The sequence below is a fragment of the Lepisosteus oculatus genome, chromosome 3, assembly GCF_040954835.1.
Source record: "Lepisosteus oculatus isolate fLepOcu1 chromosome 3, fLepOcu1.hap2, whole genome shotgun sequence".
In the NCBI taxonomy this organism is placed as follows: Eukaryota; Metazoa; Chordata; class Actinopteri; order Semionotiformes; family Lepisosteidae; genus Lepisosteus; species Lepisosteus oculatus.
This window is the reverse complement of record NC_090698.1, coordinates 40485338-40629516: the sequence shown is the minus strand read 5'-3', so window position 1 is coordinate 40629516 and position 144179 is coordinate 40485338. Positions and strand designations below refer to the sequence as shown.

At 38.3% G+C, this 144179-nt stretch overlaps 6 protein-coding genes across 12 annotated transcripts; 3 read left to right on the top strand and 3 right to left on the bottom strand.

Annotated features, from left to right (window-relative positions):
• The first annotated feature begins 12323 nt into the window (after positions 1-12323).
• dnajb5 (DnaJ heat shock protein family (Hsp40) member B5) lies at positions 12324-27771 on the top strand. 3 transcript variants are annotated; one of them, XM_015365545.2, is made up of 4 exons: positions 12324-12420; positions 15437-15692; positions 19758-20389; positions 26715-27771. In XM_015365545.2, exons 2-4 carry the CDS (start codon positions 15482-15484, stop codon positions 26946-26948), a joined length of 1077 nt encoding a protein of 358 aa, XP_015221031.2. In that variant the 5' UTR covers positions 12324-12420; positions 15437-15481; the 3' UTR covers positions 26949-27771. The 3 variants fall into 3 exon arrangements, with proteins under 3 accessions (XP_015221031.2, XP_015221023.2, XP_015221014.2); XM_015365537.2 differs by lacking the exon at positions 12324-12420 and adding an exon at positions 12701-12797; XM_015365528.2 differs by lacking the exon at positions 12324-12420 and adding an exon at positions 12804-12950.
• A 12452-nt stretch (positions 27772-40223) lies between these two features.
• Positions 40224-59060, top strand: akr1a1a (aldo-keto reductase family 1, member A1a (aldehyde reductase)). 2 transcript variants are annotated; one of them, XM_015364092.2, is made up of 10 exons: positions 40224-40321; positions 42061-42179; positions 45198-45317; positions 47240-47391; positions 47933-48128; positions 49212-49411; positions 49677-49749; positions 50090-50176; positions 57404-57605; positions 58347-59060. In XM_015364092.2, the coding sequence occupies exons 2-10, from the start codon at positions 42096-42098 to the stop codon at positions 58511-58513; spliced, it is 1281 nt and encodes a 426-aa protein (XP_015219578.2). In that variant the 5' UTR covers positions 40224-40321; positions 42061-42095; the 3' UTR covers positions 58514-59060. The 2 variants fall into 2 exon arrangements, with proteins under 2 accessions (XP_015219578.2, XP_069043265.1); XM_069187164.1 differs by lacking the exons at positions 57404-57605; positions 58347-59060 and adding an exon at positions 53532-53908 and having other exon boundaries at positions 40225-40321.
• Positions 59061-62054: 2994 nt separating this feature from the next.
• On the bottom strand, positions 62055-76230 carry vcp (valosin containing protein). The gene is made up of 17 exons (XM_006626731.3): positions 76074-76230; positions 72916-73027; positions 71394-71566; positions 69791-69933; positions 68917-69047; positions 68368-68499; positions 68013-68115; positions 67519-67652; positions 67191-67326; positions 66665-66777; positions 66098-66262; positions 65518-65640; positions 65124-65336; positions 64534-64842; positions 63920-64075; positions 63383-63537; positions 62055-62827 (listed from the first exon to the last, which is right to left on the bottom strand). The coding sequence occupies exons 1-17, from the start codon at positions 76088-76090 to the stop codon at positions 62722-62724; spliced, it is 2421 nt and encodes an 806-aa protein (XP_006626794.1). The 5' UTR covers positions 76091-76230; the 3' UTR covers positions 62055-62721.
• A 1896-nt stretch (positions 76231-78126) lies between these two features.
• Positions 78127-101200, bottom strand: fancg (FA complementation group G). 3 transcript variants are annotated; one of them, XM_069187161.1, is made up of 14 exons: positions 100572-101200; positions 100153-100243; positions 99912-100043; positions 99008-99201; positions 94598-94742; positions 92981-93111; positions 92252-92398; positions 91581-91741; positions 88873-88936; positions 87608-87966; positions 86639-86679; positions 85339-85494; positions 80641-80770; positions 78127-78894 (listed from the first exon to the last, which is right to left on the bottom strand). In XM_069187161.1, the coding sequence occupies exons 1-14, from the start codon at positions 100653-100655 to the stop codon at positions 78801-78803; spliced, it is 1929 nt and encodes a 642-aa protein (XP_069043262.1). In that variant the 5' UTR covers positions 100656-101200; the 3' UTR covers positions 78127-78800. The 3 variants fall into 3 exon arrangements, with proteins under 3 accessions (XP_069043262.1, XP_069043263.1, XP_069043264.1); XM_069187162.1 differs by having other exon boundaries at positions 85339-85491; positions 100572-101199; XM_069187163.1 differs by lacking the exon at positions 92252-92398.
• Positions 101201-103738: 2538 nt separating this feature from the next.
• eef2l2 (eukaryotic translation elongation factor 2, like 2) lies at positions 103739-119325 on the top strand. Its single transcript, XM_006626732.3, has 15 exons — positions 103739-103999; positions 106560-106774; positions 108003-108184; positions 110060-110271; positions 110412-110593; positions 110861-110966; positions 111367-111480; positions 112082-112220; positions 113666-113861; positions 114601-114859; positions 116355-116462; positions 116779-117132; positions 117842-118024; positions 118661-118793; positions 118973-119325. Exons 1-15 carry the CDS (start codon positions 103997-103999, stop codon positions 119164-119166), a joined length of 2580 nt encoding a protein of 859 aa, XP_006626795.2. The 5' UTR covers positions 103739-103996; the 3' UTR covers positions 119167-119325.
• A 1090-nt stretch (positions 119326-120415) lies between these two features.
• pias2 (protein inhibitor of activated STAT, 2) lies at positions 120416-141560 on the bottom strand. Of its 2 annotated transcripts, XM_015364829.2 has the most exons (15): positions 141214-141560; positions 140455-140540; positions 139171-139639; positions 137957-138041; positions 137281-137331; positions 135005-135095; positions 134446-134580; positions 132902-133007; positions 132403-132476; positions 132132-132292; positions 131755-131888; positions 129727-129913; positions 129090-129229; positions 126635-126672; positions 120416-120971 (listed from the first exon to the last, which is right to left on the bottom strand). In XM_015364829.2, the coding sequence occupies exons 3-15, from the start codon at positions 139634-139636 to the stop codon at positions 120783-120785; spliced, it is 1857 nt and encodes a 618-aa protein (XP_015220315.1). In that variant the 5' UTR covers positions 139637-139639; positions 140455-140540; positions 141214-141560; the 3' UTR covers positions 120416-120782. The 2 variants fall into 2 exon arrangements, with proteins under 2 accessions (XP_015220315.1, XP_006626796.1); XM_006626733.3 differs by lacking the exon at positions 140455-140540.
• Positions 141561-144179: the final 2619 nt, after the last annotated feature.

Sequence of the window (144179 nt, the reverse complement as noted above, 5' to 3'; positions counted from 1 at the left end):
AATGAAAATGTCCTCATATGTACAAACACGATTGAAGGTAAAGGACAAAAAAAAACTTCAGCAGACCAGCTAGCTCTGTGAGAAACAGCTAGCCAGACTTATCCAGCCAGCTAGCTCTGTGAGAAACAGGCTGCATTCTGGAAGCCAGGACTCCAGCCCAGAACCATCCTATGCTGATTGATCTGCAGAGTTATCTTCAGCAGAATGACTGTAGCTCATCATCTGCATGAAAATTATCTGCCACACTGCTGAAGGTTTAAGCTGAGAGATGAAACTACCATCTCTCAGTGAGCCAAGGAACACCTGAGTTGATTGCAGAGAGACCAATGGAGTGGTTTATTTGCTGACGAATGCTGTTTAACCTTGGCAGTCCTGACAGAAGACAATGTGTATGGTGATGCCGCGATGGGTGTTGTATTGTTCTAACCTACTGGCAGAGTGATAGAATGATGTGGAAAGAATGTATTTGACACAAGAATGGCTTTAGTGCAGATAGAAGGCAGCCTTACTCCTTAGGACTTCTAGCCCCAAGTCCTCAAGCCAATAGTTTTTCATTCTCTGCAAGTCAGGAAGTGTTGATTTTCCAGCAGGACAACGCAAAACTGCACAGTTCTGAGAATCCCAGTGACACAACATCACGAAAACAAAATTGAGTCCATCAGAACATCTGTGGAACAAACCTGACAATACTATCAATAGCAGACAACTACTGAGTGGGGGAAGAGATTAACAGCAGTTTTTATTGTCCAATCAGTTCTATACATCAAAAGAAGGCTATACCTGACAACATCATTGTCATGTTTTCTAAGAATTCATAAGAATGAATGTTTTTAAATATAAGTATTTCATATTCCATGACCAGTACAGTCTTCCAGTGGATATCCTTTATTGAAACAGACTAGCCTACTTAGTTTTCTCCTTAAACCTCACCCTCAGCCAAAGGTAAGGCTAAAAGTCACAGAAAAGCCCTCTTACCTAGAGGAAGGATTTATGATTTGCGTGTAGATATCTTAAATTAAATACATTAACTATTCAATGGACCCTATTCATGTAAAATGTATATTCTTTTTGAACAGAAGAATTTTCTTTGCCTTAGTAAGTAATTGTTTGTGACACTAATGTAAACACTGGTCAATATAAATTAGGAGGAATTATGTAATAATAATAATTGCTTACACTTATATAGCGCTTTTCTGTACAATCCACTCAAAGCGCTTTACAGGTAAGGAGGGGTCCCCTCCACCACCACCAATGTGCAGCATCCACCTGGATGATGTGACGGCAGCCATGGTGCGCCAGAACGCTCACCACACATCAGCTATTAGTGGGGAGGAGAGCAGAGAGAAATGAAGCCAATTCATAGATTGGCTTAGATACTGTAGTATTGATATTTTTGCAGTTAATGATATAAAAATCAGCATGAATTTCTGGTGGTCCCTAGCTAGGACAGTCCCATTGCTTGGCAGACTATGCAACTCCTATTCCAGCCTGCTCTGTCCTGCACTCTACCCGAGACTCACCGACACTCGATGCCCCTTGCTGGTAAATACAATACCACCTGAGACACGCCTTCGCTGTTAACTAGAGCACTCGTTTTTAATTTTGTAAGGTAGGAACACTTAACTCCACAACAAGATTTAATCCACAACAGTTTTTAACAACTCAGTGATAATGTATTTACATACATTATCCACAATCTAGTGGAAATGAACATACAGTTTATGTTTTCAATACCTATAACTCCTTGGGAGGGGGAAGTGTAGTGGGTCACTCTCTAGATTCACAATTCATAATGTCCCACAATTGTGGGTTGTGTGCTCACGTTGTGTGCTGTTGAACCTTGAGTGAGGTTGTGTACCCCCAGTCTCCAGTTGTCCAGTTTGCTGGGGTGAGGCCCCTTGTTGGACTTAATGGATCAGACACCACTATAAAATCTGAGCCAGTTGGGCTCAGATATGGGAGTTAGGTATACTGTAGTTCCTTAGAGATTACTGAGGCCTATCTTGTCTAGAAAAACAGCTAGACTAAGAGACTGTGAGGAGGATCAACTCCCCGGGAGCATAAAGACCACACTTCTTTTCTTAGGAATCATATGCATTCACACCTCTCCGCCGCCTCGTTGAAGGGGGTGACTCACACCTCAGCCTGTATGAAAACGAACACAGCAGAATACACTGCAACCTTGCAGCCTACTCCACCTCGCAGAGTACATCTGAACTACATCAGGCAGTAACATATTTTTTCGTTCTGTGCTATGACAACGTTTGCAGAATGAAGCTGAGATCATAAAGCATGTCATCCCTCCGGTCTTTGACATATGAGTCCTTAGGAGAAATGGCAACATATAACTTGATAAGCTGATTTCATCCTCCCAGCTCATTTTCACTGCTGATTCCTCTATTCATTAAACTTTTATCAACATTCTGGATGTTACCAGAACTTGAATTTTTTTATATCACTTACCAGCACTTCGAAGGTTTTCCATGTTCTGTATGTCCGGCTGCTTCCAATCTATGTGGGAAACAGGAAATGTGTTTTCCTGCAGCATCCAGAATATTATTATTAAGTCTTTTTAAATGCTTATAAATGAAGCAGTGATGTGGGATAGTGTTGCTGTCAAACAACATTTATCTACCATCACACTCAGCAGCACAAACGTATTATTAGTAGAAGAAGTAACATATTTAGCTCAAAACTAAATCCATTTTTATAAGGATGCAGTTTGCCTTTCTCTTGGCCCATTTAAGATATTTTAATTGAGAAACAGGATTCTGTTTCTAGACCTATAGAATGTAGGGATCTGGAAATCCCTGTATGGTTTTGTAAACTGTTGCGTACTTGTGTTATTTTGTTGTTAATTATTGTTGTTTTATTCCATTACCACAGCTGTGCCAGAGAATTAAACATTGTACATAATGATTATCCCCATACCCATTGTTTTGTAATAGTATTGTCTGACTATAGAGGCAGTCAGAATTTCACAAATACCTAAAGATTTAATATTATGATAAAAAAGACACTTCAAACATTTATGCATAAAGGCGTAACAACTAAATCTCAATTTTGACATTCAAAGACGTCATGTGATGAGCTGTCATGTGACAAAGGATGTCAAATGGTAAATAGACCTCTGTGTTTAATGTAAGGTACTGTATGTGAGCTGGGATAAGGAAACATATGAAACGTTAAGTACTGTATATCTAAATTCTTGAAAACTACTGACTTATAAGCTTTTTAGCTATGTGCCATCCCCTGTGCGATGTCTGATTTAGCTCACTGAGCATGTCTGCCCAGGCTTCAGCATTGATTTAAGCATCTTTTGAAGTTCTCAGGATTAGGAACTGCAGTATGTGCTGTAGGCTTGCCTGCCTTTCCTTGACTTTCAGCTGCCTCCTTGGAGACAGCTGACTAATCTCGTCAATAAAAGACATAAAAGCTCATTGCATCTGAATTGCATTGCAGAGTATATTCCTAAGAAGAGTTAGGCATACCATACCCAAGAAGCAGGAGCCTGTGCCCTTTTGGCTAGAATTTGTTTCAATATTTAGTATATGTAGTATATGTATAGAATATTCTGGGTGGAGTGGTGGCAGTGTGGCTAAGGCTCTGTGCCTATGTATGGAAGGTTCAAATCCCTTAACCCTTAACCCCATTTACTCCAGGGGTGCCATATAAATGGCTAACCCTGTGCTCTGACACTAAGCTTCTCTCCCTGTCTGTGTGTCTCATGGAGAGCAAGCTGGGGTATGTGAAAAGACAAATTCCTAATGCAATAAATTGTATATGGCTAATAAAGTGATCTGATCTTATCTATATTCAAAAAAACTAAAATAATGATACTGTGGAACAGAAAAGGTATCTCATCATTGTTTTGGGTGAGGTGCAAGGTTTCAAAGAGTTACCATAAGTAAGGACCCCCAATTTCAGAATATGGTAAGACTTAATTAGATTTTATTTGTGATCGTACAATATTAACAAATAAACAGATACATCAAAAACAAGTGGCGAAAAAGCAGTTTCAATGTGTTAAGAGTACTTATTTGTAGGTGTGCAGGTGAAAACTTTTCTCTCATTCCAGCAACCCCAATGAACAGGCTCTGAGGATCACTGGGGCTGAGAGCTGTGTGTGAGCTGCACATTTAAAATTAAATATTAAGACTTACCTAGCTTCCCAAGTCTTTGCTTTCATAAAATGAAATTAGGCACACCATTCAACGATCAAACATTTTTAGACTAAAATTTTAAAAGATTGAGTACATTGGTGGGAAGCAATGGGGCCCTGGGTTCAGTTTCTGACCTGTAGCGGTATCTGCGTGGAGTTTGTATGTTCTTCCTTTGTTTGCATGGATTTCCTCTGGGTGTCTATGTCTAGGTATAGAGTCCAGTTCAGAGTATAATCTGCCATGATATTGTATGTTGCTCTGTCTTGCATTCATTTCATCCTGTGCCTATAAAATCAGAATCTTTCTATTTCTCCCCTTATACTTTCATTTACACTTGCTGTCAGTGCTGTCAGTGAAACAATGGAGCTCATTCACAAATCACAAACCGGACAGATTTCACTGAGAAATCCAAACTACAATTACTCATGATCTCCTGCTTGTGCATCCACAGTTGTTCCAAGGGGGAGGAACTGACTAACACTCTGAGGGGAGAAGCATATTAGGTATAACATAGCATCATAAGTTAATCAGAAATCATCTTTTAAATGAAATATACACTAAACTTATACATGTCTTAAAAATGAACATACGTTTATACAAAATTCCAATGAACAATGAAACACAATAAAACAAGGTTAAAGGAAGACAAGTGGAAATTACAGAATTTTGTGAATCTGAAACCAACTTCCTAATCATACAGTTGAGACTGACTCTGAGGGCTTGTGTAGGAAAAGTATAGACGGTATTCTCAAGATCATTAAACAACAAACAATTCAATGGGTAAACAGCTTGAATGGCATCCCTTGTGCATAACTGTACTTATCTTTTAATGTCAAAAATAGGAATCGACCATTTATTTCTACTTTCCCAAGAAAACCTATATTATAGTACAAAATATAAAACTGACTATTTATACGGTAGCTCCCAGTAGCTTTATACATTAAAGATGGTTGTACAGAGGCCAGGTTTAAGCTTATAGTCTTGATGTTAACACTGCTGGTTAAAGATCCGACCATGGAATCAGTTATAAATCTGGAGTTTCTAAGTGGCAGCACACAACTAGCCGCTGCAGCAGGGGATGAATGTGCTTGTGTTAACTGGCTTCACTCAGAGCTCTGTAAAGGTGATCTGACCTCCCCTTACCTGTGCCTTTGCAGCATTGTCAGAGAAAGCAGCACACCCCCTCCAGTTTAACAGTGAAACACTAACCAGATGACGCAGGTGGAAACTACAGTACATGGAAGTCAAAGCTCATATCCTAGTTTCTTTCATGAAATGTCTGAATCAGATCAATTAGCTACTACCTTACCAAACAGGCTCGTTGGGGTGAATGGCCTCCTCTTGTTTGTAACCTTTAGTAAAGGCTTATGTTCCGTTGTGAGCTCTATAAAGACACTACATAGCTCACAGCATTGCACATGGGTGGAAGCTCCAAAGTGTGTGTGTGTGTCAGAGGAGAGCATTCGCTGACACTTCTCTTTGTCCTGCTCCAGAGGTAGGAGCAGTGGGTCAAGTTTGTCAACAATTTCATTTTCAAAAGCACACAGTCCACACCAACAGAAAATCCACTGATGATTAAACATCTTAGAAAGTAACATGTTTGTAATAATTATTACTCTTTGAAACAATGAGAAGGAGAAGAATGTAAAGCTAGCTTTGTTATAATTATATAAAACTCTAAAAAGATTATTTTAGATCTCGATTGAATTATTTGAAGATCACGCATTATTATAAAAAACATGTTACACTGCAATTTGCTAACTGAATGTGAAGTAACAGTTAAGACATGTAACAACATACAGTCATTGTTAAATTTGACACTGCAGCTTGATCTGTGCTATCCCCTTTCCAGTGCTCTGCATTTCTTTTTCCTCTCAAATTGTGCTATGAAGGACCCCACTTATTCAAGACTCAAGAAGCAGCGTTTAGAAGGCTTTCCTGATTGAATGAATAACTGAGCCCAAGCTTTAAAACAAGGCTTGATTTGAAATACACAGAACATGAAAAACAATGTCCTAAACGGTTTAATTAAGAAATATGAAAGGTACTCCTGAAGGTGTCCCATGATGGGCAGAGAAATACCCAGCTTTGTACATTTCTGTGTACACACCGCATGTCTGAAATCCAAACAAGGGAAACGGTATCAAAACCATTAGCAAAGCAAGTGCCGCTACATTGTTAATGCGCTAACTGGTGGTTCGGTGAAAAAAAGAGGTGAAAGAAGAGCAGAAAGAGCCTGGGGAGAGAGAGGGAGATGATGAGGCGAGTGGGGATGGAGGGGTCCTTTTTACTGAAGAGGAGAAAAATCTGTGGGAGGATGGGGGTGGATCAAACACAGGGTTAGCAGAATGCGTTAACCAGCACAGGCACACACTGATGTAGCAGCTTGTTTTATCATCCTCCCAGCAGCCTCTGCAGCTGTCTATATTGTGCATGAGCACACCTCCTGTCTGTTCTCTTTCCTGCTTCTACCAAAAAACCTCTTCCACAACTAGGGCACAGTACATTCGACATGGTTACCCAAGGTAAGTAATTCAGTCTGTACAACTTCTGCAGAATCAAGATTTTCCACATATACAGTGTAGGTAAAATGCACCGTGACAACCAGAATAAAAAGATCAAATACACAAGCTTATGAGCATGGCAGCTGCACCTTGCGAATAATAAATATTTTATTTTTTTTAAAACAATGTCAAATTCTAATGTGTTCCACATGAGCTTTTACAATATTATATATGTACAGGAAAAAATAATGTTTCACAATTGCATGGATGTAGGTAATTGTTTGACTTGCTGAAGAGTAATTTTGGCAGAGTAATTAATTCAGTGCAAGGTTTGTCATTTATATGGCTGGGTAGATCATGTTTCACATTTGACAATTGCTCACAGTAACATTAACCTAAAACATTCAGTGAGATGTGGAAGGAAGAGTGAATATCCAGGCGCTAATTAGTATAACTTTGTAGTTACACTTCTTCCAAAAATTATTTTAAACTCAGACGTCTGTCACACTTAATAATTAGGAATAATTACAAGTCTTTCACAGTTTGCAGACAAGATCGTGTCACTAACTACTAGTGGAAACATAAAACAGTCAGGAATATTCACTTTACTGTCACATAAAAAAGCATCAGTACATTTACTTTTAAATAGATTTGTGATGTACAGATGTCTGTAAGAGATGATGTATATCTGTTGACAGATGTTGAAAAGAATGCCTGTTAATTATTGAACCATACATAACAAGTTGCTCCTCAACATGTCCTCAATTTGGCACAGGTGTATTGAATGCATGAAGGCATGTAGTGAAAATGTTGTAATGCCCCAATACTCCATGTTCCCCTACTGTTTGAGGTGGGGTACTTCCATTAACTACAATGCCCCCTGTAGACAGGTGATCATTAGTATGGACCCTGGCCAATTTTTCAGTGTGTGTTCAACCAAAAAAAACTGTGTATACAGCACCTGTCATCTCCCAGCTCTTAACTACAGCTTTTGAAATCATAAGAAACAGTCCACCATATTTTCTTGTTGGTTTCAGAAGGTTCAATGAAAGTTACTGTGCTGGACCATTCCACTACACATTAACTATCTGAGAACCATCTCGGATAATCTGATATCGGATCTGAAACCACCAACTGTTCCACTAAAATGACTCATCTTCCAATATGTTCTGAACATATAAACTCCATCCAGGCAGTACTGCAAGAATTGAACCCAGGGCCCCAGCACTGCAAAGTGGCAATACTAACTACTGCACCACCATACTGCCTATATACAGTATGTTATGTTAAATAGGTATTACTAATAGACAAGAACAAACTTTCAGTCACACTACAGACACCTGCAGTTCACAGCAGAATATGTTCTGTGCACTGTGCACATATGAAATCCAGTTAAAATGTTCCTGATGTTTTTACTAAACAACTTCAAACAAACCCAGCAGTTTACAGATGCATTTTTACCTAGAAAGGCTGGTCTGTGATGCACTTTGGTGGGCTGGTCCACTCAAAAGTTAATTGGTAGTTTGATTGTCATGAGTCAGAAAACCTGAAACTCCTAAAAAGCAAAACATTCTGTGGTGTCAAACAGAAATGAATAGGGAGTTGCTCCTGATTATACTCAGAATCTGCAGAGACTTAGATTGGGATAACAAAGAGAATTCCTCTGTAAGATGCAAGATGATGCAGCATTTCAAGAAAAGAACTGCATACACTATTTTAGTAGTTTAATAAGCTTTGGCTTCAAATTTGATTTATCCTGTCTTCTTCTCCACTTTTTCATCCTTTCTCAAACCTCCTTCCCCTTCCTGTATCTCAGATGATTACTTTTTATCTTTCTTATTCCTCCAAAATCTCTGACATTCCCAAACTCCTCACCACTTACTACCTCCTCTCTCATCTTTGGGATCCAAATGTCTATCTGGAGTTTGCATGTTCTCCCTGTCTTCACATGTTTTTTTTGCCTGGTGCTCGGGTTTCCTCCCACAGTCCAAAGGCATGCTGGTAGGTTAAATGCCTTCTGGGAAAACTGGCCCTGGTGTGAGTGTGTGGGTGTCTGTGTCTGTGTGTGCCCTGTGATGGGCTGACGTCCTATCCAAGGTGGATCCCAAATTGCACATGTTGCTTACCGGGATAGGAATTGGCTTACCCGTGACCCTGAATTGGGTGAAGAGTTTGGAAAATATATGGATGGATGGAATTCTACACTGTATAGATAAAAGCAAAACAACAATAAGAGGTAATAACAGCAGCTTCATTCTATCCTACCTATCTCTTTCTCCAGCCCTGTAATTTGCATATGCTTTTGATGCTACTTTATGAGAATATGCTCTCTAGGGATTCTTCCTTCCAGATGAGGAAAACATTTATTTAATTATTTAATTATGCAGAGAGTGCAGAGTCTGAGCTTTCCCAGCTCACACTTGACACAAATAATATGCAGACCTTTACTAACACCTTAATGAGACTCTGAAGAAGACAAGACACAAGGAGAGGAAGGAGAAACAGTTATTAAAACAACACAAACTCAAATTAGTGTTTGTGGTAGTTAAGACTGAGATAAGGATAAATGCGAAATGTATGGAAAATATTACAAATTTCTCCAACTATTGTATTTGCTTGTGCTGAAGCACAGAAAGAGTGAATTATCTTAAGAAACCATTAACATTGCTCTTTCTTCTTGACTTTATTGGCATTTTTTAAAGTATGAAGTGTATCTGATACTGATGATCTGGAGAAGCTTCTAAACATAACTGACTTGACATTCACAGAGAAGGAACACAGCAGTACTGATCAGTACAGCCATACAAAATAAAAAGATACACACTAAAAGCATTCAGGTGTTATTCAGAAAATTAATGCTCAGATTTATTATTTATAAGTTTTAAAGCCGCATATTTTATGAAATAGAGAAACATTCTCTATTGTAATTATAGGGAGGAAGGCCTTTAATTATATGTTGATCTAAGTACGTGGAAAAGGAATAAAAGTTTCTAGATTGTAATTTCAGCACGCTAAAGGGCAGTGTCATTGGTATATTATGAATTAAGACATATTTGCTTGGTACCCTAGTACGAGAAGACACAGGAGTGCATATTCTGGGGATGCCATTTTGCCAAAACACTGTGGGGGAGACTGGACCTCAGAGTCCAGCTTCTAGGAGTGAACACAATGCTGACGCACTATAGCATAAAGACGGGTCTGGCACTGATAGGAGTCCGGAAAAAAGACACAATATCGGCTTCGGCTGCTGGCGTCCATTAAGAAAAAGGGACTGTAGTACACAAGGAATTCCCTTATCCTACACAACACAGAATACGAAGTCAGGGAGTTGAAGGGGAAAATCCCTGCAACCTAACAGAACAGACAAAGAAGAATGTTTGCAATGTGGGATTCTCTACTGTGAAAGAGGGATGGAAAGGATTGTGAGTTCTACATTAAGGCTAAGGACAAGGGTCAACAAACCATCTTACTCAAAATGGCTCCTGTGAACAATCAAACATTCACAATTTAAGGGCCAAACAAAATGGAGACACTCCAATAAGTAAACAGTACCTTCAGACAATTAACTATCAGAACTGTAGGCAAAGGAAGGATGTCTTCACACCTCTAATGGCCTAAAGAAACTGTTGTGTAGAGGCTTGTATATGATTGTATGAAGTGAGAGGCCATGCATGTAATTAACATTGTACTGTATATAAACGAGTATATAAATAAAATTTATTTTTGCCAAGAAAATCAGCTCAATTCATTTAACTGACCACTTCAGCTTCTCCGTGTTTTTCAGGTGCTGCTGCTTTAAAGAAACCTAAAAAAAACTGCAGACACACCAGACTCACCAGACTAAGACACTCTGGTAAATAGACGATCAATTTAATAATAAGGAAGAAAGCCCACCTGCACCTAAAAATTAGGACTGAGGATATTTATTATTAGTTCAAGTACTTTATTAACATATAACGCATTCATTATATATTATGGATTCGTTTTACCTCATATACCGCTAAGCCATATCGCCCTGTGTTAAGTAAAAGACTCTAATACATAATTAATACTTGCTTTGAAATCGTGTCCTGTGGGCTCATGGGTCTGCTTCGCAAGACAATATGCAAATAGTTAAAACGTATGCAGACACCTTGTCTGCCATAAAACAATTTGCTACTTTCTTAAAACCTTTGTTAGGGACGTGAATAAACCACGCTCGTTTAAATAAGAGTCAAGAGATTAGTACCTGAATGCAGTAATCACGCGTCACAAAATCATTTTCTCGTGAAAACGATAACTTTTAATTGCTCTAAGCTCTGCGACACGCCTCCTTTTAATTGTGGCATTTAAGTGTACCCGGAGGTGGGATTGAGAGAGCAGCATGAAACATTTGTACTTGTTACATTTTCAGTACAGGAGGATGACTCACAACCCCTGTCTTCTTTCCTTTTTTCCCTTCAATTGCAGAGCTGCAGCGATTCCTGTGACAGTCTTGGTGAGCACACAAAGCACAGCCAAATTTGTCTCCGTTTCCTTTTTTTGAGGAGAATCCTTGGTTACTAGTATTCTTCTATTGGTTGTATTGTGGAACAGGAAGCATGACCATTTAAGTCCTCTTGTGCAGACAGAGTAACTTGCATCCTGCTACTTGATGTTCCCTAACTGGTTTTCCCGGCTTGTGCCATTAATAAACATGAGAATTTCGCATTTGTGTCACCTAGGTGCTTAATTTATTTATCAGTTGATCACTAAACCCATCAACGCTAATTACAACCTCGTAACTTTTTTCTACCGCCATCCCCCCTTCCCATGAATTAACAGAATAAACGCATAATTAAAAAAAAATCGATTTCGCGTTTACTATGCTGAATTTGCTAACTCAATTTCATTTGCATTTACAGAAAACGGTTGACAATCTCGCCATCTTAACACAGCATTTAAGAGTGAGCCAATCTAGCTGTAATTCTTTTGTAAGATTTCAAAGTGATTGCTTTAATAAACCTGTACCTATTTATGAATAAATCAGCGAACTGACAGAATGTTATCGAATTATGTCAAAACCCGAATCAATACGATTTCCAGAACACTGTGTTCAATTTATCTGTACTGTCCACAGAGTATAAATCTTATACTGTTACTACGAAGGAAAACTAGAACACCTGGTGTTTTATCATCATCATCATCCGAGTACACAGATCGTGCCTTGAAGAGGCAGTTGAAGGTTCACGATGTAATTTAATATGCAACTAGTTTTGAACCCCTATGTATCTTTATAATAAGCTTTTCAATAAGGAAATCTGATTTGGGTACAACATGGAACTACGGTGTCGACTGAAAAGATTCTGAACTGTGATCAGCTTATCTGCCTTAAACAACTCCTTTTTCTCAGTTCCATGCATTTCCGGATCTGAAGGTTACGTGTTGAGACCCGAGAAAATTTCAGCGTGTCGGATCTGACAGCACAATACATTATTTTCTCTCTCCTAAAAAGCTGGCACAGGCAACAGTGGGCATGAATATTCAGTGTTCCGGCAACTCCACGCATACGTAATTGTTCGTGACAACCCCGCTGTAGGTAATTGTGAATGAGTTGGAGTTGCTGATGTCGTCACCATTTTTTCTGGAAGGTTCCCTTTGACTCTGGCTCTGACTCAACCGCCGAAGGAATGCCGAAGACAAGCACCAAATATGAAACAGGGTAGCTCGGATTGGAAGAAAAGCTGCGAGGAGGGACGATCCCTGGCAGGTTATGGACCAATCAGAGGAGAGCAGTAAGTGTGATTTTGTAAATCTACCCAATGGGACGAGTCAACTGGGGTGAGGGAAGAGAAGGGGCGCTGTTAAATGAATGGCTTAATTCCACACCAATAGAAAGTGAGAACGGGCCACACAGTCCAATCAGAAAAGGGCGAATATCGAGACGGTTTTCCCGAAATGGAATGTGGGAGGTGCTTCACTCGTGACAGATCGCAGGGTGACCAATGGCGTGGCAGTAGTAAGGATTGACAAGGTATTCCGGTATTCCCGGTGGTGAGAGGAAGGTGGGCGGATCTCGGGGAAGCTAGGTCGCGAAGCGTAGGCGGGGTTTGTGGAATAGGTTGACAGGCGAAACGGAGTCTGACAGTCAGCAAAGCGATACTCGGACACGGTAAGGTCCCAGGTTTTATATAAATAAGGGTGCTCGCTTAGATTTGCTATAACTTGCATCATGGTTTTGATTTGGACTCAGTTTGGTTTGAAACACAGAAACTTAAAGTGTAAGGTGCGTGTTATACACAGAAATGACAGCTGGATAATGGGGGTAAGATTTAAACTATTATTAATGTATTTTTTAAGTTTCATATTTTTAAAAAATATTCATTTTTTGTATGAAATGCATTGATCTGTATGTGTTTTGTGCATTGTCTCGGAGAAATAGAAACGGATTTTGTAGGTGTCGTCCACCTTTTGTCTTAGTTTGCTCACCATGTGTTTCTAACAAGTTATTCTCCAAGTTAGAGCAGCTATCATTGACTGCATTGCTGAATCGCCTTCATGTCAAGTGTAAAAGAGCTTTAAACGTTTTCTGCAGAAACGTTTAGTTTCCAAACATAATGTTGAATTCTACAAAATGGGCATTTTTCTACTATTGAGTATGAACAGAAATCTGTATTTCAGTTCTTCTGTATAGTCAGATACTATGGTCAAACTGTGGATTTATTGAACAAAGCGTGATTTTTTTTCAAGGCATAGCTACTATAGCCATGTAAGGGATATATATAACTCAAGTTCCATATCTAACAGAATTAATTAAACTTAGACATCTTTAAAATAATATGGGTCTGTATCTCAGAACTGTTTATCCAGTACTGTACAGTCCTATATTTGTATATGGGAAGATGTTTGAATACCTTTTGATTTTAAATCGAATAAATATCAGTGCTTAGCGGGAAATCTTCATGGTTGTAGGAATTGTATTTGTGTAACAGTACTTTTAATTGCATTTGTAAGTGATTTTGGTTTTTTTAGTCCTTTCTCCCAGAAATGCTGGAGGATGATAAACCATAAACGGGGTACTCACGCCAGTCTAACTTTAACTTCATATTTTTGAAAATATCTGCCTTCTGACCTAATTAGTGAAAATGATGCTGTGGTATCAGTAGCGCATAGGTACAGTACAGTAATGTATAATGTTGAACCGGTATTGTGTCGCTTTGACAGCAAAGAGCCTTTGGTAGGCTTAGATTTTTTTATTTTTCTGAAAGGACGGTCGTAATTATTTTTTTTCCGCCCACGCTTTTATGAGTAAAATTAAGATAAAAAATAAAAAGCTTTACGAGTATAGCTCTGTATCTGCCATTCATCAAGACAGTATTGAAATCCTTTGTACACGGGCGGAACCTGGACTATGCACAGAAAATATCTCCGTTATTTTTTTTATCAACCATCTGCATTTTAATTTTCATTGAGCTTGCATGTATTTCATGTCTGTGTTCATTAATCTTCTGCACTTCATCTCGAGGTTTATTCAGTAGACGAGTGAACATAGATCCGGGTCTCTTTGTCTTCTTTCCCTTCCCTCGTCTACTCTAATTTACCTACAGCAGATTTTTTTAAATATATACAGTATATATAGACTCCTTTTTGATGTATACCTTAAATTCTTGTTTGAAGTCACTACCTCCGTGGAATAGAATAAGTATGCTTTTATCTAATCATAACTGGCACACAGACTCACTTTTTAGAATGCTCTGTGGATTTACAATTTACAGATAAAATCTGTAGAAAATGCATTACCCATCTAATAACAGTACAGGATAAAGAAGGGCTGCTGTCCCTTGGACAGTCTTACAATCAGACATGATGCACACTGCAAACCATTGACCTTAGAATGTACCAGCCTTTTTTCTACACCAGGGAACAGGCAACATATTTCTTTTTAGAATTCCTCTCATGCACACATCTGAGATCAGGCTTTGGAGCTGCATTCCAGCATCTTTCTAAATTCTTCACATAGCATCTTCATTATTTACAGCAAGGCTCTCTTCTCTTTTTATGAGTTAGGATTTAGAGCACGAGAGAGAGTGATGTCTTGGGTTTCCAGGCAGTCGTTATCATTGCCACAAGATGTTTTAAATAAACGGCTGGTGCTTTTTGGATATAATGCACAACCTCCGCCAGGCAGCTGGTCCTCATCAGTTAATAATTTGTATCAGTGCTGCTATAAGACAAGCTGAGGGTGTTGGTTTTTAGAGCCTCTGAAGAGAAGTACTGCTGCTCTCCCCGAGAAGTGACGTCTAAACATTCGATGGGGAGGACTGACACTTAGAAATATTGATGTAAAACATTTGGTTTTTAACAGTTTTTTATTAGATCAATATAAAACAATGCATTCTATCTTGATTTCTGAATGCATTGAACGGTCCAAACTATTCCAAACTATTCAATCTGAATACATTTGATTTATTTTTGAGGGGGGAGGGGAAGGGAAAGACCCCTGTCTTGTCTACATGAAAGCAAATATTTGCCACCATTTACTTTAGCATGCAGATTTCATATTGTAATAATTTTGCTTGTTTTTGTTGAGGGTGGTAAAGGTGTCCAAACTTACATTCTTATGAGATTATTAAAGAAAAATGAATAATAATGAATTAATCTGTCACTCACTTTCAAGTCCTATGATGAACAGTTACACTCAAAGAAAGCCATAAATATAAGATTGGACTACTTTGCACCCTGTTGTACTAATTGCTGCTTGGATCATAAGTCACTTGTGTCTAGCTGACTTGCATTTGCCTGGTTTCCCAGCAAGCAAGGGTCGTCCCAGAAGCACAGTGTCTATCCATCACCGCCATGGGGAAGGATTACTACAAGATACTGGGCATCCAGTCAGGCTCTAATGAAGATGAGATTAAAAAAGCCTACAGGAAAATGGCACTCAAGTTCCACCCCGACAAGAACAAGGAGCCTGACGCCGAAGATAAATTCAAGGAGATCGCTGAGGCCTACGAAGTGCTGAGTGATCCTAAGAAGAGGACCATTTATGATCAGTATGGCGAAGAAGGTGAGTGACAATCGTAGTTCAGATTAAATGGACATTAAGGTCTGTGTGTGTGTCTTTTCCATAAGAAAGCTGGTGAAGTTTTTTTGAGATGAGGGAGCCTTTGACCGTGTAGTTTGTTTTTTAGTAAAATCAACATCCCATAAGAAACTGCGGAAGAAATAGTCTGTGTTTTTGGCATTTACAATGTAATACATTGTATTGACAGGGGGTAGTGACTCAGGAGATAGCACTGAGATGACAAACTTCACACCCACCTTTCTCACAATAAGATGTGATGTGTTGGTTCAAGCATTCACTCACAGGAAGAAATTGGTGTCCTTTTAAAGTACCTTATGAGAATATGGAGTCAGTCAATACCTCATCACGAACAGACAGTTGTTAGCATTGCAATACTGTGGTGTATTAAAGCCACTGTTAGTGAAGCACATTTCCAGTCCCCATGTTTTTAAAAATCATCACTGTTCCTGTAGTACTATAAATCAAGACATCTTTTTATCTGTTATTAGTAACATTTAAATAATGTTGTTAAACTTCCTTTAATGTAGTACCGAAGGCCTATATATATTTTATATTTCTACATTCCTGCACTAGAGGTGTTGTTTGGTTAGTTAGGCTAATTTGCTCCATAAACAAGCCCTAAAGAATAGCACAAATGGTCTTCAAATGATTGACTTATCTCATTTATGTCCTTTACACATGACATTTTGTCTCACTTCAAATGTGTTCTGTGATTTCATTTTCACACTGGACATATGCAACAGGAAATATTCAGTAATATCAATTTTCTAAGCCTTTTCTCAAATACTGGTAACAGGGAAGTGTCAAAGTACATTAAAAAAAATCTCAGTTTCCTAGAAGCCTAAAATACCTGTATATCACAGTCAAAATACAGCAACAGAAGTTGACTGTTTAGACAGACAGGCCAAAATAAGAGTGAGGTATCACAGACTCACAGCAAGTCTGACTCCAGCAGATGGAGCTGTTTATGATTCAGTGTTCCAACACTCACACTGTGTGCTGGCTTGTGTGCCAATTTGATGTATCTATATTTAGAAAGAATCCATGTACTTACAATGCAGCCTATAATCCAGTACCGTTTTGTGTCACGCTGTGGAGAAACAGCACATGCTGTACAAATTCACATTTTGATGTCTTCTCATTCCTTACTCTCTCCTCTACCGCCTGCGAAGATGAAGGTCAAGGTTACCTATAGGTTTCACAGTGATGTGGAAAAACTGGACTCCATAACCTGTATCTTTAGTGTAGCTTTTGTGTGGGTCCTGTGAGATGGTCTTGAGTTGCCAATACCTGCTTTGTCAGTCTTGGAGCATAGGGGATGGCATGCAGCACTAGAAAATGTGAATCCTAATTTATCATATGACATTGAACTGAAATTCCCTAGTTTTTTTCTCAGCAAAAGCCAAATATGAAACTAACTGTATGATATGTGTTACAATTGAACATGCTTCCCAGGTCCTACTTCCAGTCAGATATAGATTCCTGTCCCATTTTACAGTTTTTAAATTTTATAGCCAACTTATTTCTTTTCGTTTACTCCGGTCTGGTGAATTATTTTAAGAATGGAACCAGACATTGGCATAGCTTCTCTTTTTAAATAGAGACTACTGGTATCTTGTTTTTTTTTAAGCTGTGTACAAGAGTGGATTGACTAGGGATGAAATGGGAAACTGTTGTGTCCTAATTCTTGATTATTTCTGGGGGTATGGAGCTCATATGACAACCTTTTCCAAATTCATGGCTTGACATGCAGACAGCGCATTAAATTATTTAAGCAACACTTGAATATCTTTTTAAAAATCACACACCTAGTAGCCTTCTTTTGAGACTCATTCGAATTCATGAAAATATATTCCTGTTGAATGGCCCTGTTTTATTTTTAAATGTAAGCCAATACCATTGCCTAGAAAGCACAATTTCCTTGATTTTCACTCAAAGCAGCTCTCTAATGTTCTGTCCATGTTTCGGGCAGCTCTTGTAAATCCAGAAAAAAACAGTGTTGTCTCGGTCCTATGAAAAAGGACAATGTCTGACCATGCTTTAATAGTAAAATAATACTTCAGTGAAGCAGAGTGTCATACAGGAAGACTTCTACTTTATGTCCAGGTCTTAACTGATTGACGGGCACTCTCTCACAAGGTATCCCTTAGTCCCAGGCCACAGACAGCACGAAATTCTGCCAGGCTGTGATAAATTTAGTATCACACTGTCTGTGTGGGAGTTCACTTCAGAGCAGAGCAGTTTAACAGTTGTCTCTAGTAAAAACAAGGAAAAAAAGTAACACCTTCCAAGTTAAGACTTGATGCATACAAAAGATTAGGGATTAGCGTAGGAATAGGGCCAAATAAAACTGTCATTGCCCATGCTTTTTAATGATGTGTCAACCTCAGAAATAATGTTAGATTCAGTGGTAGGTACGGTAAAAGTATTTTCTTTTACCATATGATTGGCAAAGGAATCATTATCTTTAGGTGCTACAGCCCATTTCATTCTTCACATAATTGAATTGACCTCGTCATCAGTGGCAAGAAGAAACGATTTGTGTGTATGCTATCATGGCTGATGCATTAGGTGAAGACCAAGTATTGATATGTCAGTTACAGCATCTAAAAGAATCCTTACATCATTCCATATTAATAAAAAAAAAACTAGGAAATATGGTACAGTTTCTGAAGGGAGCAAGGTGGCTTTGTTTCAGCACTGCCTTTATAGAGTAATAGCAAATGTCACAGTGCCAGAAAGCAGCTACTGCACGTAAGTGTCCAAGGACCTGGCTTCTCCTTTGATCCTAGCTGCTGCAAGCAGATCTGCAGCACACACTGCCTGAACAATAGGGTGGACTGATGACTGCTTACTGAGATCTTCCTTCGTGGGTGTAGATTTCATCCTTCTGCATTGCACAGCAAGGAACTGTTTCCAATCACTATAATGCCTCTTTCTGCCATTATTTTATCTTGGAGAGGTTAGGGTTAGATAAAAGGCTATTCTTATCACATTCAATGCAGCAGGAAAAGCCAAGCTAAATATCAAGAATAATTAAGTGATATGTACTGAAAAGGTAGCAACTTTGATTTTTTAGAGCACAGAATGTTTAATAATAGATTCCTTCTGGACTAATAACTTCTCTTTACTGAGTGATTTTTTTTTAATTTACAGAGAAGATTTTCTAGTTCCAGAGACCTTTAAAATAAACTGCAAGATTTAATTCATGCAAATTTATCCATATCAAGTTTCAAGGCTCTTGAGCAGATAAACTGCAATCCCATTCACCAAACCCATCAATCCTCAATCCTATCCCAATATAAGAACAGGCTGTTTCTTCTTAAGTTGGACATGCTTGAAAAGTGCTCTGTCTTGTAACTGTTGTTATCTTATTAATACCCGTGCTTGTTCATAGGCATTGCATCTAAAATTAGAGCTGGCACTCACCACATATATGTGAAAAGTAGATCTACTCTCTTAGTGAAAGCTAAGGAATATGGAAAATTACTGTCCATTTATTTTAGGTATGAATTCCACAGGCTATAGATTTGACACAGGGACTTAAGGTTTGATATTAATCCCCTTCTGCTGTATGTAGATTAGTCACATTTCATTGGGATCAGAATTTGTGCTATAAACAAGATGCATTACTTGGTCAATATAGTATGACTTTCCCCAGCAAGGCAGTGTGGTGTAGCATATTCTTTAGGATGTCATAAGGTATTAGCTCTGGAAAGGAGTTGCTTGAAAATACTCAACTCATCTCAGGAGCCATCCATGTGATGACAGCTTTGAGCAGAATAAATGATCTTCTCTGACTACAAAACAACAATCTTGACAGTGAATTTTAAGGAGAGATTATCAAACTAGTGTCTTTCCAGAGTGTTTTTTCATACTCTCAGGTAAAATCTGTTTTTGCTATACAGAGATGTGTTTGGAGGATGCAGGGGATGTGCGGTTAGCATCTTTGGGGGTTGCTGATGTAGGTTTTTTAATCCACATATAAAAAATAACAGAAAAGGCTACAGCTTTAATTCACATATACACTTGTTTTGCTTTCTGTAGGTCTGAAGGCCGGAGGAGGGGGGTCATCAGGGGGTCAGGGAAACGCCTATCACTACACGTTCCATGGAGACCCTCATGCTACCTTTGCCTCCTTCTTTGGGGGCTCCAACCCTTTCGACATCTTCTTTGGGGCTGGGCGCTCGAGGGGCACCACCAACGGCTTCGACCACGGGGATCAGGATCTGGACATCGACATGGACGGAGACGACGACCCCTTCAGTGCCTTCAGCCGCTTCGGCTTCAACGGCATCAATGGATTCCACCACGCCGGGGGCAGGAGGCATCACTCAGAGTCCCTGCATAGCCGCCGCAAGGTGCAAGACCCGCCCGTGGTGCACGAGCTGCGCGTCTCCCTGGAAGAGATCTTCCACGGCTGCACCAAGCGCATGAAGATCACCCGGCGCCGCCTCAATCCCGACGGCAGGACTATTCGCACTGAGGACAAGATCCTCAACATCGTCATCAAGAGGGGCTGGAAGGAAGGCACCAAGATCACCTTCCCGAAGGAGGGGGACGAGACGCCCGATAACATCCCTGCCGATATCGCCTTCCTGCTCAAGGACAAGGCCCACCCGCACTTCAAGAGGGATGGCTCCAACATTGTCTACACTGCCAAGATCAGTCTTAAAGAGGTATGTGTGCACTGGGACATGCTGGGGGGGGCTGGAGACCAGCAAAGAGAAAAATTCTGTGGGATCTTTGGGAAAGAGTAACAGCCCTAGAGTGTGCAGTGGTATAGCTGCCGATTACAGGACCTGCAGTAATTTTTGAAGACGGTATTTTCTTCCAGTGGTATTACTGTTACTGCAGGTGAAAGGATTTTGTTTTTTAATTTCTAAATTTCTAAACTTTATTATAGTTTAAATTAGCTTTGAATTATTAAAGATGGACTGTAGAGTACTTATCAACAGTGAAGGAATTATTGGTGGTACCGAGGGTACCATGTAGAGACATACTGCATGATGTTATTGCTCTAGAATTCACACAGGTGGCCTCTTGCATTAAGAGTGAAAAACATACTGTCTACAATTCATGGATTGTCCCCTATGGAGTACCCTCCAATACTTAATCAAGAGCACTCACAAAATACACCTTGCTGGGCGTTTGTTTGATAAAGGAACAGAACGCAAGCAAAATGGAGCGAAATCAAAATGACTGGCACTTCATCAGTATCAGTTAGGAGATTAAACAAATTTGTTCCCTAATGAGATTCAAATGTAAATTTCCATTACGCTTCACTAACGCAAGCTGTAATGATGACTGATTTAGTTTACTCCAAGGCAGAGAGTTGCAGATCCATTATTGCAATGTTGAGATGGCTGCAAGAGAACAAGCCCCTCTTTTCTGTGCCGTGAATTAGGGTGACCTGCTGCCGGGTCAAGAGATTTGCAGCCTACTTCTGGAGGCTGTTAGTAGGTAACTGTATCACACCTGCATTGAGTCATTAATCCTGGCAGCCTACCCGCAGGTAGAAGGAACCTTTACTGATTTAACACATCTGGCATTGGAACTATGGACTATCACCCACTTTAGATAGGTCAGGGTCAGACAGGAGGCAGCTGAATCTTTTCTGCCACTTCACAATAGGTGGCCTCTAACTATACCTTCTGCCACAACAGGATACTGTAATCCATTCCCCATATTAGAGTGACTTGTATGATGACTTTGGTAGGTTAAGTACTGCTACCTTGTGCTTCACAGTGATTGGAACCAGCAGTTTAAAAAGTGATGCCAGTGTAGTTTGACCATACCACACCACAGACAGAAATTCATTCATTCAAATAGAAATCCATCACAGACCATCATGGCTTCGGTTTAATCTACTTTTGTAAATTTGTTTTGTCTTATTTTTTGATTTACGGTAGTTTTTAAGACATTGGTTTAGGAATAAGCAGGGGGTTATATTCAAATTCTGCAGAGTAAAAGGTCTTTAAAATAAGGAGCACTTAAAATAAGGAGCTGCTGATTAAACTTGCTTTGGAAGCTCTGAAAGGAGCTGGCAGGAATAGACACTGTCTTAGCAGCAAGCCCCATGGCTGGTGTACAAGTTCAGAGGATGGCAGATTGACTTGGCTGTGACCTGACACTCAGGATTATGTAACAGACTGACCACCTGTCCACAGACTGGAGGACATCCACATGGGGGAACAGAGCTGGCAGCTCTGAAAATACACTTTCTGTTTATACCTGACTGGACAGGAGCCTCCTGACTTACCCGGCCAGTGACAATGCTTCCCTGAGTGCAGGGAGTGCTCATTGTTCAGTGTTCAAACCTGGGTCATGTCAGTAGCTGACTGTGACTGGGATTCCCCAAGCAGTGGCACACGATTAGCTAACCACCATTGAGGATAGGATGTGATTAGTGGACTAGAGCTCTAGACTCAGTCGACACGACAAGCACAGCCTCCCAGATGTTTGCAGGCATCTGGTGCTGTCATTGAGTGATCTCCTCCGATTGGGTCCTAACCTCCACTGCAGGACTGTGGTGTGTTAAAAGGCGAGTGGCTTGAAGGTGGGCAGGGTGGAGGAGTCTGCCTACATTTCCTCGTTCTTGCCTGTGTGTGGCCACAGGCAGGTAGCTGAGAACTGTGGTGTGACTGTTTGTGTGTAATATAATTTGGCTGTTCCAAATTGGATGGCTATAACCGAAGTAATATATGATTCTACATGTAGAAAAAAGCAGACAAAAATCAACTGGAAAACATTTCCATTAACTAAGCCATTGTATCAGCCTGGATCTCAATGTATATTTTCGAAGTCATTTAATAACTTTCAGTGGACATGACAGTGAACTTTTTCTTTTGCAAAGCTACTGCAGAGACATAATTAACTACATATAGAAGTTGCAATAGAACTGAATTCCTTCAGACAGCTGTTGGGAATCTATTGGTAGGAAACGATCATTAACTGCTGCATTCCCTCTGGGGCGTTTCAGTGTACTAGTCTGCCCTTCTAAGTTGCCAGCTGTGGATAAGTGGGAATTATTCTCTCCTGGAGTGTGTGAGCACCCAGGAATCTCATGCCTCTGTGTCATGTGCTCAGTTCCAGAGATCACTTTCTGAAAAGGCTTTGCCAGCATAATGGCCCAAGAGAGGGCAATCTGTCATTTTGGCATGGCAACAGCAAGGAAAGGGAAATTCTTGTCACTGCATTATTTGTAGCTTACATTTTCAATTAATTTAATTTGTCTGTACATTTCAGTGCTATTAAATATGTCATAATTGATTTTTTTATGCATGACAAAAATTAACATGTCCAGCCAGTGTGTCTCAATACTGGTACATACTGTAGTACAGGTATGCCTCATTAGTTATTTAAGGGACTCAATAAAATATTGGTCAAAATGAAATACTGTCTTGCTTTGATAGCACTTTAGTGAAATGGTACTTTATTTCTAACTTTCTTTGGGGTACAGTCTAGACTTTCCATAGAAGCAACTGTGCATGGTGCTTGTCTGCTTCCAAAGAGGTAGACACCTTTGAATGCATCTTTAGTTCAGTTAGGACAATACAATACAGTGTTTGTTGTTCTTGATTGTGACACAAAACACTGTGAAACCTGTTTTTCTTGTTGCTTCACAGTCTGTATTGGTAAAGAACTGTCAATCATTGAATACAGCATACTGTTGTGGTTTATTTGGATACCACTTACCAACTTTGGGGTTTTGCATTTCCATGAATGCAGCAGGGATCAGTTTCTAGGAAAAGACCAGCATAGGAACCATGAAATTACTTTCTGGCACATTGGGCCTATAGGAGAGCCAAGAGTCCTTGCATGCAGTCAGTAGAAACATGCTACTTGGCACTCATCTTCCTAGTAGTGATACACAGTGCTGATTAATCTGCATTTAGTTCATAGTGTCAAATTAAAGACTCACATTGGGGCCAAACGTGGTGCAGTACAATGTCAGTCTGTATCTATGGTATAACTTCTTCCTTTACAATCAGTACAAATGCTGCAGCTGCAGTTGTACTGGTGTTTTGCTGCAGTTGCTAGGGCCCAGGAGCTATAAGTCTACATTGATGTTTTTGATTTAGAAAGGTAATGTTGTCTGTACTGTTTTAGCTTAAAAATAAGAAAATTGTTTCAATGGCCCTTGAATGGCAAGTGTGAACCAAGTCTGAGAAGTGCAAACAAACCATTTGGCTAAATCCTAATATGTTGTACCGTAGTATATCGTTAAATTAAGTGCTTCTCAAAGTATTGCTGTGCCTTGTCTGCCGGTTGTTTTAAAAAGTTTTGTATATGTTTAGCACCTTGGCAACAAGACTGACCTCTTCTTTATTTAGCCAGCAGACGGCAAGATTTACTCTCCAGAGAGCTGAACTGACAAACACTCACACTTGAGATGCCATGACATTCTTCACCTCAATCCAAGTCTAAAATGCCATGATTCTCAATGAGAAATATGTTATGATGAGAATATATCATTAGCAATATTCTGTTGCAACTACTACCAACAAAAAATCAAGTACAGTTATATTTGCGGAAAGAATCTAGGATGCATAATGGTGAAATGTCTATGGTAATCAAATTTGTATATAGCCCATTTAAAGCTCTTTATCCATAGGGAGGCTTTATGATTTAGGCACCTTATAAAATGATAAGATGCAAGACTCCAAGTTTACATGACACATGACACTATGCTCAGTAGTAAACCACATAGTAATTTAGGAACAATTGTTTGTTCCAAGAGTTAAAAAAAAACAATAGTATTTGCAAAACAGAAGAGAAAGGATGTAGGATTATTTTTAAATTTACCATCAATTTTAATGTAAAACATGAAGATATTAACAGCAAACAACTCTTTTCCCTAGAAAAGACGTTAGTGCATGTGTCTGTAAGAAAAATAATATTGTATTATTTAGATAATTCGCTGCCAAGGTTACAATGCAGCAAAAGCCAGCAAAGGGCTTAGCTTTACCTTTATTCCAAAAACAGTTAACGTTGTGATCTAGGACCTACCAGTGCAATGCAAAATTCTTCTTACATTCAGTCTTCTTTGGATTTCATCCAGGAGCGATCACTTTTTTCTCAAAACGCTCTGGTTGCTAACCAGTGGAATGGGCCCTGCTTTTAATTAAATGCTCACTCTCCTTTACTAAACCTGTGTTAATGGTTCAGAGTTATAATAAGTTCATTATGAGGTCCAATAGTTTTGTTGTTTCATCCTGTTTCCTGAAGAAAACATGGCTAGTGTTTCCATCTCCACTGTATTTCACATGTACAGTAATATTAAGCTCTTAACATCAAGAATAAGTGATTGATATTTCTTGAGGGAAGAGGCTTACAGTTGGTACACTGAGTGCAGAGAAAGAAGAAGTTTTATTTCTCAAGTGCAGTTTTTCCATGGGAAATTTTTTATTACAGTGGTCTCGGTAGAAGTGAATCTTTAATTTCCATGAGTATTTAGCCTAGCAGTGGTGATTCAAAGGCTCTTTGGTAATCTTTCTCCCAGATTATCAGTAATTATTTTATGAGGCAGCTGGAGAATTTACTTTTCCTTTGGAAAAATTCAAGTCTTAGAATGCTACTATTCAAAATCCCACACTTTGCTCTTGAGTCATTTTCTTTTTGCAGTTCTTTAGGAAGGAACTGACCTCAGTGCTGATAAGGTTTCATACCCCTCAATGCAGCTGTTACCAGCCGTGTGTGAAGATAATTTTACTGTACTTTAAACAGACACTGAGCTGAAGGAAAAAACTAACACAGACATTTGTGAAGAATTAGTGGAACATCAGCCTGTCTGAGAGACAATTTAGACTGGCCAAACGTCAGCCCTTTTCAGATATTCATAAACATTTTATCAGCTTAGCTCTTTGTGTAGAACTGAGGTGTAGACAAGAAAAATAATGATAAAAATGGTTCCCATGTTAATCTTTCTGCATTATTCACCACCTCCTTCTTCATAATCCTGTACAGTATATTTTTAATTTTATTTTTTTCCATGTCTGTGGGAGTTTTCAATCCATTCAAGAATTTAAAACATGTTAAAAAATGGAAAAAACGGAAGTCTGTTGTGCTGAATCTGTTCTGCCTTCCTCACTGTTTCTGGTACATTGTGTTCTGTTCTTTCTCCCACTCCAGCTTGCTCTCTCTCCCTCCCACTTAATTTTCATCCCACGTTTTCTCCCTGCCTGCCCCTGCTCACTCTGAAGCCAGCTGACAAACTCCTGAAACAATTTATGGCCTCAGCTGATTCTTCAGTTAGCTCATCAGCACTGTGAAATGAGACTGCAGTCTAAAATTAGGCATCCTCAACACTCCCACACACGCACACACAAACACATATACGGTTTTTGTATCGTTCCTGCCTTTTCTGGGTAATAATTTACTTATGTAACAAAGCAATTTAAGCAATTCTGCTTCAGTTACAAAACACAGCTCATAACTGAAATAAAGCTTTAAAGCCCCTTATAACTATGACTTCTTTAACCTCATGGCTGTCTCCCAACTATCCAAGACTAATGACAGGTTATTCTGGAGTGGTAGTTTATTAATAACACAGCAAATACTTGAAAATAATGTGATTACAATTTTTATATTGACATAGAGAAAACTACTGGAACAGTGTTTGGTGAATAGCTGAGAGTACGTCATAAATTTAAATTAAAGTGCCTTCGGTGGACTGAAAAAAATCCAAAATGCAGGAGATATTTTTTCTTGCTGTTTGGTAAACTGTTTTCTGTCTAGGCAAATAGACAGAAACAGACTGCAATAAATGTGTCACGTGAATTTCCATAAATAATTGTTACGTGGATAGTCCGTGAAGAGCAAACAGCATTGGTATAATTTCTGAAGTCAAACCAGTGGAAACCTACTTAGGTTTTCATCTTCTCTGACATACCTTTTATAGAACAGTTCCAACACTGAAATCTGAATGAGTCAATGTGACGGTATTTATACAATGCTGAAAAAAAGATCTATTGCATTCATTTATATTCTGTTTTTCTGCAGGCTCTGTGTGGTTGCACAGTCAACATTCCTACCATCGACAATCGAGTGATTCCTCTGCCTTGCAGTGACATCATCAAGCCAGGCACAGTGAAGAGACTGAGAGGAGAGGGCCTGCCCTTTCCCAAGTCCCCAACACAGCGTGGGGACTTAATAGTGGAGTTCCAGGTGCGCTTCCCTGACAGAATACCGCCACAGTCCAGAGAAATCCTCAAACAGCATCTGCCCCTGTCCTAGGACCCAGGACGGAAAGGGAAGGGGAATCATTGGGCTTTCTTTTCTTTTTATCATTTTTTTATTACTCACAGACACTTATTTCAGAAGAAAGAAAAAAAATGTGCCACAAAGAACTGCAAGAGTTAATTTTGTTATCTTTTTATGTAAAGATGTATTCATTTTTGTAAATTATAATATTTTACGTTTTTTTTTTAATACAAGTGGGGGGGGGGGACTGTTTGTGAGGTTGATCAGCACCATGCAACCTCAGAAAGGTTCAGCAGTGGAATTTTTCTTCTACCTGCAATGCTTGTGCTAATGGGACATGTTTTTCTAGTTGTTCTCTCTTTTGTAAGGACAAGTTGAGGACTTTTTAGGGGGATGGAAAAGAATATAGTTCTTTATTGTAAAGAACTTAGATTTCTTTGAATTTTACAAAGGGAACTTGGATTTTATACTTTACAGAGAGAAGACCAGGGGACTAAGTTAACTTCCTTCGTGGCCTTTGTTTTTCCAGCTAAGCTAATTCAGCTGTTTTATGATGTGAATGAGCTCTGAATGTCAAATAAAATAAAATCCTTCTTTAAACCTTTGGGAACCGGGTCATTTAACAGTAGAAAGGTACTATTCTTGTGACAATGATAGAGATTAATAATTTCAGCTGTTTTTAGGCATGACACATGAAGTTATCTTGTATGAAATATTTGGTTATGGGGTCATTTTACAGTAAAAGGCTACTGTTCCGGAGATGAACAATGTCAAAACCATATTGGCAGAATACAAACCTGTCACACACTAGTTAATACAGACACAAAGGCTGTGTCTTAAAGGTGCTTTTTGCCTGTGACCTTGGTATGTTAAAGAATGACTTAAAGTTGTTCTCAACTGCCTTAAACTTTTTTCAGGATTTTACACTAGGTGCCCAAATCACAGAGGGATTCTGAGTGCCTTACTTAGGCTCTAACCAGCAGCCTTACATACAGCAGTTAGGCTTTGTGTATGTAATACACACAAGATTTTAAAATACTAAAATACAGGACACAGAAGTAACAAGTAATGATTAGTTAACATTTGAAATGTAGTTAAATGGTGATATTTCAATTCACAAGCGCAAAATAGTGGCTTTTTACTGTACACTGGCCCTGAATGTGGACTGTGTACATGATGAATTGAGTAGGGGTGAGAATATCTATAATAATGTGCATTATGACACAGGGAATACATCAGATAAAACTAACTCCTCTTTTGTTACAAATGTTTATAAAATACTTAAGGTGAAGTGAAATTGTTCACTTTAATTATAAAAAGTTATTCATTCATATTCATATACTTTTCCACATAATTAAGACAAAGGTACCCGGCCATGTTGTTGAAGGGGATACTCTGGCTTCTTTGGAGAAATAGCTGGAGGAGATCTGCTAAACATTTAACTGCTAACAAGCAATGAGCTGGATGGGCTACATGGCTTTTATAAAAACATATTTGTTATATTTATGTTTTTATATTAGTCCAGACATAGTACTGTATGTTGTCAGTATAATTTCTGCTCTCTTGAAACTAGGATTTCAGATTTTACTATAAACAATTTTGGAGCTATTGTTTGGGGAAAATGGTTTGTAATAAGATATTACACAACATTAGAAATACTTCATTTAAGTTAATGCTGATTAAGTCTCCTGTATTTTTCCCATAATACTTGATCAATAAGTAATTATTCTTGTTCTTATTCAAGAATAGTAATTATATATAAAACTAGATTTTAAAAAAAGTTACTTTAACATTATGAAATTTAAAATACATTTACGCCACACATGTACAATTCCTGGACAAAATCATTTGTCTGTGCATGTACCCTAAAACGATTTATTGCTTAACAATATCAGTAGTATTTTAATGTCAACATTTTCCCCCAAAATCCATCCCATTCAATTTTTGAATGACAAAGTATCATACATTTAACTAGTTAGTATCATAATACATACTATAGCATTATATTACTTAACTCAGTTTCCATAGTGGACACAGAAATACCATCGTTTTCTGTGTTGTACAGGATACATTTACAGTACTATCAGCATTTAACATAAAAAAGAATAATCAAAGCATTTTTTCTGTCATTTGTTTAATCTCACTGCTCAGTCCTATGTAACTATACCACCAAGTTAATATATTCTTTTAATTGTCCTTGAGAACTAGAGCTGACAGGATAAATCAATTCGATATGTAATGGTGGAACTTTGCCTATATACTGTATCCCAGTCAGTATGCTCAGCTCCAGCCACTGTGATCCAGTCCCATTGTGTGTTGCTGCTAGAACTCTTCAATCTCAAGGAAGTTAACAGGTTTCCTGTAAAAAGGTCCCCAACTTAGTCTGCTGATAGAATAAAGAGGGGACAGATGCCTCTAGCTGAACATAACTTTTAGAAACATTTTGAATGCTGTTTGTAGTGATCTTAGCAGCAGTTTTGATCTTTTTTTGTAAACAACTAGGAAAACAAAATATCTTTACCAAATATTTTGACTTTAAATTTAGTTTTCTAATATGGTGGACATATTTGCATTGACAAACAATCCAAATCTTAAATGGAATCTGTTAGTCCAGCATTGTATGTTTTTTATACAGCTGACTTTCTTCTGAGAAATGTAAACATGAATTTACCATTAAAAAGCACAAAAAGTTGATTTTTGGTTTTAAATGCAAAATCAAATGTTTACAAAAAAAAACAACCTGGAATACTATTTTGCAGATATTTAAGCTTTAAAGTTTTAGATTACACTTAAAGTGTAACAGTCTACACTAATTACACAAACATGTATTGGCCATTGACTGGCAGCAAAATGTTTTATTTTTTGTGTTCTGCATTGTTTTCAGCATTATTAATTAGGATAATTGCACTTTAAAATCTTACTCTTTCTTCACCTTTACAAAGACTGCTCATGTCTGTCAAATGTAGCCAATGAATTCATTGGATTTCATATGACTTTGTTAAAAGAAATACAATGTTGATGAAAATTTATAGATAAAGAATTAAAAATACATTAAAAAAAACCTCAAAAGTGTTTTCTGTGTTATTCTGACTGAATTCAGTGTGTGAATGCCAACTTGTCACTCTCTTCCTAACAGAAGCAAATGTATCGAGCCATACCTGATATATTCTGATACAGTCTGGCAATACCTGATACATTCTGATACAATCAGGTAAAACCTGACATAGTCCCAGACAATCAGCCATTACCAGATAAACTGATGCAGTCAGGCAATACTTCATCTGATGCGATCAGAAAATACCTGTACCTCTTTCGCAATACAAGAAAATGCTGCTGTAAGGCACTCAAGGCACATGAACCATCATGCATCTGGTGAGGCACTCTCTGCTTGTGTTTTTTAAAGCAGAGGCAATTATTATACTGGGGTGTGGGAAGAAAGGGGAAATGGCCTAATAGTTTATGACAGAAACAATTAGTAAACTATGACTGCTGCAAGCTGTGTTGTTGCAAAATGAAAATAAGTAAAAGAATGAAAATGTTTCTCTTCAAAGAAAGTAATGCTAAGTGCTCCAACTGCTGAAGTCCAGTGAACTCATACTCTGGCTCAGTGTAGGGTACTTCTGTCATGCTTTTTCCACTTTACTGCAGAGTGAAACAATCTCAAGATATATGGATAAAGTATTTACAAGTCAGATGTAAATGACGTCCAAGTTGCTCAGCCTGTAAAGGCCCTTATTTAGTGTGCAGCTCAGCTATGTCACTAGTACACTGAGAGCCCCAGGTGCCACAGAACATCTGACGCGTAGCACCAGAGTGTGGCGTGGTTAGAGAAAGACAGGATATTCTTGACGTAGTGTGCAGTTGCCAATCTCCAGGTACTAGAAGAGCATCCATCCATCAATTCTTCTAACTGCTGAATTAACGCAGGCTGCTTCACATTTCTCACAATTGTGTATGATTTTGACAGTACATATTCTGGAGGAAGTATGAGCCTCATGGAACAGTTATGGAGATGAGAGAAGTTGAACAACAATTAGCAATGCTGATTTGGAGGGGTATGAATCAAAACATTACTTGCAATTTCAAATACCACACTGCTCTTGTGAAGTCTAGCTAGCATTTTAATAATACAGATTTATAATTAAGTTGCTATTTGATTGTAATGCACAAAAGGTACATTTCATGAAATGTACAGATGGTGTTTGTGCAGCTGACAATTATGCTGAATCCATAGGGTATTATAGATAGCTTACTCAGGCAGACCTTTATCAAGATAGAATGTAGCCAGAAGATTTCATGTGGGGTGGTCTGTATTCCAGACATTCATGGGTATATGAATTAACATCCACTGACATCTTCTCAGTAGAAAATCCATCTATCCTGGACTTTGACAACTTTATGGACCTGGATCAAGAAACCATGTTTTCTTCATGAGTCAAACATCTACCTGGAGACTGGTACTCAAACAGACATTTCTTTATAGTTAAACAACATGGAACAGGACTGTCACAAGGTGTCCTGGTCTGGTCAGGCATCATGATCTACGTACAGTATGCTTCGACCTCCAAATTTTTGAATGTATGCCCTTGACTAGAATGTAAAACAGAGATCAGATTTACTGAAAAAAATGTATTTTCAGTATTGCCATCAGCCCCCCATTTCAATTTAGTAGATAATTACAACACACGCAATCACCCATACGGGTTGGTCAGTAAGATCACCCAACCTGAATCTCAAACATCAAGTCTGGGATGCTGTACAGAGCGAAGCTTCCAATCATCCAGCTCCCAGTTCAGCTCTGTTGAATAACTTCATCTGCAGCATGAGAAGATGCTCAAAGGCATAAAAGGCATGTGCACCAACCTTTATGTCTCTTGTTGACCTCCTTTCCTTTTCCTCTTTACATGTCTTATCACAGTTAACGTTTCTACCACCCTACTTGGGTTTCTGGCAGATGTACCACTGCTGCATGATTAAAAAGGTTCTGCATCTGTTTGCGTATTCACAACATTAGCTACTCCCAAAGCTGTGTCCCTAATGGAATTGTGACACTAATGCGACACGCTAGCAGCCTAATCACCATGCAATGCACAAGTGGCAACCCACTGAAGCTAAGCGGGTGTGAGTCTGGCCTGTACTCGGATGGGAGACGTGCTGCGAAAGCTAAGGTTGCTGTTGGAAGAGGTGTTAGAGGGGCCAGTAGGGGGCACTCAACCCGCTGTCTGTCTGGGTCCTAATGCCCCAGTATAGTGACGGGGACACTATAGTGTAAAAAGGTGCCATCCCTCGTATGAGATGGAAAACCGAGGTCCTGACTCTCTGTGGTTTCAAGAGCATTTCTTGAAAAGAGTAGGGGGGTTAACCCAGCATCCTGGTCCAATTTCCCATTGGCCTTTACCAATCATGGCCTCCAAATAATCCCCATCTATGAACTGGCTTCATCACTCTGTTCTCCTCCCCACTGAGAGCTGATGTGTGGTGTGCTCACTGGTGCACTATGGCTGCCGTCGCATCAACCAGGTGTTAGTGCACATTGGTGGTGGAGAGGAGTCCTGTAAAGTACTTTGAGTGGAGTGTCCAGAAAAGCGCTATGTAAGTGTAAGAATTATTACTAAATGACTGGTATGTCATCTGAACCTGTTAAATTGAACTTTTCTAAATATCTAGTCATAGTTCTGCGTTGCCCAGGTGATGTGACGTTGGCAATTCACAATAAACAGTAAAGCACAAACTGAGGGCACATGGGGAAAAACAATGTGGAAATTGCATTTATAACAGGGAACAGGAGGCACTTCTTTATCCAAAGTGTAAAGTGTGGAACAAGCTACCCAGCCCTGTTGTTAAAGCCAATACACTGGTTTGTTTTAAGCAATGGCTGGGTGAATGAGTCAGATGGGCTGAATATCTCCCTTCCCTTCGTAACCTTTCTTATGTGCTCCATGTCATTTCCTGCTCCTGTTAACACTGGCTCTGACACCCCTCTCCCCTGTAATCGCCTGTAATGAAGAGCTGCACATACCAGTATATACATTCATTGCTACAGCTGTGAAGTGTTAATGTACAGAAAGACCCGTATTTTTTTAAACTTTTTTGATCTCATAATCACTTTAAATCATTTAAATGTGTCTGACCTTTTTAACCATTCACAACCTTATCAATGGAGCATCAGTGTGGAGTAGTGGCTATTGCACCCTATTGTAAGATACTTCACTCATACTACTCCAGTAAATTCCCCACTCTACACATGAGTACTTTCCAAACTGTCATTGCCAGCGAGTATGTGGTCCTAATTAACTTATCCATCCGTCCATTTTCTAAACCACTTTAACCCCAGCAAGCAACAGTCGCCAGATGGGATACACCCGGAACAGTACTCCAGTCCATCACAGGATACAGACAGACACAAACAAGAACACACCAGGGCCAATTTTACAAAAACCAATTAACCTATTAGTAGGTCATTGGACTCTGGGGGGAAATCAAAGTATATGCTTTAATCTGGTCACTAATTAACCTTAATTAATGACTCACTGTATGTGCACTTGGCCAAATTCACATTAAACTACATACTGTACATTGATGAAGACATTGCACATGATATTCACAATAAAGCATCAAAGGATCAAAGTTAGGTTTATCAAAGCACTCTGTCAATGACAAGTACATCCCAAAAATACATCAGTCTTGTAATGTTCATTTATCTTAATGACATTTTTTCTCCACCGCTGTGGGAGAACATCTAATTATCTGCTAATTATTTTTTATAACAGTCTTCTACATTAGTGGAAAATCTGGCCAATACATCTCACAGGGACAGATTTTCATACTGATTTTAAATGTAATTTTTTGCTAAAGCAGGCTGTCATGGTGGACTCATTCCAACAATGGTACATCAAGTTATCTTATAATGAATGCTTGTACTTTGATAGATTTCCTTTGGTATTATAAAAGAGAAGTAAATTAAGAACACATAAAAGCATGTGTGAGAGGCATTTGGTTTTATAGGTCATTTCTTAAAGAATGGTACTTCTGATCTAAAGGGGAGAGTCCATCAAAATCAAATACACAAAGCAGACCCACAGACGGGCACAGAGGCAAATGCACAGAGCAGTTTCTTTGGTCTATCAAAGTGTTTCACAGATGAAAACTCATTCTCAGTGACTGTTATTTTGCTTCATAAGTTTTCCGTCAAACTAATGTTTATTTAATTTCGCCAAATGCCAAATAGCATGTGAATAGCATTTTAATAACTAATTAATGCATTCCAAGTACCTCAAAACACATAATGTTCAAGACGTGCCTGATGCCACCCTAGAGGCAGAACAGCAAATCTCTTCTAATCTGCTTCAGGGAAAGTTAATCATAAACCTCACACACATTTTAAGCTTGTGTTTTGTGGGGTTTTTTCCTCTCAGAAAGCAGACTAGTTTTTATTATGCAATTTCCCTCGTTTTTCTTCCAAGGTAACTATTGACACCTGCTGGTTTTACAAGAAAAGACTAATGTTTTAAATCCTTAAAGTTAAAATCTTCTACTTCAAATACTGAATTAAGTTTCTTTAGATTTTCACAATTAATTCAAAAAGTTTCTGACAGTTTCTGATTTTATATACAGCTGGAATCACCTCCTGATGATCAACGAATCTTTTGTATGTTATGGTGTATCTGGTCCTACATATACTCTTAATTGAGATGATGGAACTTACTTTTTTCACACAAATATAATGAATGCTGGCTGATTATTTTTAAAATAAATAATGGAAAATTAGAATTCTTGTGTGTTATTTGCCAAAACAGGTCAGTTTTATCTATTAGGACTTGTTGAGGACTAGGTGAAGGTCAAAACTTTTTAAGTTGAAGCAGTTTAGGTCTAACTTTGTTAAAACATAATATCTTAATTTGTACTTACTTTTTCACCATGCTGTAGATAAGATGTGTTGAACGTCCTTTGAACCATGTATAAAACACAAATACTTTATTAAGCAAATGTAAAAATGTGATGGGTTTTTATATAGAGAGAGTTGTGGCACTACATAGGCCAGATAAAGCGTATTCATGTTCAAAGATGTAGTGCTTTGTAGGCTGGTCAGAAAGTAAGTTCTTAAAATGACCACTATGAGTATCTCAACATCAAAGCCAGAGAATGAAGACAAGCTGATTATGTCTACTGTACATTATTTATGGGGTCATATGAGCTGTTCAGCTCATATTAATCTGCAAGCATGACAAAAATAATTGGCCCCCATATGGAACTCAGCATTCCACGAATGGGTTTCCGCACAAAGGAAAATGCTACATACATTGAAACCCTTTCCTGGAAATAATACAGCCCATCACACTGGATAGGAAAGAAGTCATGACATTACCTGTGAAATAATGATAAAAAATCAGGTTATCCACTGTGGAAAAGCAGGGGGAATCAAAGTGAATGATATGATGGAGCTTGAATGTGTATTAAAGTCAAGTCCAGCAACTACATTTCAGGGTTCTGCATTTCATCAATATTAATCTTGCAAGGACATTTTTAGATCATTTGTGTTATTGGGCTTGCTAGAATGAAATTAAAATAATTATCAGTAATAAGTTAGTACTTAAAATATGCTTTTCAAAAGGCATCACTTAAATCAAACAATAATATTAAAATAAGTTTATTATTACAGGTAAAGCAACAATTAGTCACAAATACACAGATTTCACATGTTCTGCAAATGGGTATTTTATCATTACCCTATTGATGTCTGTCGGTATGAGATCTATATTAACAGTATAAATATGTAACTTATTCTAAGCTTTAACTTTGCATTTAAAGGTATTGTACCCTCTGTGTTTCAAGCAGGACTTTTCATTCTCCAGGAAATGCATCATTGCCATCTTGTGGCTACTGAAACGTAAATGTAGAAATAAATTCCAAGTTTCTAAGAAGGACCAGCAACATTAATTTACAGACACATAAGTGCACATTTGTTCTGGTTTAGAAATAATAATGCCAGCCTTGGTTGAGCATATAAACTGAGACAAAACGCACATAACGTGTTTAGTCAAAGCCTACTTAGATTTAGATCTTTGTGCAGCTGTTTTGTACTGTATAGTACTCATAGTGAATGGCCATGTCATCTTTTTGAAACTGATCCTTGATTTGTTTACTAAAAACTACTCCTTTCTACTTTTATATGATAAAGAAAAATCTTTCCAATGTGAAACAGATGTTTTTCTCCTCACACTTTCTGGGTTCCTGAGAAATGTCCACTCAATACTGGTTGAAATAAAACAGTTACACAATTAAGAAACAATGTGAGTCAAACTGTGAGAAATTGTTATTTGGCATTTTGTGGAAACATGTTAGAACAGCCTGTTATCTTGATCTCTACATGATGCAAAAGAGTGCAATCACAATACTTTTCTACTAAAGGTTTTGATATTTTATCTTTCATTCATTCCTGAGTAAGTCTAAGAAATGATTGGTTCTCAGTGCAATTTCAGGACACATTTTAAGGAATCACTTGAGCAACAGTAAAGAGCACTGAGAATTGAAAATTCCCTTCATTCAAACTTTTAATATTATTGCAGCTGGTATCAAACTGTGGCATGGGGTACAGTATATTTCTCTCAGAAGGGGGCATCGGGCATGTAACTCATTTGATAACATTTACATATGCAGAAAAATACAGTACATGTAATTGCGCGTCTTTTCAAAAGGTTTTAATGAACCTTTAGGTTAAACAGAATTAAACATCACAAGGTTCCTAACACCAAGGGACAGATTTTGCCTTGAAAAATAATTACATAAAAAAGGAAATGTGACGAACACAGACAGCTGTACTACTATAACATTGCAAGTGCAGTGATGTAAGAGATGAGAGAATACCCCACCTCCAGTTGGTGGCAGACAAACTCTGCTGTTACTCTGCTCTGACCAGGCTGTAGAACTCTGCTTTGGAATGTTCCCCTTGTGTTGTAATATGTTTTGCTGAATGACTAAGACAATGTTCCTAACCACATAAGGAAAACGAGCAGACTGCCTTTCTTCAGTTAATATAACCTCACTTTCAAGACCTTGTATATCACATAAATCTTTTAAATGCACAACGCTTATAACCAAAATCAAAAGAAAGAACTGACCACACAATACGTGTAGTTGTTTCACTAAGTCCACATTATGATGATAATTAATTAATTAATATAGCACCTTTTATCCAAAAGGACCCCAAAGGATTTTACATTTAGGAGGTGGACCAAATTTATCCATCACAGAAGTGTAGCAAATAACTGGGTGAAAGCAAGTATGCACCTACAGCCCCTCTATAGTACAGATAAGGTGGAGAAGAGAAAAATTCTTTCACTTATTGAATTAAGGGAGAACATTAGACAGGGCAGATTGCTGAAGTCCAGAGCACAGTTCGGCAAGAACACTGGAGTTAACATGTTTACGCTCACTAACACTGCCATGGAAATAGGTCATGGGAATACAGAATATGTGGAATACGGAGTCATGGATTCAGGTTAAACACCTCGTATAAAGAATGGCCCCTTCTACAGCACAGTGTTCCCAGTACTGGGCTATTGGTTTTAAAACTTTGAGCCAGAGTTAAAAGTGGCACCTATTGGTTTATCAACATCAGTTACTGCAGAAACTTGGTTTTCCTTGACGATCTCCCATTCTACTACCGGCCAGACCCAGCCCTGCTTAGTTTCCGAGATCTCATCACTACGAAGTGATAAGGCAGCTCGCAAATGCTGCTACTTTAACTATCAGCTGCCATATCGCTCTGCAACTCACTGAAGCCACTGACCCACTGAAGCTAAGCAGGTGTGAGCCTGGTCAGTACCTGGATGAGAGACCTCCTGGGAAAAACTAAGGTTGCTGCTGGAGGAGGTGTTAGTGGGGCCAGCAGGGGGCGCTCACCCTGCGGTCCATATGGGTCCTAAAGCCCCAGTATAGAGACGGGGACACTATACTGTAAACAGGCGCTGTCCTTCAGATGAGACATAAAACCAAGGTCCTGACTCTCTGTGGTCATGTGGATGCTGCACATTGGCGGTTATGGAGGGGAGTCCTTGTTACCTGTAAAGAGCTTTGAGTGGAGTGTCCAGAAAAGTGCTATATAAGTGTAAGCAATTATTATTATTAACTATGTAATCACAAAACAATCACATAAAAACAAAAAGGGCAAATTGAAAAAAAAAATCTTTGCGCTTTTAAGTGAAATGTACAATTACTCTTATTTACAAAGAAACAGCCATTCATTCAATGAACACCATGCTATGGTACCCTGTAATTGAAACCTGGAAATTGTATTATGGCTTTCAAAATGTAAATTAACTAGTGAAAAACCTCTAATTCCTGCTGGAAATTTGTCAATATCCATTATGTTCACGGACCCATCTTTCCTCAGCTCTCTCTTCTGGCAGAACAGTAATTGATTATCTGAGTTACTGTCAGACTACTATAGCTCTTCTTCCGTATTGACTGTGTATTTCATTGGGTGTTGAAAGATATGGATGATAATGAGCACCACAAAATTTCAGGGTCCCTATAATAGACCCTGAAAGCACACTGTCCTCTCTCCACTTGTGTCTAGTATCTGTCTTTATTTATAGTTGCATTAAATCCCTCAGGAATAAAAAGAAGCAAAGAAGAAAAATGGCTGTGATATGGATGATGATAATATATTAACAACACAACAAATATATTACAACAACATCACTCTCCCCTCTCCAACAAAAAGTGCTGCTGATGTAAGTGCTGCAGTGGGACAATTTACTGTATATACAGCACAGGATTTTTTAAAACATTGCCTTGAAAAAATGTCTTGAATAACAGATGTGATTTGTAACAATATTTCAATTTACCTCACACAGAACAACATTTGTACTGTGGCTGCTATTGTAAATCTGGAAAAAAACAAAGAGGCAATTTGATCATGAAAACTTGATATTGAAGTTAATTTAAGACATTTGATTTGGTGGTTGCAGGTTTAAAGCAAGTAATAACAGAAAGACGAGAAAATATATTAACATTACAAAAATAATTTACCCAGAGCTTGATCAGGGTAGAAGACGAAACAGCTGCAGTGTGGTAATATTAAAATCATATCCTAAATTGAATCAGAAATTCTAGGATAAACAGAGCTAATAAAATAATGCACTGTTTGTGATAAAGATGATAAAATGGAAAATACCAGAGTGCCATTACAGCATACTGAAAACTGCCCATGAGCTATTGATACAGTATATCCAAGATTTGTATATGAAAAACAAGCCCACACTTCATTACCTACAGGGCCTGACTTTCAGTATCAATCTGTCATCATAAAACTGTTTAAACTGGTACAGTAAAAGAAAACACACAAGAAACATACTTTAACTTGAGAGAGGCCTTCATTTCTTTTGTATATTAGTTAGGATTAAAGTTAGTCCCAAAAGGAAAAAAAGCATTTAATCTTACTTATTTTCAGACTTTACAGATCTACATAAGTTTACCTTTTTACATTGTGGAGTTTGCTGGAAAAAAAATCAGGGAATGGAAATACGTCTAAATGACAACAAATCACGGAAGAGACTTAGGAAAAGATATTCCTCTATTCAAGCTTTTTCAAAACTACTGGGATTTGGGCCTATGGGGTAACAAAATATTTGCAAAATTTCCTCCTCTTATAGGGCTGCTTCTGTAACCTGATTCACAATTTATTCTGTGAAGCCTCAACTCCATTTAGAAATTACTTGCATTTCTTAGATGCCACTTTGAACAGCTGATCTTAATTGGTGATGCGAGCCACAGAGCTTTGAGGTCAGCCAACTGTGAGCTTGAAAAGCAATGCTATTCCATAACTCCCTGTGTTTAATAATCTAAATATTGTTAACACATATCTGTGGAGCTGCAAAATCTCATCTTAAATTTGTAGATTTACCTGGAAACTTTACTGCTATGAGATGGAATGTTGTCAACTAGCAACAAAATATACAAAATATATTCTTTATAAATTAGTCAGAATTAATTAATGAATAAATATAGTTCAAACAAAGGGGCTCCAATTTTGTCTGCAGCTATAAATGAATACAAAGCACCCTACAAAAGGTGTAATAAACTATGTCCTTCAGTGAAAAACTCACATATTTTGACCTTAGAATGCATAATTCATAGAATTCTGTCACATCTATTCACATCTGTTGTTGTCTCTTTCAGAACTAGTTGACAGCTAGCATACAGCATAAACCACAATCTACTGAACAAGCTACTCTTAAGGTACAAGTTAACTAACATTCAGATAAGGACTTTTCCCCCCTTTTCAAGTTGTTAGGTAACAGATAAATCAAGACTTTGACCTGACATTCACTCCCATCTGAGTGAACAAATTCAGAAAAGAAAATGACCCAGTGCTGACAGAGGGATAAGAATATTTTACTAAGGTAAGATGGACTTAAATGTTGTTTGAAAAATATTTGTGTTTGACACTTAAAACTATTTCCAACTTTCACTTGAAAACCACAAAACTGTATTTTGTTAAACAAATTGGTATGTTATGTCTTTAGCCCAACAAATAGTCATGGTAGAAACAGAACAGAGCACAGACATACAGACAAAAAGATTCCCAAGGTAGAAGTGTTTAAAGTTTCTCTGCATTTGATTTTGACTGCACCTGCCAGGACCCACACATCATATCTAAAAAACTAGTAGTTGTTATTGGTTCTGCTGAAATATAAACTAATTCAAGTTGCAAGACTATAATAAAGCGTCCTTGAAAAGTCAAAAAACATTATTGCAAAGCATTTGATTCTGTTTCTGAGGTGTGGTCCTGTTCTGGAACATGTGATTATTTGAATTATATTATTTTTTTAGACGAAGAATGAAGAGGGTCTACTTTTTCCTAGTTTTCAGAAGATCCTAATTTACCTAAGATTCATGGGAAACAACTTTTCTCTAAAAGACCAGGCCATGATAATTGGTTAGCATAGCAATTAATTTATACTGATTTGAGTTCAGGAGAGATCTCCCTGTCAAAATTCATCACAATTTCAATCATAACACTGTTGAGGGTTCAATTGCTGAACCAGCATGAAAACAGAATGTGTCCATATTCCCCAGGCTTCAATCCTCACCAAAGAGCAAAAACAGACACTTTGACACAGATCTATTTACTGAGGCTTTGAAAAGCTGAATTCACAGCATAACTGGAATTTGTGCTTTTAGCCATAGATGTCCTTCTGCATTTGTTGTTTTATTTTCATGTTTCAGATAAACCAACAGCAAAACAAAATATTCTTCCAGTTCCCTTTGTTCTGACAAAGCAATAGAAAATTGTGAAAGCTTCGATCATTTCACGAGGACACAAGTTAAATGTATTTCTCTCACAACAGATGACAAATTTCTCTCTTTTGCTTTTCTTAAAGTAAGCTGAAGAAAGCATTTTGGATTTGGATGCATCTTCATCCTGGGTTCCAGCAGTAATTATTAACAGTTGACAGCTTTGCAAGAGAGAGAACTGGTGTAAATGCTTTTCCTAGTCATGAAAATATAAAATCAAATCAGTGTTTCAGATGTATGTCATATTACTATTGTATTTCCTACTTTATGTTGAAAAGTTTTTTTTTCAGGTGATCAACTAAAGTTATGTGTACCTTTATTAAAGGTATATCTGAGACAGTGAGAAGCAATCATTACACCAAATAAATGAAGTCAAATAGTGTCCAGTATAGCTTGGATTTCTAAAAACTGTTAATACAAAGTAATACATTTAGTCCTGTAAGACCTTTTTGAATGATTTCCAATTGTTTCTCCTTTGAACAGGTGTTTTTATTAGTGAAACTGAAGTTATTATATTTAATGTATGTTATGTAAATTAAGATAAAACTACGGAAGTGTATCAACATCGTCACTGTCAGACACAATACAATTTCACATTATTCATATAACAGTTATTTGCTCTCAGTATTCACTTCCAGCTTACTCTTTAACAGTCAATTATTCATTATAGAAGAAAAACTTAATAAGCACATTTTTAACGCAAAGCAGTATTAACTCAACTTCTGAAAATAAGCAGTTTAATCTTTAAACCAATGGTTTGCAGATGGTTCATGAAAAACAAATATGTTTTGTAATTGCCTTGCAGCAGAGTTACTCTTGATTTTTCACCAATGTTACTCTTCAGGCACCCTGTGTTAGAAGACAATCCCAGTATAAATCATGAGCTGTCCCTACCTGACCCTCTCCATTGGGCACAAGATGCCGCTCATAGGACTTGGGACCTGGAAGAGTGCCCCTGGACTGGTCAGTGTTCAACTGTGATGAGAAGTGGCCATGGCAAGCTTGAGCTAAGATTTCAAATTAAAAATTAAAATATGTCTGATAAATCACAGGTCACCCATGACCAGTTCCAACCAAAGGGCAGAGGATGGCAGCCCACTGACACAGACAATATCAGCTGAATACAGAGCAGAAACAATTAAAATAACATAAAATGTACACTGCAAGATAACGCTGACCCGCATTAAAGATTTTAAAAATTCCCTTTATTTTTATTGCAATAAAACAGACATATAGAAAATCAGAGTACTCTATAACGCAGGCTAAATGAGTAGATATCTTTACCATGCCCACCACCAAAGAATTTGATTTTCATAGTCGCCTTTATACAAAATATGAAACATTGAGCATGTTCAATGAATTCAATTAGGAAATTCTTCATGCCTTCATTCTACCACACTGAGAAAACAAAAACAAAAGCAATATTTACTATCTGTGAAGAAAGTAGCTAAAAATATGGGGGTCAATTGGTATGTCAGATGAGCTAGGGAATTTTCCTACATTTTTACTAGCAAAGGCTGTAAGAAGTATACAAGTACCTATGGATATCCATGTTCTAGGATTAAATGACACCTGGCTCTGTAGACAAATACAGAAAGTATACCTCTAACATTCTACATTCAGAGCACACATTGGAAACATTTTATTAATCTTCTTTATTTATTAATTGTTGTTTGTTGATGTAAAGTAAATAAAGTAAGCAGTGTTATAACCGAAATGGAGTAAATCTGTGAAGTCTGGCAACTATTCAAGAGCATATCCTATTCTTCAGGTGGCATTACCAGACATGTCTGTAACCGATTCTGGTTTTATTTTCAAACAGATGATAAATTATTATTCATTACATAACAAATTTGAAAGAAATTAAACTTTGGGTCAACAAGATTCTATCCAAATTCTCCTCATCATAGTGCAAGATGAAAAAAATGTACTAAGTGTTGATTTTCCTCAGTCGTAATGGAATGCTCACAAAGATATGAGATCTGGTTATTCTGAAGAAAATTTTGAAAGAAAGCATTTTGTTGAAAGCTAAAAAAAGATATTGTCTCTGCAAAACACCTTCTGGATATTCTATTTTTCTTCCTTGCAGGACAAATACAATTTTTTTATACCAAAACATATGCTACAAGCAGTTATTTTAAAACAACTTAATTTTAAATTATTTTTTTCAGACCTCAGACATGTCCACAATACTGTATGTGTTACTGCTGATAGAAAGAATCTATTCTAAATCTATTATCAAAATAAAGTATTATACAGTAACTGTTTAGTAACCTTAAAAATCATTGCATATATTTACTCAAAATAGAGTGGAAACAAATAGATATGGGACAATATTAAGAGGGAAGATAATAGAATCAAAAATTAGGAAGGAAAATGAAAAAACTTGCCCAAAATTGAGGAAAATGCAACACTTCAGATAACTGCTGCTGTTATGCTGCACTGAGAAACAAACGAGCCTTTTCAGAAATGCCAAATACATTTGATTAAAACAAATTCAGTGACCTCCACCTATGTGGAATTTTATAAATCTAACTCATTTGGCAATTAGCAGTTAATTGATTACTGTTTATTCTGAAGACATCCACCGGGTTGACTTTGTCAAGGTTGTTGAGCAACTGTTAGAAGAGTTGTGTCAGCGGCTTATGAATAACATCTTGGTTCCTTAAGTACAATAAGTAGGATACCAACAGGCCCTGGAGATTTATTAACCTTGACAACTTCAATTCTCCATAGACTTCTGCCTCTTCATTGTTTATACTATAAAAAACGTTGTCCTTCTGTTGGCTGAGGCAGATTGAAATAGTCTTTTAGCATACCAGCCATTTCCCTTTCATTGTGTAGATCTTTCCCATTACTGTGCCAGATACATTTTACTTTATTGTTACAATTAATTTTGTTGTTGTGACACAGAAATAATGTTATTATTGATTTTAGCCACCATTTTAATATTCCTTTCGATGTGTCTTTACCTTTCTAATATTATTTACACTTTTGCAATTCATTTTACTCCTTTAACTGGATCCTGTTTTTTAATTATTTTATCAAGTGCTTTCTTTACCCTTATATATATTTCTTAATTGATTTGTTAAACCAGTATCTCACCCACATAGAAAAAGCTCTTTCCTTGCCTCGGTGCTTTTCCATCTATGTATTCAATCAAGCATTTATCAAACCTAAACAAATCTGCAAGAAAAAATAAAAACTACTCCAGGTACTCCCTGTGAAACAAAACACTTGGCTTATTGTATGTTTAGTTTGGAACCATTCGCACTCTTTCATGGTACTTTTGCTCTCATTATCATTATAACTAATGTAATGATACACATTATTACTCTAATAATACAAATTCACACTATTTCAATATTATTATTAGGATATATTGAAAAGTACTGTAATATTCCATCCTACCAGTGATTAACACTGGGACTGTTGTTTAACCTTCCCTGTTCTTATCTGATTTATCAGGGAAGTAGTCTTCTTCTTGTTTTTTTACCACACAGAATGTTAGAGAAAGCTACTCTCTTTCTCAACCTCTCTCGATGATTAGCACACACCTGCTAATTAAAGGCAATAATCCCCTATGAGTTCGTAGTCCTGCTGTTCTGCTTTACTTTTCTACTCACTGATATTTTCTTACAAAAAGGTGTCACTACCTTACTTTAAGAATAAAACTTTAAGACACAGGCATTTAAAAAAAGTACACAACATGGAACGTATACTAATATGTAGCACTAGAAAGGTTTTCAGCCATGATTAAAAGGGTAACATTGCAAATGAACACACACAAGGCAACAAGTGAGGGCATATACAGTACATGGTTAGCCAAAATGCCGTCAACAACTTTGACAGTTTATTACAAATGAATTATTAAATTCATTTGTAATAAATCATTAAAAGGGGACTCCTGAGGTAGACCTGCTGCCCACTAAGAATCTTAGTGTGCTGGTTTATGTTTTTAATAAGTGTATTTCTGACCAGGTTAAGCAAGCTGTGCTATGTGCCCTGGACTGTGGCTACAGGCACTTTGACTGTGCTGCAGCCTATGGTAATGAACGGGAAGTAGGAGAGGCCTTATTGGAAAGAGTGGGAACAGGCAAGGTATGTCAAGTTTCTTTTTAACAGCTTAACCGAGGAATTTCAAAGTTAGACACTGCAATTTCATAACCTCTGTCTGAGAAATTAAAATAAAGTAATATTCTAAGAACACAAAAAGGTTACAAATGAAAGGAGGCCATTTTCATCATGTGTCCCATTTGTAAATTGGTAAATGGTAGCTTATTGATCTAAGGATCTCATCCAGTCATGTCTTGAAGGAAGTCGGGGGATAATAAGCAATGCCCTCTAGAAGTACTGGGAAAGTTAAGTCTAATTATCACTTGTCATCAAAAAATATAACGGATAATTAAAACTACTCATTATTATTTCATACTGTCTATTCAGTCCTATCTTCTTGGTTGAAATAAACTGATACTGTTGAACCTGTTTATTTTAAAGGAGAAAAATTATTACAAAAATCTGGCTGACAGATGTCAATCAGGTATATGTTATTGGGTAATTAGGCACACTGAAAAGAGCTGTAAACATCCAATCAACCTGTCTCAGTTTGAGGTCAGTATTTGTTGTTGAACGTCAGAGTGAAACCCAAAAGAAATGTCTGGTAAAGAAAACCAGATGATTCAAAATCAAGAAAACCTCGATAGGGACCATAATACAGGAACTAGGCATACTGTACAAGAATCAACAATTTAGAATATACTGAGGAAGAATAAGGCAGATATAATTACCAATCATCTAAAAACAGATGGGTCAAAACAAACAATAGTACAGTAGGTGATGACAGAACAATGATCAGAGCTGTCAAGAAAAACCCTGAACAACATCAGTGAAATCACCAACAATCTCCAGTTTGTGTGTAAGTATCAAAAACCACAAACGTGGAAGAATGAGAGAGCTGAATTATACAATCTCTCAAAATGGAAACCTCTCTTCAGTATCAAGAATATAAAAGCCAGATTAGTTTGCTCTGAAGATCAGTCAGAAGAGTTCTGGATCAAATTGTATGGACAGACGAGGCCATGATTAAGTTTACTAAAGTGATTGTAATGTCAATGTGTGGAGATAGAAAGAAACTCCAGAAGCTCCAAACAACACTGACTAATCTGTGGTACGGTCTCACTCTTCTATATTGACAATGTAACAAGTGACAGCAGCTGCACAATAAATTCTGAAGTTTACAGAAACATTTAGTCTGTTTATGCAGGAGAAAATGCTTCCATACTTATTGGGCAGTGCTTCGTCATGCAGTATGGCAATGACTCAAAGCACATCTAAACAAGGAGAAAATCTCAGAATGGCTTGTCAGTCTCTAGATTTAAACTGAAATGTGCATGATTTTTTATATGCTGAAGAGAAAACATTGCTTGGCAATGCATCATCAAGGATTATACAAAGAGCTTAATGTGCTCATTGCTTAAATGGCATACATCATACAATTATTCCTCATTTCTCAAATGGATATGCAACCAAATATTGACTTAAATTGGCATTTAATGTGAATCTACCCCAATACTTAAGGTCACTTGAAAATATTGGGTTAAATGCAAAGTATGTTTTTGTTGTAACAGGACTGAAATATTTCCATTAAATTACATAAAAAATAAAACATATGTTGCACTTATCATTCCTATTGGTCTTATGATCTCAAATACCGATTGTTTGTCTGTAATGCAAAAATGACAGGTTTGACTTTGCTTTATCGGTACTTTCGAAGGACACATTTTTTAATTAAATGATTTCATAAACAGAAAAAGCTTGCCAAATCTGGATGCCTGACAAAGCAGGACTGTATTTCGATCATTGTGTATTTTCAACTTTCAATTTTCAAGTGATACACTGCTAAAAAATTCAATCAACTTGATTCTCACATTCCTTCACCTTAATACAGATCATATGAAAAAAGATTAGATGCAAAATAGAAAGTTAATTCACATTCTTCTGCCCTAACCTTGTTTTCTCTCAAGCAAATTAAACGGGAGGAAGTGTTTGTGACTTCTAAGCTGTGGAACACAAAGCATCACCCTGAAGACGTGGAGTCATCCTGCAGGAAGACGCTGGCAGAACTCAGTCTCCAGTACCTGGACTTGTATCTCATACACTGGCCCATGGCCTTTGAGTAAGTGGGGAACTGCATGAAGTTCCACAGGGCTTCACCTGGTATCTATTCCCTGACTACCCAGAACCTTTCATAAACTTGTATAATTCATTTCTGCCCAAACTGGTGTCAAGACAGGATAATATTTGATTGCTATTTGCCCTGTGTTAATGGATAACCCACAACCCAATCTTTAAAAACAAAAGGTCCAACCACTGTCTACAGGGAATCACATGCTAAGAATTTACAAATGTCCTTTTCCTATTGCTGAGCAACACAGATGAGTGTGGTGGCAATATAGTAAACCAGGTCACTCTAGATTGAGTGCCATCCCTACCAGGTTCAGAAGCAGCTGTTGAAGCTCTGCCTAGATAATGGCGTAGCACCCCCCCTCACCTGGCAGAAAAAGTCCATTCTTTATGCCAAGCCTTCAGGACAAGTTTCACAGACACGGAAAAGTCATGGTTCAAGACCAGGTGTTCATATTAAGTAGACAGAGCTGCTATTCAGGGCCTGTCAAACCACTGCTCAGTCTTCTCAAAAGAGCTGTGTTCTCGTACAGGAGGGGGGAAGTGTTGATGCCCAGGAATGATGATGGAACAATGCGACATGGCGACACTCACTATAGGGACACCTGGAAGGCGATGGAAGGACTGCTGGACCAAGGTCTTGTCAAGGCCATTGGACTATCCAACTTTAATGCCAAGCAAATTGATGACATCCTTAGCATTTGTAAATACAAGCCTGTGGTTAATCAGGTAACAAAACGTTTCTTTCATACATATACAGAAAACTTTCAAAAATGACTAGATTTACTACAACTATTTAATGTTGATTTATAAACAATGAAGACACAGATTGAAATGCATTTAGAAGAACATATTTTTATCAAACTTACCTGTAAATCTATTGACAGACTTTAAATGCGCTGATGAAGGTAGATTATTACTATTACAAAATGACATTTAGTAGAATTCTCATTCACAAACAAGAATCAGCGCAGTTCTGTGATAAGACAATGAATTACATTACCTGTATAATCCAGTGCCAGCAGCTATATTAACCTGGAACTCACAACTGGCAGCCCACTGAAGCTCAGCAGGTGTGAGCCTGGTCAGTGCCTAGATGGGTCCTCACAGCTCAAGGTAATTTGGTTTGATAAGGAACTCTCAATTTATACAACTGGGATTATCCAGAGCTGAGCGGCCAACCACATTGTAACCATCACGGCACTTAAATTACAGTTAGTAAATGAAAGCATGATAAAAGGGGAAGGAGAGATGTAAAAACCACTTTAAGGTTTGATTTTGGTTTGTCAACAAATAACGCAGCAGGTGTTGGGCCTGAAGGGACTTTATGGAAACAAGTCATCCTTGCCACATAAAGATTTGCCTACTAATGGGCAGATTATGGATTGTGAATGTTAGCAAGTACTCATGATTGGATGCAATGTTTAGGGAATCTTGAACCCACTTTATCTGTAGTCTTTAAATATATGTTAGTTTTTTCCTTGACCACTTGTAGTTTCATAAGTTATCGCATATCTATTCTCCACCAGGTTCTTCCTAAAAAATGAGAAAAGGTTTGTGACCTCACTTGGTATTCCCTAAGGATTTGGGATCTTTTATTATTTAACATTTACAAATCGCTTGTGCTCATGCTGATGTTAGGACTATTTAACTATTAAATTAACCTCTGTTAACCTCCACCCCAAACATAATACAATATACTTTCCCCATCTAGAGGCCAGCTAACAGTTGGTAAAAATCATTCTCCTACTGCCAGAGTACCACAGATTAGAGTGCTGGCAATACATTGACCCAGGTCAATCACCTCTGCAGGTTGAGTGCCATCCCTACCTCATTCAGAAGGAGCTGTTGAAGTACTGCCACGATCATGGGATAGCACTGACGGCTTACAGTCCCCTAGGGTCTCCTGATCGGCCCTGGACCTCTCCTGGAGAGCCCCAGCTGCTAGATGACCCCCAAATCTTGGCCATCGCAGGCAGATATGGTAAAACACCTGCACAGGTGATCTTAAGGTAAGCACTCTAGCAGCAAAGACCACATATTGAACATTTTACTCTGCTCCTGAGAAACGCTTACAGTGGGTATTAACTGCCTATAACTGCTTGCAACAGGAAGTAAGAAAATATATAGTTCTTTCTAATATTAGACTGTATTTATAATGAAGCTAAATGGGAAATCTTCTCATTGTTTTATGAATATGCAACATAATATGTTGCAAAAATAGGATCCTCAACTAATCAGACAAGTTTCAGATAGGACCTGCTTGTTCTTCTGAAGGTGGCAGGTGCAGAGAGGAGTAGCCTGCATCCCCAAGAGCACTACACCTTCTAGGATTCAGCAGAACATTCAGGTGAGATGCTCACACCCGCCTTTACCACCAGGGGGCTCTACTGAACTCCACTTCATAAGGATACTGTACAGTTTCTCTATTAAAAATAAAATACCCATAAAAAGAAAACATTTGATCATTGTATTATAAACATCCTACTTTGATTTCTTGCTACTTATATTCTTCTACATATTTACTCTGCTCATTAAGGCCAGTTTTGTAATTTGTAATCAGCCTTTGCAGTAGCATAACTTGCAGTGATGCCAAACACCAAGGATTAAACAAAATAATATTGTATTTTAGTGCTTGGAGTTCAACTGTGATAGTTTTTAATGTTGTCTGTCTTATTCACTGTAAAAAGGTATTTGACTTTACACTGTCGAATGATGACATGAAGCAGATTGAATGCTTTAACCGAAATGAAAGACTGATAATTCCCACTATAGAGGTAAGTATAAAAAGTGGTGAGTCCTTCTTTTGAATAATGATGCATTACTGTCAAAGTAATTACGTAGTTCTCCATGTTAGTATTGCTTAAATCCACATTAAGCAAATTTCATACTACTCTATGTTGTGTTCCTGCCATTCCAAGGAATCAATCTTGTGAACAGACATTAGCGCTACTCTTTACATTATTAAAGAGATTGAGACTTCCCAATGATTTTTCTGTCCTAAGAAAGCTTCCCAAAGGAACGAAACACAGGTGACATGTAACTATTAGAATACAGAGGGTGTAGAAAATGTTGACCCCCTTTGGACCTCTACCACATTTTGCTGTTTTACAACCTCAAATTGCAACACATTTAAACAGGAGTTTTTTTGTACGATTTATAAAACACATTTAACATTTTGATGGTTTATAATAATTTTCATTGCAAAAAACTGAAAATCCATCTTGGACAAGAATTCACTCCTGAGACCTTAAACATTTAATATTAAGTTGCTTTCCCTTTTGCAGCACGTCCTTTCCATTATCTTGCAACCACCTTTTTACATCTTACGAGTTGTAAAGTTGCCCCAGCTGCTGCAGGTTACTGGGAGAGAGGTGGTGTACAGCAATCTTCAGTTCAGTTCCCAGGTTTTCTATGGGATTTAAATCTGGGCTTTGGTTGGGCCACTGAAGGACTTCCACCTTCCTTTTAAGCCACTGAAAGGTTGCTTTTGTTTTGTGTTTTGGGATCATTGTCCTGTTGAAATATGAATCTCCATCCCAGTTTCAGATCTTTTGCACGCTGTTCAGGTTCTGCCTATATTTTGCTCCTTTCATTCTGCCTCCTATTTTGACAAGCCTACCAGTCCCTGTCAATGAAGACAAGCCACAACATTATGCCATACTTCAATACAAGAATGGTGTTTTGTGAGTAATGAGCAGTGCTTTTCTTTCGCTAGACATAACACTTGGCATTAAGGACAAATAACTTTTGTCTCATCAGACAAAATCAGTCTCATCACAGCATTTTTTTACAACATTTTAGAGGCCACTACATAGCTTTTTACATATTCAAGGCATGACTTCATCTGAACTTTTTTTAAATACAAACAGGCCAGCAGCCATATCACCCTGCAACTCACAACTGGCAACCCACTGAAGCTAAGCAGGTGTGAGCCTGGTCAGTACCTGGATGGGAGACCTCCTGGGAAAAACTAAGGTTGCTGCTGGAAGAGGTGTTAGTGGGGCCAGCAGGGGGTGCTCACCCTGTGGTCCATGTGGGTCCTAATGCCCCAGTATAGCGACGGGGACACTATACTGTAAACAGGCGCCGTCTTTCGGATGAGATGTAAAACCGAGATCCTCTCTATGGTCATTAAAAATCCCAAGGTGCATCTCGAAAAGGTGTCCTGGCCAAATTTCCAATTGGCCCTTACCAATCATGGCCTCCTAATAATCCCCATCTATGAATTGGCTTCATTACTTTGCTCTCCTCCCCACTGATAGCTGATGTGTGGTGAGCGTTCTGGCGCACTATGGCTGCCGTTGCATCATCCAGGTGGATGCTGCACATTGGTGGCGGTGGAGGGGAGTCCCCATTATCTGTAAAGCGCTTTGAGTGGGTGTCCAGCTGTGTAAGCAATTATTATTATTATTAAATGTGGCTTCCTCTTCACAACTCAAGTTCAAGTTCATGTTTGTCATTCCAGCCATATCCAAGTATACAGTGGAAATATCGTTCCTCCTGCTCCATGGTGCAAATACAAACGGGACAGACAAGACACCGACATAGATATTGTAGACGGGACACGCATAGTGCAAATTACAAGCCAATATGCAATACAAAATACACAAAACTGGGGGTATTTAAACCCTATTTCTGGAATTGGGGTGGGTGCAAGTACTGTAGATTCCAGGGTGTTGAGGAGCCTGACAGCCTGTGGGAAGGAGCTGTTACAGCGTCTGGTGGAGCTAGCCTGTAGACTGCGAGATCTTTTCTCAGATGGTAGGAGGGCAAAGAGTTTATGGGAGGGGTCATCTACTATACTGGAGGCCCTGTGTAAGCAGCGTTTGTGATAGGTGACATAAATGGAAGGGAGGGAGGCTCCAATGATATTTTCAGCTGTTTCCACAATTCGTTGCAGGGTCTTGCGGTCTGAAGTGTTGCAATTCCCAAACCAAACGGTGATGCAGCTGGTCAAGGTGCTCTCAATGGTGCTTCTGTAGAAAGTGGTAAGAATGGGTGGGGGAAGGTTTGCCCTCCTCAGTCACCGCAGGAATGAGATGCTGCTGTGCTTTCTTGGCTAGGGAGGTGGTATTGAGGGACCAAGTGAGGTCATCTGTAATGTGTACACCAAGAAACTTGGTGCTTTTAACTGTCTCCACAGGGGAGCTGTTAATGTACAGTGGGGAGTGATCAGCGTGGGCCCTCCCGAAATCAGTGATTATCTCTTTTGTTTTGTTTACATTAAGAGATAGGTTGTTTGTGCATCAGTCCACTAGTTACACTACTCTACTGTACAGCCCAGATGTGTGGAGTACCTGAACTATTCTGAACTCACTCACGGTTTCTCCCGTCTTATTGAACACTGTCAGTCTTTCAGGGTTGTTTTCTGCCTCTTAACTGCTTCTCTGACCAGTGTCCTCCTTGCCCAGCTGCTGAGTTTTGGAGGACGACCTGGTCATTGAAGATTCTGAATAGTTTCATGTGTCCTCCACTTCCTGAAAATTGATTTAACAGTGCTTTGTGGGATACTCTGAGCCTTTAAAATTTTATTATATCACTCACCTAACTTTTGTCTGTCCACAGCTCTGTACCTTAGTTGTTGTAGAAGCTCCTTTGTCTTCACATTGGATTGTATAAAATGTCCAAAGGTGGGAACTCACACAGACAGGTGTATTTAACCTTACAAAGACAGATCTGAATGGTTAACCACTTTAAATGCACACAGGTAGATTCCAACTTGCGAAAGGTTCTTTCTTTTAATTAGTTTATTTTTTAGCTCCAAACTTTAAAACACATTTACAATATATTGTAGAGGATGTTGTATGGATCAAAAGGGAAAATAAATATATCCCATTTCTGGCTGTAACACATTGGAATGTGGCAAAATACAATGGAGTTACATTTTTTACACCCACTGTAACTTTCAAATGTGTGATATTCTTGTTATACCCACAGAAGGTGATCTCTAGTAAAACTCATTTAAGTTAATTGCTACCACGCTTTATTACCAACCCCCTGCTTAAGTGATACTCAAAAAAATCACTATGTAATGGATGGCAGAATAGTATCAAGCATATTCCAAAAATGTGTCCTTCAGAATTCTGACACAAGTGAAGAAAAGGTAACTGTCTACTTCTCTGCTCACAGAAAGACGGCGAGCGAGTATGGAGAGATGCAGCTCACCCCCATTTCCCCTTCCACGAGCCATATTAACCAGCACTGTCATCCAAGGACTGTTCACCTCTGACACCATTGCAGTACAGCAGAGGCACACAGACATCCTTCTCTGTCAGGCCAGGAACTGTACATTCACAAACTAATGTAATATCTGATTCAAGTTAAGAAACAACTCACTCCCCAGGATGTGACATGCACAGCTAATAAAATTAGTTATAATAAGCAGTTATAATAATAATTTTATATTAAGTTTATTCAATTTTTGCAGTCAGAAATGTTAATCCTTTACAACACTGGTTTGTAAGCACGTGTTGGAAGCCAATACAAAATAAATCAATTTTGTAACACTTGTGTATCATTCTTTGTATATCCTATAGACACCATGTTCCATACAGCATTTAAGAAAGATCATACAATTTGGAAATGGTCACAAAGGTTATAATTTCAGTATGTTTAAATAAAAAAAACTGCATCAATACCAAAAGTGTTATTGATAATATAATTATTATAATACAATAGTAAAAATGTTTTAATTGCTCTAAAACACATAATTAAATATCAGCAGTATTCTCTTTTAACATGTAATAGTACTAGTAATAGTATGTCTACTAAAAAAAGCTTGACATTTTCAGTAAGTGGTAGTAAATTAACTGAGTTACGTTCAGCGTCCAATCACATCCAAGTCGGTGTGGCTACCGTGTAAAAACTTCCCATGTATTATTACTATTTAATCAGTAGCAAGGGGACTGCTTTTATGTGGAAAATTTAATTAACAATTACTCATTTCAGCCAGTAAATTCATAGTACCTGAATTCAAATACCTAGGGTGATAATTTAGTCGCTTCACTTGGCATGAAAATAAAAATGAGCAATACTGCTTTAAATCGGTTCATCGAGACATGCAAAGTGGGACGCACGGCGAAAATGTTCTTCCCAGTCACAAATTGAATTAACACCGAGTGTTATCATCAACATCTGTTAAACTAAATATTAAAACGTACCACGGCCGACGAAGAAGCAGTAGTTTATGCTACTGGTTGAAGTGTACACGAGCAAAATGCCAGAATCAACACTAGACCCTTGACTATACACCCAAAATGACGATTCCAGCAGCGTCTATGCCCAAGAAAACCATCTCGTTTAACACTAAAACCAGTGACGAGCAGGGCCTGATGTATATTTCTCAGCTCTTGAATTCGCCGGCTTCTGAATACAGACTGAAATCATTTAGGGGGAGAAAATTCCCCTTTTGCGTATCACTGGCGAAGGCCTTGGTCGTTTTTTTTGTTTATACCTGCTACCTGTCCGTGTTGTAAATGTTATTTTAAGCAGTTAAATATTTTAACACAGAAAACTAAGCCGCTTGTAATGCAATGACGCACGGGGTGATAGGTCCATCGTCAACACCAGCTCTGAACGAAAGTTTGCCCGTTCCGAGTTTAACGCTACTCATTCTTCTTCTCATACCCTGCGTTGTTCTTCTCCTGCTAGTGAACTGTTTCATATTAGGCTATAAGCTAATTACACTCAGGCGGAAAAGAAGGAAAAAACGGCGGCTGAGAAGCTCAGACAGTTCGTTTACCATTTCGACACAGTCGACCGGGCAAAGCAGGATAACTAAGCTGTCGGAGGTGCCGTCGTTTGCGAACCAAGGCGGGAGAAGGGAACCATGTTCAGTTTCAACGCCAAGTTTAGCTCAGTCGGTCCCTTCTTCGCCGATGTTGTCCAAGCAGAAGGCGGTGACGGGACAGAGAATTAGTTTTTACCGGCCAGACGGGACTGCAGGAGAAGGGTCGGGGTCACTGAGGCCACCCAGCACCATCCTAGCCGCAATGTCCTCGTCTGCGTCCACCACAAGAGCCGATCTTCCGCACAGACCGCGGGTTTTCACGCACAGCTACTCGGACTGGCGAAGGGGCGTCCGGGTCGTGCCGCTGTCCAGTGATTCAGAGGCGGATCGAGCGAACACTGTTCCGCCAAATTCGCCGGCGACCGTCGCGCTACCAGCGAGGGTGAGTGCTGGAAATAGTCCAAATCGATCAAAGCCACCTTCAACTTATGGGACGAGCCTTACCAACTGTGTTTAACACACATTTCTGTTTGAGTAGTTTCTAAAAGTCGGGTGCCGACCGTTTTTCCTGGACTACATCCATCTTTCCCATTTGATCGGAAATCACGTTTTTCAGTTGGACTCTCTTCACAAAGCTGTCCGAATTGCGCCAGACAACAGTGTAAAAAGGTCTATGTATATAGTGAAAATTTAACTCATCTAGCACTTGACTGTTTTTTGGTATGAAAATCGAACTGCTCTGATGAAAACAGGGGGCCTTTTTTTGTCGATCGTTCTACCTTCTTCAGTAACTACGAGTGCAGTTTTAATCGGGTAGTTTGTAGGATGCGGCCCTGTGAAATGTAAACGGAAGGACATGCAGATATAAACTATCCATTTTATGATGATTTAAGGTCCAACCACTTTAACGACAGCAATGAGTTAAAAACAGCAAACTGTTTTTATTTATGTGATACTGGAGTAATTCTGAAAAGTAATTGTGAGAGAATTTTGTGAAGGACTCTTAAGAAAACTAAAAAAGATTTTATGTTACAAGTCATTATATAAACTTAAATATTAGTTTAGGTTGAAGAAGTGGGTGTTAAAATGATGCTATTCTCCATTGTGCAAACAGGGGGGTGTTGAAGCTTGTGAAGACGAGGCTGAAGATTCTCTAGGTTTTCCAGTTTATTGATTTGATTCCTCTGTTGTAGGTGTGCTGAGGTCCTTGCAGCTGCTTCATGGAGCCAGCTGATTTAATATCTTTTATTCAATGTTTTGGTGAAAAACAGTTCGCTCAGCTTCATGAAAATTTGCAGTTCTCATTTACCATTTCTACCACTTGAAAATTGTATTTCTTCAGAAAACATTTATACCAATCCTGTTACCTCAAATAATTTTTAAATGCAACTAAACAAAATAGTTAATTGGAGGATAAAGTCACTTAAGATATTGGTTTCAAATAAGTTTTCTTTTTTCAACTTATCCAGTTCAGGGTCACAGCATTAGACTAATCCAGGGTGTATCATGCCTTGTGATGCCAGTCCATGAGATGGCACACACACACACACACAAACTAGGGACAATTTAAAAATTAACCCACAGAGAACAGACAGAATTCACACAGATAACACCCCAGGTGTTGAATCCAGGGCTCCAGAACTGATATACAGCAAAGCTTACTACAGCGCCACCGTATAGGGAAACATATTAAATATAACAACAGCAAAATACACCGTGAATTTATAGTAAGCAGTCTCTTTCTCTAGGCTCAAACTGTCCCATGAGACAAATCCTTATTTTATTTTCTAGTTTTATATCTCAAACTCAATGCTTTCAACACAAACAAAATAAAACCCTACAAAGATCACAAATCCCAGTCTTACATATGTCCACCGAAAGAAACAGTGTGTATACCGTCTTAATAAACACTTCACAAACATCACAAATTGTAGGCCTACATTATTTTCACAATCTCTGTGTAATGCAACCAGTGCTATTATGTTAGTAGTAATACTATTACTTCTAAGCTGTGCATTGATTAGGTCACGCCATGGTTTAATGTATTTATTGAGATTATTTATATGCACTTTACTGTGATTACAGAGGTCTTATTAAGGTTGGGGTGTACTGGGGTTGTATAATGAGTATCTACTTTAGCAGGCTGCTTCAGGAACCACACCTGTTCCAATCCCTTAACAGATCTGAGAGAATGAAATCATTCTTATTTAATATGTTATTTGAAATCTAATATTGGGCACTTAATGTCTTAATGTTTTCTTTTTTAAACTAGAACATGTTAAATATAAGGCCCATCCGACGGAGCAGCACAATGGAGCTTCAAAATGAAAGACAAGCCGTTATCCCAAATCCTACTGAGATGATTGGCTTTGAATATGCCAGCAGCATTCCCCCAGAGGAGTCCGAATTAGTTATTTCCGGTAACTCTTCCACCCTGGGGCCTGGACTGGACAGCGATTTTGGAGCCAGTGCTGGTAAGAACTTGAAAGACGAAAGATGGTTTCACATACATTTATTTCTTAATCATATTATATTATAATATAGGGTGATATTTGCTTTTGTCTGAAGGTGGTAGCTGGCAAAAATGTTTGTACTAATCTGTTTTTTGTGCGTGTATCTAGAACTAGAGTTGATGTTGTCTTATACCCACTCAATTTGGAAGAGCCAATTGAGTGTTTGTTTAGTCTTTCTCATAGCTTCGAACTCTGTGACCGCACCCAGGGGAGAACAAGGAAGTGTCATCCAGCCTAGATTCTTTAAAGCTGTCTCTTTTAGCATAACGCAGACAACACAGCCCTGCACTATAAGTTTAGCGCCAATTGGAGGAAAGCCATGTCCCTCACTGACAGTATTGCATGTGTAAGCACCCAGGAGACCACAGGGGGTGCTGTGTCCCTGAGAGACAAGAAATCTCTGAGTGACTAATTCAACCCTACCCTCAGGGACACTCAGCCAGTTTTATAGCCACTGTGGGAATTGTGGTCACAGTCGGTTAGTGAGAATACAGACTCAAACTCTGAATCATGAAGCTCAGCCTGCACTTCAGTGAGCACCTGTAATAGTAAAGCCGCCTGGAAGTCTTTTCTATTTTTTATTGTGTCATGGTGATTTTTTATTTGCACATTGGAAGTTTTGGTTCTGTAGTCAATATTACCTCAATTATAAGCATAGTAGCAATACAAACCATTTTCATTAATACTGACTCTTGTCTCCAGGGATTTCTTTGCGAATCTTGTCGTCAGACAGCGAAGTCTTCCCCACCACTGTCTGGGCCTCAGGGTTGGAGTGGGATTATTATGACCCCAGCTACAAGAGACGAAGCCAAATGCACAGACACTTGGAACACGTGCCCACGGTCAGCCACAAGCAATACTGGGTTTAACTGCACCTCAAACTCAACAGCTCTATCAAGAGCCACACAGCACAATCACTTCTGAAGGCACAGATACAAGGATAAATGACAATTTCTGCAATTTTGAATGTATATTTAGAACTATAGTTTAGAAACACTTTAATTAATAGTGCACAATTATGTTCTAATTTGTATTTTTTTAGTTTAAAAAAATCTGAATATTTTTTGTTCCGAGAATTGAGCACACAGCAAAAATCTCACCTTTCAAGAAGATAAAGCACGTTGAATAGAATCTGTTCTCTTAACATCGAGAAGGTAGACGCTAGCAAAATAATAATGAGCACCAAATCTAACAGCCCAAACACTTGTGTTTAAAAGGTATTCACTAGTTTAACAAAAACATATTCAGAAATGTTTTTTTTTGTTCGCCAGAAAACTTAATCTACCTTCACTTATAAAAAATTAAACCATTGTTTATATTTCTGATTTAGTGAAGCACTCTTGTTTTTGCACTATTTATGCTAGGTATTATAAACCACAGACATAAAAAAATTTGAAAACAATATTGTGTAATTTATAATTATTTTTTTGGGGAAATGCAAAATATATGTAAATACTGTATTGTAATAATAAATTATTTTATAATATGAACCTACTGAAATTTTGTCTATGCTTTCAATAAGATCTCCTACCATTTATCCTTCCATCCAAGATCAAAAAGACACTTATTCCTGGTAATTAACCATGGTTATGGACTCCAGTCCATTGCAGGACACAAACACACACACAAACAATTTAAAGATGTTAATTTATCAAGCCTCCATGTTTTTGGAAGGTGAATGGTGATATAATGTAAAGGTTTATTCCATGCTGAAAAGGTGATATAATGTAGTTTGGTACTTTATATAACAGATCTCTGTATCACTTATGTAGAGTTTCCTCTGAATTTAATACACTTGGGACTCAGATCCTTTTGAAATGTCAGCAAAACGGAATGTTCCTTCAGGCTTTCATAGTGTGCAAACATTGTAACATGAAAGTCTTAAGATTAAAAACCGTAATCACAGCAAAGTTGGGTGCTAGAAACTGCATTGAAAAATTGTGGGTTGCGATCTGTCAATGATTTTTATTTTTCCATCCACTTGTCAATTTGAGACACCTTTAAGTTTACAAAAACAGATAAGCAACTCCACTGCCGACTAAAGAGAAGATTCAGATGTTTGATCCTTCCAAATCCTTGTAAAGGGCTCAAAACAGAGAATCTTCTGTTCTCACAAAAAAACCAGAGGTTGAACAAGAAGAAAAACGTTTTGACCCTGACCAATCACTGCTCTCTGATTTCCAGAGTGCAGACATCGGGTTCTGTCATTTTTCAATTGTAAGAAGGGAGAATCAGCTTCAGTACATTGTCATATCAGGCTGCTCCATGCACCAATGGGCTGTCTTAGACTACCCAACCACTATGGAAGTGCTGGGGAACTTTGCAAACATGCACTTGTTACATGATTGCTGTTAAATATTGACAGACATGGTGCACTGGCTGCTGTAGCAATGTGTCAGTGATTGCAGTCTAAATGCCTGCCAGATATTGGAACACATAATGCAGGTTGAGTAGACTTCAATCTTACCTTGAGAGAATAATGTGCTATAAGTGAATGAGCTATACATTTCAGTTGTAGAATGTTAGTGTTGGAAAATGAAACAAATGTTAGGATATAGTTACAAGTCTAGAATTTCAAGGGATGTTATGTTATAATTGTACTACTTTCAAGTATAAAGTAATTTAGAATACTGAATACTGTGTTGAAAAATATTGCTGATATGGAAATAATCTAGAGATTATCAACCAGATACATTCATAAGGGAATATCCTAAACTGACAAACTGGGAATTGAAACTAGTTTTGAACACAGAAGAGTGAAGGAACCTAATCCAATTCCAAATCCAAAATTGTCAAAGGCATCAACAAACGCACTCAAGTGGACTTCAGAATCGACAGTGAAACATGAACCAGAGAATACAAGTTGAAACTAAATGGAAGTGCACTTAAAATACGAGATCAGGAGGCGCTTCTCTACACAAAGGCTTGTAGGAGTCCACAACAAATTAACCAGCTATGTTGTTGAAGCTGAAACCCTTCTTTCAACAAAGAAACAGAGCAAACAAAGAAAATCTCTTCACCTTACAAACATTTGTTACAGGGATACCAGCACTAACAGTAAATTATATTGGAACAGCTTTATCTTTTATACATCAAACAGGCAAGTTTTCTTTGTGGGGTGAGTGAGGCCAGCTCATTTTGCAGGTTTTCTCCTTACATCCTTCCATCCATTCATTTTTAATTGCTTCTCCCAATTCTGAGCTGCAGGGGAGCTGGAACCTATCCCATCACCAATGGGCACAAGTCAGGATACAACCTGGACAGGATGCCAGTCTATTGTAGGGCAGACACACATACCTGGGCCAGTTTCCCAAGAAGGTAATTAACCCAGCAGTATGATTTTGGACTCTGGGAGGAAACGCATGTGAACATCCAGGGCTCCCCAGAGCTATGAAGCATTGATGCTAACCACTGTGCTGTTCCTCCCGTCTTTCTAATTATTTTATAATCAGTTTTTATGAGGAAGAAGTCTTAGAAAAAGTGTATTTGTAGGCAGACATTTGAGATGTGGTAATTTACAGTGACAAATTATTTAATGGCAAAGTCTATATTTGTCCTTCAAGCATTATACACACACACCTTTTAAAATGCATGGATTTTTGAGGCAGTGTCTACTTTTGAGGCAGAATTAGGCTTATAGACTAAAGCCTAATGAAGTTTAGAGAAAGTTGTTTTAGAAGTCACAATTTACTTATAGATCTCAAAAAAGTATTCAAACAAAAAACTACCTGTGCCGAGATCACAGACCTACATTGTCCCCTTGCTTTAGAAAAGCAAACTGACAATATGGTTGCACTAAATGTTTTTAAATGAACCTGTTCAAAACTAAAAATCTACTTTTTCCAACTATATTTTATTAATTAAGACCATGTAATATAAGACAATCCTATTAAAAGTTAACCTTTCAAGTGGACAAGCAGCAATGAATGAATCGATGAATAGCAACAGGGTCTCTAAGTTGTAAGCCAAACCAGTATTGTGACGACACGGCTTCTTGTGGAATCCTGGTTATATCTGCACATGAGCCCAATCACAGAACAGGACTAGTAATGCACATAAAGCATTCAACTAACACTTTCCCAAAAAATCCAGATTGTTTCCAAAATCCAAGATTGATTTTAGATTTGGAGAGTGTTGTTTTTAGCTATAGATCAGGTTTGTAGAATATACAGAAATGGTATGGCAGCATAATACACACTCTGCTTTGATGGTCAGAAACATACATGGAAAGTATTGCTTTCTTGCATCAACCATGTATTAAGATATCAACGCCAACAGATATGTGAACAAGGTGGTTGTTTATCAAGTAAAAAACTAACCCATCCCCCACCAACTTGCATTAATGCTCAAAATAAACCAACATCGTAACAGAATTTGAAGTATGAAACCCCTTCAACCACAGAACAAAGATTTTATAGAATTTTGCTTTATTTTATATATAAACAAGAGTGTCAAGCTGATTCCATGTCAGTGTCAAACAGCTGGAGTATAGAAACCTTACCCATACTTACTGTCTGAAATGCCCTATGAGCACTCCAGCAGAAATGAAAGCTGCTACAGTACCAAACCACACAGAAACATTTTCTTGACAGACACTATCACCAGGTAATTGTTTCACTTCTTAAGATTTTATTTTTAACAACATTTTTTCAAACTCGTAATACATTATATGCTACGTTCATAAAAAATGAAAAGTCAATAGCAATTAATTTTTCCATTTGATTTTTCCTTACAGACTAGCATTGTACCCATCACTAAAGAGGCTCACAATGTAAAGTTGTGAATTAAAAAGTTCTGAGAATAAAGCCACTCTACTGTGTATGTATTCGCTCAAATGCTCCCCCAAACATTGATAAAGACCTCTTGGCCCTGGAGTAATCCTTTCATGTACCAGAGCATAGATACAAGCAGCTACATGCTTTCTCTGACTGTTGTGGGGAAGAGAAGAACAAAGGATCTTTTTAAAAATGAACACATTAAGAAGCATAGAGTCCTAGAAATGTGGTATTATTTAGATTTGAAGTTTTTGTACAACGTGGCCGGGATGGATAGATTTTGGTCCGCCGTGTGGTCAAGTTTAGCCATAAAGATCATCATCATTGTCCTCGTTGTAGACGTTTCCACCGCTGCCACCAGCAGAGCCCTGGCTTGGGCCAGCGCCACCCTGGTTACTTGAAGGGAATCTGGAGCAAAGAAGAAAAAAAAAAAGACCAATCAATACATGGAATTCTGGTACAGCCTTCTCTCTAGAGCCTTTCCAACTGGAATTGTTGGGATTCTGGTGTAGTGAGGATGAGGCTAAACAGCACATTAATCAGGTCAGGTTTTATGAAGTGTTAGAGCTTAATATGCATAGTAGAACAACTAAACTATAAAGCACCTGAGTGACAGTTTTCCCCTTCATTGTTAAAAAAGCTGAAGTTTTTTCTATTTTAGTCCTGTCATTGAGAAAGGTGCTGTATAATTCAAATGTTTCATTTAGGCAAGTTTATTGGATATTGTGATGCGCTATAAGCATTATATTACTTTTCATTTTGATCTGGATTATCCTTAAAGTCTGGAAGACATTTTAAAAAATAAAGACATATCTGGCACTGTACTAGAAGCTGACTCAACATTTTGACTTCCTTAACATACACCATGAATTTGCCATGCCACTGCTGTTACAAGAAGATATTTTGGGGTTTTAACTAGGCAGAGGGTTTTGAAAACAAAATGATGGGTGAACTGTTTTTTACCTGAAGCTGCCAAAGCCTCGGCTCTGTTGCAGGGTCTGTGCAAACATTTCGTATTTACGAATGTCATTATCACTGACTGAGCGGCGAGCAAAGCGCATGGCCTCCTCAAAGTGGTCTTTACGAATCTCCGGAACAGGGTCATCTTCTTCCACCTCCTGCAAAACAACAGTTTAACAGTTAAAACGTTCCACAGTTTGGATTAGAAGATGTACTGCATATGCCAAGTGCCACTGGAGCAAAGTATTCGGAGTTACATATTTAAACTGACATTTTTTATAACAAGGGCACAATAGATATGTTACGAGCATTTGCTCCACATTCAATACTCCCAAGCCCATGACAATCCTATTTCAAAACCTACTGCATAAAAAGTCCAAGACACGAATTTTGCATACTACAATATGCAACACTCACATTTAAAGCAAGATGCCAACAAAAGGCTTAGGTTTTGGTCTCATTATTCTCCAACACATCTAGAGAATGTTGAAGTCTGCAGATTTTATACTTGAATATTATAACTTGATCAAAAAAGCTCACCATAGCTGAGGGATTGGTCTGTCTCTCACGTTCCCGCCTGATCTCATTTTCAATTGACTCTCTGATGGCTAGCTTGCAAGCTCGTTGGCAGATTTCTGTCAAGTCAGCACCGGAGAAGCCATTGGTCATCTTAGCCAGGAAATCCAAGTCCACATCCTAAAGAAAGAAAATGTTTTTAAGGTAACAATGGACAATTAAAAGAAAACAACACAAAAATCTGTTGAAACTAAGTTTTTTAGGAACAAAATCTCTTCAGTGCTATCTTTAGAACTATCAATAAACAAGTGTCCTGGAGTGCAGAGGTCCTAAAAGTTAGTGAGTTCCTGATTTACAAAAACTGACTACACATTCACTTCAGATCTACAGCAAAGATGGCAAAAACTTCAGATTATTAAATGTTCTTTTGTAGGTGCCCTAAGGACTAATTTGCCCATCATGATATACTATTGGTTTGTAACAATTTAAGTTTGACAATCCTGTAAGCTAAAGTCCACAATATTACAATATGAAATATTTTCCCCACACTGCAAATCAATTTTGTTTGCAAGGGAAGTTAGCGCACCAACGATGAAACAAATGCAAGCTCAATTACAAAGAGAAAGGAAAAGACTTGCCTTGGAAATGGGAGACTTTCTGAGGTTAGCCTTGAGGATAGCAATACGAGATTTCTCATCAGGGAGAGGGATGTAGATGAGCTGGTCCAGTCGCCCAGGTCGCAGAATGGCTGGGTCAATGATATCTGGTCTGTTTGTGGCCCCAATAATAAAAACATTCTTCTTGCTGGACATGCCATCCATCTCGGTCAGGATCTGGTTGATAACTCTGTCAGCTGCACCACCACCATCTCCAATGTTGCCACCACGAGCCTTCGCAATGGAATCCAGCTCATCAAAGAACAACACACAGGGAGCAGCCTGACGGGCCTGGATACAGAGAGGGAAAGAGGTTTCAGTAAAAAGGGATCTTCACAGAAAAAGTATGAAAGTAAAAAAAGGTTTCATTAGTAAAAAAAGCTAACCATCTCCCAAAAAAAAATTAATAAGTCATTAATTTTAGCACAATAAATCTTACTATGAAACATATTAAGATTATGCCTGAGGTTAGATTCATTCAGGTGCATTCTGGAGTTTCTGGCACTGGAAAACCTTAATGCAGCCTGAATTGACCCATTCTTGATAACCTTTTCTGCTCAATCTTAACTTACCTTGTCAAAGATCTCACGAACATTAGCCTCAGACTCCCCAAACCACATAGTCAGCAGCTCTGGTCCTTTGATGGAGATGAAGTTTGCCTGACACTCATTGGCAATGGCCTTTGCCAAAAGAGTTTTACCACATCCAGGTGGCCCATAGAACAGCACCCCTTTGGACGGAGTCATACCAAACTTCAAGAACTTGTCTGGATGTTCCACAGGATACTACAAAAAAAAAAAAATTCAGTTTGTGATTTAAACCCTCATACATGTCTGATGTAATCATATAACATTTTTTTCAACATATACTGATCTGTACAACAATTTCTGTTAACCTTCCTCACAACTGTTGTTTGAGCTCTTTCAATTCCTAGATCATTAACCACATGGATTTTACTGCTATTACCTGTACAAGTTCCTGCAGTTCTCTCTTGACATCTTCCAGACCACCAATGTCTTCCCAGGTGATATTGGGAACTTCCACCACTGTCTCTCGCAGGGCTGAAGGATTACTTTGACTCAGAGCCCACTACAAGATACAAAGGAAAAGATAAACCACCATACCCATCTAATAAGCTAGTAACATCTGCATTCAGGTTTAATTTTACCACAATCGACAAACTTAAGAAGTATGTAGATGTAATTGTGATCAGTCCTAACAAAAAACTTTCAAATATGTTTTCGATTGTATGGTGATAACTATTTAATGCTTTTGAGTTTTTCCCTTAATTGCCCATATTACCATATTACATGTACAACACCCAGTTGTACACAACTGCTGCTGTGTGATGTTAGGGCCTATGTAAAAATAACACTGAGCTAGAATAAAATGTAAGCTTAACACTTGAAGGTTGTCAAGTTAAAAAAATTGTTCATTAGCACATTTTGACTGAAAGAAATACAGTATCCGCTAGCATTGTTAAGGACTTCTAAATCCACCTTACAAAAAATGTAATCAAAAAGTGGAGATCCTTAGGTGTTCTCACCCTGAAGTCATCCATGGTGACAGCCAGAGAGTTCATGACCTCTGCATCAATGGTCTCATCCTCAAGATCAATGAGGTCCATTTTCTTTCTGATAGCCTGAAGAGCAGCTTCTGAGCAAAGAGCAGCCAAATCAGCACCAACATGGCCATGGGTCTCATTGGCAACCTGGAAATACAGATTCATAGACACTGAGAATTCTACCTATTGTAGCTAACAGCCAGGACATATCCTTCGTAACACTGGCCTAAACCCTTCACTCAGTCAGCTGCATCCCACATTGAAATTTCTTTAGGGGTAGAGTTCTGAAAAATATGAAGTTATAGAAAAGAAACAACATCTGGCTTCAAGTCAGAAAATGCATTCAACGAAGGGAAGTTTACATCAGATCAACATAGAGACCTAAATACTTCCCCAATCATCCATTTTGCATAAGTGGAAAGTAAAATAATTCAACAATAATGCAATCTGCCTCTTACAATTTAATTAAGTAAATGCCCTTTACAAACAAAACTCCTTGAGCCAAGAAAAAAAAAAACAGAAGATGAGAAGAGCCTATATAAGACAGACCTGTTCAAGATCAACATCATCAGCCAGTTTCATGTTCTTAGTGTGAATCTGAAGGATCTCCAGTCGGCCTGTGGCATCAGGAATTCCAATGTCCACCTCTCTGTCAAAGCGTCCTGAAGTGACAGAAAAAGTGACATTAAAAAATGCAGATATCAAAACTAAGAGATTTCCATCAGAAACAGGTTTTAAATGTGCACTGTTAAATGTGAATTTAATTGAAGAAATCAAGATCTTCCTTTGCTCTTTATTCACTTTATTACAAAAATATGTTGTATCAGCTAAAATGAACAAGCACCTTATGAACTCTATCTAATGATTTAACCAAATCCCTAAGGTTCATCCAGGAGACTATCAGTGTTCATTTTTTTTTGCTCTCATATCAACAGAATACAATAAAAATGAGTGGAAAACCCCAGATCCCAATCCCCATTCAGAATAGTAACCCCTTTCTCAAAATGTATGCCATTAGAAGTTAGCCAGAAAAAAAAAAGACCAATATAAAAAAACTTAATATTTGGTATCTTACCAAATCGCCTGAGAGCTGGGTCAATGCTGTTTGGTCTGTTGGTAGCAGCCATGACAATAACATGTGCTCTCTGCTTCAGACCATCCATGAGAGTCAGCAACTGAGAGACAATGCGCCTCTCAACTTCACCGTGGGTCTGGGAGAGAGAAGCAGACCAGTCAGCCTTTGCTCAGGGCTTTCACATGCTAATGAATGACAAGTCAAGACTGTACTGAGGATTACAATCTACTATTTACGGATGTCAGTCTACAGATGAAAATTCAAATTATATATAAAAAAGCTATTTCACTCTGGAAAAGCTATTCTAAAGGCCCAGGTTTCTGCTCACCTTCTCTCTTTTTGGAGCAATAGCATCAAGCTCATCAATGAAGATAATGGCAGGGGCATTCTTCTCAGCTTCTTCAAATGCTTTTCGCAGATTGCTCTCTGACTCTCCAGCAAGTTTACTCATAATTTCTGGTCCTGAAAACACCAGTAAAAAAATCACACAGATATTAGATTTTCCTCAATATCTATTGTTTAACTATTTTATTCTCACAGAATATTTTCAGTAATGTAGGATGATTGGATTCCAATGTTAAAGGGGTCTCTCCATTTGCTTTGACAACACAAAAATTAAAGCACAATATGCACTACAAGTTAAATTATATTTATCCATGAGTTGTGTATAGGTGTTTTTATTCTCAAGCCCCATTCAGAGCGGCATAAAAATGTAACCTGGTCTGAATCCAAAGAGTGTATCAGACAAAATGGTCTGATTTATATACAGTTTTTTCAATTTCAGTTTACACAAATACATTTCTCCTGTATACAGCCCCTTACCATTAATGAGGAAGAAGAAAGCTCCTGTTTCATTTGCCACAGCTCGAGCAATCAGTGTCTTGCCAGTTCCAGGGGGTCCATAGAGCAAGATGCCACGTGGAGGCTACACATATAGAATTTTTCTCATTAGAATTATACACTTACACACACTGAAAACTGAAAACAATTGCTAGAATTCAGATTTTTATTTTTACCTAAATTGTAGTTTCTTTTCAGTTACTGCTAAAGCAACCTAGCAGTCTAGGTGTCCAGTTTCTACCCAACATTGCAATAGGGAGTATTCTCACCATTCCATCGCATGTTAGCAAACAAGTAGTAAGCATCTGTCTGCAGCTCCAGAACAGGCAATACCCACCTTCACACCAATAGCCTTGAAGAGTGCAGGGTGCCTGAGAGGGAGTTCCACCATCTCCTTGATTTGGGCCAGCTGTTTCCTCACTCCACCAATGTCATCATAACCAACTTCATTCAGAGATTCTTCCTCATCCTATATCCCAAAATTCACAATACAGTACAGTCCATTAATGTCATTGCTTTCCACAGCTTGTATTTAGTAATTCCAGTAAGTGTAAGACTTATCAAATAGTTAATCTAAAATAACACATTAGAAGGGAGCTCCAGAAATCTAGATTAAGCAGATACTGACAGATCAATCTGTAATTCATAATCAAGCCACGGAATTTTCAACTGCTCATTGCTTCAAAAAAGGTAGTGTATATAATTTTATTTCCATGTGTTTTTTATTTAAAGAAAAAAAGTATTCTTTCCTTTAAGTATTTTTAATACACAAGAAAACAGATTTCAATGCAATTTGGGTGAAAAAAACTTCATCTTACAATGTACGTCATAAATATAATAGCATTGTAAAAAAGGCAAAAACTGTTGTATTCTCAAAGTAACCCACCTCCCGTTTAATAGGCTCTCCTTCACAGTGAATCACTGTGTCAGGAGCCACTATACAGTAAGGGCTGGGGTCTGTCTCCACCACTTTGAATTCCACAGCTCGCATTCCACCTCTTACCAGGAAAATATCTCCTACAAAAACAGCAAGTTTTGTACAAACAAGTATGTTTAGGAGCAAGCTAGCCAACTCCCATACACCCACCACAAAAACCTATCCATTCACCAATTTTCAGCTTCATCCAATTCAGGGTTGTGGGGGAGCTAGAACCTATACAGGCAAGCAGCAGGCAAAAGGCAAGGGTATATCCTGGATAGGACACCAATGCATCACAGAGCACATGCACAGACTCAAACCAGGGCCAGTTTATCAGGAAGTCAATTAACCTATCACCATGTCTTTGAAAATACTGTGGGAGTGGGGAAAAAGCCAGAGCACCAAAAGGAAACTCACACAAATATAGGAAGAACATATAAGCTCCAAACCGATAGCACCCCAGGTCCAGAATTGGATCCTGGACCCCCGCGCTGTCAAGTAGCAATGTTACCCACTGCACCCCTGTGCAGCTCCCAACTAATTACCTTCCATTCAATTTATTTGAAGGAAATTCCATATTTGTAATTAGTTTGAGAACATTCTTTTCAAATGAATTTCTGGAAAACTGAAGGAGCGGATTCCGTGGACTGAAAAGACCATCCATTAGGTCCTAGCAGACATCTAGCCACCTCCCTGCCTCCCACCAAAATGAATATCACCTGTGGTAAATCACCTTCCGCTAGGTATGGAAGGGGAGCAGTAAATCCAGTTTCCAGGAAAAACAGGATTCAGTGAGACTTCAATACAGTATTTCATATCTATTTATCATTAAGACATTTACCTTTCCTGATGGGCCGGTATGCCTCCAAGAAGTATGGCTTGAGATAAACCTCAAACAGATTTCCTGTGATCCCTTCCACTGTGTCATCGATGGGAAGAACATGAATACGTTTGCCATACTTCACGTCTGGGCATGGCTGGATACTGTTTAAAAAAAAAGGTTAAAAATATCACCCACTGAAGACACAATTGGAAACGCAATTTAAATGACATTTCAGACTGCAGTGCCATGATTCCACAGGTGTGTGAATCTGACAAAAAGAGACAATGAACATGGTTATTAACCTATGCAAGCAGTCTGACAAACTTGATCAGTCTATTCAACCTGCAGACGCCACAATGCTCTCTATTACACTAATTTACGACAGCCTTCTCCTAATTAAATTAGAAGGATCAGTATAGACCTGATTGCATTAAAATACCTCCATGGAGCAGGTAGGAGTAGCTGCAACTTAAGAACTCTTGCTTAGCTTAAATGTGGATTCTTCACTGTGGTTAGATCTCCACCTATTTAGCAAATCCAATTGAATATACGTTTCCTAAACTTGAAACTAATTTTCTGTGATCCTTGTTATGTAATGAAAAGTGTCATACAATTGATGAAAAACATACCAAAGATCATCATGGCTTGGCAATTACTCTACTGTATTCATAAGGGAAAGGTGAAGCCCTATTGAAACAGTGTTTGAAGTTTTCTTTGATGGCTACAAACATTAAATAAACCACTTTCTCATGCATGACAAAACACAAACAGCTATTCTACCAATGGCTCCAGAAATAATAAAAAAAGGCTATATAGTTCTAGTTTCACTGTGGAGCTATTAAATTGAATTAGATTATGAGCATACTTAATTTTAGATTATTTTACCTCATGTTCAGCCAAACAATTAAACAACCCACTCAGACACAATCTATACAAATCTATAAATTAACTGTTTTTAAAGAGCAATAATAAAGAACCTTCAAATAAGCAGGTATAATATAGATTACACAATTAAAAACTAAATCCACTTGTACAAAAATGAATTTCAGTACTGTGGATCTGAGCCTGTGGCTGGAAGGTTGCTGGTTCGTATCCCGTGACTGGCAGAGGAATCTTACTCCACTAGGCCCCTGAACAAGGCCCTTAACCCCAGCTGCTCCAGGGGCGCAGTATAAATGGCTGACCCTGTGCTCTGACCCTAGGCTTCTCTCCCTATCTGTGTGTCTCATGGAGAGCAAGTTGGGGTATGCAAAAAGACAAATTCCTAATCCAAGAAATTGTATAAGGCCAATAAAGTGATCTTATCTTAGAAATATTTAAGTAAAAAAAAACTATTTTATTATTTTTTTCATTAAAAACCTTTATTTCAGTTTAACTGTTTAAAAGCTATTGTAAATTCAATGTCTTTTATAGAACATAGCATAATTTGCATTTAGCTTTGTAAAACAATTCTCAAAATGCAGTCAAAGTGTCTGTAAAAACTTAATCAGACATTGAAGCCAACACATAAAACTGGGGTTAAAAAAAACTGGTAAGTTTGTTCACATCAAAGTCAAATAGCCAAGCTTCTATTGAGGCCCTGCACCAATGAGAGTGGCAGTTTCCACCCTAAATGTCTCACCTGATGACGTCTCCCAGCCTCACTCGCAGATTGTTGCGCACAACCCTGTTCATGCGCACTTTTTCATCAGAGCAGGTGTCATCAGAGAGCACTATACACACTGTTTCCCTCCTCTTCTTCCCCTTCAGCAGTACTGTGTCACCTCTGAAGAGCTGCAGCTCATCCATTTTCGCCTGTGGCATTGACAGTGAAACAAACAGCAGCTTCACAAACTACTTCTTTAAACAGCATTTTTATTCAAATAGTTTGTCTCAGGGCTGCACAGTGGCGCAGTGACTAGCATTGTTGCCTCGCATCACTGAGGCGCTATCTACGTGGAGTTTGTATGTTCTCCCGATGTTCCTAAGGGCTTTCTCTGGGTGCTCCACTTTCCTCCTATAGTAAAAAGACATACTGCTAGGTTAACTGGCTTCTGAAAACAACTGGCCCTGGTGTGAGTGTGTCCTGTTATGTCCCTGGATGGGACACATGTGTTTGTGCCCACTGCATGCCAGGATAGGCTCCAGTTCCCTTGTGACCCTGAACTGGATGAAGCAGTTAGAAAATGGATGGGTGTTTATCTTAATGTAAATAGCGACAGCCTTGAGAACTAACATTTATACACACAAAGTCCACGATACTAAATATGCAAATCAGGGAGTAAAACATGCATACTAAAGCTGGGATTACACAGGGTACAAGGATTATTTTTTCCAAACTGCTTATTATAGGATAAAACTTGCGACTTCCCGTTACTTCCATAATTTTAAGTCAGTCTCGGATCCTAATGAAATTTCTACAAAACATTTTTGGGTGAAATAATGCAAAGCACCACAGATCCTGTACATAGCCAGCTCTATTTAATTATGCAATACACATGTTTTCTAAGAATTACTCTAATTAGCAGTGCCCATAAATACTTTAATCTGGTTTGTTAGAACCAAATCAGAAAATATAAAGTATCTTCCAAAACCTTTAATCGTCATCAACTGTGTTTTAATATCACGCTTACACTTATTAAGCGGTTTTCAAAATGTTCTTCTCAATTGCAAAACCATCTATATTTTAAGTATCTTCAAAAGTCTTGTGAACCACGGATGTAAAAGACAGCAGGTACGAGAGGATGTTTGTTCTGTTTACAAATCTGTTGCTTATGTTTGGAATGAAACAAGCTAAAAAAAAAGTGGGGAAAAAAACTCTGAACGTCATCCTATAAATGTGAAGAATGCATTTCAGAGATCTACCAGACATACTAATTCAGAAAATGGTCTGTAATTGTGTTTAAAAGAGAAATGTCATCTATCATTGAGAGAAAGAAAATGGAATAAAGTTGACACTTTGCTATGTGGTATTCCTACTGACATTCAAGACATTTCTATTTTAGTCGCAGGTCTTTCTCAAACTGTATTACCGAGGAAGTACTTTGTTAAACTGGAATACATTCATCAAACAACTACCCCAAATAAAAAATAATGTAGGCCAATAGTATTGAAACAGCAAAAAGGCACAGCGAGAAAATTTACTACATCAATAAAGAATATACCTGAGAAAGCGAAACCACACTGTTATCCTCATTGATGGATTCATCAACGATCAGCCTGTTTGGTCTGTTCTTCTGTTTTAAAATTGCAGTGGAAAGATCATCATTTTTGGATCTGTAAAAAAAAAGTTATGTATTAACCAACAAGGTTTGATACTGTACAAACAAATACAAACCATTTAATTATTTGAGCAATTAAAAACTACTCAAACATTAATGGTAAATAATGACAAAAAGGATTGCACGGCTCTTTGCTTTTCTACAATGTTGTGAGTTTGTTATACAATTTCCTCGCTGTTAACACCTGTACACAGAAGGACGTTTTTGGAAGGAAAAAACATGGAATTTAAATGCTGATAAAAATGTCTTAAAATCATTGGCTTAAGAAAATCAGTAGGTACTAAAGGAATAAAACAGATTCAACATTTGGACAGCTTGTTTTTCTAAAATAACATGCTCAATGATTTTACTTTGTTCATTCCCATGGTAAAAACGCATAGTGATTTTGTATTGGCAAGAATGAGATGTATGGTATGTATTATATTAGCTGAGTTTTAATTTGTTCACTGTTTAAAAGTCCTTCAGACTATAACACAAACACCTCAAAAGCCATGCTTTAAACCACTACAAGCTGCAAAGGTCAAATTAAAACCCCATAAACCCTTAAATGTTTTATAGCAAAAAGAAAGCCACTGAATTATTGCACGTTTCAAATTTTTTTTTAGTTTTTCCTTTAAATGTTTAAAAAACATTTACATGTAACTGCTTAAATAACTACCAAATCACAGTAAAACTCCAAAATCAACAAGACAGACCTTTAAGGGAATATGTTCTCCTTAAAAACAAATTTAGCACGTGCTTTAACAAAACCTTCAGATTTAAACACCAAATTAAGTTCCAATCTGAAATAATTGAATTCTAAGCTACTGATAACTGACATGACACCTTGGATCGAGAGCCTTACATATCAATTGAAGAGGTCAATTAAAATGGTTTTAAAAGTGTTTTAAATAGTGAAATGGTACATGGTGAAAGCCAATGCATTTGCTTTTTCTCTGGCAAAGATAAGATTCCACTTTTTAAGAAACCAGTGCTAAATAAGCATTTTTCTTTCTATGCCCTTCTCAATGGCTCACTGTATTCTCCAGGGAATTGTTACTGTATATACTCCTAACATAATCCAGTTTACTTTACTGATTAAAACACTAGAAACTGCCTACAAGCTATGAGCATTAAAAAAACGAAACCACCTCACCCTGCATAACTGTAAATGAAAGCAAACTCGCAATGTGGAAAACCCCTGCTCACTGACCAGCAGAAACAGAAACGGTTAATGTAGGTCTGGGAGAACAGTAAATAGTGCCTTTATTTCCTATTTTATAAGGCACTTTACTGTATTTGTACCAAATAATAACACATAACATGTTTCAATCAGTGGATTACACTCAATACAAATTCAAAACGTACAGTGGGATGTTACCATTTAATCTGAACTAAAGCATGTATAAATCAGTAATACATGTAGTGTTAAACGTCTAGTAATATATGTAGGCCTAAGGCTACGTGCTGTGCTTTCTCCTACAGTCCGGTATGACCCTCCACGATGCTGGTATTGACCCACCAGCGGGCCTGCATGACTCGGCTTTGTTGTCATCTGTCTCCTCACAAGCAGGAAATGACGTTTAATAGAATGTATTTACGACAAGCAACCTACCATACGGATTAAAATGGACAACTAATTAAAGATATCATATTTATATCATAGCGTCACAGATTTTGGGGGAATAGGTTGTTTACTTTTTACTGAACCTGCCATTTTGCCCACCGGCTCGAGCTACGTCGCCTTTGCAGTGTCATTACAAAGACGCCTCTGGAGAGTAAAACGTTAACAACTGTGGCCATTATATACCTTGTGTAAAATACATATAAGATATCTGCATTTTTAGAAGGATCCAAGTAGTGTTGTTTTTAATAATGCCTTTGTTGCTTTGATTTACACAATTGTTGCCATGTTATCCTTCATATAAACATTGAAGTATACAGGTTCGCCACAATCTTCCTTGTCTTTAAAAACAATTTTCACTCCCAAACTGTCACGTGGATGATAACTCGGCTCATCTTAAAAAATATATATAAATTGTAAAACTAAAGCGGAAAAACGGGAATGGAACGTGAATTGCGAGACCCCCAGTACAGGGTTTTGTGTTGAGGGACTGCGTCTCTTCACATGCGAACAGGCCTGGATGACACAGCAAGAAAAAAACGAAACTAAAGTGCACCGAAAACACAGCGGGAACGAAAATGCTCTGGGCAAGCAACTGAAATGTGCTGCATTATCGAGAAAACTAAGCGGGCACAGAGGAGAATACGTGGCGTTTTAAAAACCCGCCACGCCAATCTAATAAAAATAAAACGCTGCAACTGAGTGAAAATAAAAACTTCCGACAACAAAAAAACCCTCCACGCTGACGATATTCCTGTGTGCCGGAACTGGGGGGGGGGAGGAGGTGATCTCGCACGAAACAGACAAAATGTATCTATTTATTTGATCACATGCAGGGATTCGGAAATCGCGCTGCGTTTCAGCTGGTTTAAGTCAACAAAGTGAAGTTAAAGCCCCGATCGCCGGTTTGCGGAGCCGAGACAAGGTGCCGGTAGGCCGGAAGCCCTTCTCCTCGGCTCGCCTTGGTTCACACTTCAAACTGCACCGCTCGTCACATTTAAAAAAGCAGCACACGCAGGTATACGTTATAGGGTCTTAAAACCCTTCAAAAACAAAAATACTCATCCAGATCTCTCTTTCCAAATGGTCACCCCCCCCCCCACCCCAACTCTCCCCATCAGAGCCCCGCATTTTCACTTCGATCCTTATTGCGGATCAACTTCATGGTACCCAAACAGGTTTAGGTCACGGAATTTTCTAAAAGACAGGCCCAGTTAAATAAAGAAAAAAAACATTAAACAACAGCATTTCAAACATCGGAACATTTAACTCATGACGTCTAAATAAAAACGTCATTTTTTCTCCGTTCCTCCCCGTTGGCTGAGGCGAAATCTCCTCATCGACGATGATTCATTAAAAATTCATTCTGGAGGAAACTAAGAAAATGTATTTTTTTAAAACAAACAAGGCGTACATAATTTTATTTTGTCCTACTTACTCTCCTCCCGATGCCATGTCGCCCCTCTTGTGTTATTTTACAAAACAAAAAGAATAGCTCGGTATTTCGTTATTTATTGCTTCTCTACTAGCTTCTCGCCACAGTCCTTTTCCTCTCCAACTGAGTCCAAGGCCGCTCGGCTCGCTCGCATCAAAGCTGCGGAGAAACTCCGCCGCACAGATGGTGGCTAAAAACTAGCCAATCAAAAAAATCAATTTTGTTTTCCACCTGGTAACGCTAAAACTATTGGTCATATTTTTAAAACACCGTGGATAATCGACCAATCCAGAAAATAAGGGGGTTGCGGAATATTTTCTTTACCCGACAACAGAGGCGTTATTGGTTAATTTTGACAATGCTCAATGTTTTGTCAGTGTAGCAAGTGTGAGAGGACGCCCCGTAAAGCGACATGGCTTCAACTCATTGGTCCTTAATCTGTCATGTTATGTAAATTGCGTTTTCTGTTAGGGATGCTAAATTCAATTAAAATCTCAAATTCCAGCCCTTGTATTGTGACACTTTCTGTTTAAAAGCATTGATTCGGATTTAAAACGCTTTACCGTTAAATTTGCAATCTTTTGATATTAAACTGTAGTCTACAGTTAGGATCAGCTTTGCTTGCTAGCTACGGTAGTTACTTTCTAACCCATACAAAATGTTTAAGATAAAAGGCCATGGATTAAACTTCAGGGTTTCTTAATAGATGTGGTACTAAAATAACACGTTAGGTATTATTTAATAATATTTTTACGATAAACTAGTTAATTAAGCATGCAATAGGTTATAGTAATTGACACTTGTGAAAAAATTAACAATTCAAAGTATATTACTTGGAAAAGTTCAATAAAAATGAAAGGTCTGGGTTGGCTGTGATATCATTCCATGTTCCAAACTTCGTCTCTTTTGTAAGACAAATCGTTTCAACATGATTTTAACATCAGCAACACATCAATGGCCCGCTTCAGCTCAGTGAAGAGGTTGAATCTCTGCAGCACAAAAAAGGAAATCAATCCACTTTTGCCCCTTTCATTATTCTGCAAATAACGTATTGATCCATTAACGTCCATTAAGGATACAACAGTCACATTACTGTTTGCCAGTTTCGTTATACAAGCAAGTGGTCCTACAGATATTTTTTTACTATTATTGAATCTGTGACTTCATTTCTATTTATCATTTGGTTCCGGTTAATGTTGAATTTACATTAATAATTCAGGTTGGTTTAATTAATCTCCATCATTTGATTGCCTACAATGTTTTATATTGAACAAGTCTAGAGCCACCACATTAGGGGAATATTGCAGCATTTGTAGTGCTGAGACTTACTGTCTTACACTAAAAGTAACTCATCAACCAAATGATAGCTATAGACTTTAAAACAATATTGTACACTGACACTTACTGTATCAGGTCTGAAACAGACCATAAACTGATTGCCATCAACTTCAATAAATTAACTTGAAAAGCAAGATAAAGATTACCCCATTATTTAAGTATTTCTTTATGAAATAATAACTATAGAGACAGTATATGGCTTCCAAATGTTTGCTGCATTTGCATTCATATGCTCTTAAAAGAATAGTTCCCAAGCAAGACAACTTCACAAAGCCAGGTCTCTATTGAGTTTAAAATTTATTCTCTGTGACTACATGCGTGATAAGTAACTAGCATGTATCTTTTTGTGAATTTACTCTTCATTGTTTTAGGGAAAACGTCTGAAATTGGAGCATTTTCAGGAAGCCATCATCTTAAAGCTTTAACATAAGTTTGTGAAGTATGCTGAGTATATAAGTGCAAGGAATTATGATACAGCTGCATACCAACCCTAAAACACTGACACAGTTGAAATATTTAAGAAACATTTATTTGAAACTGGCTGTACTTGTTTTAGGGTTTGATTGGAAAGGAATGTTATCACAAGGCCAGTCCAAACCTTTTTTTGCAGTTAGAACTGTTTCAGATTCCACCTGCTATAACAAATTTTGAATGCGTAGGAGAATTGAGAATTTCTCTGTGTGGCAAAAATAAACAAGATCCCACAGTCATTTCCACATAGATTATAATGGTAGGCTGTTAAATTCCAGAACAAGTTTATTGAAAATGTGGTCTCGTGCCATTAATTAAATCGCAACCAAAGATTACCATACCTCCAGTTACATCATATTTCTTTAATATCCATGGTTTCCCCCCATACATCTTATTACATTATCTTCTGCAATTTACCTTTAACAACCCAAAAGCTTTTTAGTTTGGATTTACTGTTCCTCAAGAAAAGAAAACACGGGATTCTAATGTATGCCCATGCATTTATAAGTCTTGCATTATTTGTACTCTTTCCATTGTATACAAATTAAGTTACTAAGAAAAACAAAACAAATAGCACAAACTCAAGAGATGACCATAAGTGTCAGGCCTGACAGCGAAAGAGTGGAGTTCATTTTGGTTATTGTGAAATGCAACTCAAGCAGTTACAATGGATTTTTGGATCTGGAAGGACAGACACCCAAGAAAAACCAGGATGGACTGGCACAAACACACGACGAAAATGCAAATGATGGGTTCATTCTTTGTGCTTTGGTTCTCAGTTTCTGACACATGCCTTGTAGTCAGGTCAGACATTTGCGGTACACAAATCCAGCACCGTAAACAAGTCATATGATTAGATTTAGACATTCAGTTTCTTAGACTGCACGCTTGCAGGCTGCTTTGTCCTCCCAGTGGTGGTCCTCAGCTTGAGCATTCCCTCATCCTCCTCCTCATCTCTTCTGCGTCCACAGTTTCCATCTCTCCAACAGAAGACATCAGATAAAGGGGAAGAGCTCTGCAATACATGCATTTATAGAGGGGAAAAAGGCATCAGGTGCAACATTCCAGATGGCCTTTGAAGGTGTGTGGAAATGCTGTTTCCTTTCTTCTCTTTTCAGCATGGAATAAACCTTTACTTGTGTCTTTGCAGCCTATGCATGCTAATACAGCTCCCTATTTGAACTTCATCTAAATGACAATGCTTTTTTTCTGGGTCTTTGCTTTTCACTCAGAAATTTCTCTGTACACTTTAGTGAATGTGATGGCTGGAGGAAAAACTGTTCGAAAGAAGATGTTAAAGAACTTAGAATGTCAACAGCACATTGGAGCACAATGGCATTGAAGTTTGCTGCTTAATTACCATATGGAGCATAAACGTTTTTTATGAATTGATCAAAAACATTACTAATACACTAGAAAATAGGAAAAACATTGTTATAGTAAAGTTGGGACATGGCTTCAAAATGGGTCCATCTACGCTGATTGTGCAGTTAACAATAAGTTAGGATTCTGCAATTAAAATGAATAAGACATTTCATTCTGTCAGTTAGATCAGTTCTCGGTCATGAAGTACCACTGTGTCTGCTGGTTTTTGCATTAACTGGGCCCTTAATCAACAGTGCTAATTGATGCCAGTAGTTGATATGCTTCTTTCTTCATGTCTGCGCACATGATGCAGTTTAAAAAATATCCTCATAGAATGGTCTTCAGTCTACTCTTGGGTAACTCCAGCCCATTTCCTCATCACAAGATAATTTAAATTTTCAATTTAAAAGCTTAAAAAATTTAAGTTTATATATTTTTTAAATTTCAATTTTGTGTCAGATATTAAAAGGTCAAATGAGATTTGCGATCGGTATAAGCCCTGTGCTAATTGATGATTTTCAGGGCTGTACTCATTCAGGAATGTGAGCTGAAATATAACCAATTGGACTTAGTAAGAAAGTAAGACAAAACATCCTTAGTAAGAAAACGAATACGGTGTCATTACTGCCTGTGTCTGTTCATCATTAATAGGTCACTTACTTAGAGCTGTTAAGTCAAAAAGGAGGGTGGCATGGTGGTATAGTGGTTAGCATTGTACATTACTGGGGCCCTGGGCTCAATTCTTGGTGGGCTATCTGTGTGGAGTTTGTATGTTCTCCCTGCATTTGTGTGCGTTGCCTCAAGGTGGTCTAGTTTTCTCCCACAGTTCAAAGACATACTAGTAGGTGTATTGGCTTCTGGGAAAATTGGCCATGGTGTGTGTTCTTGCCTATAAATGCCCTGCAATAGACTAGCATCCCATCCAGGGTGTACCCTGCATTGTGCCCATTGCTTGCTGGGATAGGTTCTGACTCCCCCACAACCCTGAACTGGTTATTATGATAAATTCTTAAATTTCTAAAAAAATCTCTATGTGCTTAAGCTTTTAGAAATAATGCACTTTAACTAGGGCACTCAACGAATACTTTTGAAACCACATACTGAGTCACAGACACTAGTAAGTACTAGTGTTTAAGGGCCTGAGCAAGCACAGGAGTTCTGTGAACCACTTACCATCAGAAAGTTTAATTCTGTATTAAGAACAATGCATGCAAGTAAAACTAAGTGATAATTCATTGAGAAAAAATATTTTTAAAATAATTTAATAATTTTTCAGGGTGCAGATTTTTCCTACATGAACAAGGTAAATACATACAAGATTCAACAAGGAAAGCCTTATCCACTTGGATTTGGATTCAATGCCACTCTTCTAGACAAATGCCAGTTCTTCCCTCACCTTTGCGGAACTTCCTCAACAGTTTCTTCCCGTGTGGAGCTCTGATGCTTGCTCCAGAAGGCCACGGCTTCCTCCCTGCGCCCAAGGCTCCAGAGCGCTTCCGTCAGCCACAGCTCCGTCTCCTCGCAGCCTACAGACAGACCAAGAGTCCTCTGAGCCTGTGTGACCTCCACCAGCATGGCAGCGTCGTTGCTGCACGGTGGAGGAGCTTGACAAGGGCCTAACTCTAACCCCGCCTATAACATCACGCACTAGTGGGACCATAACCAAGTAGTTCAGGTGGGTAGCTGCGTCAGCATGCGTAGGCTGCAAAGGAACAAGTAATAGGTTTATTCCATGCTGAAAAAAAGAAGAAAGAGAACACAACGTTTCGGCCGTGGAGCCTTCTTCAGGTGTGAGAGAGACAGGGCAGTAGGCAAAGGTAAAGTAGCGGGAGAACAAAGGTTGAGAGGGAGGAGGAGTGAGAGGCGGGAGCAGGGGACAGAAAGAGAGGCCAATCAAGAGGTGTGAAGTCAGAATGGGTGCAGAGAGGTGTGAAATGAAACTTCCAATGAATGGAGAAAATTTAAAAGAACAGTAATCTGTCGTTAAGGGAAGGGAGAATGTGTGATCCTAGCTGCAGAATAATTTTAGTTTCGGTGGTCTTTCTGATGTATGAGTTCGGAAAACCATCTTTGAGAACACAGACGGAGAGATTAGAGTGGTCGTGGCCGTCAGAGGTGAAATGAGAAACAATGGGCTTGGAGAGATCTTTAATCTTCACAGCCCTGACGTGTTCTCTGAAGCGGTCTCCGAGTCTCCTTCCTGTTTCCCCAATGTAGATGGCTGGGCATTTACTGCAAGAGATACAGTAAATAAGGTTGCTGGAGGTACAAGATGCTGTCTGGGTGATCCGGAATTGTCCTGAGGGGCCTTGAATGAGTGTGGTGGTGGCTTGCAGTAAATGCCCAGCCATCTACATTGGGGAAACAGGAAGGAGACTCGGAGACCGCTTCAGAGAACACGTCAGGGCTGTGAAGATTAAAGATCTCTCCAAGCCCATTGTTTCTCATTTCACCTCTGACGGCCACGACCACTCTAATCTCTCCGTCTGTGTTCTCAAAGACGGTTTTCCGAACTCATACATCAGAAAGACCACCGAAACTAAAATTATTCTGCAGCTAGGATCACACATTCTCCCTTCCCTTAACGACAGATTACTGTTCTTTTAAATTTTCTCCATTCATTGGAAGTTTCATTTCACACCTCTCTGCACCCATTCTGACTTCACACCTCTTGATTGGCCTCTCTTTCTGTCCCCTGCTCCCGCCTCTCACTCCTCCTCCCTCTCAACCTTTGTTCTCCCGCTACTTTACCTTTGCCTACTGCCCTGTCTCTCTCACACCTGAAGAAGGCTCCACGGCCGAAACGTTGTGTTCTCTTTCTTCTTTTTTTCAGCATGGAATAAACCTATTACTTGTTCCATAACCAAGTAGCCCACTCACTCGTTTGAAATTCATGCTCCCGAGTCTTAAATTCCTCAAAGTCATCTGCAATGCCTCTGTATAACCCTCTAGTGTCATACATCGCCTGACTATTTTCTGTAAAATGTCCTCTGTCGGGCAGATAAACATCACCCGACTCCAGGTCACTGCCCATGGAGTTGCTGGAGTGGTTAATTCCCCTGTCACTCTGTGTTGCACTGTTTCCTCGTCGATTTTTTTCCCCCAGCCTCCACGGCAGTGCTGTGCAGTATGTTGCTAGCAAGCACTGAGCCTGAGCCACCGTAGGCTAACCTCTTCATAAGTTCTGATCCAGGAGAACATCTATATTTTAGTCTGTTATACTGTTATCTCAAACTGATCTCTCTTTTTTTTAGAGAGCACCAATTTTATGCTTTTGTTACATTGGTAATATTAGGTGATATAGTAATATTCTGTATTTTGGTGGTGACCCACAGATCATTTTAATAATCGTCACAGGTTTCTTTTTCTATCCTTTTCATTTCATTTCTGTCTTTCCTGTAAAACTTTTTGTCCTATTTAAATTTTTACGATCAGTATACCTCCCATAGGAAATTGCGCTGTCGCTCGTGTAAGTCTCGTCAATTGATTAAATTAGGTAGGTAATTAAAGGTCATTAAATTAAATGTCATATCCCTAGACCAAACCCCAGATCTAATCCTGGCCTTAGCTTGATTCTATCCATTTATTTTCCAATACGCGTATCGAGTACAGGATCATGGGATGGAGCAGAAGCCTATACCAGAAAGCAACGGGAGAAAGGCAAGATGCACTCACACCACAGCCAATTGTCCCACCATTTAACCTACTGGTATGTCTTGGGACTGTGGGAGGAAACTGGAGCACCTGGAGGAAACCCTGGCAAACCTGGGGAGAACACACAAACTCCACACAGACAGCACCTCAGGAACTGGACCCATGGCAGCAATGCTAACCACCGTGCCACCTGTATTCTATTTCAAATGATGAGCATATTTAGAAAGTGCCATGAGAGAGACAGCTTTCAATATTAGCAGTATTAGTGAATTACAATCGGGATGATAGAATAATGATTTTTTTCAAAGCACACAATGTTTAACTCACTGTGTGTTATACTGTGAGTTGAGAGGGCACATAATTCAATGTAACACTGGGGCCCTGGTGAGGGTGCACTGACTGGGTTGCATCAGCCTTTTAGTGTAACATAAATGCTTCTATATATCCATACCATCTAAATATTATGCTCTCATGTGACATCAAATGACCTTTGTTAAACCTCAAATTGATGCAGGCTCCTCCTTTCATGTTTAGGACTGCATCTTATGGCATAATGAGGCATTCAATTCCTTATAACAGGGATTGGCAATTTAAGACCTCATGTTCTGGGGTGTCTCCCTTTTCTTTACACCTCTGATCATAACGATGTAATTGAACTAGATAAGATGTTGAGACACTTTTCACTTTAGCCCTTAACCAGATGAAACCTGGAAAGCCCTGCAGGAATCTGACTCTTGAGGACTAGACTTGCTCTGCTCCTACAGTATAAGACAATGCACAGCACGATGGTATTTCTGTTGCGATAACCACTCATTTCAGCAGAAGACAAGGTAGCTCAAACGTTAAGGAGCCCTTGTTAAACAGATCAACCCCCTGTCCTGCATTGGCCTTCAATTCACAGTGTTTCCAAAATTAGCAAGTGGCTGGACTCCTTTGTGCCCTGTTCTTTAAAGCCGACAAATCCAAGGGCTTGTAGTAAGGAATCCAGCAGCAGCAGTTGTTGATATAAAATCCATCCTCCTATATTTCCAAGTTGCTCGGGCAATAAGCATCTGCTAAATGCGTTACAATTTTTACAAAAAGACTGAAAATTAACTAAAGTCATAAAGCACTGGATTGAAAAAAAAAAATCAAAAAGCAGATATCTGCCCAGGCCTGCAAGCCTTGAAATGATTTTTTCCAAGTAAAGTGAAAATACTGCTAGTGCTCTTTATTCTATCTCTAAAAAGGAGTTCCGTAATGTGCTAATAAACAGATTACATAAAAGCTAAATATCCTGGATAAAACACTCCACACTTCATTTGAAAATTGTAATAACAGATCTTATTGTTTTTTTTACCACCTTCTGATACTTTACCTTTATTAAGCTAAATAAGCTTTGTGTGTGATTTTTCTACTTTTTTCTAACATTCTTGGAGCCTACCTGTCATAGTTGAGCACAATGCTCACTTGACGTATTAAAAGGGCTTATTTTGACAAAAACAAATCTTAATTGGCTCTTTTTAAAGTGTTTCCATATAAAACATTTGTTTAGTGTTAAAACAATAAGTCATGCACCATAATTTCCCTTCCAGCATTATGACTCTAAAGAGATTTAACAGTAATCACAGTAAGTAAACTGAGAAAGCAAACTTTATACTCCCTTTTAAACTTTATACTTGAATTACTGCCTTTGGAAGTGAAATGCTTTTAATCAACCCTATGGAGCAGAAAGTAGACTTAGGAATGAATGCATTGTGTTTATCTTGGATTTGGATGCATTGATAACAGAGAGAGGAAAAATAATGAAAAAAAGTGAATCCCAAAAAATTGTATTTGCATAGGATTAGCAGATTTGATTATACTGGTACAGACTGAACAGTATTGGAAGCAAGAAAACTGGTACAGCACATTTTATACTCCTTACTCAACAAAGGAAACTATGTGATGAGCTCTCTGAGTCATTGTAAAATGTACATGAGCTCACTGCTTTCCCCAAGTGAGCATTTCTCCTTTTCTTTAGAATAATTTCACCACAGTAAATTAACAAATAACCGAGTTCAGTAAATAAAAGATTATGAAGAAACCGCTAAATCACTGGATGCATTAAGCTGTGAGATATGAACTAATTTTTTAAACCTTCAGTACAGCCAGTGACTTATCTTCAAATTGAAGGCCAAAGAAATCCAGGGTATTGTGTAAAGGGAGAAAGAGTTGTTTAAAGTGTGGAAAACAGGGCATTGATGAGTGGAGATACCTCACAGTTGAGTGAGGGCATCAGTGGGGTGACACGAGAGTCAGTTTTGGGACTACGGCTTCTTAATTTGCATGAATGATTTTAGAAACAGATGTATTGTGTTAATGTGGATTCTGAAATCGGACATTACAATTCGTAATAAAGCAGCAATAACACCTAGTGTGATAACATATGGCTGTGGCGTGAAGGGGGAGAACACCGTACCTGGGGTTGCCTGTAGACTGAGCTGGAAGTTGAGGAGAGCCTCTTTCCCTTGCTGTCTTGCCATGAAGCTCACCCCTCTGCCAGCGAAAGCCAGGGCCTTCAGCCTCCGCAAGGCCATAATGCTAGTTAGGGTCTCCTCACACAGGTCCGGACCTCCTCGCAGCCACCATGAAACAATAAGCCTTAGTCACTGCAGAGCTCGCCCAGCTGAGCTGGATAATGACACCACAGCAAACACAGCAGCAGGCATGTGGGTCATCAGCACTACTTCACATGACAATGACACAATCAGGGTCTCGTTTTTCCTTGCAGCAATCCATTAAAGCCTCTTTGAAACTTGTTGTCCTTTAATGGAATGTGGCATTTTAACCACATTCAGGCCAATTCCCTTAGAACCAGGCTAAAGAGTCAAGGAGAATGAAAGAGATGTCAAATTCGACGCAGTGTCGAGGCAATTAATCGTGAACTCCAGATCTCTTCAACAGGATAGAGACCTGTCTGGTGACTTAATTGTGCTCAAGTGGCATTACACTGACCTTAAACTCAGCCCTACCCTCAAATAATTCTCAACATCAAGTCAGTAAAGAGAACCTGAACAACTGTTCACCTGAGCCACAGCAGCAGAGGAAATCAAAGTTCAGGGATCACGGCTGATGGAGAGAATAGCAAGCATTTCTATTTGAAACTATACAATGCTAAAGTATAACGTTCATTGTACATTATTTTGGTTAGCAATTCATACCAACAGGTCTGCATGCATATCTGTGGATCATTTATCTGATGTCCTGCTCAAGTAACCTTTAATTATGGCCCCAACTCAACTCTGATATAAAAAGAACTCTGACCTTATCTGTTATCCAGACCAACTTTGATCAACTAGCAAATCCTTAATTATAATCTTATTTTTAATTTCCAAAGATAATCGTGAAACCAAACTTGAACCCTCACTTATGTTCAATTACAACCTACAGCCAAAGGCCAATAATCTTAATCACTACAATAATCCGAACCTTAAATCCAAAGCCGACCACTGCCATAATGAATATCTACTACGCAACAAGCATTAACCCTTCTTTAACCCTCTGAACATACTTCTACCCTAGCAAAAATAAAACCCTAGCAATTTCCTTTATGCCACTTTACAGATCATGACTGTTCTTCTCAGATCTCACCATCTAGGTTTTTTACACAAGAGTGTGTTTTTTTTTCCCAAATATCATTGGGCATCTAGGAAAAGTAAAAGCCACTTGACAGTCAAGTGTCAATACGCTGCCCCTGAGCATTCTTAACTGTCACTCACCTGTATGTTCAACAGGCACCTTAATCACAATATTTATACACCTGCAACACAACAAAAGAAAACTTAATTCAATTAACCATTGCTATTGCATGTGTTTGCAGGAAAAAAATCCATCCATCTCTTTTTTGAGGATTGATATTTACCTAGAAGGGGAGCATTCATTCATTTTGTTAATGTCAAATAGTTTGCGTGAAAAACAAAGACTAAAACAGAGGATATGCACTCATTTTCCAGCAGATTGAAAAAGGAGGGTGATGGATTGTGACAAAACAATGGGCTTCCCAGTATAATCCAGAGAATGTTTGGTTTGAATGGCTATAAAGTACAGAATGATTCTAAACTCTCATCAACCAAAACAATTCTTTGCAGCAGGAAGACAAAAAACTTGTAGCTAGATTAGAAAAATTAACAATGCGGTTATGTTAAAAATGGGTATTTTAATGTAATGGGTATGACACTAAAGGTAATTTGTGAAATCTTTTGCATATAAAAAACATCTTAAAGAGAATTTCTAGTGGCGTACATGAATGAAATTCTTTATTTAAAGCAAAACTTCACTTCACTACGTTTTCCAGTTTTTTATAAATCCAGCTACCTGATCAAACAAGACTGGAAAGAGTTTTGAAAACTCTGGATATTCTGTAAACCCAATGAGAAGTGAAATTCCTAACCTTACAAAAACAGTTCTGGAATATGTTTTTTCTGGATTAAAATCAACAGCTGAATGCTAAAAATGGGGGGAAAAAACTACATTCAAGCTTTAATGTTTTTCTTTTCTAAAATAAGCAACACAGTAATCAGGTTAAGTGTGGGAATTTCACAAATCTACTGTTTTTAACCGAGGCTCTAGAACATCATTAAGATCCCTTTTCAAGGGCTGAATCATTAACATGGACTGTTCTGTACTCCGGTTTGTGAATATAGACAATTCAGGACTAAGAGAGTGGGACAAAGAGGTTTTTACCTTACCTGGTATAATTACTAATCGACTCCTTACTCTCTTTTAGCCAAGTAAATGCCTGTCCCTGGAAGAAAAAGGCCGTTGCAGCCCAAAGGGCACAGTTCAAGCTTTCTTTCTTCCCCTCTGTATCTTTCCGAAATTGTTTTCCACACAGAGAAGGGACCAGAAAAGCGGCACTGGTTTCTTGGAGTTCTTTCTGTGACAGATCCAGGGTGAGTCTCTGCGGAATGAGGTCTACCGTCTTAGCAACAACTTCCTCACATACTGCAACAACGTCCCAGTATCTCTTGGCCTTCAACAAGGATACTGCCGCTTCAAGATAGATTTCAGGGATTCTGGGAAGGGCTGGACTGCTATCCGTGGTCACCTAAGAAACATGATTGCACAGTTTACAATGAAAGCCATTCCACGCAATATACTTCTCTATTTTCTTAATGCATCTGTAATTTTCATTTTCTCCCCTGAAAGAGATTAAACCATGAAATACTGATACAGTGGAGCCAACTCCAGCTGCAAAGTTGGAAGAGACATACGTGTTTCCTGAAAAGCATTTTAATTATTTTAAGAAAATATGAAAGAAAAAAGCATCCAATGTATATTTTCATTGTAAATTTATAAATGCTTATAAAACAGACTGAACATTAGCAGAAATAAAAGACATTTAACCACGAATTGAATTTAACTTGTCTCTGTGGTATTAAATGCATATGGAACAAGAAATTATAAATTCCACATTGCAAAGCCCTCTTCAGGTGTGTAAATAAGGCACTACAGCCAAAAGTGTTTACTTTTTTTACCTCATTTCCGCTTGGAACTTTTAGGGCATGGACAGTAACACAGCTCCTCACTCTAATCTGTGGAGCAGTGAAATTTTTGTTCTGGCTAGTCATTTTAGGCATGAATGTGAAGAGTTTAATTATTTTCTCATAATAATTATTTTCCATGGCTTTGGTGGAAAAAATACTTATTATGCAATTCACCTTGCTTGCAAACCCAGATGAATCCTGTTATTAGAATATTTCTTTCTAATAACACTCCACTGAAACCTTTAAACTAGATATTTGATGCAGTATTTTCTCTACTTATGGCCTTCAGAGGAGACAAGTTGTTGTGAGTCCAGAGGCCTCTAAAATAAAAGTATTAGAATTTCTTGTAGTTTAGCTCTTCTTTAGGATGAGAGGATTTTTTGCGTAACACATCAAATTAACATTTTGAAACTCATCCTTGACCTCTTTCTCAAGGAGACTTAACTTGATTCATGATGTGAACCTACCAGCTGTTCATCGTTATGAAATGAAGTCAACAGGTCAAGATACTGCTCTACTGCTTCCGATATTCTGTAGGACAAAGAACATCAAATAAAACACAAATAATAGGTTTATTCCATGCTGAAAAAAAAAAGAAAGAGAACACAACATTTCAGCCGTGAAGGCTCCACGGCCGAAATGTTGTGTTCTCTTTCTTTTTTTTTTCAGCATGGAATAAACCTATTACTTGGTACCCACCTGATCAAATAAAACAGTTAATTAACAGCTGTACTAGACTCATATGCACCATTAAGACAACCAAACATGCATTTAAATAATTAATCAAATAGTCTTGAAAAACACGCCTTTCAATATCTCAATTACAGTGTCCCGAAAAAAACAACAACAATTATGCCAACAGCTAAAATTAAACTTCCCATGTACCTGTTTTTGTAATCATTAGTTTACTCATTTTTTGTACACTTTCAGGTTTATCCAGATGTTGGAGACCAGGACAGGTGATTCTAACACTAATCAACAGTGCTCATGCAGGTATACAGATACCCTCTCCCACACACCCCAAAAATGAGTATTAGGACATCAGGTGGCTAACATTTTACCATCAACATACAGTTCATGATATTCAGCATACCTTTTCACTCAATATAGGCAGCTTTTTTAGATGATTGTTGCAGTGTGTGGATACATTGTTAGAATAAGTTATAGATAGAATTAAATAAACTAGCTATGAACATTGACAAGTGACTTGACTGTATCCAGTGTGACAAACTCCTGGATGTTTGCGATGTACCTGCAATGTGGCACAGGAGATCCCTGAGATGTACTGTATACAGAGGAATTGTTCCCAATAAGGGCAATGTACATACGGTGGCTTGGAACCATGAGAGCATAACCTTTGTCAATTTGACTTAAAGCACAAGGTTTTTCTCATTCTTAAGAATGTGCCACTGAACACAGTTAAGGACCAAAAAACACTTGTAGCTAAGCAAGAATGTAATTAGCTTAAGATACATTCCCAACACACAGTTCAGTTACAGGTATATACATTTAATGTACAGTACCTATAACCCATAAAAAGCAATACATAGATAAATAGGGTCACTAGACTCAAAAACCAACAAAGCCATTCACTGCTTCAGAGTAGATTATTCCCCCCAACACTGTTCATGCATACCATTCAAGTCTTAATCCTTGTGTCATAGTGTGTGGTTGTAAAAATTCAACTTTAATGTTGGGGCATAACAATTCGTAGTCTTAGTCACTGACTAGAAGAAAAAAAATACGTTTTAATGTTACATCGAAGTCTATAATATCCTCAAAATATTTTTTTCCATTTTCCAAAACAAAATAAGCCACAAAACATCTACATTGCTGGTTTTTGGTGCTTTGAAAAATAACACAAGCCCCTCTTTCATCAAAGACTAATAATCCCAACCATCTGTATAGTGGCTCCAGGGAAATACACCAAAAACACATTATCCTTTCAACACCAATAAGCTGTTTGGTCTTTATTTAAATGTTTTATTTAAAAATTGCTCTCTTAACACAAAACAAGGCTTTTCAACAAAGTAGTAATTTACTTCAAAATAACAGATACTGAAAATTAAAGATCAACTACAGAACACTAACTCAAACTTCTAACCACTCACTCGTACAACCTTAGATATACCGACCAATTAAGTCCCTTGTGAAAATGTGTTCTCTCCTGTTATACCCCATTTGTACAATTATTTAGTTATACCATTAGTGAGATTACGCCTAAATGAACTCATTACAATTTGAAGCACTATTTAGCAGCCTCTAGTGGCTGATTATCCTTTATTACAGTCTTTTCTTATGTAGGCCTGGCACACCAGTTACACACAAGGCATTACAATTTGAAATTTGCCTGTTAGAATTATGTTCTATAGAATGTAAAGTGCTGTTCACTTTGGAGGACAGCTTGTGTAATCTGAAGTTTAGTAGCTTCAAAACAGAATTTAGACTTCAGTCTGCCCAGTAAATATCACACATTATCTATTGTAACTAATGTTTTGCTAAGGTTCTTAACTGGATTTTCAGATACAAGGTCTTTTATCTGCAATAAGCTATGTGAGCACTTTCAGTCTGGGATAAGATCAATGCAGAGGGCAGAAACAGCTCTTACTAATTGCTGATGTTTTTCTTACTGGATTCAGTGTTGCCTTGAAATTAGGCACCAAGAAAGTAGATAAATCCATTTTGTAACCGGTTTATCCAATTCAGGATTGCAGGGGAGCAGGAGCCTAGGCAAGCAAAGGACACAAGGCAGGATACAACCTAGAGGGGACACCAGTCAACCACAGGACACACACAGAGACACAAACACACATGCCTCAGACAGGATCCAGTTTTTCCAGAAGCCACTTAACCTTCCAGTATGTCTTTGGACTGTGGGAGGAAACCCACATGAACATGGGGAGAACGTACAAACTCCACACAGCACCTCAGGTCTGGAATTGAACCCAGGGCGCCAGCGCTGAGACAGCAATACTAACTACTGTGCCAGTGTCCTCTGCAGTAAATAAAATAAAGGTAATTTTTATTGTTGTTGCTGCAGGATACAATTTACCCATGATGAAATGTCAGTATTCCCCATTATTTAACAATTGTGGCACAAACAAATCTTAAACCTAGAAGAAAGTGACTTACTATTTGACCCCATCAAGTCTCACATCTGTCTTTGAAGTCTTACCTTCCGTAACGCAGATTGCTTTGTGCCAGGGAGTGCTTGACACCGAGCACAGCTGGCGTTTTGAACGTGGAGATCAGAGACGGGCTGCAGAGCAGAGACTCGTGGGTAATCAGATGGATCCAATTACAGCAGGACTCTTTCTGTGCAGAACACACCACAGCCTGTGGAGAACAGTGGGCCTCGTCTGTACTTACTTTGGTCTACAGATTCTCGCAGGGTTACTCCTCTTATTTCTCTTCTACAAGCTGTACTCAGTCTTTTTTTTCTGGTAATGCCTGTTATACTTATTGCCATACCCCCTGACTCCTTCTGATGAGTTTTCAGATCTTTGTTTGTAAGCCATCCTCATCTTCAGCTTCTTTCAAACAGACTGATAGTATTTGCTTTAATCCTGTGTCTATGATTTATTTGTTTTTTTCAATTTTCCTTGTCGAAATGTAGTAATTCAAGTTGAGCAGGCTCTTTTAGTGTGCTGTCCAGTCATACAACTATTTGCCAAGTGATTTTTATTAAAGAGATTCAACTGACAAATGATCATTACCTGAACCACTGACACCAACAAAGAAAAGATTCAGATGCCCCTTCTAGAATTAACTAACAAAATAAGGAGCATTAGTTGACGTGAGGCTAGAAAGTATACAAGTAGCTTTCAGCAATGATAAGTTACTTACGGAATGAAGCAAACGGAGGGCCTCCATCTCTGCCTGTGCCACTGCTAGTTGTCTGAACACAAGTGAGCTCTGATAGAGCGCGCTCAGACAGCCAAAATCTATTTCCAAGGCCTTTCTGTAGCACTGCAGGGCACTCTGGGGCCTACCCTGTATACCACAACCAAAAGCACACTTCCTTACAAGACAAGTTAATATTGTACATATAGGGGCTTTCCATATATTACACACCCCTATTAATGTTCTTAATTATTTCTGACCATTGCCAGATAGTCTTTTTTCTTCACCATAACTATTATAAGATAGTAGAAGGTACCACTGTATTCATCCACCTAGACACCAGAGATGAAACTCAGGGAAACACCTCTAAAGGTGTCAGATAATGCACCTTGTTTACTGATAATGGATGAAATTCAGAGCTGTGTTTTTGGGTCAGATATCTGGGCTCACCCATGGAGCCACACAGAGGAATATTAGAAAAATAATAAAATCAAATTGCCTCAAGTTTCATATTTCAAGGTTGCAGTCACCACAAAGTGAAAGAGTTCAAAATGAGAAATGTCTAATATTAGGAGAGCCATTGTGTTGTGTCAAGAACGGCAATAATCAATCTGACATTGCTATGCCTTGTGTAACGCACAAACAAATCTGAACAATTATCTTTGTCATCTAAACACCTCTTGAAGTATATCTGCACAAGAGAAGGACAAAGGCAGTTAAGCAAGTTCTTACCAGCTGTCTTAAACAGAGACCCATTAAGGTATGAACCTGAGCCAGGACACTCCTCGGACAGGGCAGGGCTGCAGCCTCCTGGAAATTAAGAAGTGCCGCAGAAACTTCCCCTGCCTCCATCATCTCAGCGCCTACCAAAAACACATAGGAACTGAATGACAGAGCCTGTGCAGCAATGGCTTACTGCAAATGTCACTGGTTTTAAAAGCCTTCTGTGCATCTGTGAAACCTTACTTGATTTATGTCAACCAGGCACCTTTCAAGGGACTATTTCTTAAAAAAGACTAAAGCTTTAAAAAAAAGCAAATCTGACTCTTGGGAAACTCTGCCACTCAGTATGGCCACGTTCATACATCAAAGGCCCTTAACCTTTTTATTTGTCACAACTAGACACAATTAATACAGAGTCACCAAGAGCAGAAGTTTTACGCACTACTCATAGCTTGGGGGGAGATATTAAACTCATCTACTTATCTAAATAGCCCCAACCAGACACCCATGAAAGTCTGGTTGAGGCTGCTTAGTTTGAGGTTAACCCTCTGGCATTTTGCTAATTTGATGGTATCTATTGGTCTACTGCATGGTAAATTTCACTTAGAGTCTAAGCCAGTAGTTCTTAAACCTTTACTGCAGCCTACACTCCTTTAAAAAATGTTTTTGTACTCTTTAACAAAAATTGTTGACCTACGTCACTTCTTTAAACCGAAGATACACCATAATTAAAGAGATAGAATTATTCAATTATTTTAATTTTACAGAAAAACTAAGATTCCGTATAAAATTATACAGTTTTTCATGTTTACCTTAACATACATACTGTAGGTTTGACGAAACAAATTAATTGCACTTGTGCTGTGTGTAATTTGTGTTTTAAGTGATTTGCCTTTTAAAAGTACAACAGACATTAAAGCAAAAAAAAAAATCCATTCATTTTCTAACCACCTGATCTAACTCAGGGTCGTGGGGGAGCCAGGACAGGCTCTGGAAGGCAATTAATGTAGCGGGATATAACCTGGATGAACAGACGCAAACTGCACGCAAACACTCACACCAGGGTCAATTTTTCCAGAAGCCAATTAACCTACCAGTATGTTTTTGTGGACAGTGGGAGGAAACCCGAGTACCTGCAGGACATACGAACTCAGCGCAGATAGCATACCACGAATTGAACCCAGGGCCCCAGCGCTACATAACAGCCATGCTAATTACAGCACCACTGTGCTACCCTAAGACAATACAGGCTTGATGTAATTAATAGCAACATATTGGAGGAGATCATTCCAGGTCAAGAATGGCACATATTTTCTGGAACAGTAATAAATGTGACACACTCTTCCAACATGAGGTATTTTGAGATTATAATATTTTTCTGGATTTGTTTTTCTTGCAAATATTCTGACTTACAAAAAGTTAGTTAAAAGATAAAATGCTTTGCTATTGGGGACTTTAAAGATCACTTTCATCTGTTAAAAAGGCAAATTTAGCTCTAAGAAATGACCTTAAACATTCTGGCTCTGAGAAAGTAGACCTTAGATGCTGGAATCTCCATTCTATATTCCTTTCACTTTTCTCCTCTAAATCCAGACTATAGTCCCAGCCACAGGCTGTCATACTAACCCTGAGTGACCACAGTGCAAATGCACAGGAGCTCTCTTAAATCCCCGGCACTCAGTGCAACAGAAAGGGAGGGATTCTCTTCAATTGACAAGCTTATATTTCTAACTGCCATCAGCGTGTCTGCTGGAGGTGAAAATGCCTCTGTCTGAAAGAGAGAAAAAAAACTGTCACATACATGCAGAAAACTCCTCAAAATCAATACTGAACCACAATTTAGGATCTGTCTTAAAAAACAAACAAACATTTATTTAAAGTGGGTATTGATATATTCTTCTTGCCACACCTATACAACTGTCCAGGTAAAACAATCCATCCAGAGTGATTTAGACATCTAACAAAGAAGCCTATCATAAAATGAGTAATTAATGAAACAAAGTGAGTCTCAAAGAGTGGATTTATCATTAAAAACAGGCAACTCTTAACCAGAATCATGAGCTAGACTGAGGCAAAGTTCCAAAGCATAATACAATAAAAGAAGAGGACTCTTCACAGGTAGCTGTAATGGGATGCTTTCCTATAGGAGCTTATTCTCTGCATTGTGGTGGTAGTGCTTACTTTATCTGCATAGTCAGCAATCTCCATGTAAAGGCCCCATTAGCAACCTACGTATGGTGCATTGAATATAGTCTTTCAGAGAAAGACAGCACTGCTGAGACAGGAGAAACATACCGCCACCAACACTTTGAAAAGCATCCTTTTATTTGCTATTCCTGTTGTGTTGATTCTTAGGTTCATGTGAAATAATTGGGTAAAATGGCACAAATAATGCAAAGCAGGCTGTTCTTTAATGCAAATGCCAAAAATAACAGGAAAGATGCAAGCAAATCCTACTCGAATCAGACAAATCACTATGGGGCGCAAACAGCATAAGCCACTTATTCATGAATTCTCTGCAGAAATGAATCGGCTTCAGGATAATATTAACCTTTCTGCATATAGAAAGGACAAAAAAGAAAACTGCAGGTTAAATTAATTTAGTTTGTCCCATACATCAATGCTATTTCTTTATCCTTCCAAATCAATAGGATCAATCATCCTTGATCCTATCACAGTCAATGATTAATTTTCTAGAACAAGGTCACTGTGCTGAAACATGTAAACAGACTTCTACACCCCAGGTCTTTGTTGTCAATGTCTATCAGAATATCTTCATTAGTTTTGTGTGACACCCAACCACTCTAGCCAAGAAAAACTAATGGCGTCCTGTCCAGAGGAACAGCATGAGAATATTTGCATTTTAAAACTAGCGTCTCAATGCATTCACCAGGCCTGGAAATTGAGTCCACTGGACATAATATTTGTTGAATGTAAAGCATGACTGTCCAGAAAGACAGAAATGAGAGCCTTCTGTTCACTCAAGGCGGAAGCCAATAATTAAGAGATCTAAAAATTGTAATCTCCTGGAGATTAAATATCACAGGGATGGGTGGCAAAGATAAAGGTTTTGTCAACTGTATTTGCTAAACACCTTGAATTAAATCCAGTAAGACAATGTAACATTAGCAATTAGATTCACCTCCACTTCTGCTTGGCAGAGAGCAGACACTAATAACTCTATTTAATATGCAGTATATGGCACCACTGCACCTAAGTTTGCAATCACTCATATAGAAAGGACAGATTCCCATTTTGTATAGCACTCGGAAACTCAGTAACTCTACCATTTGGGGCATTCAGCAAACCCCTGATAGTCAGCAGAAAAGTCTGACGCGAGAGTGTACTAGCCTTCTTGGAACAACATTCTTGTACAATTAAAATTGATTTTGACCACATACAGTAGGACTGACCTCTATGACAGCAGTGCTAAAGCTTCACACTTGACGAAAAGGTGACAGACCTTTTACATGCTATCGGGCACGCTAAGGCCTTTTTGGCTGTCAGTGAGTCACAGGGCACATGTGATGCATTTCAACACAAGTACAGTACATAATCCAGCATTTCTGAATATACGAGCAAATTGGAGGTCAAACCTGATATTTTGATGGGAGTAAATGTCACCGAAATTGAAAATGAAAACACTGTACACTCTAGGTCAGTCTATAGTTCCTTCTTGCTTTAAGAAAACCACCATTGTCCCTGTTCCTAAGAAACCCAGAGTCAGCAGCCTGAATGACTACCGCCCTGTTGCACTCACATCAGTTATCATGAAGTGCTTCAAGCGGTTGGTCAAAGCATATGTCACCTCCTCACTGCCTGACACCCTAGACCCACTGCAATTTGTGAATCGCCAGAACAGATCAACAGAAGATGCTATTGCCACTGCCCTCTCACACCTAGATAAGAAAGGAACATAATGTGAGAATGCTGTTTGTTGATTACAGCTCAGCATTCAATACCATAGTGCCCTCAAAGCTCGTCATCAAGCTCCAGGACCTGGGACTGAACACCTCCCTCTGTAATTGGATCCTGGACTTCTTGACGGAACGTCCGCAGGTGTTGAAGGTGGGCACCAACATATCCTCTACCCTGACTCTAAACACTGGAGCCCCCCAAGGCTGTGTGCTTAGCCCTGTCCTCTACTCCTTATTTACCCATGATTGTGTTGCCATGCATAACTCAAACACCATCATTAAGTTTGCGGACAATACAACAGTCATTGGCCTGATCGCAGATGGTGAAGAGTCTGCGTACAGGAAGGAGGTTGAAACCCTGGCAGCATGGTGCCAGGAGAACAACCTCTCTCTGAACATCAGAAAGACTAAGGAGATGATTGTGGACTATAGGAAACACCAGGGAGGAGATCACACACCTATTTACATCAGTGGGACTGCAGTGGAGAGGGTCAACAGTTTTAAGTTCTTGGGAGTTAACATCTCAGAGGACTTAACCTGGACCCACCACACCAACACCGTGGTCAAAACAGCACGGCAGCGCATATTCTTTCTCCATAGGCTAAAGAGGTTTGGCATGCCGTCACATATCCAGGCCAGCTTCTACAGGTGCACTACTGAGAGCATCCTGACTGGTTGCATCACTGCCTGGTATGGGAACTGCTCCGCCCGAGATCGCAAAGTACTGCAGAGGGTGGTGAAGTCAGCGCAGCTCATTACCGGCTGTGAGCTACCAAACATCCAGGATATCTACTCAGCCAGATGTCTGAAGAAGGCCAGGTCCATTCTCAAGGACCCCAGTCATCCCAGTCACAAACTGTTTTCCCTGCTACTGTCCGGTAAACGGTCCAAGTCCAACAGACTACGGAACAGCTTCTACCTCCAGGCAATAAGACAACCTGGAGCTCCTTTAGCAAATCACCTGTAATGGCTACATGGACACACAGTTTTCACTGTATTCAGCATAACTGCACTACATGTATATATTGCATACACCATGGACACATAGCACATAGACACATACAGTAGCCGCTCTACTCATATTGAGTTTTATTCAATTTCAGAAACGTAACATGAATGCTGTGATTTGTGATTTTTGTGATTCTTGTGAGCTCGCAGAAAAGACATTTCATTGCCAGCAACTACTGCTGCACGCCGTATTGTTGTGCATTTGATAAATAAACTTTGATTTGATTTGATTTTTAATGGGCTATATTAAGCTAGCCCTGTGACAAAAACCAGCCAGCGGACTACAGACATTAATAACTGGAAAATAAAGGATGACTGCATTAACTGCCTGTAAGTCTGTAAAACCCTCACAACTGACAACAAGGCCATTTCTCACGGCAGGTTAAAGCAAACACGCCAAAAGAAATCCAACCATCTTCTTTTGATGCAGTTTTATTGACCTTCTCAATTCTTCAAGATGAAAAGGGATGGAAGCCAATTCAAGGGTGTCAAGGTTACAGATGTAAGCTTGTTTTTCCTTGGATCACTAGTTGATTTCAAAAAACAAAACACTTTTAGCAGGAAGCAGAAACTTCCAGGACTAATGAACTGAAACCATTCCCTTAGCACAAGCAAGAGAGATTTTTTTGGGTGGCCTAAAGGATGTTTTTAATGTTACTGTCTTTACCGGATTAACCCACTCACACACCCTCTTGCGAGAGCAAAGGACAACAGTCTGCTTGCAGGATATTTCACCAGCTCTCCTACTATGGTCTGGTGAAATTAAGATGACACCTGTGGATTTCATAAAACAGAGCAAATCCCTTACTTCTATCTAAAAGGGAATACAGACTTCATGGACATTTGACAGAAATCTACTTTTTACTTTAAACAAATCACTTTTAAATCACAACCACTGGATCAATCATTTTGTTTCGTGTAAATTTTCAATTCCCCACTGGAAAACCCATGGAGATGAAAAGCCTGGTTCACATTTGCGTCCCAGGGACTCCCCGAGAATTTCGGGGCACGGCAAGGCTAAAGTCAATGACTTCACCGGACCACACAAATGTTCCTCTTAATGCAATACGAACAAAAGAAACAACCTTTCTGCCATTCGTCAGTGGCTCACCCGTGAGTCGGCCAGCAAGACAGCCAGTTCCCTGATCTTCTCAAGCTGGCTGGCAGATAGCCACTCCGCCCACTGCAGACAAGCCAGTTGGTGGAAGCAAACGATCCATTCCTGAGAGCCGGAGATCTGCAGTACTGCTCGCCACAGATCCAGGGGGTCAGAGCTTTGTGGCTCACTGTCCAAGGCTTCCAGTGCTAGGCGAAGTGAAATCACATTGGAGTCATTCCTAAAGTACAGCACCTACTCACGAGTACTCTATAGATGATTTACTCACTGAAATTCAACTGCGACATACTGCACAGTTCTTTCCCATTATTGAAACTCAAAGAGGCCTGAAATGGAGGTGGTCTTGGTTACATGCTGTCCTAGATAGAGAACTCTTTACTGTTTGACACTGGACTGTATGGTAATTTTAAAATAAAAGTAATATAATAACGGTGTTGCATCTGGCAGAGTAAATAGGATTTAAACAAGGTCAGTCTTAAGCATATACACAGCACATTATCGTGCACCAAAAATCATAAAACACTCAAAATCACAAAATACATAGTGAAAAGCCTACAGGTTTTAAAGTATCAGGTTACAAACATAACAATAAAACCAATTACTATTACCAATACCTCTCACTGCCAAAATACTAGTAGACTTTCGGCTCACTGTTCATAAAACTACTTGGCAAGACAAAAGTAGCATTTCTGCTGTCTGATCAAATCCTATAAGCTTCTCTGGGGTCCGCAACATTACTGTTCTCCAAAAGATCACTAAACAAATGTCTTGGTCTGGAAACACAGAATAAAACAGGTGTTACAGGAAAAATAGAATTATGCTGTCCATGCAACAGCTCTGACCACAAGCAGATGAGGCAGGCTATACATTTCACTTCCTGTAGATGGCGCAGTTATACCTCTGACTAGACCCAGAGTCAGGAGCTCTCCTCTTCCAGCTCCTCCATGGTCTGACAGGCCGAAACTGAACAGTAAGGTGTTGTAGAGAACAGTCAGTTCCAGAGAAAGGGTGGCAGCAACAGAGGGTAGCCCTTGTCAAACACAAACAAGCGAACATTGTGAACTAGTTTACTCTGTGTTATAAAATAAACCAATGTCTTACTTTCTTTATACATTGGGAGAACTAATATGCTATCTTACCTTGTATTTTTTGAAGCAGCTTGCCAATTTCGGAGTAGCACTGTTTCAGTAGGTCTTTTTGATGGTTTCCTTTCTGCACTCTTTGAACTGACTGTACGCAGGAAGAAACACCGTTTTTACTTACATTTATGTACCTTGCTCATTGAGATTTAGTAAATAGGTTGCACTTGTAAAGATATCTAAAATAATGCAGGTCACACCAAAGTTTGGAATTGAGTCGTTTCAAGTTTGTAAGCAATGAACTGTACGTGCACTTCTTACACGTGCACTTAGTACAACTTTTATGAAATGAACAATGCCTTGAAAAACAGCAGAAAGAAAGAGTGGCAGTGAATAAAAATAAATACGTTATATAAATTAAAAATCTGAAAGGATCTATAACGTTCGTTAAGCTAACTACAGTATGTTGGTGCAATTACCTTCCACTTTGTTATAATACTGTTGTTCTCCTTTGTCCAAAAGTCCAAGCAGCCCCGGCGACCAAGGCAATTTTCCCGATCCATTCTTTTTTTGACAAGTACACAAAACTTAATGGGAGCTTTTTTAAGGCTTACATTGTGATATATTGGTATCACGCATTTACACGAAAAAATATATCAAACGATATTGCATGACTACATTCACTAAACTTTGAGAACAGTTCGTGTAAATTAATGATCACGGTTAATACGACTCTAAAAGTGACGATACAGTATTTACAGAAGAGCAAAGCTAAACACTCTTGCACGGGTAAAGATGTAAATCCCGCTTCCTCGCCAGCTTTGATTGACTTCTGGGATTGAAGCGACAGCGTTTCAGCCAATAGCTGGTCTCATTTCTGATGACGCACATGACAGACGGATGTGAGAGCTCCTCCAGTGTAGGCGGGAAATTTCAGTGTAATGCATGTAGTGCAGTAGAGCAGAGGGATGTTATGGTACAAGGACAGCTATTTTGCTTTCAGTGACGAATTATAATTTAAGTGATGACGTCTTAATTGTTTATCGAGCTATTGTGTTACAAGATTCAAATGTATGTGTTTTCTGGTTGAATGTTTCCTTTCAGTAGTAGAATATCTGAATTGTCTCTAATGTTAATTACGAACTTCCTTTTTTTAATTGCATATCACGTTTTATCACCGTTTATTAATCCGGGGCTATATACATAAAATAATAATTTAAATGTCTGTGCTTTATTAAGTCAAGACACCTGTAAATGAAGTTCAAATAGGTAGCTGCGTCAGCATACGTAGGCTGCAAAGGAACAAGTAAAGGTTTATTCCATGCTGAAAAGAAACAACGTTTCTTGACACCTGAAGAAGGCCCCACTGCTGAATCATTGTGTTCCTTTTCTTCTCTTTTCAGCATGGAATAAACCGTTACTTGTTCCTTTGCACACCTGTAAATGTCATGGATGGTGACCCCTAAGCACAGGAACTGATTTTAAACTTTTCATGGGGAACTCTAAAGGGCATTCTGTCATGATTTCCCAGATGGTACCTTTGCACCATTGGCTCTCGGGTACCAGGTGCCTGAACCTGTGCTTCCTTTCTTATAGCCACAATTCTAAGAGTGCTAGGACTCCCAGAGCCACCAGTGCACCCAGTCAAGACTACATAATTGCCTGTTTTGTACTCTAGTAATTACAACATGCAATACTGCCGACTGATACACACTGAACCCATGACATAAAATACCCAAGAGGGACACACACTCTCAGAAACACATGAGCCCCATGGACCCCAGTTACCCAAACCCAATATCCCAAAGGAGCCGTCCAGTATCAGTGTTCTCAACAACTGCTCCCATCACTAACTTGCTGTGCTCCCTCCCGCAGGCCCTATGAGAGGAGGGGCCAGCAGGGCCATTTGGCCCAAGCCTCACTTCACAGGAGGGCCACTCCTCAGCCAAGGGTGCATGGTCCTCCACTTAAGCCCTTTGGCTGTGTTTCTCGACTTGAGTCAAATTTGGAACTTTTACCATATGCTGTGATTCTTGACTAAAGTCCACTTTGAAAAAACGTCCTCCTTTCAGTGCTGAATCTACCATTCTTTAGGAGTTTCAAAATGGCTGCCTTAATCTTCCCACCATGCCATTCTTAACATTAAAATATTTTACCCCTCTTCCCAAACAATGATGGGGCCTCACGATGTGAAGTGGCCCGGGCCTCATCTGAGCTCACGGAGGGCCTGCCCTTCCGTATCAGAGAAGAAACTCGGTGTAGTTTGTCGGTGGTTTTAAGCATCCTCTTCAGTCCTGACTGACCTGAACAACATCAGATGGCTGGGGGGAGGAAGACAATGCTGAGTCCTTCCTCTACCCCTGACTGCAGAGTCCCCCTCTTTTTGTGTAAGTCCCCACCTCTTTGAAATGCTACTGTCTGTGTCTCCCCAAAGTCTTTTGACTCTGTCTGCTGTCTGCACTTGAAGACTTTATCTAGGGGGAGGAAACAGACACTAGACACACTGTCCACCATATACAAACCCAAGGGTCAACACAGTCATTGACACCTGCCACCTCACACATTTTTCACCCTGTAACAAACCCACCCATCTCCATATACTGTATCTGCTGTAATTCCTATATCCCGTATCCTATATTGCTTTGTGAACTTCTACTGCTTTAAATTACTTGCTTTTTACAGTTAAGTAATTATTTTGAATAAATTAACTTTAGATACAATAAAAATTGTATTTTATACATGTATTAGTATCTTATTAATAAAAACATGATTTCTTATAAATAAAAAACTGTAGATATTTATGCAGCTTAGTCTGGATGAAGACCAATGCTTTTATATGTTTATGTAAAAAAGTAACAGTGATGATGAACCTTAATAGTGTCTGGAAATGGATGCACCAAGGAAGTATATACAAATTCTACCAATCCCTACAAGGCAAACGTTAATGTAATCAAACATTTTCTGATTTCATTATTTGGAATTTTACATCCAATTATATAACATCAAAAAACAAACAAGACTTCTCAAGCCGATAAACTCGAGTTTGAATTTCAGTTTCTATGACTCGAATCTCAGTAGGCAAAATAAAAATGTAACCTGTTTTGTTGAATGTGTGTTCTCTTTGATCAACAATAGCTTCTGCTTGTAAACAAATCTTTAGTGTTTTTACTGCTCAGAAACTTTATTGCTCAAGTCAACTGCAGTTCATAAGCAATATATTTGCTTTGTGTGTGTATTTTTCCTAATCTTGATAACTGATCTTGAGAAGACAGTCATGGAGGTATAAAACATTAGGCCTCCAGTGTATAGAAGGGCACACACTAACAGGTGCTGCATTTAAACTGTGATACATTGATTAGAGTACCGATTCAACAATGATATAATATCCAAAACATCCATCTTTTCAGATTCAGAAGTTGTGTGTAAATGAAAGTGTAATAGTCAGAAAACTGTAAGTTTTTAAAGACAAAAGATGGAGCTGAGTTTTATCCATTGTGCTTCCATTACTGCTTCTCCTGCTTTCGACTGATTGAAATGCTCGAGAGCTCCACTTAGAGAAGTCAGCGCAAGTACAGGACTGTTGCAAGACAAGGGACAGGCGAAATCTTTCTAACACTGCAGAGCCTGCGTGGATTCCTGAACTGCAGCAGTCCGTGTGTGCGCTGGCATTCCGTTTGTGCGCCTCAGTTCGCCTGGAGACCAGCTGAAGCCAGCTTTGTCACCTTGCTGTAGTGGTGTGACCTGGGTCAGTTCGGTCCATATGACCTGCCGTGTACTGGGTGCTGCACCATAAGCAGAGATCCTACGTCATAGTCAGCCTCTTTCCCCTGAAGTCCTCCTTGGAAGAGGTAATCGTCCGGAATCTGCAGAGGCCGACCCTGATATTCGGGAGATATTCGCCAAAATGGTAAGCCGTTTGCTTATAAATGTATGAGCAGTCCAGAAATAGATCAGAATTCGTTCGTAACTGCATATTTTGAATGTAATATCGACTTATTCTCCCGTTTTAAAGACACAGAAGAGGTTTATTTCAGATCACGTAATGGATCAAAACTACCTGTTATTTATCTGACAACGCGAATACTAGACTTTTTGACATGATCAAAAAATAGTATTGTCTGAATAACGGAATTAAACACCTTTTGCAATTTAACGCTGATCTCAAATTAAAACGCCTCGGTTAAAATATTCCAGGAAATGTGAGAGCACTGTAGTCTTGTGTTATGGTGTCGCCTGAGCGTGTCCACCTCTCATGTTTGATCATGTTTATCAAAACACACTCACAGTCTCTGTTGTGCGCATATTGCTCCAAGATAACCATTTACTATCGACTCCCTTCAGTTCTTTAACGTCAAATGTCAAATGTTTTAGGCTTTCGCTTTTTGTGCTTCCCCTATCCCCATCTGGGGAGGGGTGTAGAGAAATGGGAATAGCGTTACCCCCTGTTTATAAATAGTGAGGGCCCGCCCACTTGTACTTCGCTGGGCGTTCACCTCTCTGGCTTTAATTTGCATAATATCAGACGTCAGTGGGGATTGCAAAATTTTGTAGAAACGCACCATCCCGATGTGAAATCGCCGCTTCACGTTGGGTTTTATTTTGGCACTGCGGTCCGCCGGGTTGTGAAAGGCTGGGTTTCCTGGATAGAAAGCGCTGGCTGCCTGCGTGCAGCCTGTGTGTTGTGTGGGCGGCGGTAATGCGGCAGACACAAGAAACGGGGAAGGGCCCCTCACCATGCACAGGTTAAACCAGATCTGCAAGGCCAGCCTCACGCTTTGTGTAAACTAAGCAAAGAGTTCTTAACACATTACACTAATATGACAGCAATTCATGAAAAATCTGAACCGAATCGGTACCTATTAATAAACAACGACTGACGCCCGATTATTAATTAATCAATATAATAAATTATAAATAGAAGAAGCTCAATTGAAGGTTATTCAAACATTAAAGCATCCTTGATGTATTTTTTTTCATGAGCATCTAAGAGTGAATTAACTGTCACCCCTAATAAGACATGAAAACCGACGATTTTATAATCGTTAATTCCGATAATTAAAAAATGGAGTCGATAAGTGTAAATTATTATTAAACTCATTTGTTAGGGAACAGATATGCATTAATGGCTGTAAACAGCATAACAGTACAGATTAGGTTATTTTGGAAGGTACCTTTAACTGGATGCTATAAACACATTAAAAGAAGACAAAAATAAGGACTGTTAAGTTGCTCCTAATAACTTTATTTATCTAATTATTTAGGCAAACATGAATGTGTTGTTTAAAAAATGCACATCATCATTCCTGAGTTAAATTGAAACAAAACATATGGCACCAATCAAAACTTGTCAACTCATGATTTACAATGATAGATTGGTCAGGTTAATTGCTTTTTTTAAGTTAGTGTATTCGTTAGTCTTTCGATACTTTTATTCCTTGCAACCCACTAGCAACCCAGTCTGTCTGGGAAATAAAGGTGGAAGGACTACACTCCGGATGGGATTTCAGTCCATTGTAAAGCTCAGACACACAATTCAGAGATAGCGGTTAATCTTGCCAGCAGTTCTTTGGGAGGTGGGAGGAGATCAGAGAAAACCTGCTCATAGAAAATGTCAACATGCAAACTCCACCCAGAAGGTGTCTCAGAATTGAATCAAGCTTGTGATCCTAGAGCCATCAGGCAAAATCGCTAACTTAAGAACATAAGAAAGAGAGGAGGCATTTGGCCCATCTGATCCATTTGGTAGTTAAAAGCTTATTGATCCAAGAACCTCATCCAGCTAGGAAGCTTGTTCCATATGCCCACAAAGCTATGGGTAAAGATATGCTATGCCTCTTATCCTTGGTTTTAAATACACATACATGTAGTTTCAATTTCTGTCAGTTTCTTGTTCGTGTTAAACTGTTCATTCTCAACTGCCACATTTATCTTTCTGTTTTTCACTTATCATTTGTTAGAATGTAGTAATGGCTGTATTAGTAAATCGCATGCACTGTTCTTGACATTCTTAACCTTAATTTGTAACTGCTTTATTTGAAAATGTTAATTGGGCAATTTTAATTTGAGCCTTTTGGGATTGTACCATGTATATTTTAGTTTGAAAATTAAGAAGAATTCACAGCGTGTCTAAGCTGAAGGAACAATTGACATTTCTAGGGATGAACTCACACTATTGACATTGACTTATTCAGAAAGGAGCTCAATACAAATGTTTTTTAAACATGGATAAACATATTCTACAAAGTTTGCTTTATATTAAACAAGTGTAAGATATTTTAAAATGTTAATTGATCATTCTGGTTATCATTGAACTTTTTGGAGGCACAATAGCTATATTTTTAATTAAATGCATGTTTAAGTGTGCACAAACTATTATGGCTGGAGGTGTATTGAAACATTATCTGTTGAATTAGGGTAAGTAAAAAGTATTTGTCAAATGTATAGGCCAATATTTTTTTTCTTGTTAGGTGAACTTCACTGTAGACCAGATCCGGGCAATCATGGACAAGAAGTCCAACATCAGGAACATGTCCGTGATTGCACACGTAGATCATGGAAAGTCAACCCTGACAGACTCTTTAGTGTGCAAAGCAGGAATTATTGCCTCTGCAAGGGCTGGGGAGACCAGATTCACAGACACAAGGAAAGATGAACAGGAAAGATGCATCACCATCAAGTCAACGTAAGTATTTCTCAGGTAATTAATACTGAATCTTCTACTCTACGTCAATGACAGATATAATGATCTTGTTTATTTTTACATTTTCCTATTTTTTTTACCAATTTGTGTAGAAAACAAAATGTTTTGTTATGTATGCTCCTGTTGAGTCCAGCATATCTCATGTGACAGTTACTGAAGAACTGGAAAAGCGTCCGTAGAAGTTTAACAATAAATATCTTAATAAATCAGATGTCAGTAATTTGCTTCTTTACTTCCCTCAAGATATAATTTGATATAATGTGCAGTGTTGCTCTGAGTTCTACATTCATTCATACATACATATTCTACATTCTGAAGATAAATGGTAATAGATTGGCAATTCACTGGTAACAAAGTGAGAAACAGCAGGCTAATAAAGTACTGTACCAGATACAACGTGAAAGGGTTCAAATGATCTCATCTGTCCATCAGTTTTAGTGACAATCTGATACCCTTTTTCTTCCACGGCCACAACCATATTTGAAGAGAACTAGAAAAGCCTCAGATCGGCTGCCTCTTTCTTTCTGTAAATGCACAGAGACAAAGTAATGTTTTCTCTGACCGTGTTTCAATTGTGCCACTCCCTGTGGATGAGAAATAGGAAAAGGCATAAATTAAAGCTGCTGAAAAGAACAAAATCTAAAGGACTGCCAGTTTTTTGTTCATTGTAATTTACAGTTTATAGAAACCTTTTAAAACATGGTTAAAATCACATGTATAAGCTAAAAAAACACTAAGCAACTGAAAACAAAAATGAAACACATGGAAAACATATTTTACAGTAGTCTGCCTACCATAACATAGTTTATTTCCCAATAGATAATCATTTGGCAAAGCAAGCTAAGTATATAAGGGAATTTGTTTTTAATAAGTACTATTAAATTCATAAAAAAACAAGCAGTATTAATATTAATAAATCAATGGCAATTGACCACAGGATGTTTAGGATAAAAGTATACCTGGCCTGGTATACTAATGGCAGATTTTTGCCAAAAAGCTGTCACTTCATGGCTAACTCTTCACAAAAAAGACTTTTCGTTTCTGAGGTGGCATATGATTGTTTAACTTGTGTATGGAAGAGTAGTTTCTCTGATTTGTGACTCTTTCCTGTAAAATTTCCATCGTAGTATACAGTATCTTCTTTTTTTTCCTTATAACCCAAGTAATTATATTTGCTTAACCTTTCTTTTATATGTTGCCTTCCTTACAGAGCTATTTCTCTGTACTATGAGCTCAGTGACAATGACTTGGCCTTCATCAAACAGTGCAAAGATGGCTCTGGTTTCCTCATTAACCTGATTGACTCTCCTGGTCACGTTGATTTCTCCTCCGAAGTGACTGCTGCTCTGCGTGTCACTGATGGTGCACTTGTAGTTGTAGATTGTGTTTCAGGTATGGCATTGCTGAAGTTAAAATGTTATCTTCTAGATTCACTAGTTGTCATGGAAAGCATTTTTACTGCACCTGCCAAGAAATACAAATATTTGTACACATCGTCAGTCCTTGCAAAACTGATTGAATATTGTTTAGGATTTGAAAATACTTGTAGAGTTACTTCATTACTTCCTTGTTAACCTATCTAAAATATTCCTGCAAATCACAATACATTTTTGTAACTCTGAATGTTTAGGAATTCTGAACCCAAACCAGGCTTGCAAATTTTTGTTTGATGTGTAATAGTATCACTGTTTCTGGAGATCATTTTGTGGAGAACTGGAAATTGAGAATATGGCTGGGTGGACTGATTCACTGTCATTTATAGCTAAAATTTGGACTTTTGTAAGAAATCCATTAATATTAATATTAAATCTTTTAATGCCTTCTTAAAATATATTGAGAAGCATTAAAAACACCACGAATGCTATTGTTTCCAATACTAATTAGATGGAATTTTAATGATTCTCAAAATATTTGAGGTGGTTTTCTTTTACAAAATTAAACATTATCCATGGAATGGTTTAATGACACCTGCTGAATCCTATTTAATATATTAGTGGCTTAGCTAAGGGAAGTATAGATCACATGATATTTAATTGTGTTTACCATAGTAAGGCAACATTGGATTTTTTATAAGATTTTCTTGATATAGAAAGTATTTGCCTGTACTATAGGTGATGGAGTATAATGTCTACTACTCAATACTTATTTCATAAGAGTCCATTTAATTTTGTTTTTAGTGCAGCTTTGTAGTGTTTTTTGCACAGCATATTGTTATACTGTGCGTAATGTAATATTTAAAATATTAAATATCAATGTTATTATATTTAACAATATGAAGTATCAATGTTATTATATTTAATAATAACAAACTTAATTAATTTGATATTCCTCTTGTTAGAAGTTCAAACCTTCTGCTTCTGCTAATAAGCATTCACATCGTGTAGCTAGACATTCAGATTCAACCAAGGAAAACAAAAAGCCCAGCATTTCAGAAAATCCTACATGACTCATACGTTTCCCTATTTTACATTTTTTTTTGGATGATATTTTGTACAAGGGTGGCATGGTGGCTTGACCTAGGGCACTGCTGCCCTATGGCTACTGTGTCCTGGGTTCAATTACAGGTACACACGTTCTTCCTGAGGTTTTTGATTGATGCTACAATTTCTTCCCACAGTCTGAAGACAGTCCTTATTAGCTGATGTCTCCAAATTGTCCTCCCTATATGTCCTTTTTCTCTTGGTCTTGGCTCTAGCTCACCGCCATCTTTAACAATAACTGGACAGATTTTGTACGTGCAGAATATATCCACTTAAAGTAAGCGTACAGAGAAAATACTTTTGAATGAGAGATAAATAACACATTATTTTCCATCCATCCATTTTTTAACCCCTTCTTCCAATTCAGGGTTGTGGGGGATCCTATCTTGGCAAGCAACAGGTGCGAGGCGGGCTACACCCTGGACACGACGCCAGTCTACTGTAGGGCAGACACATCCATAGACACCTAGGGCCAAATTTCCCAGAGGCCAATTAACCTACCAGTATGAAGTTGGTTTTTGGATGCAAACGGGGAGAACGTACAATCTCCACATTAATAGCAGCCCAGGTCTGAAATTGAACCCAGGGCCCCAGCACCACGAGGCAGCAATATTAAGTACTGCGCCCCCGTGCTGCCCACAGATTATCTTCATTAGAGATAAATTTTGGATTCTAAAGGTCATCCAGCAAAAAACCCACTGTAGTTCTTCTGTGCATGGGGGATGGCCTGTTGGGACCAGGCCTGAAGTAGAGTGAAGGGTGAGCTGAAGGACGATGTGTTGCACAGGTGTGTGCGTGCAAACGGAGACGGTGCTGCGGCAGGCCATCGCCGAGCGGATCAAGCCCGTGCTGATGATGAACAAGATGGACCGTGCCCTGCTAGAGCTGCAGCTGGAACCCGACGAGCTCTACCTGACCTTCCAGCGCATCGTGGAGAACGTCAACGTCATCATCTCCACGTACGGAGAGGGGGAGAGTGGGCCCATGGGCAACATCATGGTAAATGAAAGCCAAGCACTTACAGAAGGATACTGTGTTTAACAAGAATGTCAGATCATCCACCGTTACCATTCAGGCAGTGGAATCTTGGCGACTTTGAGACCAGTCATGTGTTTTTATTGGTTCTGTGTGAAATTTAGGTGGATCCAGTCATCGGCACAGTTGGTTTTGGATCAGGACTTCACGGCTGGGCCTTTACCCTGAAGCAGTTTGCTGAGATGTATGTTGCCAAATTCACCGCTAAAGGTGAGAAGGCACAGCTGCCCCCTAGCGAACGGGCCAAGAAAGTGGAGGACATGATGAAGAAGCTCTGGGGAGAAAAGTGAGTGTCTTTACCATCTGTGTGTAAAGACCAGATAACAAAGCAAGTCCAGTTCTGTGTAATAATTCTGAAGGAGGAGGTCTAGATTATACTGTATTACCTCATTGTGTGCCTGCAAAGAATTTCTCTTTTGCTGTGAAAATGTTGTTTAGACACTTTGTGTTTTCTTATGAAAAAAACAGAAATCTTGGGCATCTTGGACTCCAAATACAGCTGCAATTAAATAATTGAATATCACTCGTCATTAATTGATGTTCCTTGTTCCAGATACTTTGATCCTGCAGCAGGTAAATTTAGCAAGACAGCCACCAATGCTGAAGGAAAGAAACTGCCTCGCACTTTCTGCCAGCTTGTCTTAGATCCCATCTTTAAGGTACTTAGGACTTTTTTTTATCCCGTCGCCATGCTGTACAGCTTCATGAATCTGCTTAAGGATGCTGTGAGAAAGAAAATTTAAAAAAGTGGAAAATAGTTATGGACATGTGGGCTTGTATTAAGTTTATTATTGTTTTTAATAGTGTAATATTTCTAATAATTATTTTTATACAGTATTTAATTATCAGATATTGCTAGCATTTCTTACCCTGGTTAGACTGACAGTTCAAAACATACAGTATGAGTGAAAACTCCTTAAATGAAATGTGTTAAAATGTGTTTTTTTTTTTACGTGCAGCACTCTGTTTGTTTGCACATATTAATATAAATTAGTTTTAAGCAGTAACAGAAAGTTCCTTTATTTTTTTTTAATATTAGTTTTCTTTAATAACATACAGGTCTTTGATGCCATCATGAACTTCAAGAAAGAAGAAACAACAAAGATGATTGAGAAATTGGATATCAAGTTGGATTCAGAAGACAAAGAAAAGGAGGGTAAACCATTGCTGAAGGTATCTATCTTTGTTTAATCTTTAATGATATATAAGTATTCAAAAATACTGTCAGATTTTGGTTGAATTATTATTGGTAGTAGTCTATACTTTGAATGCTTCTCCTTAAAGCATTGAGTCAGCACTGTGTTATTGTTTTGTTTTGGTGTTGTTATGGGCTGCACGGTGGCCTGGTGGTTAGGATTGTTGCTTCAAAGTGCGGGGGTCCTGGGTTCAGACCTGGGATGCTGTCTGTGTCGAGTTTGTAAGTGTTTCCCCATGTTCGCGTGGGTTTTCTCCTACAGTCGCAGGTTAATCGGTCTCAGGGAAAATTCACTCAAGCCCACACCCTAGGTGTGAGTGTGTCTGTATGTGCCTGTGCTGGACTGGCATCCCATCCAGGGTGTCCTGTCATACACCTTTGCTTGCTGGGATAGGCTTCAGCTCCCCTGTGACCCCTGTGAATTGGATGAATGTTATGCAGAACTGTGACCCCTGTGAATTGGAAGACATGGATGAATGTTATGCAGAATTGTTAGCCAGGGTTCATTTAATGAATACCACCTCATGTTCTTTCTGAGACACTAACTGTGCCATGCCATTTGCCTGCTGTTCTGTTCAGGCAGTGATGCGGCGGTGGCTGCCTGCTGGAGATGCCCTGCTCCAGATGATCACCATTCACCTGCCCTCCCCAGTGACAGCTCAGAAGTACCGCTGTGAGCTGCTGTATGAGGGCCCACCTGATGATGAGGCTGCCATGGGTGAGTAAATATAGCCCATGCAAATGCAGAAGCACTTACACTCAGGGTAATAGTGTGTAGAGCAAGCAGCTGCTATGAATCATGGAAATGCATATTAATTATCTGTCATTGTTTCACAACAAACCTTTTTTGCCCTACAAACGGACTCTTGAGTGGGACAAGCTAACTTTGACCAATGGAAAAGGCTTATACAGTATATCTGTCTTAAAAGACATGCTCTTTAGAGTTATGATGTTATTTAAAAGCAAGAAGTATGTTGGATAAACATATATAAATATTGCTTACACACGTTCTGTTTATTAGGATATCTTATTCAATTAAATGTATTGTATAGACTGAACTAAGAAACCATGATATTTGGTATGTATGATAATATAAATGGGGCTAGGGGAAACGCATTCCTCTTAACAATAACTATATACAGAGGGAACACTGATGCTTAGATTTATGCAGGCTATATGCTCAAATGAGGCCTGTTACATATTCACAAAACTCACTCTTCTCCAGTGCTCTCCCACATTGGCCTAGGGGATCTTAAAACACTCTTCCTTCTTTGCCTGTGAGGTGCCATCCATCAGAGAACATAAGCAAAAGCTTAACTGATATTAGGGAGTACTTTTGCACTGATAAACTAAAGACCACTGTAACTGACTTATAGTAGTTCTGCTTAGTCCTGCTTTGCTGGTCCAGTTTCATTCCCTGCCATGGGACACACTGCCTGGATTTGAATCAGGCAACGGGACTCATGCTCTAGCCTGGACTGAAGATGTTACCAGATGATCACTATTTTTATCTTCAATATATCTTCAGGGTAGTGTTCTACTTAGAAGAAAACTGATATTAAAATCAACATCTTTTTTGTGGTACAAATCCATATACCGTATGTCAAAAGTTCTCAATTAAAAACGCAGCCTTTGGTGACAGTTATTTATAATATACTTCACAGGATTTAGGTGCCCTCCCCTTGCTTGCAGAAAAGTACAGAATGATGTATTAGGAACTGAATAGCTCATTGTTGAATGTCTTGACTCCATTTTACGTAGACAAACATACAACCATCAGTTTTTATTCATAACATCTTAGGTATGAATATGGGAAGTAAAGAAAAATAATTGGCACATGGAATCTGAATGTTTGTAGTGTGACATTAATAGTGCTCATTACTGAGGGCTAAAAATACATGCTTATTATAGCTAACTCTGCCAGATCAGTTTTGCGTGCATAAATGATTTCTATATTTAATACTTTAATGTTGCTACCCAGAGAGTTTGAACAGCAAACATTTAATTTCAACAACGCTAGACTGCCATGTTAGTTGAAAATGCTGTTTATTTGTCTTAGTAAAGACACCGCATGGTGCTCTCTTGGGCTTAATGATTGCTGTCATTATGAAGATGAATATTTGTAGATCTAGTCTAAAGACCAACCCTAATGTTTTTGTTCAGGTATCAAGAACTGTGATCCAAAGTCTCCTCTAATGATGTACATCTCCAAGATGGTACCCACCACTGACAAAGGCCGTTTTTACGCCTTTGGTCGGGTCTTCTCTGGTGTGGTGGCCACTGGCCAGAAGGTGCGCCTCATGGGTCCAAACTACACACCTGGCAAAAAGGAAGATCTGTATATAAAACCTATCCAAAGGTGAGCATTTTTTTTTCTGTGCAAATAATTAATTAATTGAAGTTCTAGCCCTTTTCACTTTTAAAAAATCTTTTAAAAGCAGTTTTAAAAATGGATGGATATTTGACTGGTAATTTTGCCCATGATTGATTTTTTAAATTTATTGTTATCCAGCCATGTATTCATCCATCCATTTTCCTATAAACCCTGGATGGGACGCCAGTCCACCGCAGGGCACACACAGGCACAAACACACAAAATCATTCGAGGGTCTAGTGTACAGAAGCCAATTACTTACCAGTATGTCTTTGTACTGTGGAAGGAAACCCATCTGAACACAGGGAGAACATACAAACTCTACACAGATAGCACCCCAAGAATTCAACCCAGGGCCCGTGCTGCAAGGCAGCAATGCTAATCACTGTGCCAATGCACCACACATTTATTTTCATTTAGATCCCAAATATAATTCTTAACAGTGACATTTATATTTGGCATCTCCACAACTAATGACACTGAGCACCACATATTTAAACAGCACAAGAACAAATATGTATCCCAGAACTTTATTACTGCCAAACATGGAACTTTAGTTAAAACATTCAACTTAAATGGTGATTATTTTCTTTCTTCTATACTGTATATAACATTATAAATCAGCTCTTGAAGCTGGAACAAACTCAAGACCACATTGAAGCCCTTAAAAGCAAAACAACAGTTAATTGTAACAAAATGAAGTTTAACTTTGTCCTGCGCACAGAACAATCCTGATGATGGGGCGCTATGTGGAGCCCATCGAGGATGTGCCCTGTGGGAACATTGTGGGCCTGGTGGGGGTCGACCAGTTCCTGGTGAAGACTGGCACCATCTCCACTTTTGAGCATGCTCACAACATGCGTGTGATGAAGTTCAGTGTCAGCCCCGTGGTGCGTGTCGCTGTGGAGGCCAAGAACCCGGCCGACCTGCCCAAACTGGTGGAGGGCCTCAAACGTCTTGCCAAGTCTGACCCCATGGTTCAGGTATTTTACATGGCCATTACGAGACAAAAAAACCATATAACATTATAATCTATTTAACATATTTACAAATATGTTAATTATAAGATAAGATCAGATCTTTTATTAGCCATATACAATTTCTTGGATTAGGAATTTGTCTTTTCACATACCCCAACTTGCTCTCCATGAGACACAAAGACAGGGATAGAAGCTTGGGGTCAGAGCGCGGGGTCATTATACGGCGCCCCTGGAGCAGCTGCGGTTAAGAGCCTTGCTCAACATAGGATTCTAGGATTCTTCTGCCAGCCACGAGATGAACCGGCAATGTTCCAGCCACAGGCGCAGATCTTAGCCACAGAGCCACCCCATGTACACCTCATGCATGTACACAAAAATGTATGTAATATGTATAAATTGTAGACATAAAATTACATATTTACAGATGTAATATGTATGTTTATACATATATAAATATGTTTGTTTATGTATTTAATTATAATTTAATTAATATAAAAAATGAAATTAAAACAGCATTTTAAAAGAAGCTGAAAATGTTGAAAGTAAGAATGAACCCTTTGGTGGTTTGCTACTTTAGTTTCAAGAACATGGCTGGGTACCTTGCTCCTTTCTCCCATAATCTTTTGCGTAAAGAAGTTGCTTTTGTTCTTTAATGCCCAGTTGACTTTGTTAGTGCTTTTGATGATTTATATTGGATCTCTTCCCCTTCTGTGTTCATGACTAAAAAGGTTCAGTTCCTATTTCTTGTCAGTGTGCGAGTTTCCCTTAAGACTGTAAAATAAATCATAAACAGTTGTTCCTACACTTGCATACTATATGTGTGAAGATTATTTTATAAATCTGGTTATTTTGGCTGGTAAAGAAAACTCTTAGAACTTAATCTTAGAACTTCGAAAGAAAAAGCAAATCTTACAGGAAACACAGATTACACTGAATTTCAATAATTCATAGTAAATGAATAATTCTAACATTCAAGGCTTTTTTTAATTTTAGACCTTTGTTCATAACTAATTTAAATTTTATTATTTTTCTGTCCAATGGTTACATTTTGTAGTATTGCAGCTGGGAGCTGTAGTGAACTATAGAACTGCTTTCTTTATATATATATATTTTTAATAAGAGGCTTTTAAACAGCTGTTTTCATGGTGAATCACTGCCTTGAAATTAAACATGAGGCTCCTAGCTGTTAAAACCATTAGTTAAAATGTTTCACCAAGGCTTCACTTTTAATCAGTAGAATTATTTGAATATGAACAAGTATCAACAACCCCTTCATATATTTGATACATGACTGTCTGGTAAACTGAAAATGATTCATTCAGTTCATTCATTTTTTTAACAAATAATAACCAGTTACACACATTCTCATAGCTGATGTAAGTTTGAGCTAACCATGACTAAATATTGAGATGTCTTTGTACACCTGAGTATATTATTCCTTTTGCTAGGTCAAAGTCTTCTTTTCTGTTCTTTGAAATCCCTTTCCTTACTTTGACAGTGTATAATTGAAGAGTCTGGGGAGCACATTGTAGCTGGAGCTGGGGAGCTGCACTTGGAAATTTGCCTTAAAGACTTAGAGGAAGATCATGCCTGCATTCCCATTAAGGTGAGGACTGTGGTGCAGACATATTATCTGTGTGTCTTACAAAAGTCAATTATCTGTTGATGATTAGGAGGTACAGGCTATAGCTCTTCAGAGGCTTATTTACGTAATTCATCAAATTATACTGAGGCAGAAGACATATCACAGAGGAAAACTTTCCCTCAAAAGCTTCTATAAGAAACATCTTATACTGCTTATTTAGGTGTTGGTATGTGATGAAGGTGATGTACTGTTAAGTGCTGATAAATGTTTTATGTTATTGTGGTTCTCCTCTAGCAATCAAACATGTGTTATACTTAAATCTTTCATGTCTTAACAGAAATCTGATCCTGTGGTGTCTTATCGCGAAACAGTCAGCGATGAGTCCAATCAAGTCTGCCTGTCCAAGTCTCCCAACAAGCACAACCGTCTCTACATGAAAGCTCGGCCCTTCCCAGATGGGTTGGCTGAGGATGTTGACAAAGGGGATGTGACTGCGCGGCAGGAGCTGAAACAACGAGCCCGCTACCTGGCAGAGAAGTACGAGTGGGATGTAGCTGAAGCACGCAAGATCTGGTGCTTTGGGCCTGATGGCACTGGGCCCAACATCCTGGTGGACGTAACCAAGGGAGTGCAGTACCTGAATGAAATCAAGGACAGCGTTGTTGCTGGTTTTCAGTGGGCAACCAAGGAGGTGTGTATTAATGAATGTCTGTTTAATGTTAATGGTGAGCCTCCCACAGTGACTCTCAGTGAGTCGAGAAAATTATTTCTCTTCATTTTCCACCACTAGGACAGAGCCTCTCAAAATGACTCTTTGAGTTGGGGTTCTTTCTCTTCCTTTTCTGTCCCCCGCGGGCCAAGTTTCCCAGTCGTGAAGCAGCTCCTCTCAAGTGATTCTTGGCGAGTCAGGGGTGTTTGTGTTTTCAGGCCCTGGAGACTGCTAAACCAGCAAAACCCCAAAAGACCACTCAAGTTCCCAGTGTGGTCCAGGTGTTCCTTTTCAGACTTAACCAACTGCTGCTTTTCCCTGTTAACAACCTGTCTGTCTGTCTATCTTTTAACAAAGATACAGCTTACAAGTCAATATAATTGTGGACTACATTTTCTTTAAAAATGTGCTAAAAAATCATCTACTTGGGAAAGAAAGGTACAATGTCAATAAAACGGACCTGATACTAACTCCAGAGCAAGGAAAATTAGTATCCTGCAAAACCTGACGCAGAAGTGGATATCCATCAGGCAAACCCAGTCTCTTTTTCCAAATGAAAGAAAAGTAATGGTAATAAATAAATCACATTCCTTATATGAAAATATCTTCATGATCTGCTTTTTTAAAATGTGTATTAAACAGAGCTGTGTCTTGGGAGGGTTGTAAAAGTCTTGGCGCTGCTGTCCTGCAGGGTGCCCTCTGCGAGGAGAACATGCGTGCTGTACGCTTTGACATCCATGATGTCACTCTCCATGCTGACGCCATTCACCGCGGAGGGGGCCAGATCATCCCCACAGCCCGCAGAGTCCTGTACGCCTCAGTACTGACAGCACAGCCCAGGATGATGGAGCCCATCTACCTGGTGGAAATCCAGGTAACCGGACTACACTTTTGGCCTTTTGTCCAAGACTTTGTTTTCAGGGAGCCAGGTTTTTTTTCAGGTAACATCACACAGAGTTCATCACACATCAGAGATGACATTTAAATATAGCAAAACTGAAAGATGTTGTTTTCTTTTAGAGACAGCTTATTTGAAAAAGCTTAAGCAGACAGTTCAGCAACAATGTGGACATCTCACGTCACACAGTTGGTAGCGTGAATGCCATGCATTTGGGTTCACAAAATGAAGAGCTGCAGCTATGGTTCAAAATTGACAGGGTAGCAACAAAAAACTCGTTCTTTTCACTGAAAAACAACCAGCTTCACGTGTATGATTCATGTGTATGGAAGTCTTAAAAGTCTGTTGTGTGTATATATATATATGTTAGGTGAACATGGACTTTCATTTGCTCTGAAAATAAATACCTTGAACCAGAGAGCTCATACTTTTCTGAAGAATGCCCCATATTAAACTTTATTCTTTCTTGTGTGCACTAGCACTTACAGAGCTCCAAAAGAAAGAGGCAGGATGTAATCTAAATTACTGGCTTAATAAACTCCATGTAATATGAACCACGTACGGAACAGAACAAGCAATGACTTAATGCGATATTTTTTACCTCATTTCTAGTGTCCAGAGCACGTAGTGGGCGGCATCTATGGTGTCCTAAACAGAAAAAGAGGTCATGTATTTGAAGAGTCTCAAGTTGCAGGAACACCAATATTTGTCGTTAAAGCTTACCTTCCTGTAAACGAATCGTTCGGTAAGTGGCATCTTCTTTGGCATTAGTTCAGAATTTGCACACTGAAAATGTTTCACTTAACAGAAACTGAAGTCTTTAATATACCATTTAAAACCTTTTTAGCATTTCGATGTATGTTTACAAAATAGAGCTAACCAATGGAGTATGAGAATGAAAAAGTAACTGTTCGTATAAAACAGGTTTTACAGCAGACCTGAGGTCCAATACTGGTGGCCAGGCCTTCCCGCAGTGCGTCTTTGACCACTGGCAGATCCTCCCAGGGGACCCCTTTGATGACAACAGCCGTCCAAGTCAGGTTGTGGCAGAAACCCGCAAGCGCAAAGGCCTGAAAGAGGGAATCCCTGCTCTGGACAACTTCCTTGATAAACTTTAATCCATCACGATGCTTCTGTGTTTTAGGCCATGACCGCATCTCAGAAGACAAGAATATACACTGCAGAGTAACAACGCATTTCAATAAAATCATTAAGGCTACAGCTTTGTTAAAACTAGTGTTTTGAAACCACATTAAAACTATGAAATAAAAGTGTAATTATTGAAAGTCATTTTGTACAACTGTTGAAAAATGTTTCAGGAATTTAACGCATTCTATAGTTAGCTTTCTGTTTTTAAAGCCAGACCACTTGACAAAAACTAGATGTTAACTGATGATAAACTGCTCAAACAGGCCTAAATTAATTAGTGCAACATGAACAGAAGAAGGGATAAGTTCTAGCTTCAAAGTTCCCAAAGAGATTTACTTTGAAAGCACAATTTTTGTGCAAGGCAATGGCCAATTTTAAGATGTTTGATCCCTCCTAAGCTGGGTCTCTATTGTCTATATTAAGAGAGACCCCCTCTTTAATACCTTTGAATTCAGTTGGTTGTCTTTCCAGTCAATCTTATGCGTTTGGTAGGCAGATATTCCCAAATGTGCTTTTTGTAGAAAAACCTGCTCTTTGAATACTTTTACACAGCAGTCTCTTAATTTACACAAAATCCTTTTTTGGATATAAAGAGGGTGGGTAACTGGCCCAAGTGGCCAGAAACATTCTTCTGTATCAACCAAGTCTCTGTAGTGTGCTGATAAAGCTCTAAGATGGTAAAAGGGATTTACAGTAGGATTATTTTAGATAAAAGTTATCCTGGAGCGTTCCATGTAGAATTTGAAGTTAGTAGTTCCGCATGCAACATAAAAATTTCCAATATTGTGTACATATTTTCCAACTCATTGTTTTGAAATGTTTTTTTGGGGAAGTTTGGGAAGTTTTGAAAAATGTGTACGATCTGTAACTACACAACCATACTGCTCTATAATTTGACTACACATGCTATGATTTATCTTGAGCCACATATTAAAGCTTAGTGAAATATGGCAGATGCTTATATTCTGTGACCCATAAGACTCATTAGACAATCCAATACTTTTAAAATAACTGGAATAATGCTTAGAACCAAAAATATCAGACCACATTTAAGGAACAGAAAAAATCTAAGTATAAGATTTGAATTATTTCTTAAGTAGTGTGGGTACAATCACTAATAAAATACCTTACAACTATTCTTTGCAGTTGATTAAAACATCACAACACAGACTTTGAGCTATTGCTTTTTACATAAAATATCTGACCACATCTGAAGCATTATTATGGAAGGCTTAGTTTATTGCTATATGTAACAATCAGAACATAGGAGAAAAATGCACCGCATGAAGTCAGCTATTATAAAGTTGAGCTGCCTCTGAATGTTTTATACAACTTAATCGGAGCATCAGCCTTCAAAACACATTTACACATCAATAGTTCCCATTCACAGAGTCTGTCCTTTTTTCCATCTGAATGGGTTTTGAAAGTCCACTTCATTGAGTCAAAGGCAATGTACAGAGTTTTTTTTAAAAAAAGAACCAAAGGATTTAAATTTTGAATGGCTTAAAAACGGTTCAGTTCAGTACACGCTGTATTTCCGCTGTCTTCTGCTGTGTATGAAGAAAAGGTTTGAAGTCTATATTCTTTAATCCAGGGAAATGATATCTGGAATAATGGTCCCCCCGCCTCCTGTAATGACTCCAGTTTCGTTCCTGGCAGAGCCACTGCTGTGACTGCTACTCTCATAATGGCTGCTTGTGGAAATCAGGCCTCCGCTTGTTGCTTGTTGCTGTAAGGTGCTGGGGAGGTTGTCCAGGAACATCGGAGTGCGATACTGCAGTGGACACAAAGCATGTAAAAACGCCTCAGTAACATATTGCTTCTGAAAAATTGAACTGGGATAACATCTTTTCAAGGGACGTGCCACCTCAAACCTCTTTAAAACTTAATATTCACAAACACAAAGCTATGTTCAAACTTATTACAAGACTCAAATAATTATACAATTAATTAAAATACCATCATGGGGACATAGCAATACTAAGAGAGAAATTACTCATTAAGAAATAATAAACATCCGTTACCTTCACCAGACAGGCAGGAAAAAGTTTATATACTGCAAAAATATTCTGAAGCTTTTGAGAAAATAGTGATTTGGTGAGATTTTAGATACTGACAAGATAATTATGGTAGAATAAGATAATTTGTAGTAGGTGCTACAAAACTGCGAGTCGAGGGGAAAAAAATGCCAACATGAAAACAGAAACCCCTGTGAAAAGAAAGTCCAAATACAACACCAACAACTTTTAAATGTATCCTTTATTAAATACAGTATCAAGCAGTTTCTAGAAAATAATCACACACATTATATTTTCATATTTGAATGTATATAAATTTGTTGAGTGTTTTAATTTTAAAAAAATCTAACATTCACAGACTGGAAACCACAAGCTAAATTACTCTGGTCAATTTTGCTTTTCTCAATGCTGAAATCAGTAAAAAAACTACATAAATCTACAAAACAGGCAGTTTCAAAACAAGCAACCAGCTAAAATTACTGGTGAAATGGTTACAGTATGTAACCTCCAACTTCATGGTTACGTTTTGGGTTAAAAATTCTGAATTTCCACTTAAAACATCTTGTCCTTGTATTTTGCTTCAAACGGTACATAACTTAAGTCCATCACAACAAACTACATTACTTTTGATGAACTGTGCTTGGCACATGCTTCATTTTCAAAGTTGACAGCATGTCCAAAAACCTGAAAATGTAAAGCTAATTTTTATTTCTGGTATAAACAACTTGGGAAGTAGTCTGGTGGGTAGGATTCTCATAGAGAATGTATGATATGCTGCAAACTTTGTAGTACTGAAGAAAGATGTTACTTAAAAATTATGAAAGAATGCATTTTTTAGTGCTTTCATGCACCTTTATCGGCACTACTTGCAGATTATTCCATATTATTTTAAGTGAAGAAGTCTAGGACTTTCACTATTCTTGGCCTGGGAATCTAGTGTGGAGCCAATGCAGTGCTTTAGGGTGAACATATCACCCCCAAGGTCTTCAATTTATTGAAATTCAAGTACAGTCCCATCCACAGAATTTTGAGTCATTGAGGTTTTTACATCAGAGATACAGTAAGTGTAGAGACATCCACTTCAGTGTCAGGTTTAATATGGATGTAGATTTGAGTATCATCAGCATAGAAATGACTAACTCTCCTTTCCGGCTGATCCTGTTTGGTCAAAATAAACACACAGCAGCAGCCGAACCGATATCGATGGAAGCCCGTTTCCGCCAGGGAGTAAAAAAAAAAACGTGGTATGGTATCCCGCAATTGCATCTTTGTATCTCAGAATGCCGACTTTAAGTCGCAATTGCAACTTAAAAACTCAGATTACGACTTCAAAACTCAGAATTGTGACTTCATATCTCGCAATTGCTACTTCGAAATGGCCCACATTTCATTGTCTGTCATTTTGTTATTGTAACAGATTCGGGTTCTAGGGCTTGTGCCCTGGCCTCTCCCAAGGAACAAAATCCTTTTTTACTTAAATTCTATTAGAAATTTAAAGAATTAAAAGGCAAGACATACAATGGAAATATGTAAAAAGTTCCAGCTTTTATAATTGTGAATTCTTCTGGATGTGAAGTGTCTATTTCTGTATCTTTTTTCATATTCCGTCTCCTTATTTCTGGTGTTTAAATAAAAACTTTTTTAAAAAGCCCACCGTCCACTTTTCCGACCAGGTAATGGGATTCCATAAAAACTAGTGTAATTAATTTGATTTTTATCAGGGCACTGTACAAGACAAGTCTTCAGCTCTATAGATCCTATGATCCTGTACGATTTATGAATATAGTGTAACGGAACGGCCGACATACAGGTTGTACGATCTGGTTGCAGTGCGGTGACAGCACAGACCTCCCCTGCGCGTAACAGGGATGCTGGCCGCCGGGGCTAAAGAAAGTCTTCTTTAGCTCAGCTGGCAAGATCCGGGTTCGAGCCAATGCAGTGAGGCATGAACTAGGGTGGGAGCGGCGAGGGCACAAGCCCTAGAACCTGAATCCGTTACAATAACAAAATGACAGACAATGAAATGTGGGCCATTTTGAAGTCACTAATGTGAAATAAAAAGTCGCAATTGTGAGATATAAAGTCACAATTCTGAGATTTGAAGTTTAGAAATTGTAATTTTAACTTGAAAAGGTTGCCCTGACATCTGTGAAAGGCAACATTTTTTTTCAGCAGGGATTCTGTCAATTAAATGTATGTACAGATGCAGCCATTCAAAATGGGTGAGGTATTTCGCGGCATACCCCGGTGGGCGTGTCACAGTATCACGCAGTATCACGCAGTATCACGCAGTATCACGCAGTATCACGCAGTGTCACGCATGTCACGTGACTAACTATCCGGCGTCGCCTTGTAAAACCGCCAGGGGGAGCTTAACTTCTCATGTACAGCATTTAATTTTGAACTGTGTATTACAGCATGTTAATCATCAGTCATTAAAATGTTGGTATATATTATGAAAGCAAGATTGCTCAGTTGTACAGAAGTACACAACCTACCTTTATCAGAAATATTTATGCATCAAAGCCTTTACTGAAGATATTACTAATAGTATTGATAATGGATGACTTTGGACAAGCTGTATACTCAAAGTATAATTTCTTTAGCACATTTGTACAAGCACTTGGAATCTGTCCAAGCCATACTTTGTCAGGCATTTTGTTTTACTTCAACGGGGCATAAAAACTTCCTTGCTTTTAACAGGGCGTTTCATAATTTCTAGCTACGAAAATGATTTAAAATGCGACACCTATCATTCAACTAGAGCTTAAAATATCACAAGGAAAAATACACACCGGTATTCCATTTCTCCCTAAACATTGTAAGCTTCGAAGTCTTTAACTAACGTGATACCGGAGTCAACAAGCATACTTTTAGAATTTGATTAAAAGGGAATATAATATGGAATCGCGTATCTAAAGAATTTAATAACGGTATGATTATATCCGTGTACTGCGGCAGGACTGTGTAAGGCTGTTTCGCCTACCTGATCATGCGAGCTGTCTTGTAGCCTACTGGTCTAGGTGCGTGACTACCAGCTGGCAGGTTGTGTGTTCTAATCCAGCTGGTGCTGGACTTTTATTTTAACAAACATTTCTTCGAAAAAATAGGTAAGCAATATTATGGACAATCAATTGACTTTTATATTTCAAAATATCGCAACATGATCGATATTTGCGATATTTTGAATATATCTTCCCTTCTGACAGCGGTTCCTGCTTCTATTGTGTGTGTGTGTGCAACAGTAAATTTTTATAGAGAAATGGAGGCTGGACAGTATGCGTTACAATATAAACATTTATATTGATTTAAATCGTGTTCTGATTTAAATCGCAAACGCGTGTTTAATTATGTGTTTTTTAATCATGATCAGGCTAATGCATTTCTACATTTTCTGTATGAACCAGAGCTTAGAGGTTCATACAGAAAGACAGCTTGTGTTTAAATTGAGTGTAAGGTAATTTATGCTTCTAAAGTCATGGTCAGTATTGTTGTACTGTGCTGTACTGTGTCACATTATTTTATAGCGTTTTTATTGCGTTATTAAATCCGGTGGCGCTGTGTTAGTTTCCTGACTCACATTATTTAAACTGTGACACCGATCATTCATCTCTAAATAAACTTTATTTTATATAGCGTTTTAAGCGAATAGGTAATTAGATTGCTCATAAACCTAATCACTTTTTCTACATAAACACAGCGTGATTGCTCTCTGAAAATGCTTTTCCTTTATTTTTAAAGTAGGCTCAGATTTCAACTATAGATCGTATTATTATAAACTTTCTTGGAAAAATGTATTTTATGTAAACCATGTTTGCTATTAATTCATTTAGGGCTAAAATACGTTCATTGTCTTCTAATCGAGTCGAGTTTACATTGGAAGCCTGCCACACCCGGACCGTTAAACCAACGCATTAGCACGTCAAAGCCCATTGAGCCAGTATTGGCTTTAGTATCCCCCCCTTCTCCCCTCAATTCAATTCAATTCAAGGTGTTTTATTTGCATGACAGATGGGTACAAGCAGTGTTGGGTACTGTATGTATGTTGTAACGCTTACGGCAGACAGGCACTGTGTAGGAGCCGACGCGCCAGAGCAGCGCCTGCAATTTTTATATTTATAACTTAGTTTTTAAAATTAGTCAAGCAATACGAAGCATCTCCTTTTACTTAGTGCCTGAGCATACTGCAACGCGTGTGAAGCCCATAAACGATATTAATTTTGGAACTTAAACATACAGTATATGGCTGGTCTCGGTACTTTAAAGAAAACATACACACCAGTATTCCATTTCTCCCTAAACATTTTAAGCATCGAAGTCTTTAACTAACGCGATACCGGAGTCAACAAGCATACTTTTAGAATTTGATTAAAAGGGAATATAATACGGAATCGTGTATCTAAAGAATTTAATAACGATATAATCACAGAAGTGACTGTTCTCAGGCGGAAGATGTAAACAGCTTAATGTTCGTGTTAAATAATTTTTTTTAATTCAATTAAACGGGCACAGTTAAGACATCAAATATACATATACATACTGTATACAGTACAGTTTGCATACGCTAATATGTTTATGTTACGCGATTAAAAAATAAATAAATAAAAATGAAAAGTCCAACACCAGCTGGATTCGAACACACAACCTGCCAGCTGGTAGTCATGTACCTAGACCAGTAGGCTACAAGACAGCTCGCATAAGCAGGCAGGCGAAACAGCCTTACACAGTCCTGCCGCAGTACACGGATATAATCATACCGTTATTAAATTCTTTAGATACGCGATTCCATATTATATTCCCTTTTAATCAAATTCTAAAAGTATGCTTGTTGACTCCGGTATCACGTTAGTTAAAGACTTCGAAGCTTACAATGTTTAGGGAGAAATGGAATACTGGTGTGTATTTTTTTCTTTAAAGTACCAAGACCAGCCATATACTGTATGTTTACGTTCCAAAATTAATATCGTTTATGGCCTTCACACGCGTTACAGTATGCTCCTATTCTTTTTATGCTCAGCTACTAAGATTTCCCTTCAGTGGTAAAATTCAATATCTACAACGGGCACAGTAAAGGCGTTTACAGTAAGTCTTTCTATGACAGACCAACAGACCACGAGTGCCCCTGTCGGTCAACCAATCACGCACCGCGGTATCGCGTGTCATCTTACCTGCGGTATCTGTACTGCGGTGTCTGTACCGCACACTTTGAATGGCTGCATCTTTAATATAATTACACATGGCCGTTCTAGACTCAGCCATATGTCATAAAAATGATAAGGAATAAAGCCCTAAATTACTTTACTTACTATAAACATTTTGCTTGCATATACTTGACTTTCTACTAATGAAAATGCATTGAACCCAAATATAGGTAAGATGTGTAACAGTTTAATCTGTAAAGAACAATAAGAAAACATACCTGAGGGTCTCCTTGTATCAATGAGAATAAACCTAGACCTAAAAGGTAAATTGGAGAAATTAATCAGAAAACAGCACAAAAAATACTGTAAAAATCCACAATCAGTCGGTGATAATATGTGAAATGGAAAATGTTGTCAAGAGCAAAGCCACATACAGGTATCTCTGCTATAACGCGATAAGATGCTTTCCTGTAAAACCTCGTGTTATGCAAAATAGTGCAATAAAAATAACAGGACTTATGGGAAAAATAGGGTTAGGGGCAGACCATTCAAAACCTAACCAAATGTCTAACCAAAGCTTTACCAAATGTAATAATTATCCCAATAAAAATTTTAGCACAGTTTAAATACGTTAAATTCATAATAAAGAAATACTACAGTACATTTAGGACTTTACCTTGAAAAAGTTCACAACCTGAAATTTTATCACCAGCACGCTTCTTAGACACATTTCTTGTCACCTTGTCCTTGTGACAAGACTATTTACGGCAATGCAGAAGATTTAGGGAAAACAGCACGAAAATTGAGGAGCACCTCCCAATTAGCACTTCCAAAACAAAGCACATTGGACAACTGAGCATCATGTGTATACCTCCGCAGACCGGCGCCTTCAACTGTGTTACTCCGCAGAGCAAAACAAACATGTAAGGGATGAAATCGCATATAAGACAACTTTCCCATGTAAGACATCTTCCCCCTATTTACCAATCGCGTATGAGGCAATTTCCGTTTTGGAAACTCGTGTAATAGCAGAGATCACTGTAGTTCTTTGAAATTAACCACATTTCACCCATGTGAAAAAGAAAAAATCAGTATATTTAAATTAGAGATATACAGTCTGTAATTGCAGTCTAAGTATTTCAACAGTGACAATTTTTGTTGTTTTGGCTCTGTACTCCAGCACATTGGATTTGAAATGAAACAATGACTATGAAGTTAAAGTGCAGAATGTCATCTTTAATTCAAGGGTATTTACATCTATATTGGGTGAACCATATAGGAATCACAGCCTTTTTTATACATTGTCCTCCCATTTTAGAGGACCAAAAGTAAGTGGAGAATTGGTTGCTCAGTTGTTTCTTGGCCAGCTGTGTGTCGTTGCATCGTTAGTTCATGCACAAGAAAGCTATCAAAAGGTCTAGAGTTGATTCTAGATGTGGCATTTGGATCTGGAGTCTGTTGCTGCTGTCTCTCAACATGAGGACCAAAGAAGTGTCAATGCCAGTAAAGTGGGCCATCGTGAAGCTAGCCAAAACATTAGATGTGTCAAAATCAACTGTCTGGTGCATTGTTAAAAAGCAAGAACACACGGGTGAGCTTAGCAATAGCAAACGACCTGGTAGGCCCTGGAAGACCAAAGTAGTGGATGACCAAAGAATACTTTCAATCGTGAAGAAAAACACCATTTCGACTGTTGAACAGATATAGAACACTCTCCAGGATGCAGGCATAGATCTGTCAAAGACAACCATAAACAGAAGAATACACCAGCATAGGGCAGAGGGTTCACCACAAGATGCAAACCACTGGTAGGCCTCAAGAACAGAAAGGCCAGGTTCCAGTTTGCTAAAAAGTACAGGAAAAAGCCTGCAGAGTTCTGGGACAAAGTCTTAACCAGAACCATAGTGAATGAAAGAGGAAAGTGTGGGGAGAAAAAGGAACTGCTCATGATCCAAAACATACCACCTCATCTGTGAAACATGCTGGAGGTAGTGTCGTGGCTTGGACACGTATGGCTGCCAGTGGAACTGGCTCACTTGTCATTACTGATGATGCGACTGCTGACAGCAGCAGCAGGATGAATTCTGAAAACTCATTGGATGGCACCTGGCAGCGGGACAATGACCCCAAACATACAGCTAAAGCAACTATGGTGTTTTTCAGAGCAAAAAAGCGGAATGTTCTTGACTGGCCAAGTCAATCACCCGACCTGAATCCCACTGAGCATCTGTTTCACTTACTGAAGACAAGAAAAGACTAAAGACAAAAAGTCCCCAAAACAAGCAGGAACTGAAAATAGCTGTATTACAGGCCTGGCAGATCATCACCAGGAAAGATACTCAGTGTCTGGTGATGTCTATGGGTCGCAGACTTCAAGCAGTCATTGATTGCAAAGGATTTGCAACAAAGGACTAAACATGACCATTTTATTTAAGATTATGTTAATGTGTGCAATTACGTTTGGTCCCCTAAAATGAGAGAACTCTGCATAAAAAGGGCTGCAATTCCTATATGGTTCAGCCAATATAGACGTAAAAAACCTTGAATTAAAGCTGACATTCTTCACATTAACCTCATCGTCATCGTTTCATTTCAGATCCAATGTGCTGGAGTACAGAGCCAAAACAAAAATTGCCACTGTCAAAATACTGAAAGACAGCACTATTTAACAACAAAAAATGATTTTAATCTCACTAAATATGAGAATGTAGATGTAAGAATAGAAATTCTTACTTTGCATGTCTGCTGAAATTGTAGATAAGGTTGAGTGATGGAATGGAACTGCATAATCAGCTAGTGGAGAAGTTATGTATGATGTTTCCACGGTTTGGACATTTGGCACTCGCACAGTTGAAGGCTGGTAAGTTAAGACCCTGCAAAGCAAACATCAAAAAAAATATACAAAGATGTTTTATGGAAAACTGATGCCCCCAATTTTATCTGAAAGTAGCACAATGTGTTACTCCACACTAACAGCGTGGACTTGCTGTTAGGGCTCTGGACTAGGTAAGAGACTGTATATGTAAGAAAGGTCAATGTACTTCTCTCAGGACTGCTCCAGTAAATTCTCTGCTGTAAAAATGTCAGCCTTTCTCCATGCTGTCACTGTAAATGAAAATACTAATTTCATAATAAAATGAACTAAATTACAAAGAAAAATAAAATAAAATTCATGTAGACCAGCATGTTGCATTGCAAGTAACCTAAATTTAAAGTACTAAACTAACACTGCTATTTAAAAATTAAATAAGTATATGTCAACAATGGAGACTGTAGATAGTTACATCTTCCTATTGTTTGATCTAATGCATTATCACCCGCTTTCAAACAAAAAAAAGGAAAGCACAACGCCCTTTATATTATTACTGACCCTTTTCCATGCACTTCCTCAGGCTTAGACATGTACAGACAGCGTTTCTTGAGTGGTGGTATCTCCTCTTCCTCTTCTTCACCTTCAGAGGAGCTCTCTATAGTGAGATCAATTATGTCTGCCTTCTTCAAACTGCTGGGGTCACTGGCTGTCATCACTGCACAAGGCCTGTTGACAAGACTTGAACCTGCAAACATTTTGAAAAAGATTATTCCAATGTGTCTCTGTAAAACTGACTAGAAATGATCCTGAAAAGCTGCTTGTATGTAACCCTGTAGTGTTTTCCTCTACTTCAAAAACAACTTACATGATGAAGTCTTTGTCCCACAGCAGAGATAACACTTATCTCACTGTTTCTCACAGGAATTCATCTTGAGAGTACAGACAGTATGCGTTGGGTTGGGAAATTTACTCATTTTTAATAATGTGACAGAAAGATTGCATTAACCAGCAACTTTTAGAATTGATCAATCAACTGTAACCAATGCTATATATCCACTGATACTTTACAAAATGAAAAATGTCATACATAAAGTATCTAGGATAGTCAAACAGGTTCTTAAAAAGAATGTTTCCCAATGGTTAGAAAATATTACATTTTGCATCAATCTTTAAACAGATTCAGGCAGGATACCAGGTCTTATAATTTCAAATACTAAGATCTAAACTAAAAAAGTATTTGCATCATAAACATTAGGAAATTAGAAAGGACTGGTTATTAAAGTAAGCTTGCCAAATTTTTTTGGCCAGCTAAGCTAACAAGCTAAGATAAAGTGTGATATGACACATTAAGACTTTTAAAGAAAGCCTCTGACTTGATAGATGGATAATTAAGGGGAGGAGATAACAGAACTGAGGAGATGAGGGGTCTGTTTTATGCTAAAAGAATATTTGTTATCCTATAATGATGAAGATACAATTATATACAGTATTCAACATGTTAGAAGTAAATACTGCTCTGGAATAAAAAAAATTCCTGACATTAATTTATGGACACCCCCTTTGCCTTGGAGAAAATAATAAAAAAAGGCTAAAGAAACTGTGCAACAAATCCATATGCATTACAGCACACAGTGCATTGAAGACAGTAAACACAGGGCAGCTCTTTATCATGGGTTGTTGGACTGAAATAAAATCCCTAGTTCTTGAAGCTGCTTGCCTGGTTTGCTTCTAGAAGTGGCTGGAAAAGATGTCTAGGTGAATTAGCTACTAGCAACCAAACAAGCAAGATGACTTCCTTTCATTTCCAACTCTTAAAACTCTTTGTGCATAAAAGGAAACTATTTCATAAGAGGAGTTTACAAATAAACACAGCTGTGAAGGGGATGTGGCAAACTTTTAAATTATTAAAATAAAAAAAGATAACACACTAAACATGACCAGACCTTGGCTCATAAGACAGTGAAACTATCAGGCAGGAAAACTGGACAAGGTTTTCCACAATGCACATTGGTCTTAAGCAAAACAAAATTAAAAAGTACTCTGACAAAAAACCTTACAGCACTTTACACTAGCACAGCACCTATTTGACTTCATTGTTTCCCCAGAATCTTTTTTCATTAAAATCAAGTGTTTGACCTTTCCTGTAGGTCTGTTGTCTGCATGTCATTGCCTTGTTGGTTGTGGATTTCTTGCTAGCACGACTACCCCAGAAGACAGGGAAATACAGTGGCAATAGTCATGTGACCAAGCCCTACCTCTTATCACTTAATATTTTATTTTCAAAGGAAGTATTACTTGTGCTACATTTCAAGATCAAGCTAAGTTCAGCCAAAGGAAAACGTGCCACGTTCATTAGTGATGGAAACGGTAATCCATCTTTGTCATCTGCCATTCAGTTGTCTGCCACCCAACCTCCAACACCTTCCTAGAAAGGTAAGGGTAACTTCCCTGTTTCCCTATTTGACACACAACATTCTACAGGAACACAGGCTTCAGCTCAACTGTTAACCATGAATAAAAGCATGGGAAATTAAAAATGTAAAAAATCCCACTACCAACATTACAAGTTATTTTTAAAGGTCTTACTTTCTATTTTTGTGCTACACTGGGCCGACACTTTCAGTGTTTCTTTCTTTGGTCTCATTGGACACCAGCTGCCATCTTCCTGGAATTTAATTTCATCCACATCTGTACAGTCATTCAGGATTTCCATGAACAGCCTGAAAGAGAAAATAACAAACTATACGGGTGGGCGCAACCACTGTATGTATTGATTAGCTGATGGCCTATCAGTCATTTAGGCACATTGTAGCTAGAAGAGAACAATATCTTAGAATACCTGATGGTGTGTGTATACATCTGTGTTAAATCTAATAAGAATGTTGCCTCAACTGAGTTAGGAACGGTTAGGAAAGCTGGAATTTCCTGGATGTCACCAGACAAGGTCATTTGAGTCTACTCACCCATCAATGATCAGACTTTCGTAAGCAGCTTTCTTGTCACATACAGGACAAATCCATGTTGGTTTCTTCTCATTCATCTGAAGGTAAAGAGCAGCATCAAAGCACTGTAGATGCGAGCAGGTAACTGCACGGCATGGGACTGTCAAACGCATTTTACCAAGCTGGAGGAGAGAAGAGAAAGTGTGTGCACCCAAAGGTCAGAAACCTAATTTAGGATGGGAAGGAAATTTAACAAATTGGCATGTCATTCATTACATAAGAGAAAGCTTACTGGGCACATCAGCGAGACTCTTAAACTGGTTGTGGCAATCTCACTGTCAGGGTCTGCAGTCAGCTTTTCTTTAACTGAGGAAAAAAAATCAAAAGTCTAATTAATACATGGAGAGAAAAAAGCACAAGATGTTTCATTTCAGCACCATTTTGGGGTTCAGAGCTCTCCATGAAGGTTTTAGCCTATTAGTGAAACAAACAAATATGAAACAAAGTAATAACCAAATTCCACAGGTTGATAATATAATAAACAGTATAATAATAGAGTATTAAAGCAAATCATACAAAAATGGTACAGCACTACAATACTAAAACACAGACTTTTCAGTTCTTCATGTCACATGACTGGACAAAGTAAAATAGACATGCATATGGAACAAATCTTGATGTATAAGATCAACCTTTTGAAGTTTGCTGATCATTCCAATGTGAACATGTTATTACACACAGTTTTCGATTTAAGCTGGTACAAGATTCTAAATCACAAGTGTGACACTTACTTAGAGCTCTAGAATGGTCAGGGTTTCTAATGCCTTTCATTTTTAGCCTCTGCAGAAGCAATGAAGATGTGAGCTGCCTCACAAGGTACACAGACATAGAATATGTCTGAAAAACAGAAAACAAAAGACATACTAGATACAAAAAAAATAGGCCAGCAAAAAAGCATACTCTGCTTTGCAAAAAAAAAAAACAATCAAAAGACAAAATGCACATATTGCAATGTATTTCAATACACGCTGACATTTTATGTACTATATGTTCATCTAGGAGAAATGCAGTTGCTGAGTCAGAACAACAATATTAACAAATGAGTAGTAACAGACCTAATTAAAGATTAATCACTGATAGTAGTTCAATTAGGTAGCATGCTTCGGGTGTAAAATTTAAGGCATAAGATTGACACCCGAAGAAGGCTCCACAGCCAAAACGTTGCGTTTCCTTTCTGCTCTTTAACTTGTTCCTTAATCACGCATACACCTACACGTTGCGGTTAAAAGCCCTGTACCTGTATGAGAAACAATCATAAGCTGTTGCATATTACAAAAGGGCAAATGGACAATGACACTCCCCTTTAACTTAACAGTTTGAGAAAACCAAGAGGAAAACAATACAATTTTGTTTCATGACAGTTTGAGATGCAAGTTAATTTTATCCTGTAAAATACTGAATAAAGTTGTCAAACATAAGGTGATTAGCTAAATGCATTGATTACATGCTACTACAACAGAGTTTTCTTATTTTGCTCACTTTCTTGTTGAGTTCTTTAAGGCTGCTGTAAGGTGTTGTGCAGCTGCTTTGGAACAGACTGGTTCAGATTTTATATGGACCCTTCAGAAAATTGCTGCAAGATTCACCTTCCAATTTTTATATTCAGTTAAGTAATATTTTTTGTTTTATACCACCATGATCCTAAATTATGCACTTGAGCTGCTGTAGGCAAAAATATTTTCATCGGGCGTTATTAGCCATTTTAGAAAAAAAATTATCCTTCACAACACAGACGTTGTAGCAACCCCTTTGCAAATATAATAGAGATTTTGATTATTATGTCTTAATGAGCCTTCCTGTTCTCTGATAATCCCCCCCTTCACATTAAGACAAGAGGGCAAGCGAAAAGCAACATCTATATAAAACGTTTATTTACAAAAGAACTAAATATTATGATTCCCGAAAACAGATGATACTTTAAAACACTTAGCAAATGCTACATTAATTTATTTTAATGTATACATGGGAAAAGGCCAACATACAGCACAGTGGAGGTATTTAACACAGACCAAAGATTATCTAAACAATTTTTACAACCCCTGATTAGTCTACTGAATGGGGAACTTAATCAGTCAAAAATAAATGGCACCAGTTGTAAAGGACCCTACTCTTAGTAGTAACCTTTAACGTTTACTTTTTGAGCACAAAAAAGAACAGCTGCATGTTAATCTTATTCAAACAAGTAAAACATTAAAATCCCCTTTAATACTATTTTTGTCTGTTGGACATTTCACCCACAAAGGTCAAGCTTTAGAAATGTAAAACAGAAGCTTACCTTTCCAATTTCAGGTGCCCATGTGACAGAAATCTGATTAGGCACAGCGGATGATAATCTGACCGAGGAAGTAATATTTAATGGCCGGCCTTGCCTTTTCTGTTCCACTCCATTTTTAGGAGGGGGAGGATAGCCCTATAACAAAGCAAACTTTCATTTGCAAACTCATAGCAGAACATGCAAGGTGAACTACATTATGTATAACACATAGAGAGGACATACTGTACTTCACTTTCCTATAGATAGGAGTTCATGAATCAAAGCATTTACAAGATGCAAAACAAATGACAGCATACTTGTAAAACAGTTTTTAAATTAGATATTAGCATAACACTATTTTGAAATAAACATTATTAAAAAGAATCATCTGTCCACAGTTCACAAACATCTAGCATATAAGGTAAATAAAGAGAAAGAATCTAGTAAATCTAGCAGATAAAGAGAAAAAATTAGTACGTGATGTATTCAATAATTCAGATAATGTTTTTCTTCCTTTGTCTAACTGCTGTATTAGTCAGCTTTAACAGTAAAAATGTCAAGAACAAAAACAAATGTTTACCGGTAATGGGAAGGGTTTGCCATTCACTTTTATGCACAAACTGTTTGGATAGTTGTCTTCCTGAGGGCAACTGGTCTCTGCAAGGCAAAACCTGAAGCCAAAGGTAAAAGACACACTGTAAAAATGCAACCTTGTGAATCTCCAAAAGACATGTTTGTGAATTTGTATAATTAAGGTACACTGATGTGGATAAATGCATTATTGAATTCTATATTTTATTTATTGTAGCCACTGAAAACAGGCACAGTGGTAAAAAAAAATAACTTCACCTGTTAAGTGGAGTTTTGCTCCATACACTGTACATGTTTCTTGGTACAATATGTCTCACAGTTCCTTTACGATTGCTGTGTCAGTTCCCCAACCACATAACATGTCATATGCAAGCAAGGCTGAGGTTAGGAGATACACTATAAAGACAAGTCTGAAAGACTGTATTTCTGACTGCATCCAGTCTTTCCAAATTACGCACTCTAAGGGTATACTCCTCGTTTTCAAATTATGTTTTGGAACAAAATCTTTTTGCATCTACACGAAACATCATATTGAAGAATGTCACATTTTTTTCTGTTCAGTTTCAAATGTGGCTCACTTAGACATGTTCATACACTATGATGGCTTATCTGTTATCAAGATCCCATTTGTATATCTGTTATCAAGATCAGCATTTATATGTGACTCCTAACTTAAACTTAACAAAAGCCTAACTTAAAATGCCTGCATACTTCATTCTTCACACTCAAATCACAGTTGGCAAATTTCTTGTAACATCCACATTCATATGCTCTGCGCTTCTTTACTCTGTTGGGATTGCCCGGACTGTGACAGGTTAGGATCCTCTCTAAATTATTGTCCATGTCTGCTAGTCATTTGTGCCGGGGGTTTTTTTCTCTCCTGTTACTGGGTGGAGCTGAACGAGTAAGCATTCCAAAACACTTGTTGTATATGGCAAATAAAAAATCTTGAATCAAACTGCAATACACATTTTGTGCCGCCTTTGAAGCACTCGGTTACTTTAATTGAAGGAATAAACAATAAAAAGGTTTATAATCCTAAATTACAAAGTCAATGCCATTGAAGGGCATACTCTATTTACATTAAGTGGTGTTAACAAAAGGCATAGTAGGCATTTTTTAAGCAACTATTCTGAAGGAAATATAAAGAACGGTTGTCAGATAAACGCTGATGGATTACGTTTATAGATAGGATACTGTAAATTGTACTTATGAGGAATACTCAAAACATTCCATGTTTTAGAAAGGAAATTACAGCTTAATTGCTTATAGAATCTGATAATGAATGATTCTACACTACAGGTAATTTTAACCTGGGGGGAAAACTTAAATATTTTTAATACTTAAAATATATTGTATATAATTAATTTTAAAATTATGCCACACAGTAGTGCTATCTTTTAAAATTCATAATTAATATGTGTACTTCTGGAAAACCAGATGAAGCTTCTAATGTCATATTAATGTGACTCATTATGAAAGGTATACTCCACATTAACATGGAGAGCCACTCCATGTAGGATCATGACACTGCAGTAGAAAAGATACCTCACACATCTTGGTACTTCCCAAAAAATAAGGTTGTACCAGGCAATACCCTCTCAGCTCTTAAACAGGTGAGTAGCTCCCCCTGTGTACCAGAAGACAAAAGCATGTTCACTTCCAAACCATTGGATTCATTCTTGTGCAGGCTGAATTTATCGGTAGTTGGAAAATGCCAGAATTGAATGGTGGGACTTGTGCTGGGACTGACATATTACAGACCCTGAATACATATCCAACTACATTGTTTTCTGAAGGGACAATCATAACTAACCCTCTCTTTACATGCACTTGTGCTTATTAATGAAAATCAAAATTTATTAAATAAACATAGGCCTATACAATTTATACCAGATGCTTAAATGTTTATGAAGCATATCATGTTTTTAAAATAAAAAACATGTATATTTACCAAATTGTTAATGTACTATATGATGTTTTTTAGCATAAAAATGTTTGCTATTATTCAGATTGAATAATATTTAGTTGTAAGACAGTTTATTTATACTGTATTCATTTAATATTTTGAACGGGATCAGTATTCACATTAATAACATTTGATCACAGTGGAATATTGCCCATCACAGGTGGATAGGGGTATTTTTTCTCTGGAAGACTTGCAAATTGTTACCGCTGATGGAACGTGGCAAAACAGTGCAATCTTTCACTTTTGCAAGTGAACACAGCCAGTGGTGAAGAAAACTGGAATCTGCCTCCACTTACCTCAGCTGGATTTGGACCATATAATCTCTTCTTCCACCAGGGAGAAAATCCCTGAAAAAAAACACATAACATTTACATTTTGCAACTACAAACCGCCCCCCGAAAAGCAAAACCTGAAAGAATAATGGTTTTATTAACATGATAAAAGCACTTTTGGCTGTTGTTCAAAAAATAAATCATTTCTTAACCCTTTCCCTCTGGGACACGAAACATAAAAGCCACCTACAACCATTCCACTTTTTCATTTGGAGTCTTCGACTCACACAATAAGCAAATATTGTAGGAATCAAAGAGACTAAATGGCATCTTGTGATATGCCGTTAATATTCTGCCATATTCTATGTCTCAAAAATCCAGGCAAGCTGCAGCCAGAAGGCAAGGTACACCCTGGATAGGACTCCAGTCCACTGCTGGAAAAAGAGACACATACAGACATGCACACACTCACACCAGGGACAATGTTCCCAGCTTCCAATTAACCTACCAGTACTTGTTAGGGAGGAAACCAGAGTACTTGGAGGAAGCAATATTAACCTCTGCGCCACCATGCCACACCTAATTAGTACACCTTTACTATTTTTATCTCCGAAACCAAATCAGTCAAATATAAATTTAAAGATACATTGTGTAACAAAAACATCGATCACTACAAATAAGGATGGAAAATAACTTTCACCTGGAAATGCATACTTCTCGTACTTGTTGTGGTGTCAGGGCAAAGATGAAGTACTTCTCCTGAAAGCGTTGAATACTGCTGGCACCTAAAATGAGATTTTAAGTTACCAGTTGTGTTCCCTAAGATCTCCTAATTATAATGGTAATTTCAACAGAACAGTGTGTGCTGTATTTAGGAAGCGATTTGTTCAGGGGGCCACTAGGGGAAATGTTCACCCCATCTAACTGAGAGGGTTTTGCTGAGTGCTTTACAGTTAAGCTGATTTACAAATACCAAAAAATGGTATTGGTAAATACCATTGGCAAATTAAAAAAAAAAACGTTCTTCTCCTTTACCCCTTAACTAATTCACTACAACCCCGGCATTTTTTTTAATTCAATATTGTTACCTACATCTCAGATTCCTTATTTTCATGTGTGGTCCTTTTGCAAAGCCAGAGAATGATTTTGCAAAGACCATAATACAAACACAACACATGGCTTAAAAATTTTGCACCCAGCAATTCTACTACCGAGACATTTTAGCCTTGTTAGCCTCACGTCTGCTATGGATCTCTGACAAGACAGACCAAAATGTAAGCTGTGAAAAGAAGACTACTGATGTCTCTTGGGACTGGTCATTCTCCATGCTGGCCTTCTTTCTATTCTTATAGCAAAATGCACAAATACATACGTTGTGCAAACCTACACCACAGATTAAGCCAACTGCTCCTTCCCAATGATGATTCCAAAGCTATAATCAGGCAATATCTTTTCTAAGTGCAGCCATAAAACGTGTGTCACGAGGTTGGGTTGAGACTGTCACATTCTTAAAATTGCCACTGGTTGCATTTGCAGAAATTGTTCTTATGGAAAGATTTGCTAGTGCAGACACTGCGTGGTGAAATGCTTTCACTCATTTTGCAAATTTGATTAGACCCCTCAAAATTCAGTATGATGATTGTTCAAAAATAAGATAAGGGAGATAATAAAATTATAACGCTCCTTTATGTCCTATAGTCCACAACCAGCAAAAGTGCCTAATTGTTCACAATTTACTCTAGAACGTCATTATCTGAATTAGCGTTGCAAAGAAAAACAGCTAAATATAAGAAATATCACTGATTGATTACTTGCTTAAAAGCAGCACTCTATTATATTTACAATTACAGTGGGCAATTTCTAATAAAGTATTTTGCATGCACAGTGCAGAGCAAAGAAGAGACAGATGCTTACCCAAGCTTGAGGGTTTGATCAGGACATCCAGCACATCGTAAAATGGCAAACTTTTCAGCTGGACGTCAGGATGGACAGGCGGGATGGGAGGTGCCGGCTGCTGCATGTCGATCCCGGGCTTCGTCTCGTGCAGCAGGACAGGACTCTGCGCTGCGGAGTGCGGCGGGATCGAGCCAGGCGCGCGAGAATGCACACCGGCTCCGGCCAAGTCCGGGTCCACGAGGGAAGAGTTACTATTCAGGGAGAAGCCGGAGGGCTTGAGGGCAGACAAGTCGGGGAGACTTTCGATTGTTCTGGGGTAACGTCGTCTATACAGTTCCTTAATTTTGATCTGAACAGCTGGACTGCACCCACTCTTTAGCAAGTGCAAGGCTCTCAGAAGGAGTTCATGCTTGCGACCGCTCTTGTTACGTCCTGCAAAGCCCAATAAAACCTGTAGCTCTGAGACCCGAAAACTTGAAACCATATTCTGAAAAAATACAAAAAATATAAACATTTGACGGGTGTTTATTTGGTTCAGCACAACTTCAGCAAGGCAGAACACTGGGCAAATTATACTATTGACACCATAATAAAAGGATAATCTACCATCTCTACAAGTGTTGAATAATCATAGCTCTTGTGCTACAGGGCTCCTTTATCATCATTTTACATCACAAGCAGAAAGGCAAGAAAAACATCACAAAGAACTAATTGAGATTAAACCACCTCCTGAAGAGCTCAAGAACTAGAAGTGTTCACCACTATAGCAATGTGCGGGTAAAGTGACAAACAAGTACAAAACACTTTCTACGGCGACAGCACCTTATGAAGCTCCAATTATTCCTATTAAATACTCAAACAACTAAATTATTTTTACTGTGTCAGTCCAGGGATGCTTCAGTGCCATCTTATGTATGAATGTAAGAATGAGGCTTACATTTCCTCCAATAACGGATTTGAATTCTTTATAAAATGAAGTACATCAAAGGCACACTGTAGACGTTAGAAAGCAGCCAGGTGTGGTTTCTGTACAGGATTTTGAGTGCATTCAGGAGAGTGAACGGTACTTTGTCTATTAGCACGGCGGGGGGAAAACGACTGTCACCTCTGGAGCAGTAGAGTTCCACCGGCTCTGCATTGCTCGCTGAGCGGCATGTAGTTTATACTCCACCCATACACATCTATAATATCCATCATCAATTTGACAATTCTCCCCCTTAACTGTGGTTTGATGACCACGTCCCTCCCAAGAAATCCCATCTGAAAAACCCACAGAAAAAAAGTAAGAAAACCCCGACTGACCCTTCATTATATGGTCCATGCTTGATTGTTCTTACTTGTTAATCCTTTTTCTTTACATTTCCTTAACAAATGTGATCGTATAGCATCTAAAATGTTAAGAATAATTCCAAAACCCATTAAAAACGGGAAAAGAAAAAAAACAAGGCAGACAACACACGTACTGTAAGCAGTCCTTGTCGCAAACACACTGCAACAGAGATTAAGCAACAGTTAAAAGTTGGAATAATAAAGAGATAAAGGGCACCATAATCAGAAGCACGGAGTTCACAACAGATTGCACGGTTCTGGTGACAAAACGGTTGATCTCGAAATCGGTAGAAATGCATCTGCTATACGGATGAAGAGGCTACTTACATGGTTTCGAGAATTGGCACAAGCTGTAAATATGTACAACACAACAGTCTAGACCAGATGTTTTGGCGGAAAAAATACCGTTCATAAAACCTAAAAACACATCTACGACAACAATGATGAATCAAATAGCAGAAAATGTGTACTTAAAGACACATCTATTAGAATTCAAAAGTTACACTCAACAGGCCTAATAATATAATTATTTTACGAGACACCAAATAAACCGTAACCTCCGACCAAAACACAAGAGGCAGACATTAACGTCTCCACTTAGTAAACTCCAATTAAAATATCAGTTCTAATGTAACGATTCCATAACAGATATACCCAATCATTCCAATGCTTTACGACGATGCTCAGTGCTCTTTCTATGTAACACGAAATTAATTTAATACTTTCTCCTACCCTCAGCTCCTCAAAATCCGCCATTTTCTTTCCGCGACCATCCTGCACCGCTCCAGGGTACCACCCACGTGACTAGGGTGAGCCCTTGAAAGAACTGGGAAGCGCAACATAAGAAAGGACAAAGCGTGGGCCTATTGCATGTTATCTAAAAGGCTTTACTGGAACTGGTCACATTGAAGGCAGAAGTGTCCATTTCTGATCGTAAACTGCAGAGATACAAAAAAACATTAAAGTTGCCAGTCTTGCAAATTATAATTATCAGAGTTTTGGTAGCTTGCAGTGCCACTGCTTCATTTAGAAGGCTTTTGGAAGGATATTTGAATCAGCATCCTCTACAAAACTAGATTTTCTTTTCTTTCTTTTCTTTGTTAATCCTCTCTCTTTGTGTAAGCAACTGCCTACTGTTCCACGTACTCCCTCTCCCACCAATCAGAGGAGCCCTTGTGGAAATTAAGGCTTGGTACATTTAAGACAGAATGAGAAGTCATTCAATCACTCTAAATGACCCATATTTGTATTAATAAAATCCTGCAAATGAAGCTTTAAGAAATTAAGAAGATTACTTTAAGAGGTCTACCCATGGCTGTTTGATTACCTCATGGGGCCCAAGATCAATTTGTAAAACAAAACAAGAAAAATAGTGATTTCAAATACTTAAATAATTTACATGGCAATTGGTACTGAAATGTTGGCAGAAATTTAAACAATGTGAATCTTTATACAATAATTTGAAGGTACTTTATTTAAAATGCTAACAACATGGTAAAACATCAAAATAATATGAAATATGTGAATATTTGAAATCTGTCAAGTAATGTAAGAGGCGGAATGCTTGACAAATTTTAAATCACACTCTCAAAATTGCAGATAATGATTTGAGATGCAATATAAAGTGAATTTGACATAAGTAATGTTCTGTACTGCAGCCCCAACTTGCAAAAAGAAAGATTTTCTATATTCATTCCAGATAAAAAAAAAGATCTGAAAAACTTTTTAAACGGAAAACTGTAACACAACCGACTTCTTAATGAATTCCTTCTGTTCTGTTAAGCATTTTACAAAACAAAATCACACTACAGTCAGCTCAGAATCGTTACTAATATATACTATCTTATGGCAAAAGAACTATACCAGAATGAATACGAAAGTGATACCAAATACAAAGGCTTTGGAAATCATCACTGAAACTAGATGTTGCTGTGCATCCTATTGCCACAAGATGGGAGCATCACCTCATAACTGGATATGCTACAACAAAACATGCAGAACTTTTTCTTGTTAAAAAAATAGAAGGAATCAGAGTCATTTTAATGATCAGCAAATAACCTATTGGCATAGTGTAAACACCCACATTTTTAATTCACAGACATCATAACTGGAATTATTTTTAAATGATCAATGTTGTTCCATGTTGTTTCCACTTGTGTTGTTTAGTTCATGTTTCAGTGTTCTTTCTGAAGAAGTGCACTACAATGACTTAATAGAATATTCCAAAGCTCTGGTGGTTCTGCTATTTAGAAAACAAAGCACAAAAAAACAAAATATACACTTGACATACAGTACTGTAAATTCCTGCATTTAATTTACAAAGCCAAACAATAGAATAATTATGGGGTTTTGTTTGTATTTTGCATTTTCTATTTGATCAGACGGTGATGAAAATCACATTCATCACCATCAATCCATCCATTTTCCAACCACTTCATCCAATTCAGGGTAGCCGGGGAACCAGAGCCAGCGTTTGACAGGCGAAAGGCAAGGTAAACATTGAATGAGATGCCAGTCCATTGCACACACACTTTCAGACACACTGGGGAGCACCCAGAGGAAACCCCCATGAAGCTGAAGAGAACATACAAACTCCACACAGATAGCACCACATGTACAATAACTCAGGGCCCCAGCACTACAATGCAGCAAAGCCAACATCTGCACCACCGAGTCACCATTCATCAACATACTTTAACATATTTATTTGTCACTACTTTAGCTTCTGATTTATACAGTATGATGGAACTTTCCTAAATTATTGACCACATATTCCAGAAGAACTAGTCCAGAGCTGTACAACACTGGACAGAGAAAAATAACGAGACTCTGCTGGGCACTTGAAATCCACGTGGTTCACTTCAATAAGGCTATATTAGTGTCATTATACCACAGGTGTCAAATCCACACCATGAGCAAAAAGTATTCCAAGATTACTGAAACTCTATGAGATATAGACATACATGTGCAAAACGCAGTGAAAAAAAGCTGGAATCAAAACTCTCCTGAAGAAAAAGGGGATGTTTCCATTCAGAAGGATGAGAACATTAGAAAGGTCATACAAGAGCTCGATGGCCGTTAAACCCATCAGGCACATTTGTTTCTATTTCTGTGTTGTTCCATAGCCAGTATTAGTTCTACGAGGAAAAACTGCCCCAAGGTAGTATTGAATACCTTAACCATAAGCATGATGTTGCCTATACACAGAATAAGAACTGAAGAAAATTTATGCTTTTAAATGATCTTTTCAAAAGCGTCTCTGCATTAATTGGCTAAGGTTACTGACTGATTTTAAGTGCTTGAAATGCATCTACAGCATATGTTTTCCCTTCATCCCATTAATTAATTCCAGGGTGCACGCATTCAGTAATTCGGTATCCAAAATGGCCTATTTAGAGTCATTTGAATGATTTAGCATGCCGTCCTGCACAAATATCAACTATTTACTTCTACAGACACACTGTTGCAGTCAGCAAAACCCAGGAAGCTTTTCCATTTGAAGGAAAATCAGAAATAATGAGAATCAAATAAAATATGCAAGGTAAACTGCAATTTCTGTTAGGAACTGAAACAATCAAGATGCAGATTGCACCTTTCTTCACTTGAATTGATTTACGTTAATAAGGATATATCACCGCTGAGTCTAATTAGCAAATGTGTCTAAATTGTAGCTCTCAGTAAAATAATCTTTGTTGTTG

Bases quoted from the DNA above. Each gene is read 5' to 3' on its own strand.
- dnajb5 (XM_015365528.2), top strand. From the start codon at position 12,858: ATGGTTTTGATTTGGACTCAGTTTGGTTTGAAACACAGAAACTTAAAG. The intron at 12,951-15,436 runs GTAAGATTTAAA...CTGGTTTCCCAG, and splicing joins ATGACAGCTGGATAATGGGG to CAAGCAAGGGTCGTCCCAGA. The intron at 15,693-19,757 runs GTGAGTGACAAT...TGCTTTCTGTAG, and splicing joins TGATCAGTATGGCGAAGAAG to GTCTGAAGGCCGGAGGAGGG.
- pias2 (XM_006626733.3), bottom strand. From the start codon at position 141,237: ATGGCGGATTTTGAGGAGCTGAGG. The intron at 135,096-137,280 runs GTAAGTGGAGGC...CTTTGGCTTCAG, and splicing joins ATGGTCCAAATCCAGCTGAG to GTTTTGCCTTGCAGAGACCA. The intron at 126,673-129,089 runs GTAAGAATTTCT...TTTACCTTTTAG, and splicing joins AATTTCAGCAGACATGCAAA to GTCTAGGTTTATTCTCATTG.
- eef2l2 (XM_006626732.3), top strand. The intron at 110,967-111,366 runs GTACTTAGGACT...AATAACATACAG, and splicing joins TCTTAGATCCCATCTTTAAG to GTCTTTGATGCCATCATGAA. The intron at 113,862-114,600 runs GTGAGCATTTTT...TCCTGCGCACAG, and splicing joins TATATAAAACCTATCCAAAG to AACAATCCTGATGATGGGGC.
- fancg (XM_069187161.1), bottom strand. From the start codon at position 100,655: ATGGATCGGGAAAATTGCCTTGGTCGCCGGGGCTGCTTGGACTTTTGG. The intron at 88,937-91,580 runs GTAAGACTTCAA...TTTGTCCTACAG, and splicing joins AGCAATCTGCGTTACGGAAG to AATATCGGAAGCAGTAGAGC. The intron at 86,680-87,607 runs GTAAGGTAAAAA...GTTGTGTTGCAG, and splicing joins TCGATTAGTAATTATACCAG to GTGTATAAATATTGTGATTA.
- akr1a1a (XM_015364092.2), top strand. From the start codon at position 42,096: ATGAGCTGTCCCTACCTGACCCTCTCCATTGGGCACAAGATGCCGCTC. The intron at 42,180-45,197 runs GTCAGTGTTCAA...ATTTCTGACCAG, and splicing joins GGAAGAGTGCCCCTGGACTG to GTTAAGCAAGCTGTGCTATG. The intron at 49,412-49,676 runs GTAAGCACTCTA...GTTCTTCTGAAG, and splicing joins CCTGCACAGGTGATCTTAAG to GTGGCAGGTGCAGAGAGGAG.
- vcp (XM_006626731.3), bottom strand. The intron at 66,263-66,664 runs GTCTGTCTTATA...CTGTATTTCCAG, and splicing joins ATGATGTTGATCTTGAACAG to GTTGCCAATGAGACCCATGG. The intron at 64,843-65,123 runs GTAAGTTAAGAT...CTCTGTATCCAG, and splicing joins TTCGTGAGATCTTTGACAAG to GCCCGTCAGGCTGCTCCCTG.